At 48.6% G+C, this 143711-nt stretch overlaps 2 protein-coding genes across 5 annotated transcripts; both read right to left on the bottom strand.

The window, feature by feature from the left end:
- Positions 1–7405: 7405 nt before the first annotated feature.
- Positions 7406–67648, bottom strand: LOC114853065 (cadherin-12-like). Of its 3 annotated transcripts, none has more exons than XM_055508493.1 (13): positions 67217–67648; positions 57223–57300; positions 48212–48649; positions 37782–38076; positions 35271–35390; positions 33925–34092; positions 31643–31830; positions 21840–22093; positions 17390–17526; positions 14681–14802; positions 11456–11576; positions 10173–10424; positions 7406–8704 (listed from the first exon to the last, which is right to left on the bottom strand). In XM_055508493.1, the coding sequence occupies exons 3-13, from the start codon at positions 48455–48457 to the stop codon at positions 8193–8195; spliced, it is 2415 nt and encodes an 804-aa protein (XP_055364468.1). In that variant the 5' UTR covers positions 48458–48649; positions 57223–57300; positions 67217–67648; the 3' UTR covers positions 7406–8192. The 3 variants fall into 3 exon arrangements, with proteins under 3 accessions (XP_055364468.1, XP_029001801.1, XP_029001800.1); XM_029145968.3 differs by lacking the exon at positions 57223–57300 and adding an exon at positions 63698–63825; XM_029145967.3 differs by lacking the exon at positions 57223–57300.
- A 51943-nt stretch (positions 67649–119591) lies between these two features.
- On the bottom strand, positions 119592–138573 carry cdh10a (cadherin 10, type 2a (T2-cadherin)). 2 transcript variants are annotated; one of them, XM_029145965.3, is made up of 12 exons: positions 138354–138568; positions 133224–133564; positions 127565–127859; positions 125781–125900; positions 125262–125429; positions 125012–125193; positions 124056–124309; positions 123036–123172; positions 122836–122957; positions 122304–122412; positions 121971–122222; positions 119592–120649 (listed from the first exon to the last, which is right to left on the bottom strand). In XM_029145965.3, the coding sequence occupies exons 2-12, from the start codon at positions 133431–133433 to the stop codon at positions 120159–120161; spliced, it is 2340 nt and encodes a 779-aa protein (XP_029001798.1). In that variant the 5' UTR covers positions 133434–133564; positions 138354–138568; the 3' UTR covers positions 119592–120158. The 2 variants fall into 2 exon arrangements, with proteins under 2 accessions (XP_029001798.1, XP_055364467.1); XM_055508492.1 differs by having other exon boundaries at positions 121971–122412; positions 138354–138573.
- Positions 138574–143711: the final 5138 nt, after the last annotated feature.

The following is a 143711-nucleotide window of genomic DNA, read 5'->3' on the forward strand; positions in this document are numbered from 1 at the left end:
CAGAGTCAGAACACACAAAGGTCGATTGTTCATGGAGAATGTTGGAATTTAAAGCAAACACAGGTTTGGAGATTAGACACGTACAGTTTCCTCTGGGTCACAACTGGACGCAGTCCGTCATCGTGTCAGCGTTTGCTCGGGTGGCGATAGATTTAGCAAAGTAAAGCTGGGACGTCACAGGATGAACGAACCAACGTCCACGGCTGCTCTCGTGCTCGTACGGAGCCGGACGCCCGCTCCGATGCAGGATCTGAGCGTTGGACCACAGCTCAGCCAAGCCCAGAAGAAGCGGGACGCAGCCCGTGACGCCGCTGGAGCCTGTTGGAGCTGTGGTTATGGAATTACCAGATCACACTGCTCCCACAGAGGCCCATGATTCAAAAACACTCCAGCACAATAATAAATCATTCTTCATGTGGGTCACTTTGAAAGACAGTGACCTACTTCCGGTTTTCACTTCATAGGAAACTATTCCCAGACGCCCGGCTCGTCAGAAAGCCTCGGAGCTTTGGCTGCTGCCTTTGTTTGACTGGGAGACGTTGACAGAGGGACGGTGCCACCGACACGCGACCTGATGGTAAGACTGGAAACCTGTGCTCCCAGCAGCTGGTGCTGCTGACACCAAACACCTCACATCCAGCCTCGCTTTGTTTCCCATGCAGTTCACTCTGCATTCAAGTCGCCTAATGCCACTCAAATCAACAGTTTCACTCGTTTCATTTACCGCAGGTTCACACCTTGACCTCGCTCGTTACGAACTTCCCCAACACGTTACATCACCAATCCAGGGATTCACTTTATTTTTGTTGCCAAGAAACAGGGATTACCCACAAAGTCGCGTCGCCCGCTCTCCACACATCAAAGGGCGAAACTGATTTTGAAGTCGGCATCCAGACAAATGTATGGGCCGCGCACGTCCGTTCTCGCTCTGAATGGCCCCCTGCTGCTCCGCTTTACATCATGAAGGCGCTCAGTGGCTGTAATTAGCTGGAGGCAGGTAGAAGGTGGATCAGATGCACGTGACGGATGGTCGGGGCGTTAAACCCTCTTAGATTAGAAGCGTCCTTTCATTAGAGCCAGACAAACTAGTCTCCCAAATGTTAAAGAGTACAAGTCAGGTGTTTGTTGTACAGTAGAAGGTGAGTAATATACATTCACTGAGGACAAGTTAATACTTAAATGAACAGTGACCTGTGGAACGAACGGTATCACTGCAGGTGTGTGGGCTGTGGAGGCCTCACACAAACTCAGGCCGCTAATAATTAGCCACGGTGTGTAAGAACGTGTAGCAATGTGCAAAACAGGACGTGAGTCACCGGCGTTCATTCACAGAACGGGAGGAGGAATTTTATTTATCGCAGCGTAAACAGCGTCTTTCTTACTCCAGTGCCTGGAGTGAGGCTGTTTGCTCGATTGCCATCTTGGTTAGACACCAGGAATTAGTTTCCTTCTTTTTGCCGGGGTGATAATGAGATTCTCATCATGCAGAACAGAATTACACCGCAGACGTCTGCACTTACACCTGAATGAAGTGGCCAATTTCGGGGTTACTATATTGTTCCTTCCATTCCGCCGTCGCCGCTGGCAGTTGTTGAGTTAGAGTAGTGTGTTTCTCATCAGTGAACAAAACTGACATGGGTAATGAGTTTCCTCATTTTCTCCTGGCAACTTTCGATTCCAGCCATGTCTGCGCTTTTGGCAAAGTCATTAGAGTTGAACTTATGCTACTGTCTGCTGGTGTTTTCTGCAGCGCCGTTCACCAGGTCCCCGAGCGATTTGCCCAGACTAATTTCCCCTCAACTTAAAAACAATAAACGTATAATATAAATGCTCGCTAACAGCCTTAAGTATTTGTTTCTCTTAATCAGTCATAGTTTCATGCATGCGCTGTTTTATTCCTAGCAGCAGAAATCAATGGCTGTTTTCTCAGCTGCAATGCAGAACTTCACACGAACTCAACGGACACAGAATGAATGAAAAGTAAATAAATAACAAAATGAAGACTAATGGAATAAATAATTGCGTTAATTAGACCAAAGACGTGGATTGAACCAAGGCGTGACAGGAAACAACAACAGAAGCCTCAAACTGGGAGATTAGCTGCAGGCTGAAGTGGCTCACCTCGCAGACGGCCCTCCACAGGATTAGGAGCTGTGAGGCTGAATCTCGTTACGCTGAACACAGAGCGACGCAACGAGCACCTTCTCAACGTACACATCTGAGGACGGCACCGCGTCCGTCTGCGGCTGTGAAGGTCAAAGAGATAATGCAGCCAGACTGTATTAAGATGCAATCATGCAGATCAGAATCTGTAGCACTCACCTGGAGCCCGGCTCATCCCTGGAGGAACACACGCGCTCTGAATAGACCTCTCAGATATCATCTCACATAAATACTGCATAACTCAGACTTCAAGGCGCAGCAGAGGAGCGGAGCTGATGGACAGATGCTGTACACCGCCAGGCGGAACATTATGACCGCCGAGCAGCGTCGGCTCCAAAGTTTGAAAAACGCAATTCAAAATATCAAACTCCGGCTCCTCCCGTTTTCTTCACATTTAATGTAGTGAACCAAATGATAATATTTACTTGAAGTGTGAGGGGAAAAAAATTAATCTATTCGTGAGCAGCATTCATCAAATGATGAAGGCATAATTACTGTTATCAAATTGTCTGAATAACACGGACATCATATGTCACGTCTCCAGCGACAAGTAAAGCAGCCGCTGCATAAAAGCAAACCTGTCACGTCTTTGTGTGGATACGGAGAAAGGCAGCCATTAGCCGCATACTGGAACACTGTGAAATGCAGCCACTTACTTTCAGTTTTATTCCACTTTTCATTACACACTCAAATATTACTTGTGAATAGAAAATCTGGGTTGACGCATGAGAAAACTTGTTGCACATACAGTTTTAAAGTCTGGGTACAGCAGCACAGGTGCCATCTGTTGCCAGGACGACGAGGCCCGTGGATCGTAGTGTTCATCTGTTCATTTCCTCATTCGATAAACCTTAGCTAAGCAGCTCCATCTAACAAAAGGGAAGCGGAGCAACCTGAAACGCTGACACAGTCCGCCATCACCCACGTACTGCAGCCCCCCAATGAAATAAGCAGGTTAAGTGAGGCAGAAAATCCCAGAGATTTAAAGCTGCCGTGGAGGAAGCTCCGGACGCTCAGAGCTTAGTCCTGGATCTGGACACAAGGAATCACAGGTCTCCGACCGCAGAACTCAGAACTGGGTTCTGCAGGTCGTGCTTTGTTCTCTGTGCAGAATGTGCAGCGTTTAAGAAGTCCTCCAGCACTGGTGTCGACCCCCAGGGACCGATGTCGTCTGTAGACCCCACCCCACTTTCATACTCCTTCATACTCAACTTTGGGTGGACTTAGAATTTTGCTTGTTTTCCGGTAGAAAGCTCTGTGATGTTTCTGAATTCCCCCCCTGTTGCTCAGCTGTAGACTGAAAAAGAACCATCAGATGATATTAGATGTTGGATGAAGTCACAGTTTGACCTTTGATGATGAAGGTTCTAGCTTTTCCTTTTTACATCCAAGTGGATGTACAGTAGCTTTCAGTTGGATCAGGCTCAGGTCAGATGAGGTGAACAGATAGAGAAGAACAAGAGCAATAACAATAATGAGTTGACCAGTCCAGCAGCAGCAGCACATCCTACAGTAATAACCTACAGCTGTTCTCTGTCAGAACTCGCTGCTGTTAATTAGTAATCTTCTCAATTTCACAGCTCTGTGGTCAAATCTCGAGGAATCAGATCATTCACGCTAAATCATTTATTGTAGCAGCGGTGCAGAGAGGACGGCTTCAGGCACGGACGCTCTGCTGAACACAGTGGTTCTGACGCTCTATCTCTCTCTCTCTCTCTTTCCGTGTCAGACCCACATCCAAACCGGGTTCGACAGCAACAAGGCAAACACACACACACCCAGATGTTCACGAGCTTGACTTCCCCTCACGTCTCCTCTGAGCACGACTAACATCAACATGCACCTTTTGACATTCACAACTTTCACATTCCAGGGACCGTTGGCTGTTTGAGCACTGAGGTGAGACACATTAGGCAGAAAGTTAAAACTTTAGCAAGCAGCAGTTGGAGTCGTGTGTGTGTGTGTGTGTGTGTGTGTGTGTGTGTGTGTGTGTGTGTGTGTGTGTGTGTGTGTGCGTGCGTGCGTGCGTGCGCGTGCGTGTGTGTGTGTGTGTGGCCAGGCAGCACTACCTGTCCGGCACCAGCTTTAAACGCCCACCGTCTGCCGCGCGGCAGCCAATCTCCGACTGCTGGCGTTGGCAAAGCACGCGAGCGCCCGACTGGATGAGCAAGAGACGAGTTGAGGCCACGAGCTCAGAGCATATGGTCCTTCAGTCCGTCAGCAGCAGGCGGAGAGGCCGACTCTCCTCACAAAGGCGGCTTTGGCATTTGTACTTTAAAAAAATAGCATTTTATGATTCAGAGCATAAAATAGTCTCAATATGCTGGTTTGTGCATTAAATGTCCACACTTTCTTTTTCTCTGTCCTCGTGTGAATGTTCTACTAATTGTGTTTTAGCTTTTTAAGCCCACCACAGGAACCACTTGATTACAGTTGAATTACAGTGAATAGCGCGGCCCAGCATGCGTTTGCCCCGCTTCTATCCATTTGTGAGAAGGAAGCAGCCGTGGTCTCGCTCCTTATTGTAGCGGCCTTTGAGTTGAAGGTGCAGATGTTGCAGAGAGGAGCCGTGCGTGCGGCGGGAGGAGAAGCAGCCGTGCTTCAGCTTCGCTGCTATTAGAGCATAAGAGTGTGTGTTTGCTATTCATGGCCTGGAGCTGTAATATGCAGCACCGTCTGAGCTGCACGGGGATCAGAGAGCGGGGAGGGGTGAGGATCAAACACTTACACAACAAGCAGTGTTAGATTACAAAAATCAGCAGAGCAACTGTTTTCACCACTGCCTCCGCCGTGTTTTTCACGCGACAGACGTGAAGCCGCGCTCGGTTCCAGCGTTTGAGCGGGCCTTGTTTTTGGATCCTCGAGCGCGACTCCGGCTCGTCTTTGTCTCGCTGCTTTGTTTGAGCGGCCTGAATGAGCGGTATACGCTGATAATGGGCCCTTTGGGCTACGCCGCTCTTCTAATTAGCGCAAACATGCTAAATGCGCTGCTGACATCATATATGAATGAGCATCTTCCTGCTGCTAAGTGCTGGGAGTGAGAGTGAGTGTTTCGTGGTGCGTTCACAGCAACGCCGGCTCCCGCTGCGAGCAGCAAAACAAATGCAGCGCACTGACTCTGCTCTTGTTAGGGATCAGAACGCACGCAGCTGCAAACGAAAGGCGCCACATGAAAGAAGAATTTAGGAACTTTTTCGAACACGCCGGCGTCTGAAACGCGCCATTATTTTATCTTCCTTTTACTTTGCAGCTTAATTTTGATGTAATACCTTCAAAGAGGAAATGAAGTGGCTTCGCTCGCCGCCCGACTTCCGCGCCCTGCCCCTTTCAAACCCGTCTCCCGTGTAACACCACAGATACGATTGTGTTCGCCGCTGTAGCTGCCGCTTCTTAAGTGATTTCCACATGAATGAGACGCGCGTGCTCCTCGAGGTTTCCCTCCAAGCGCCGAACGCTCGAGCAGCAGGCGTGGCCCCGACGCCGCCGACACCCGAGCCGTGCTCCTCGCGGGCCACGGCGCCGTGTTTACACGTCTCCCCGCAGCTCCTGCATAATTAAGAGGGTTCACAAAGGTTGGTGGCCACAAATGTCGGCGTGCGGCTCTGCACCCTGAGATCAGCACATTCCTGGCGGAGCAGACCTGTCGGCTTAGGGAGCACTTGGCAGCTGCGGTGACAGCTCTTTCTTTTTTTTTCCTTCCTATGCATAAACACTCTCAATAAATACCCCAAGATGCAGAGTAATGCAAAGTGACTGGTACTAATTAAGGCACCCCGTACTGTATGTATCAGCACTGTAATCCCTACCCGCAGGCCAATACAGGGTTCATTAGAAAGCCAAGCAGATTTCCACAGAAAACCTTGGAAAGTAATAACGGCGCGGCCTCGCGGAGCTCCGCGTTCATTTGTTTCACTTTAAACAAATTGTTCAGTGCCTGCAACAATGGAGACGTTTCTCCCGCAGTCGCTGTGACAACTCCACTTTGTTGAATCATGACAGCTGCGCTTGCACAGTCTTGTCTGAGTCAGAAATTAAACGCTGTAAACATCTCTGTTCACGACCAAACAATGCTCCCATCATCTGAAATCCCTGCAAACTGGGATGTTTGCCGACGGTAAACTGTTTGTCTCACACTTCAGATAAACCTCGTGGTGGTGGAAATTACTGATAAATGAGGTGCCACTCGGTGGATGTGCTGAGTTTATGGACTCCTGAGAAGCGGAGCCGGACAGCGAACCCGGTCCAACATGAAGAGCGTCGACCTCGTCTCGTCCCGTCCTCCGATGCTGAGCTCCTGACACTTGTCTCGTGTCTATGCATGAAGCAGCTGCTTCCTGTTAGCACTGGCGCCTGATTGGCCGGTCTAGACGGGGGTCAGGGTCAGGGTCAGGGTGTAGGCCTATCAGCTGAGCACTGGAGCTTCTGTGGACGTTGTGATCTTCTGCTGAAGCACAGACACTTAATGTTTTAATGTGTTCGTTTTTAATCAAAGTATTGCAGCGTTGGAAAAATGAAAGTTTTGACCTGATGGGTGCGAACATGAAAAGATAAGCAATTACCAAAGTGATTCAGGGCGAGTTCGCCCTCAGGCGAATGTAAACTTCACGTCCATCCGTCTAATAGTTGCTGAGACTTTTCACTCATTAGCACAAATTTCATCTGCCTTGTACCACGGGGGGAAAACACACTTCACGTTAGCGTTACCGCGTCGTAGCATGAACGGCTACGTTGTCAACGCATGTGTTGACGTCAGTTACAGAGCAGCACCGTTCAGCAGGAGGACAAGGGGCTCGGAGTTAACTCCTATCACTGTTGTTGCAATTCCCTCTGCCTGCAAGGGTCATAGACTCCAGCACACATCAGCGCACATCTACTGAAGCTCAGCCTTCGGGGTACGCGCTACCTGTTGGATGTGATAGAAGCAGACACTTCACATCTATTGGTAGGAGCTCTGACTGACTGCTTCGCCTTTCATTCAGACCTTCCATTATGTCATCAGCAGACCATGGCAGCAAAGGTCTGAGCCGCTTGATTCGGCGACTGGAGACACGGGGACGCTTTGGAACCTTATTAAAGCCGACGTGCTGCTACTCGGAGGTCTCGGGGAAACAAATAAGCTGTTAACGGGATGTGTTTTTCTAACGTGTCAACAGGACAGGCAGAATTCTTTCAGGAGTTTACACACAACTTTAAGTATTAATAGAATAGATAGTGAGCCAAATGAGTAGACCTGCACAGGGGGTTCGTCCAAGTGTGGTTTATTTAAGAAAACAGTGTTCTTTACACGACTGAACTGCAGTATTTAGCCCTAATTCATCTTTTTACAACTCTAGTACAAGTCTATTCACAGGACCCACCGAACAGAAACATACATTTTCACGTGGGCCTTGATTAATTACCAAAAATTCCTTGTGTGTCTCCAAAAAATAAAAAATACAGATCGATGACTGAGAGATAAATAGATAAATACACACAAATCTAATCAAACTCAATCAGCCAATAAATAAATAGACCAATAAATAACATTCAAAACATCTTTGGCCAAACTGGGGCCACGTCATCGTCCCAGCAGAGTCGACACCGGCCTCGGTTCGGTGGACGCCTGGGCCGGTCAGCGCACGCTGACGGAACCAGCTCAACCTACGGGTTTTGGGGAACAACACTGGATGTGTGGCATGAAACAGCGAGTGAAGGAACAATTATATTCAGGCACTTTTGAGGATGTTGTAGGAAACGACAACATTTCCGTGTGCATGTGCATTTCCCCCGGAGGAAACAGAACGAAAGACATTCGATCCCAGTGCAGTTGAATGGCTGCTTTGCTCATCCGCTCGTGTTTTTCCACGCGTCCCCTTGACTTTTACAATTTTGGGATCGAGCACAGTAAAGTACCACCACCAGCTAAAAAAAGAAAATGGCGAACTGGAGATGAGAACGCAAACGGTGGGAGGAAAACAATGCTGGGTCTTTGTGTGTCACCAAGCGTGAGAACACTGTTACATGTTTGCTTCTGGAGTCTGTGAATAGCATCATTGCGTGTTCTCCGCCGCTGTGGAGTCTGACTGGCTTTCCGACGGTTCCCCAAATATCCCCGCCAGCGTCTTAAAGCGGGGCCCCCAGTCGTTGAGGTAATCGTAGTCCTCCTCGCGCTCCGCCGCCAGCGACTCGATGGAGCTGAGCGACTCGGCCACGGAGCCGTCGCCCTCGTAGGCGTACGTGGCCAGCGAGTCGTAGGGCGGCGCCGAGTTGTCCACGTCGTGCTCCTGCAGGCGCTGGCTGATGAAATCTTTGATGTCGGCGCTGCTCTGGGAGGCGGGCGGCCTCGGGCCCCGCTTCTGCTCGGGCTTCACGTCCCTGCGGTACAGGTTCTCCTTGACGACTTTGGGGTTGCGGAGCGTCCCCATGTCAAAGGCGTGCGTGTCCTCCTCGCCGCCGCCCTCGTCGTCGTAGTGGATCACGTTGTCCCGGATGTCTTCTTTGGACGACATGAGGGTCTCCTTCTTCTTCTGTCGCCGCAGGCCGACGTAGAGGACGACGATCACTGCAGAACAAACCGAGAACCGAATTCAATCAAGCTGCAGATGTGTTAACATGTAGCATGTTAGCTTTAGCATTGTAGCTTCTGGCTTGTTCTGCATTGCAGTGTAATCTTGTTGATATAGTTCTAGTTGCCTCTCGACCTTTTGTGCACATGTGCACTACTGCAGCAGTTCATAAAGCAGTGTTATGGATATATACTGAAGGGTTTCAATCCCAGCATGCAACAGTTTGCTTGAGGTTCTGCATTTCTTTCAACATTGGCCTCGCACTGAATTTGCTTTTGTCCCTTTGACGTCAGTTCAATCCCTCTCTTCCTGTCCTCTGTCCTCTGTCTCTTGTTCACCATCTCCTCAAAAAAAAAAAAACAATAACGTGTTTTTTATTTTTGCGTCAGTATAAAAGTGAACTCAGCCAAATGAAAGAGATCAATAAATGAATTCAGTTTGAAGTAGGTCCCCTTCTTTCATCCTCTGTATCTCACTTCCTCTTCCTTCCTTCTCTCCCCAGTGTTTTATCTACCTGTGTATAGTGTGCCAGCTCCCCCCAGTGGCTCCCGTGTAGACTTCCACAACACGGCATCATTACAGGACTCTGTGCCTTGGCTTGTTAAAAACAGCAATGCGGATGAAAGCCTCAGCGGCGGTCTGTTTAATTTGCCCCATCATTCTCCTGCATGGGGCGGCTGGGACATCCTGACAAAACCCCTACACGCCGTGCAGCTCCACGGAGGAGCTCTGTGTGAGCTCTGATTTTCTCTGCCACAGCGTGACAGTCGGGCGTCAGCCTCAGCCTTGGGGCGACTCGGCGCTTTGAAGACTTCCACGCGGCTCCACAGCTCCACCGCTCCCAACGCTACACTACCCACCACTGTGTGCTTTATGTTCCCTCACATCTAAAACAATGAAAAGTCAAGGTGATATTTCACATCAACACGAATTAATGATGAAGCATTAATTGGCTTTTCATGGATGATTTTCCGTTAAGCCGTATCTCAGAGAGAGAGATAAAGAAAAGTAAATACAGCTCAATGCAAAGGTCAGAGCTGTAAAATGGGACCTTCGTTAACGACCGGCCGTCCCACATTTATTATTCAGAAAACGATGCCATAAACCTACATTTACTTCCTCCCTGCTATGCAGATGAGCTTGATCTTTAATAGCAGGGAATTAAGAAGGATTTTTACAACCATGACCTTGTGGAAAATATAAAAGCTGTAGCCTGAGAAGCAACAAGATTGGGTTTGGTTTATAGAGCCAAGCATCCCTCCTCCTAATTTCAGATTTCATAGAGGGCCTGAATTCATTGGATTCTATAATTAACCGCAGACACAGAAATTAGAGCCAGCTTCAGTGAAGTACAGTATCTTTTTTTTAGGAATGTCCTGCACAGAGCCAACGCTAGCTTTAGCTCCATCTGTGCAAACTGTGTGTGGAACAGTGGTCCCTGCTCTTTGAGAAGCCGGGTCTCACCTAACAGGATGATGATACATAGCAGGATGGCGATCAGGGCCCCCGTGCTGAGGCCCACGGGCAGGAAGATGGCCTCCGCGCCGCACGTGAGCAGCGATCCGTCGGACTCGCAGCCGCACACGCGGATGGTCAGCGTGCCCGTGCTGCTCTTTGGTGGGTAGCCGTTGTCCTCGATCACAACGGGGAGCAGGTAGATCTCCTGGAGGCGCCGCCTGAAGCCGCTGCGCTTGGTCACGATCCCCGCCGTGTTGTCTGGAAGGGGAAACGGGAGGGATTCAGCCTCGGCCTCAGCTTTCTGGCGTACAGGTGCATTACAGAGTGTGGAGGTCCATGTTTTAGATAGATAAGACATGCTTTCAATGTCGGATAACTCTTTATTTGATAGTGAGGTCTCTCCAATGTGATGAGAAACTGCGACGTATCAAAGAGTCGTCTTATCAAAGCTCCGGCCAATTTGCACCATTCACTCTAAAAGCCGATAAAACCCCCTCCCGGTGCGAAAGCCGAGCGCCCCCCCGCACCTGCCCCGCGAGGGCTTCCGGGAGCCGACGCGACGCGACGCTCGCTCCTCGTGCAGCCGGCGTCACTCCGGAGACACGGCAGATTAGCGGCGGCAGATAAGAAGCAGAAAAGAATAAATACAAGCACGCAGCGGGGGAAGAACCCGGGCCGACAGCTGAGAGTGTGAGGATGGCGAGCGGAACGCGGGCCGACAGCGCGCTGGAGGACGAGGGAGCGCGCGGGGCGGCGCGCGTCTGACCCCTGTCGCGCTGGTTTCGCTCCTCTGGCGCGGCCCGGCGCTTCCGCCTGACAGGGGCGGAGGCGTTGCGGCGCCGCTCGCGTGCGGCGCTCCCTCCGCCCGCGCGGACCGGACCTGTGCCGCCCCGGCGCCGCCCGCGGTGTTTGTGTGTCCTGTCGCTGCCTATCTGATCTCGGCGGAGGGAGCGCTCGCGAGGGGGGAACCTGGTTGTCAGGAAGCCGCCAGACAATGTGTCCACAAGGTAAAAGTGGATCAGAAGTTGGGGGGTGGTGTCAGATACGGTGAATGCATTCGCTTCCCTGGCCTCATCCTGCCATGTCCCACTTTTCATTAGCAATCTTTCTGGCTGGACTTCAAAGAGTCGTTTGGCCCTTATCGTGAGTGACCGTGTGCGTTTGGGTTATTTTAAGCAGCGCACGTCACTGGCCGCGCTCGGAGCAACCGGACAGTCCTTCCTTCGTGCCAGCTTTTAGGTTAAACGTGATCCAGACCATGAAGCGTCAGCGCTGGAGGTCGGACCTACTTCCAAAGTCTCGGATGGTGAAGTTCTTGTTGGTCTTCACGTCCTCCCTCTGGGGTTTGAAGGAGAACTGCTGTCCAGCCGTCGACAGGTCCTGGTCTTTAGCGCCGAACGTTTGAATCACCTGAAAAACAAGAAGGCGCTCTGATTAAACCTTAGTCGGCGGTTTGCTTTCACACCAGCGTCGTTTGCCTGGAGTGAATGACTGATTCTCCTTTAAGTTGACAAAAGAAAAATGTTGTGTTTTCACTCATGTTTTCAACATCAAAAACGTCTCTTTAATGGAAAATACAATTTCCTCGGGTCAATTGGTTCTGACAGAGAGCGAGTCCTGAGCCGACTGCGCGTCAGACCTGTCGGCGCCTGAAACGAGGCAGTGAAATGTTCCCTCGCTGGTTTTGGATACAGTCGCTGAGCAGCGGATTGATAACACGCGGGAACGTATGGATCACCTCGACCCGTGGCCGCGGCCGGAGCACAGTGTTGAACGACATCCGTCAGACCACGGGTCGGACACGCGTGTGATATGCGAACGCCAGCTTCTCTCCAGATTTCTGCTGACTCAGGCAGATTCGTACTTCCCTCTTTTCTCTTGTGGTGACTCAGCGCTTTGTCTGAATCCATCCCAGCTCTCGGGCTCAACCCGCTGCTGACCCGACGCTCCCTCGCACGCGGGACCAGCTCATGGCCCTCTGACTGTACATCACCCCCGCCGTGTTTGCTCTCCGTCTCCATGTCGGCGTGAGATCCCCTCCAGGGGAGTAAAGCTGACACCAGGTGTGATGAGTGCCCTGCTGCACTCCCCGAGCAGATGTACACTTCACTGCATTGATTTCCTGCAGCCAAATTAGCTCGGCGGTGAATAAATCTGAAGCCGCAATCACCATTTAATCCCCAAAAAGGCAAAACGAGGTCTGTTGCGTGATATTTATTGAGGTTTTGATTTCAGCTTTTAGGACCGCTCCTGAGCTTCGTGACTTCGCTGCCTCTTTGGTTTGAGAGACATGAATCAATGTTGAATCAACAAGAACCATCAGCAGCTTCGGTGCGACGTTGCTATTTACATTTGCTTTTAAGCACTAATGTGTGCGTTCACTGACTGAAGTGCTTCCCACATCCTCTCAGTGACGAGTGGAGCTGCTGCCAGCGCATCCACTTATTACCGGCTGCTATTTTAAAGCACACGTCAAATGGCTTCAAGCGCTTTTGCCCTCGGCTGCACCGACGTTAAGTCTGTTAAATACTATGAATGTAAATGTCATTATTCCAGCGTGATAAACACTCGTTTAATTGCTCATTCACCGCAGCATAATACACTGAGAGCAGCATCCCTCATGTTCTTATGACTCTCCAACATGTAGACCTCCACTAAACGCTTGTTGGATGTTTCCATTGTGTTGCTTTTTCTCATTTCACGCTTGACCAGCTGACCAGTCAAGCCTCTAAGAATAGTAAATAATAAAATAAAACCCTCCATTGTGTTGCTTTACTGCTCTTCCCACACATTTACATGAAAAGGCCTCTCGCTCGGCTACGCGCTGGATACAGATTATGCTCCGCGAGGCTGTGTCGCAGCGTGAGCCGCCCCAAAACAAGCAGTTTGTGTGTTTTTGCGGCAGCGTGAGCGCGGATAATCATCAAGGGAGGCACAAGACGGATTTTTACAAGAGAGGAGCCGCAATTCTTTATCCTCCACCAGCTGTGAGCAACACCTGGTGGGAGCGTGCTGGGGAGAAACTGGGACTGAGAGGAGTATGTTCTGCACTGGAGGGAGGGAGGGGAGGCGCGGGATGGGGAGCAGATGGGAGGGAGGAGGAGACGCGATGAGGGAGTGAGAAGTGGCATAAAGGAGAATTAGGTGGCTTTTAAACACAGGACACAGTGTATGAACAGAGGAGCGGCTGAATGAGGTGACTTTGACATGTCTTTGTGTCCCCGAATGCGTTTTTCTCTCTGGTCTTTTCATCGTAAGAGAACAGACTGGATGCTATGGACCTCGCAAAGAGATTCAATTTTCTGGCATATTGAGGAGATAAATGGTGAAGTGTTGGGGGCAGAAGTGAATATAAAGATCGGTAAAAGCCCCCGAACACTTGAATTCATTTCTCTTTAGGTTAACGTGAGCAAGGCGGCGCCGAGCCGGTCGGGGCCTGTTCTGCATGATGAGGTGGTAAAGTCCAATTAGTGCATTTGCTCCTTTCCCAGAATCTGTCACTGAAAGACTAAACACAGGACATCTAATTGCAGGAAGCAGGTTTTAAATATTCATGACCAACTCCTGTGCATGTTGTACAGTGGACCAAAGGTTTCGGGCCTTTGAGTGTGTGTGAGTTTTTGGCCTCAGCTCCCCTGTTTCGAGTGCCTGGACCTAACGTGGAGGCTCACATGGACGCGGACGGCCCAGTCTTCAATCGAAAGGCGCAGCCGTTGTTTTGATTGCAACAGGCCCGAGGACTGAAAGCATCCTTGATTTGATGAGGAGTCTACAGCGATTTGATAGACTGCCAAGGAAGCTGTTCCCTCAGAACGCTAACTGCATATAGATGCTAGTTAATGGGCTAATTTACAGGCAAGGTGGTTGGCGGCGCGTGCAGGAGAACCCTCCGCCGCATTTCAAATGTACCACCTGAAACGTACTCCAGCGCGGCGATATGCAAAGTGCTGCTTATGATTGCTGCCGCTGCCGAATCCATCTGTGGCAACAATCAGCCGGAGACGGAGCCTCGCGCTGCCTGCCGGAGGCTCCTCTGCCAAATCCCTTGAAATGATTTGAAGGTTTTGTTCCCTGAGTGACCTTGAGCAAAAGGCTGAGAACCAACGCTGCGTAAGGTATCGACATAAATGTGGTAACTGCAGCGCTGGAAAGCAAAAACACTGTAAAATCGTATCTCCACACACACAACTCAGTATTTAGTCTACAAGTAAAGAATGTCTCTGCCAGCTTTAATAGAAACCCTCACCTTCCACATTCAATTTAAGGCCTTTAGACGGTTCTCAACTCTCCAACCAACAGGTTGGAGAGTCAATAAACAGTCAATTATCGCCGGCCGTCATATTTGCCCCCACGCCGCGTCCTTGCCGCTAATGCTTTCTAACATTTACCGTCCCCTTGGTGGCTGAGTTGAGATGCCTCCTAACCTGGCATCTCAACTGTCCAACCAACAGGTTGGAGAGTTGAGATGCCAGTGGATGCCAGTGGAGCAGGAAGCAGGGTTCACGTCAACGTACCTGTCCCACTTTGGCGTTCTCGCACACGAACGTCTCGTAGGCGCTGGCCAGTTCGGGCGGGAACTCGTTGATGTCCAGCACGTGCACGGTGACGGCCACGCGGCTGGTCAGGACGGGGCTGTCTGCGGAGAGAAAGGCGGAGCCCTTTAGCGGATGCTACAGCGCTAAACGCTAGGATGTGTCCGCCACATGTCGGTGCACAGACAAATGGAAACACAGATTCACATTATGTGAGAAGTCTTGCAGCCGTATTAATTATACTGTGAGCGCCCGCTGAGAGGGACCCGACCTGAGTCCGGGGGGGTTTGTTGCAGCGCCTCCTCGCTGCTGGGACTCAGCGGCGGAATGCTCTTTTTGTGCTGGAGCCCAGCGAAGGTAAACTTTATGGATTGGATGTGGGAATAGGCTTTGCTCTGCGGCGAGGGGGGCTTACGGTGCGCTTGTTTGTAGTGTAGGGGAGCGTGGGCGCCTGCTGTGGGTTTGTGTGTGCAGGTGGGTGGTTAGGAAGAATGCGGGAGGGGGGGCTGTGGAGCCGCCCCAAGGGGATTGGAGACGGCTCAGCCAGTAACCCGTCTCTGACCTTGATGGAAAAGCAATCTTCCCGCTGAGGTAAAAATGACACCGCGCATGGGATTTGACGCGCTGAACTGCTAACATCGATTCCGGCCCCGGAAAAAAAAAACAACACGCCGCCAAGTTCTGAATTCTTTGGCCTCCGAAGGATCTGAGCAGCTCCAAAACTTCCAAATCGGGTAAATGTGTAAAATGTGCGCGAGGCCTCTGGATGAGGGGGCTTTTAAAAGGGAGCACGTCAGCAGTGATTCGACTTTGAGGCCACTAGATGGCGCCGTGGGATAGAGGAGATCCTCAAATCCTTCTGGCGTCAGCGTTTCCCTCCAATAACACATGCTCTATTTATTTTATTGAAACACAATCCTGCATTGCTACAGAATGCTTGGGTGGTCAGTCATAAACCCTTACATTTATAAAGCCTTATACTATTTTACTGCTGGAAATTACTTTTTAATTAAGCTCATTTTAATAAAAAAAACTCCATCTCTGAAAGCAGTCAACCACAAATCTATAAAATCTGGTGTAAAACGAAAATAAAATCACATAACAGATGGCGATCTGTTGCAAAAAGTGCAGCTGTGGACAGAACAAAGACAACTCAACCCAAAACTCTTTGTTAAGCGGAAACTAGAGTCTTTAGCTGTAAAAGGGTAAACGCGTTTCCCCGTCGTCTCCTGCCAAGGTTATTATTGCGTTTAATAAATCTCCCCCCCTTTGACTCTGGGCTTAAATGGCACAAAGCGAAGTGTTAATCTGGCGGCGGCTCTTATTTAGCGCACCTTCTGCCGCGCGAGGCCTCGGGAGAGCGGCCGCCGCTGCTCCCGTTTTGCCGCACGGCTGCAGCGTTGACTCTCTGAGGCTTTGGGGAGCGACGACGTCCGAGTCGGGCGCTAATCACCGAGTCTGTCACCCCGCGCTGCTGCAGACACGTAGGTGGGGACGGTAAATGTTAGAAAGCATTAGCGGCAAGGACGCGGCGTGGGGGCAAATATGACGGCCGGCGATAATTGACTGTTTATTGAGCAACGGCGGCTGTAGCTGCAGACGAGGCGGGAGGTTTACGAGCGCATAACCTTTACTTACACCGAGCGTTGTTGTGGTGCACACGCCGACGGTATCTGCGCTTTAGCGCTTATTTATGTCCTTCAGGAATCAAATCTATACAACAGGCACACGATGCTTCGCGGAGGAGCCGTTAAAGCTCCGCAACAGCCCGAGTCAGTGGAGATCAGAAGCAGATTTGAACTCTCGCTAACGCCGGGGTGTTGGGCTTATCTCAGCGCTTACTGCTCCGGTGCCACTGTTGTTTCCGGCTCTGGCTCTGGAGGACGTTTCTAGTTCTGGAACAGTTTCTAGGTGAACAGGAGCCCGCTGTGAGGGGACCCGGGGAGGTCAAAGTTCGGGATCAGGTGCTAAGTGAAGGCCAAGGAGGGCCGCTCCCTCCCACCTCTCCTACATCCTCTGCGTCCTTTCCTTCTACCTCCCTCCTACTTTCCTTGACACGCACACACGTATTGAAAACAGAATTAGGATGTGACTGCCGCGACCTTGAGGGGAAGTGAGTAATATCAGTTTCCAAGGCGACAATGACTCAGATTTTAGCAGCTCATATTTCACAGTCCGTCCTAATGAATATACAGCGTGAGTAATTTTGATGGAGCACCAGTCTGGTTCTGGGATAATGACTTTGACGGTTCTTAGCAGGTTTGACGACTTGATGACGATGGATTTGCTTATTTATCCGGAAATTCGCTGAACTTCCTTCATTAAAAAAATAATAAAAAATCATACAATAATTAGCTTGCGGGCATGGCTCACGCCGTCTGCTTTATAGACGCTTTACTGCAGTGTAAGTAAAGGTTGACTCTGGCAAAAATAAAACAATAATAAAATAGAGCCAATGTCGTGAAAGGAGTTTAAAAAAGGCAGTTAAAAATGAAAACAGTTGAGGCAGGAGGAGACAATGTCCTGGAGATACTCTCCTCCAGCAGAGCCATCATAGTTTATAGTCACCTATAAACCTTTCCGGCAAAATGGGATTGAGTATTGACTTGAGTAAAAGTGTGTTAAATCCTTCACACAGATTATGGCGGAGGAAGGACGACGGCGCCGGTCGATTCCCGTTGTCATACTCACTAAGTTTGGTGGCCACGATGGAGACGTTGTGCCGGGCGACGCTCTCTCTGTCCAGGAGCTCGTTGGTGGAGATGGTTCCCTCCACCGGGTCGATGTCGAAGTAGCTGTCCAGGTCGCTCCTCCAGTCGATGGAGTACCTGCAAGGAAGCGTCAGAACGGGGTTAATGTGTGTGTGTGTGTGTGTGTGTGTGTGTGTGTGTGTGTGTGTGTGTGTGTGTGTGTGTGTGTGTGTGTGTGTGTGTGTGTGTGAGAGGACGCGACGCCGCCGCTATCGCTCATGCTGAACGGTCATTTCCAGGAAAAGTGCTGAGGACGGAATATGCATCCCGATCCGGTAATGGGCCACGCGTTCGTCCGGCCACGCGCAGGGAGCGCAGAGACATTCAATCAATCGCTCACGGCCGACGGGCGACAAAGGGATGAAATGTTTTGGTTGTTAGAACAGAACCGAGGCGGCGGCGTCCTCTCTGCTCTGAATGCAAACGGGAGATCTGAACCCGGACCGCTCGTCGCTGACAGAACCATTCGTCACAGCACGCTGGTTGACTTTAAGGCTCTATTTCATCAATTATGAAAAGGTCCTGTTTTTGCATCATTACACATGTCGTGGAGGTCGGAGGTCGGACGGGGGTGCCCGGCGCCTTGCTCGTGGGCGCTGCCACAGGATTGATGCTTCGGACCTGGAGGGTCTGAGCGTTTCGCATGCAGTGCAGCCACTCGGCTTCTTCTCTTCTGTACGACCATCTGTCTGATCTTAAAAGGCCATTCCTTATTAATATTTATCATGCTTGTTTCTTGTATCGAGCCTCAAACTGGACTCGCGTCAGTCGCTGAGGGAAAGTCTTTGACTGTCACAAGAATAATAAGGGAACAGCTTCCACATTTCTGTTTTATTTGAAGCTCGGGTTTAATGAAGATTTCTGTTTTCATGTGAGTTCGTCCACGTCCGCCCTTCGAACGCCAGCGCGTCAATAGTTTAGTGTTTCTCTCCCATCAAGGATTCAACAGATCGGCGGTTTGCACTTTTTCCTCGGGGCGAAACGTTTCAGAGGTCCGCGGATGCTGAGGCTCAGTGGTTGGAGGCGCTGCCTCCCGCCCAGAGCCAAGTTTAACAGCTCACTCGCCGCCGCTGCAACTGCACGACCCGTCGCCTTCTTTCTTATGCGCGTGACACAAAACATCAAACACAAACCTTTTCTTGTAATTGCTTCAATCTCTAAAGCGAATCCAGGTCGTGAGCAGCTGTGAGACAGTAATCACACGTCTGAGGAGCCTCGCTGCTGATGGCTGCAGATATGGAAATTAATTACTGTCTTTGCCGCTGTGATGGTAACAGTCCGGTGACCAGATTACCGGCGAGGCTGTTGATCCCACGTACGGTAACGACTCCATTCGAGGGATTTTCATTTTAGACAGAGGCCACAAGAGCGCTCTTTAAAACGCCTTCAAAATCGAGGAAGCTCTTCAGAATAGGGCGACAATGCAGTATTCATGATGCCCTTTTGTTCCCGCGCAGTCAGAGATAAGTCAGCACTACACTCCTAAATAGTCTGAAAGCATAATTCCCTATGCATGACGGGTCATTGGCTCCATTGTTTCCAAGTCAAGAATGTGCGGCTGCTCTCCGGAGGCACAAGTGAACAATGTCCGCGCTGATGTGGATGAATATTTAAAGTTCTTGATGCACAGAGTGAAGAGCAGACGCTTTTTGTTGTAACCTCTGTTTTTTCTCCTGTTTACTCCGGCATAAAACATTGATATTAAAACAACTACTGTCCATGAAACAGGTGTTAGGGACGTTTGCGTAACACCGTCACGAAGCGTTACGGCGAAATAATCCTCCAGAGCCAAAGATGGAACTTCTGCTAGGTTTTATTTTCTCATTCATTTTTAAGCATCCACTTTTCGGTGGAGGCTATTGTTATCTGCCACTCAAATTTTTGGATAGAAGCGCGTGTGTGTGTGTGTGTGTGTGTGTGTGTGTGTGTGTGTGTGTGTGTGTGTGTGTGTGTGTGTGTGTGTGTGTGTGTGTGTGTGTGTTTGTGTGTGTGTGCGTGCATGTGTGTGCGTGCATGTGTGTGTGTGTGTGTGTGTGTGTGTGTGTGTGTGTGTGTGTGTGTGTGTGTGTGTGTGTGTGTGTGCGTGCCGTACAGTAAGCGCTCTCGTGTGGCAGCAGGTGCACGGAGACATGGAGAGATTGAGAAAGAAAGGAATGATTTGCCCTGAGTATAAATCAGGAGTTTAGTCAGGCATGTCAGATCTATCGGAGTGAGCCGTGACGTCTGGATCTCCCAGCGGGTAACAAGCGAGGACAGCTGAGCTTTACTGCACAGCAGCTTTACATTCAGGCTTTGTTCCTGTCCCACCACCAGCCGCCCGGCTCTCGTACAAGCCCACATCACTGCTCCCGGCATCCACCGCTCACCGCCTCCAAGCTAATTCAGGACACGAGACAAACAGAGGCCCAAGGACGGCCTCCTCTGCCTCGCAACGTAATGTAATTACTGCCAAGAAATCTGGACTATGTCAAAATCTTAATAAATCTACGTTCCCTTCCCCTCAGAGTGCCGCATAGCTCCGCCGCGCCCGTGCGTGTTGTGTAGATTCACGGTCAAACGCTGATTGAAAAATAAATTCCCCCAGCGGCTAAATGTGCAACACCTGAGGAGAGGAACGGAAGAACTCACACGTTCAGTCGTCAGAAGAAGAGGCAAATATAAACAACAGCTTCAGTGTTTTAATTATCAGTCATGAGAGAAATCTGGAGATGGAAGGTGGAAAAAGTAGTTTACTTCAATGTAAGCAAACTTCTGTGAAGCTCTTTTTTCAATGTGGCCACTCGGTAGAGCCTCAGGTTGGTAAAACACTGATCAGCAGTTAAAACAGCAAACAGAAGCGTCCTTATCAAAGCATCTGATACGGGCACTCGGCAGTTATTGCTCCAGACCGGAGAGCACAGATATGCAAATATCAGGCGCGTAATGAAGTTATGTTATCATCTCTGCTGCGCATCACCGCCATCATCTCCCGACCGGCCAGGATATTACACTGGCAGCCTTTTATATGGCAATGTCAAATGTTCTACATAAATTGATTAGTCCTCAAGCTGATGAGTAAATCTGACAATGCTCTCATGATTAAAGCCAAGATGACATTGATGAGTAGAGACTGAAGGAATTGACGAATGGATTAGAGATCTGAACCCTTCGATCACTGGCTCCAGTGTCACACCACTGCTCCCTCACTGCTTTCATGCCTGCAGCAGTAATGAGGGATATTTGGTTCAATATGAAAGCTTCTCAAGGTGAAGATGCGGATTCCGATCCAGGTTAAATTCATTCTCTATTAGGGTCCACAGGAAAATTCGATTTTAAATTTGCAGATAATCTACTTTAAACGGCCGCAGCTTCTTTCTCTCTTCAGTTCTTATCGACAGTTTACACCAGATCCAAAGCGGGAACATGCAGTGAGGCTAATTTACATGTTACTTTCAGTCCATTTCCTGAACAGTTTCCTTTTCTCTGGCTTAATTATCAGTCATCAGTCTCTTGTGGAGAAGAAGCGCCAGCCTTTAGTCACTCGAGTTCAGGAGCTTCACGCTTTTCAAAGTAACACATCAGGAAGAGAAAAAAAAATAGAGGAGTCAGACTCATAATATGGTTATAATGAAGTAATTTGTTCCAATATTCTTGAAGGATATTCACAACAAAGGTCAAATGACCAGTGAAATGAGACAACAATGGGAAATCATAACTTTCACACACCAGGATTTTTATCATGACCTAAAGACAACTTCAGTTTTGTTAAAAAAGGTTTTTTAGCTCTTCCTACTTTCTATTGTTCCCACATCTGCTTCAGCTGGTTTTCAAGCGTTAGATTAGACATTCAGTGGGTGTGTGTTGTTGTAGTTGTTCTGGAGTAGACGACTGCTGTTACCTGACACGTACATGTCTGATGTGTGTCAGGTTATTGACCAGAGCTGAACATCAGCTGTAACTGAATGGTGCTCATTACATGCTCTCCTTTGGTGCATGTCAATGAATCGATGGAGGCGGTGGCCGCAGCTCTGCCGGCTGAGCCTCCGTCATCGGATGCCCACGGTTACCTGAAGAGGCCATCAACAAACTCTGCAGCGGTGCTACGTGAAACCTATCGGATTCTCCACCAGTCACGTCAACGAAACGAGGAATGGTTGATTCTGTCTGTGGTTAAACTCAACGTCTGAGTCATCGTTTCTCCGTCGCTGTCTCCTCATTAACCACAGCTTCAGACGCGCAGCAATACAAAAGAGTTAAAAATAAGCACGGAGCACACGGATTATTACGCGCTGAGGAAGTCAGAGCCACAACGTTTCCATATGTGGGGAATCGGACCTGGAAAAGAGTCGATGTGAGGTTCTGTGCGTGGACGTGGCGTTCACATGCTGTGTGTGGAGCGGGTGGAGCTCTACCTGACTGGGCTGCTGCCGGCGTCCAGGTCCTGGGCCGTCACCGCTCCGATGATGGTGCCCGCGGGCGTGTCCTCGTACACATCCATCACGTACGCCGGCTTATTGAACACCGGGGGCTCGTCCACATCCAAGACGTTAATCTTCACCGTGGCCGTGTCCTTGAAGGCCCCGAAGCTCTGGAAGCGCGGATCCAGGTGGGCGTTGGTGGCGTCCACCTTGAAGGTGTAGGCCTTCTTGGTCTCATAGTCCAGAGGCTGCGGAGCGAACGACAAGCACACGATCAAATGAGCTTCCTCTGCAGAGCTACAGCAGAGCAAGTGAGTAAGTGAACGTGGGCATCGGGGCCGACAGCCGCTTGCCCTCAGTTCATTTGTGTCACCCGAGCATTTTCAAACATGACTGACTACTGCAGTATCACATGTCAACATCCAAGTGCTCCGACCGCCCCGACTCCAGCTCTGGGATGATTCCCAGTCAAAATACGATCGCTCCAGTTCCACTGTGCTCCACCAAATGCAGCAGTTAATCTGCACATAATCTAAAGGTCACTCACAGCTGGACTCGGGCTGTTTATTTTATTCTTCCCCGGGTGATTATGTGGCCGTTCAAGGCCGGCCCTGCAGCTCCTGACTGCTCTGACTGCTCTGTATCTGGCTGCGATCATCCCCCCCTCACATCTGATCCTCTCGTCTCCCGTCACCAGGCTCCTTACTGTAAATTCATTCATCTCTAGGACGGAGCTCTGCTGCTTCCAGACGGTCAAAGCCCGGGCGGTACTGTGCCTATTCTATAACAGACTCACGGTTGGTTCTGATCCGGGTAATGATTCACTCCACCGTAGTGCAAAAGTCAAGCTGGGCTCATTGGGTTCAGCAGAACTTTGCCCTCTTACAAGAGTTGTTCACACGCCAGCGTGGACGCCCGTGTGATCGGCCTCTTCCAGCCGCTGCCATATCGGCTCAGGGTCAATTAGCGGGAGCGCGTGGAGGAATCGGCATCCGCAGCATGTCTGGCGCCGAGCTGCCAGGATCCGACAGCGGTGACGCCGCGTGGCTGCTCCCGCCCGTCTCCTGCCTCCTGGCGTGTGACCGGCCATGCTCGGCGAGCTCGGCGCCGGTCATGCTCCGCCGGCCCACAGTCACATGAGAGACATTCCTTTCTGTGTACCTCAAATTGACTAACATGCAGCCGCCGTGGCCGCGGTGCTATCGGCCGGCCCCAGGTTTCCCCGGCGCCTTGCTACGAACGGAGAGCAGCTGCTAAGACCAAAGTGAAACACAGGTCCTCTCCGAGATGCAATGTGACCAATCGAATTAAACGCGCACGAAGCAGCCGACTAATTAGAGTCCAGCAGCTTCGGGCGGCGCGGACGTGATTTCACGGTGACAGCAGACGCGCCTCGCGTCGCCCGTCTCGCCTCCATCGCCATGGTTTCACAGCCCGGCGACAGCAGGTGTCCGCGAGGAGAGAGACGAGAGAGCGAGCGGGTCTGAAAGCAATCATTGGCCATCAAGCACCGTGATTGGTTTGATTACAGTGCGCCAGATGCAACTGTCTAGGCCCACATATAAGATCCTTCAACGGGGAGGAAATACACTCTGCCCCTTTCAATCTCTTTCAAAGAGTGACAACAGTGAGAGGTGATCGAGCCTCCTGGAGAGACCGTCCGGCTTTAAGACGGAATCCTTTGTACAGGAGCTTCATTAACAGGCCGATCCCCACACTCACTGCTTCAGTTTACTCAGACTCCCGCTGCTGTAAACCACCAGCAAAGCAAACAAATGCTTCAACCGCCTCGTCAGAACGCTCGCCTAGTCTGCTTCTAGCATGGAAGTAGCAAATCACGCACGTCTTTTTGGTAAGAGGCCTGCAGCAAAGCTGGGCTGAGGTATGTGCGCGGGTGGAGGAGGGGAGGGGGGCAGCAGGGGGTGGACACCAGGCCTCATTAGCCACGCTCTCGGCGGGGAGACACCACGCCGCCGCCGTCTCCCCACCGGCCCGGCTCCGACCCCGCGACGCCTCGGCCTCGTCTCATCGCCGGGCGGCCGAAGACAAAGGCTCGAAGTGCGACCATGAGACCAATCCCTTCGAATGCAGAGTTCGCTTTGACACGGATCTGCCCGCAGGCGCAGCTGGTGTCCTGCAGTTGACACACAACTGTGTGTAAATAATGCCCCCCTTTAAAAAGCAGCTGAGCAGCAGAAATATTACTGGAGGTGGAGGTTGATTCAGAGGAGTTAAGTGGTTTTTCACGCCGCTCGTCTGAAGCATCTGGTCCTTCAAAGGTGTCACCTTGACTAATTCTGCATTTAAAGCCACAGGAACATGCAGCATGTGCTCAAAGTGCTGGAGGAAATGCTAATCCACACGTTTGTAGTATTATTTTATGTGTAATGGGAAAATATACAACCTGGATAATAGCTGATTCAATAGATGCTGGAACACTGGCTGAGGATTGTTGTAGAGCAAATTCTACTTGCTCATTTCCGTCTTTTCAATACAACATAAAAGCTGAAATACCCAGTAAATGAATTTTTTCATCATTAATTAGAAACACATTTACTGGCGGCTTTGTTTCTCACAATTCAAACGCTCAAGGCTTTACATTGAAAACCTCTGTTCAGATGAAGGATCTCTGTAACAGAGAAGGACGAACGCCAAACAGATGCAGACTAGAGGAACGCAGGTGAATTTGCAGGATGATGATAACAGTTAATCTGATTCATTTTCGCTTTTCACTACAAACACAAACTCCAACGCATCTCTACCTGCTGAGTTTCTCCAATGGAGCCACCAAGAGGCTCCATGAAGAACGGCGTAGCATCAGCTGATCGTCACCTGTCGAGTTCATTTTGTAGCCTTATCCAGTTTAAACACACCTTTTCTTCTTAGAGATACCCAATAAATTTCAGTGGAGAAAGTAGATGACATTGCAAATTGCATCGCAACAAGCTGCTCATTTCCTGCAGCGAGACTCGTCTCTGACACCGGCTGAACAATGCACGCAGCCCATACGATTAGCTGTGGACTAAATCCTACAGATTAATTTGGATATTGTGGTTTAGGTGAAGCAGAGCTGCGCTGCTGCTGCCGGGATGAGTCGGAGACACCCAGCGGTCCGCGTGTGTCTGGATATGTGTTGTTAAATAGGAGTAAAATGAGGCCAGGAGCTGGTAATGAGAAAGCGGGAGTTAATGAGAAGATGTGCTAATGTGTCAACGCTTGACATGGGGAGAATCAAATCAGATCTGGAGGCCATGGGGGAAATAAGAAAAAAAGCCGTCCTGTTCATTCTCCGGCTGCGTGGATCATTTTACATTTCCCCCCTTCCTCGAAGTTGACCTACTTCTGCACTCAGAACTCCGGCTGTGTGGGTAACGATCACACAAATCCACGCATACAGTGCATTATGGCGCCGCGCGGACACCTCGGCGTGTTGGATTTCACGTTTGAAGCGTCCGGTCCCGGTTCCGCGTCTTTTACGGGTTAGCGCCGACGCAACCAGGAAGCGTATCAACAGTGGAATTTGTAAGGAGGACAGAGCGAGTTCCTCTCATGTCAGTGCTGCTGCTCTTCAACATCACAACAGAACACACTTGAAATTCTAGACGTGCCGCGGCGCCCTTTGATATGTAAATGTGCACCTTCGTTGCACTAGCAGTGATACTGAATGAAGGAACTTCTTTTCCTGCCAATTGAACCTGTTATGTTCCAGGGGAATTTATTAATTTAGAGCAGGGGACTAATCAAGGCATCACCGCCTGGTAGGTGCAGTGTGATGCTTTGCACACGTTTAAAAGTCCCTCCATCATCACAAGCCTGCGCTTCTTCATGGTCCATGAAGTGAAATATGATTCTCTCCTCATGCACAGTCGCTTTATTCTCCTTCACAGTTTGTTCAAGTGTTGCGGCTCTTTTTCTTTGTTTGTCTCTTTAGATTGTTGGTTATTTTGGGGATGAGGAAACGGGGTGATATGCATACTTAATGGCTTCTCGCTTCGTTTTTCCTGTTACAGGAGCTCAGCTCAGCCGCAGAGGGAAGCCTCTCCTGCCGACACCCGCGACTGGACCCGGTCCTCCCCCTCGAAGGCTCATTATCACCGCGGAGCCAGTCATTAGCAGGACGCGTTCCTCTGTTTGTGTCACCTGAAGATCAAGAGCCTGGTTTAACCTGCGACGTGCACGGTGGCTGGAAACCACCTCCAGCGTAGTACTACAGCGCTTACGAGTCATCCACACCGCCCACTCACCCACACCTTTCTAATTGCCAACAGAAACACTGGGCCGCGTGTGAAGCCGCGCTTCTAGTGGCCTCTTGATTCCACAGTGAAGCGCTCGGGATCTTCCAAGCAGAGCCGCTCCGGTGTGAAAACCCTGAGAGCTGGACATCAGCAGGGACGACTTGGTCGGAGCTCGGCCTGACGTCTCCGTGTGAGTGACTGACTCCTTCATAAGGTCAGTGCGGGCACTGACTGACAGGTCGGCAGAAGCTAAAGGCCCTTAAGCACGAAGCCCAACGAGCCTCTTATCAGAACGCTTCCTGGTGGAGCGACCAGCAGAGGAGACGCTCACTCCACCGCCGCCGCCGCTTACATTGGTCCGTGTCCTTGGCCGTCCCCCGGTGGCGTGCGGGAGCCTCGCCAGCTGCCCTGTCCTCGCTGCAGTGGAGCGAGTGGCTGCGAGAGCCTGGCGCTGCCACTCCTAATAGGAGGCTTTAGCCACGGGATGAGCCTGGAGGCAGCGCTTTAATCTATTACGCCCACGCCTCCCAGGCCACCGGGGAGAAGGCACTTCATCGACTGCGCGCATTAACTCCGCCGCCTCCGTCCTCCCCGTACAGTAGGCAGACGTGCACGCCACCACGTGCACGCTCGCAGATGCTCCCCGCGCGGCTGCTCGGCGTCTGCCGGGCACCTGGAAGTCCTGCTGCGCCGCGCCATTGTTTCCCCCTGCCTCCGCCCCCTCCCGCCCCCTATGGCACCGCGGCCTAAAATAACTCGTTTCACCTCCTACTGGAACATTCAGCGCTACGATCAATAGATTAGTATCAACTTCTGTCTGTGAGCGAAACTCAGCCAATACTGCTTCGCTGAATGAGCCTTTGGACGTGAACGAGACCCGTCTGCAGCTCCAGCCGCCCCGGTAGCGGTTCCATACACAGCCTGTTCCTGTGATGACGGCTTGTTGCTCTAAAACACATGGACATCCTTGCGTGAGCTCGGAGCTGGAGCCAGTCGCAATCCCAGTCTCCAGCGCTCCCAGCATCCAGTGCTCCCAGCATCCAGTGTTCCCAGCATCCAGTGCTCCCAGCATCCAGTGTTCCCAGCATCCAGCGTTCCTAGCATCCAGTGTTCCCAGCATCCAGCGTTCCTAGCATCCAGTGTTCCCAGAATCCAGTGCTGCTCGTGTGGCCTTCAGTCAAGTTCAGTTTGTTTATTCCTTTTGTCGTCTGACCATGAATTTAGCGGCTGTTAGTATCTCATCACACTGAAAGCAGTAACAGCCTCGGCTGCTCAAACAGCCCACTAATGATTTCTGATGGAGGATCAGCCTGGCTTTAGTCAAATTAGCCCTTTAATGAACGCCGGCACCGCCGCCGCTGGTTCGGTCCGAACGGGACCATGCGGCGCCGCAGCCACGCAGGCAGTTAGGGGCATTTGTTCTATTCATGTTCACTTGTTTTCTTTTGCAGCGTTTCCTAAATGCCACGCGCCGCTGCAACATTAATCACTTCAAGGCGCTGTTTTCCTCCAAGTGGGAAAAATGTCACCTTGCGTAACGCGATGAGTCACTGGGAACGCTGCGGCGTTACCTGATTCTGCTGCCTCCGTCGCGGCCCAAACATCCTTAAGCATGGAGCCACACATGCAGCCGCTGAACAATAGCGAGCGCCCCTTCAGGCTTAGAACACATTCAATTAAGCATATCTGCCATCGCTCCTTCTCCCGCGAGGCGGTAAATAAACATGCAAATGGACAAGGCACGTCTAATTTCCAAAGGAACTCCCCCGCTGACCCAACCCAAGGTTATCGCCTCGCTCACGTTGGACGGAGGCTCCATGTTCTGGATGTGGAGCGGGCTTTGGATGTGTCCTTCCATGTGCTTTCATGTGCAGCACTTTGCTCTGTGTGCTCACATTGGTCTCCATGTTTCCCTGGGAATTCACGGGTGGATTTACTTATTGTCTCCCATAATCTTGTGTTTTGCAGATGGGATGTGCGAACCCCCTCCAATGCCTCTGTTTTTCTCTCCCCCTGTATCGGCAGACTGGGAAGCAGATGATCATCCTTTGAACCCATTACTCAGCCTGATCCTCTTATCATAACCAACCTTCCTCAGTCTCTAATTTGGGGTCTGCCAAACTCTGCTCTCAGTACAATGTGGCTTTCGTCTCTGCCCTGCCTGCTTTTTTTTTTTTTGCTGTTGTTTTTTTCTGACGTCTGTGCGAGGGAGGAAAGTCAAGAGAGAGAGCAAGCGGCAGAGAGCGAGCGAGAGAGAGAGAGAGAGAGAGGAGGGAGGAGAGATGAATTGTCTGCGCGCATTTGCACACCTGTCCCTGGGGGATCTCCCACCAATGTGAAATAAGACAAGCCTGTGGGCGGGTCAGTATTCTGAGAACGCAGTGAACAACTCATAAAGGCTTCATCTCCACTACCTACACCGGCACCGCTCCTTCCCTCCCCCCCTCCCTCTCGCTCCGTCTACTGTGTCTAGCTAATATCACGGCCCCACGTGGGCAGCAGCACACGGTGTTTGGTAAATTACATTGTTGGGGGGGGGGCTTGGTCAGTTAAAGGAGCTCAGAATGTCCCCTGTTAGCACTGGCTTTGTGCGGCTGCCTCCCGCTGAGGGGAATATATCACACTGCTGCATTGTTGTTATGGCAGCATATCAAACACACAAGTAAAACAATGGGAGGAAAGATGCATTCTCACATCCATCCAGGGTCTACAGCATGTAAACAAACAAGCGTCTTCATTTACATCATAATTGCTTCCTGTCACATTCTGTTATTCTATTACTGCTCATGAGAAGGCCACCGTGCGCTGATCTATGGCCACGACTAGTCACGCGGTCTATATGCACATACGCGTGATTTACGCGGCGTGGGTCCGCGGAGGGGGCGCTCGCACGCGCAGGGAACCAATTACTCACTCAGCAGCGTGTTTCTGGGGATCAAAGGCTCGCGCACCTTTTGTGAGCGTGTGCGCCGGGGCGTGTACTAAAAATGTAGCAGTTAACGAATGCCTCAGCCTAATACGGCGGAAAACAAACGCACGTTTGCACCCCCCACCCCCCGAAGACCGTTTTAGACGGTTGCATCAGGAGCGACGGGGTGACTTCTGCAATCAGACGTAATACACGACGCACACCTGAAATGAGGCGGCATGGGAGCAACGCATTCATTACCTCAGCCTCTAGTAACCGACGTAAGGAGGCCGCATTGACGAGGTAGAGGCTTTCATGCTCTGCAGCTTCATGCAGACCAACATGTCTGACTGCACATCTGCTCCGATAAACGGCCGGTGCTTTTTCTAAGCCAAGCTATCTCCAACACACATTTCCAATCTGGCTGCATTGATTAGAGTCCAGACATAATAACTCCCGACTCCAATTAACTTCATTTGGTGCCATTAGCCTCCGGTTTCACACACGTTTCCAACCTGCGCTGGTTGACTGATGGATTCAATATGGGCGCGAGCAACTCAGTGATTTGTAGCAATTTGTGTCCAGAACTCAAACAGCGTTCAGGAAAACAGGAGGAGGACTCGCTGCGGAGTCCTGCTTAGACTCAACTGTCGGACATTTTCTTCTTCCCCCTTTCATGCATCGCACAGATGCTTCGCGACGTGATGATTTTTGTGATGTTTGCATATCTGAGGAACGCCGACGCAAGCGTCGCCGCGGCTCTTTATTCTGCTCAACCTCAATCCCACTGACAACACATGACATTTAAACACACAGCATGGGGCCTCCTGCGTCCCGCCACAAGGAGAATGCAGTGGGGATGAATCGATGTGCACGGGCTTGTGTGAGCGAGTCGGCCTGAGTGTGCAGCTCGAAGGCTGCCGCTGAGCGTGCGCGCGGGCGCGCACGTGAGCGTGCACGTACCTGCGCCGCTCGCTGTGTGTGGGCGAGACCCACCGGCTCCGGCGTTCACATTCCATTCCCCCTAACTGCCACATTTACAGACCTTAATAACACGCTGGCGGGAGCGTGGAGGCGCGAGCGCACATCCAGCGCCGGTGTCGCCCGCGACGCCCGCTGCCACGGCGGCGCTGACGGATTATACACGCAAACAATCCGCCATCGCCAGCACAGAGTGCCTTGTTTCGAGGCGTCTGAGCTCTGATTAACATTTGCTCTAATGGCGGCCCAGCGCTGCAGGTTTGGTAGATGGATGTGAGGAGGAGGTCTCTGAAGCCACACTGAGGATCCCTCATCCCTCATACGGGCTTATTACCCCCCACTGTCACCAAAGCCAATGGCCTCAGTGTCTAAAGAGAAATGATGTCATGCTCCTGCTTTCCACAGTCAAGCCGGTGGCTACAAGGATATTATTTCTGTTTAGTGCGTGAGGAAATGATGGATCTTTGAGTCTTTAAGCAGGCGTACCCTCAGGACACTGTCACGGCGCAGATGAGGATGTACACAAACGAGGGCGTGCTTTTAATGGGGAGGTTTTTAATAAATAAAGCCAAACAACATGGATCCATTATGCATACTCATATTAAGACGGATGATGATGGGCTTTTCTGTGGCTTTTATTTCTCCGCTCCTCAGGACATAGGGTTGAAATGTTTCTTCAGTATGAATGAACAGTGCTTTATAATTTTATTATACTTAGATATAAAGTTAACTAATTATATAACAAGTCTATTCCTGGAACAGCTGTTTAGCAGATTCATTGCTCTGTCTGGATATTTATTTCCCCCTGATCTAATTTTAGTAACGTCCCTTTTCTTCACCTCTGGCAGTTGTGAGTCCCTGAAGATTGAGATGCGAGATCTCACAGGGTTCATCCCTGCACTCATAAATTTCTGTAATATCACTGGTGCTTTTGTGCCACGTGTCATCTGGTGAAGTTATATCGCTGCTGCTCAGACGCCGAACGTGATCGACGACAGTATTAAACAAGATACTTTGGCTCTGTGGCTCATAGAATGATAAAGACCTCTGGATGTGGGTCACCTGGCGCTGGACGCGTTAATCCATTCAGGAGAAACAACATATGGATCGGTAAATGAGCCCTGTCATGCAGAGTGAATGATACAGAGGCGCTGCTTTGACGTGTCCTCGTTACATCCCTGCATTCATTACATCGCATTTTGAATATTTGCATGTCACATTTCAGGCCATTATTATTATTGTTCTGACATCTAAACATACGTGACACCCAGAAGGTCTGATACTGCAGAACACCTGCCATCGATGCTGCTATGCTAACGTAGGCTAACGTATGCGTGTGTGTTACAGTTGCAGTAGTGGAGAGAAACCTCTTTGCAGAGGCTCAGTTTCAGCCTTTCCTCCACGAATCTGTTGCGTGAGAATGGTTTAACAGGATTCAACAGCCTCTCCATCATGAAGGAAACACTGGGCTTTGGTTTGTTTCACGTGCCTCAACAATGTCAAAACTGTTCTAAAGTGAGATGTAACATAAAAATAAACGTTTATGAAATTACAGGAGAATCCTGTGTTTGTTAGTGAACAGACCAGTAATTATTAGAACAGGAGGAAGAAACAAGTAGTTTGACTGATAGCGGTTTTGGCATCAGATTTGCTGATTTTCCTTCTGTTCTCACCTTTTTCAGGATGATGATCCCCTCCTGGTTGTGTTCGTTGGTGGTGATGTCAAACATTGCTCCTCCGTCACCTGGCACAATCGTGTACTCCACTTCAGCGTTTCTCCCAATGTCCAAGTCGTGGGCTTTGATTCTCCCGACCGCAGACCCGACCGCGGAGGATTCTGGGACTCTTAGGTGAAAGAAGCCTGCCAACAAACAAACATCAAACCGGACTCAGACTCATTCATTATCATCACTTGACAAGGGGTAGAAATAGCGAGCTCTTCACATCCCCGCTCCTTTATGTGGTCTCTCTGCCGACCGTGGATTCCTTATCCGTCCACAGGCGAGCAGCTGATACGCCGTCTGTCTGAAGTCGGGCCTGTAGCTATAGGCATGACATTATTCAATTTTGGCATGTTTGGACATCAAGGCTGCTCAGCTCCTTGTAATTGGCTGGCTCAACCTGTAAAATCAACAAACACAAGCCCGGGGGCTTTGATACTCCCGACAGCAGAAATCACTGCTGAGGACTCGAGAGGAAATCTGCAAACGCACCAACAGCCGACTGATTGATTCTCACTTACACCTCTCAATGGATGGAAATTCATCTCTTTCTGTTTTCAGGCGGCGGCGATAGCTAGCTGTTCAAACAATGGCATCTGCTGCAGCCAGAGACTTTTACGATTTACTGTTGCATTACCAGAGCGGCACCGGGGGAGTGCACGTGGCAGCATTTTGGACGAGCTGTGCACAGCAGAAATCAATAAGACAAACAGTGTCAGTAAAACACTTTGATGAGACTTTAATTTTCAACATTGACTATGTGATTTTAGTTTGGTCTTTTCATCATGATCATCGTTGCAGACAAACTTTAGTGCCGATTGCGCGTCCTTTATTTCTCTGTCTACATCTCTGGAGCGTCTCTCTTTTCCATGCATCCCTTCATTGTATTTTATTCTGTTAAGAGTCAGGGACTCAGTTTGGAAAACCTTTCAGAATTTGATTTGTTTGTCCTTGTATCATACATAAAACCTTGGACGTGACCTTGAACAACACAGTAAAAACATTATGAGGCTCTTAAAAAAAGGATGGAGCCACTTGACCTGAAGATGAATGAACCACAGGGAGATGAAGAAAGACGCTCAGCAGCGAGAAGACGTGTTTGTGTTTGTGTGGAAGGTCAAAGTAATTTATGATTGACAGGTTGTTTCAAGTCATTGCTACTATAGCAGATACTAACACTGTTGTGCTCAAGTGTAAACGTTGATGCACCTCTAGTCCCATTTTATTGCCTCTTAAGTTGTTCACCAGCACTGACCACAGGATTTAGAGGTCAGCTCCAGCATGAGAATGAATTAAAGGGGTTGTAACGTCAATAAATGATAAAGTGCAACCAAGGACGAGCATTTATTAAGAATCCTTTAACGGTGACAACAAGGGCAGATGCAGACTCGGTACAAACCCCATCTACAGGATTCGCAGTCTCGAGTTGAGGGAATTAGACGTCGTGGGCATGACACATGACGGCGAATCCCCAGCCGTACGTCCTCAACGTGTTTTCAACCTGGAAGCTCACGATGGATGGGCGGTTTTGGGCCGGGCCAGCGGAGCCACCGTGCTCGGCCCGCTCCTCTGTGCTGCGACAGCAGTATGGAAATGCCCCGGTCTCCTCGCAGCCACGGGCTCCTGATCGCCTGACTGCCTGTATTTACATTCAGAGGAGGCCACTCGGTGTCGCCTGGAAATGCCTGAACAGCTGAACAGCCTGCGCCGCCACGAAGCAGCCTTTTCACTTTCCCCCCGCGCTCCTTGCCGTTCCGGAGCCGAATGCACTTTGAACAGAGCTTAATATTTATGCGTAGTGTATGAAGAACAGCTTTCACGGATCAATGAGTTTACAGCTTTGTATTCGGCCGGCCTTTTTACAGGACACGGCGAGCGGTACAATCAAATTAATCTGCTTTAAAGTTGATATAAAACAGGGTTGAAATGCGCTCGCTCACTCCCGGAGCAGCTCCATGATGCTCATGCCTGATCTAAATATAGTCGGATGCCCCGTGAGCAGAATAACACCAAGCCCAGTTTATTTGCCGGAGGTAGTAGTTGTAGATGCAATCATGCTAAATAAACAGCCCTTTACTTACAACAGAGCATAATGACAAATAATGAAAACCAATTACAAAGAGTAGATGTGATGAACACCCCCTGCACCGATGTAATTGCACTGTGTTTATTGTGTTATTATAAAAGGTGCGAGCTGCATGAGGGTGTGTGCGGTGCTGTTGTTGCGCACTCACTTTTGGAGAACCTGGGCGGGTTGTCGTTGACATCGCTGAGCGTGATGTTGACGGTGGTGGTCCCGGCCAGTCCTCCCAGCTGACCCCCCATGTCCTTGGCCTGGATTAATACCTGGTACTGTTCCTTCACCTCTCTGTCCATATTGGGCAAGGCTGTCTTTATAACCCCTGGTGAGCAGCAAGATTGATGAGAACCCCAGACAATAAAGCAGAGAGACACAGAGGCAGGAGAAGACTTGGTGAGCGACGGAGATGGTGAGAAAGTCCAAAGGTACAAAGCCCTGAACATAAAAGCTCCCTGAAATATACAACACAGGACGCCGAACGCACAATTGGCTTCAAAATGCATTGTATGTTTCCTCCTAAGGAGCAGGCGCATATGCCTCTGACCAGGGCTGAAATGGAGGTCATTTCACAAACTGGAGACACTTGACATTCAATGGGGAACTCCAGCGAAGCCACATAATGATTCACTTGAGGATCAGAGACCCTGAGATCAGAGAGCGTTTGTACTGCAGATTAATAGCTGGGTCAGTGGGAGGTTGGAAGGCTAAGAGGAAGCCGCAGCATAGGTGGCTCTGCACTTTCTCCCTCCTCTTGTTCTGTTTAACATGGTGAGGATGTCCCATTGGATCCACAGCCTACCAGCCTGTGCGATTCCAAAACCAAAGAGGGTTTATTTTTAAAAATCCTGTCATCTTTCCCGAGCCGGAGAGGAGGGCGTCTGTGTCTGATAGGGATAATTCCCGTGACACGCATGGTGATTTATGTATTTTGCTATCGGTCCCCTCCCCTTCTCACCTTTCTCCTGCCAGTATTTGCTCCCTTTGTTGATGCACATTTGGAGATAGACGCAGGCCCAGCAGGGCAAACATTTACTTTAACAGTTTGATTTTTTTCCATGCATCAATTTGAAATACAGTCACAGTGGGGCGAGCGACATAATCAGCCGCAGATTCCACAGTTTCTGCCTGTGTGATATGTACAAACCTATTTTCATATGCTTTGAACTGTCCCAGATAATGTGCCAACAGCACGCCGCTACTGACAAACACTGGCGATATCAAGCCATTCCAGATTTGGAGCAGTCATTTGTCAAACAGTGCAGTGTTAACAACTGACCTCTTGTTTCATACCTGCCACATAAAACACCCCACAGCTTCATTAGAGAACATCAGGCCTCGTGGAGGATTTTTGGAGTCCCCCTAGGATCAGTTCTGGGTCCTTTAATCTTTTACGGTAAGTTATATTATTCAGGCTGTTGGCCTAGATTCCTTCCAATAGTCAGGCACATACAAATAAACTAAATGTCCAAATAAATTGACAGAAGGATGAAGTGGAAGTACCTGTTTTAGGGTCAACAGAGAAGTATGGCTGCCCGTGGAGGATGCTGTACACCACTCTAGCACTGTTTCCATAGGTGGGGTCATCGGCATCTGTGGCAGTCACTTGCGTCACATACGTCCCTGTGGGAAGACATATCGACCTTGGCTTTATTTGCTTCCTCTTAAGGCTGAAATCCGAACTCTTTAAGGCTCATCAGTGCAGTGAATGATCGCATCTGTCACTAATGAGTAATGAGTCACACTGTGAAGGCTACAACCAACCAAACGGACAACGTCTAGACAGCACTTAGGAGGAGGATGCATGAGAAGCTGGTTCGCCTGTTGCATGTTTGGGTTGCATGCCTGTTGCGTCACTGAGTGACTATTATTTAGCAAAAACAAAGAAAGGGTGAAAATGCCAACAACAGCACCATTAAGAAAACAAAGGGCCATGGGAAGAACAGTATTACGGTGGCAGTCGTCCAAACTACAGCAGTAGGGACGCAATAATTACTTGTCAGACGCTTGGCTCATCCTGCCCAACTAGCTGGCACCGCAGTTGCCGTTCCATTAGCGCCGTCCTTATTTACCACGTGTCTAAATTCTACCGATTCCATCAAAAGTTTGCGCTTCAGCCTTTCTCGGGCAGATGGAGGGATCCTTCAGGGGACCTACGTCCCGCTCTGCACACACGTGTCCACGCATCTGGCTCGTAAAATACCACACTACAGTCCGTACACGAGACGCTGATCAGGTGGATGACATTTACGCGGCCACTTTAGATTCTGGTAGGCTCCTCGCTGTCTGTAAAGAACTGGCTGTATATTAAATAGGCTTTGCAGACTGAGCAGATGGTAACAATGGCATTAAAACATTAGGTGAGAGAGATTAGTGTCTCAATCCTCGCCGACAAAGCCGCATAGTCCTGATTAGACATGCCCGAGAAGGACTCCTTCCTGTTCAACACAAACATACAATAGATGCGATAATACGTCGACACTGTTTCAGCAAATCCACGGCACCAGGAGCTCAGACGCAGCGAAAGTTGAAGAGGCTCTAAACATGGCCGACACCTACAGCGGCTGACGAGACAATAGCCTTCAGCTATACAGCGCACGCTGCTCGTATTTATGTAATTATGTAAATTCAGGAACTAGGAGGAAGCTTCAAATGTCACTGTGGGTAAACAGAGGGAGGCGGATGCGCACAGGAGCTCGGCGAAATGGATTATCTATGGGGCTTCATTAAACAGCCCTTATACTCCAATACGCAACAAATTAGTGGTTAAGGTTAACATGGACTCCAGATGGATCCAATTAGCGCAGCGCAACATTCAGCGGACACAGATTTTCTGACTGCATTTGTAACACTGAACATATTTTACATTCAGATATGAAGTGAGAGAATTAGTGCAATAAAAATGAGCGATTCGCTCATAAAAAGACGTCTGCGAGGTCTGGCATCAACAACTCGAGACGCAAGTTTGTAGAAGGGCTGGAGTAAACAAATTCATCAGGCCAGAGATATTTTGTGGTAATTACATAGTTTTTCAACTCTTAAGTACTTTTATTTGTCACTTTCCCAATCAAGCGAGAGCTCACTGGCAGCGACGTTAAGGGACTCTGGATTATTGCCCTGAGTGATTTCATAATGGACGTAGATTATCTTTTACTGCCAACTATCGCTGCTAACTTATGTGCAGCGCCGCTCACGGTTTTGTTTTGCCTGATAATAAAAAACCAGAGAGGTTTTAAATTGACTCACACACGTCGTCCCGGTGTAAATATTGATAAAGATTTAAGTTGGTTTGACATTTGAAGAACCCGTCGTGGGGCGTTTAATGATCCCACCTGCATCTCAGCAAAGATTCGACTTCACTCTCTGTAGTTGGGCCTCAGTTACAGGTTCTGGCAGATGGGAAGGTTATTTCTAAAACCATTTGATGGTAAATGTTTTTTAGATTATTTACATTCATGCATGTCTAATTAGCTTCAGGGTGTTCTGTCCTACAGTAAAATGTCTTTGTCTAAGCTTAGTGGCTTAAATTAGTAATTAGTCTTATGTAATGCCTTTAGGGGTTGAAACACAATAGAATAAACATGTAAATCACTGGTGAACAGGTTGATGAACACATTTGAATATATTAAGTTGTTTTTCCAAAGACAAACTCTTACTCCACCATATGCTGTTAGGAGTCAGATCTGCCAGTGCAGACTGTGCTTTCTCTGGATGCTGCATCCGTGGACAGACTAATTGTGTTTTTGATCAAGGTGAAACCGTCTGATGCTACCGTAAACAGCATCAGAGCTCTGTGCCATTTAAACCTGTTCTTTCTGTCTACACATGCGCTCCAGACTGACGAACAGGGAGTTCTGGCCGCTTTGTTGCCATTCACATCAAGAGGAACTATTATCCCTGCAAATTACCTTGATGTGGGGGAGGGTGTAAAGACACAGGGACGCACTCAGGGCACGCTAAGAATAACTGGTCCTGATGCGGGACTTAGACCCGAGAGGCTCCTGAACCTCTTACCGACTGGTGACATCTCCGGAACGCTGGCGGTGTAAGGTCCCTCCAGGAACTTTGGCTCATTGTCGTTGATGTCTTGAACCTTGATGACAAATTCAGATTCGGGCTCCAGGGGCCGATTGGTGATGATGTCGACGGCCTGGGCGCGCAGGGTGTAGTAAGGCTTCTCCTCCCTGTCAAGACTCCTTAAGGCATGGATGTCCCCCGTGGTTTGGTCAATTGTAAAAATGGAGCCGGCCCCTTCCCCCGAGAGAGTGTACTTCACCACACTGTCCCCCTTATCGAGGTCAGTGTGCAGCTGCAAGACAAAGGAGGGGGAAAGACAGGTTGAGTGCAAACATTGGCACAGATAATGATTCATTGGAAGCGCTGGGGGAGAGCTGTCAAAGAGCACTATCTCAGCGAGAGCGTTGAGGAAAGTGACTGCGCATCAAAGAGCAGATTCATGTCTGTGCAAAGATCGGCAAAACACCGCGGCACGAGAAATGTGGAATGATCGCACTTTCAGAAGACTTCACAGATTAATGAGGCTAAATCTCTCATAAATAATGGATCCTCAATTACACCGCACCGATAACTCTGCTCACTCCCCTCATGCGATGAGATAAGATGGGGCTTTTTCGAGAAGTGGCAAAGAACTGGAGGTAAATACCCATTTTCACCTCGTCGCCCGACGTCACCGCTCTGTGATCAGACGACTCCAAATGCCACATCTCCACCCAGAGACCCAGCAGATCCACACACACTGGGAGCTGTTGACATTGGTCTGTTTACCTCTGCGCTGGGATCCCTCATACAATTCGAGGCCTTTAAATATTTAAGTGCTCTAATGCAATATCATTAGCATCGCGTCCATGGATGTGGACCTTTACCTTTTAACCTGGCCTGAAATCCAGAGCATGAGGTGGACGGCTGGATGCTGTGCTATATTTAATATTAGCTCCTATGACTGTGCATATCAGCAGGACTACTTTTATTCGGCTGCTGGTTCTCTGTTGGTGTCATCTGACCGATACTACTGTCCTGTAATCACCTCTGCATTGCTGCACCAGCTCCACTGATTGGACCCGCGCTCTAATGCCGACTCATTTTGACGGCGCTTCCTCTCCTCCTGCTTTACCTACTGCTAAATAACACCATCTCATTTGCAGGGAGCCAATTTCCAGCCGAACATCCAGGGCAGTGCCAGCTATGCAGAGGAGAGGAAATATGAGATGCAGCTATAAATTCTCTGTAGGTTACGGTTCAAAACAACCCGAGACAAACACACTGGGAGTAATTGGTGATTCAGTGCAAATTGCCCAGTTCATACAGGCATAGCACGGTATTATAATGTGCACGCATGGTGCATTATTCATCGCTATTCAAATGAATGAGAATTATTTTTAGTACGTGACCCCTGTTGGGCGACAACTCAATCCCATAACATGCTCCACAAAACCACAATATCTCAAATGTATATGAATATGTATCACATGAATAATGAGAACAATGAGGTTCTCCTCCACTCACCACATCACCTGTCAACAAAACAAACTCCTATTTGCAGAAAGTGTTTACAGGAAAGTTTTAAGTTTGGGATTTGTGTCTTCAGTTTGTCTTGGTACAAAAACATTTTCATAATTACTACAAGGTTAGAACAGACACACAATGATTAACATGCTGGTTTTATACAGGACTAGTTGAAGGCCTGCAGCCTCCTACTGTACTGTGTGTACACAATGCTGCTGTATGAACGAGTGACGGTTGCTGGGTCTTTGTTAATACGCTGTAAAAAGTTCTATATTTTTTTATTATGATGTGGTGGGTTTTGATGCAGAGGAAGTTTTTGTTTCTGTCTCTCTCAAGCAACAAAACAAGAGATCAACTGAAGCTGATATTCGCCAACACTCACAGTCGATTACAGAAAGTGTTGTCATTGCCGTGAAAACTACAGAAGTAAAAGTACTTCAAGTGCTTCAAGAGAGAGTGAGTCACCAGTATTAGCAATGCATCAGGAAACCTCATCTCTATCATGCTCCAGCTGTTTCATTGTCTTCAGAGGGATTCATTTTTATGGAAATTAATAGCGGATTATGTTTTTCATGTGTCTGATTAAAGCAGAAAAGAAAATGCTTTGGACTATTTTTCTTTTGAGGCCACAGTTGTGTTAGTATAGTAGATTTTTGTGTTGACTGAGGCTCGTCAGGCTCGTTTAATGACACCTGTGCGGAGCCGACTGCGCTGCAGGTGAGCGACGTGGTCGAGGAGCAGACACAGGAGCATTTACTGCGTCCAAACGGAGGAAACACGGAGGAAGGTTATCAGTGAACATGTAACCGGTCGAGTCAAACGGCGCAGAATGACTGAGAATGCCGAAGGGAATGCTCGACGGGGACTGACGCGCACAAAGCTACGCAACAACGAGGGACGCTTCCGAAAACGTGGCTAAAGCGGCTCAACGCCGACGAACCGGGTCACGTTGAGCGGACTTCATTCTGCAACAGTGGCCAGAACCGAGGCCCCGGACCCCACACGTAAAGGAGCGTTGTTCAGCTAAGCGGTCCCGGGGACGTGGACGACGCTGGATCTGGGCCCAGGTCGTGGACCCCGTCGGACCAGCCCAGGTAGGACGTGCTTGATTCTGGTTCTGAACGCTCTTGGGCCGCTGTGCCTCTGCTGGACTATGCCTGGGTCTGGTGCTGATTTAGAAACGTATGTGGCCTTGAATGTTGAAATGCATTGCCAAGTGTGTATCTATGCAAATGCATTGGGTTGGATCGGCTTGCGTGGCCGCGGTGCGTCTCCGTGCGTATTTATGATTCTCATGCTGTCTTTTATTGCTTGTCTGTTTCTTTTTCACTGGCCTTGACCTTTAAGACTGTTTCATGTTGCGGACGTCAGACCTTGGAGGCGCTCAGCGGTCCAGCAGGATTCTGTCCCGTTGGTCCTGGTCCCACCTGCTACGGTGGCGTCTGTTGGTTGACTTTAATGGGTTAGTCACGTTCTGTTAATTGTGTATCCGTACATTTGTGTGAATTTTCTTTGTGAGGCCGTGTCAAGATTTATCATGGCCTGTCTGTACAAACGGGCCGAGCTCATTCATTAAGCTGCCTGAAAGCAGCTGGGTTTGTTGGAAACTTAACGGGTTGAACTGCTAATTAACCAGGAAGGAGACTTGGGGGTTCTCCTTTAGGATTGTAATGTTAGTATGTGAAGGGTCGTTAAAGTAATGCAGGGGTTTTTTGAAGCGGAGGCTTTTCAGCCCTTTGACTTGTGTTTAGCTCTTACTCTTGTATATACTATACATACTTCACCATTTGCAGGCTTGTTGCCCTCAATGTTCCCCAGAAACAGACCAGACGAGTGGCTGCCGATCATTCAGCCACCATTTGAGTCCCCATTGTTTTGTAAACCCTGTGATGCTTTGCGTTCCACCAACATGAGCAGCGGCGTCGTCGGCTTCGACCTATTGGACAGAATAAAGGCTCAGACATGTGAACAACAGTTGCAATCTTGGTCCTGATGGAAGTTGTTGCTGCTTTTTGTTTCTGGGATCCCTGAGATCAGAGCAGCAGATGGACCGGCGTAAAAGCGTAGTCGTGGCAGGATCCAGCCATCGTGTACTCATTGGACCAAGCCAAGAAAAACATGCTGCCGACAGAGAACATGCTGTACAGAGGGGCTGCGCACACAACAGGAACACCTGTGTACGGTCTTATGCAATCCAGCACAAATTGCCTGCAATGGACCTGTGGAAATGAAGCGTTCCACTTATTGCGGGAATTCCGATGATACAGTTTGTGATTGCGTTATGTTACAAGATGTTCGTCTTAATTATTTGCTCGCTCCGGGTGACAAAATAACAAGACGCTTCCAGGTCAGCTGATGTCGCGGAGAGCTGAATAAGCGCCTTTTGTGAGATTGTGAGTGGATGGCAGCATCTGCTTCAGGCTGCAACAGAATACGCGTCGCGCATGCAGCAGGACAGAGAGAGATGGGGGCGTTGATTACGGGGCAGTATAGGAATAATTACTGTACTGATAGCTGATCGATGCGTTCAGCCACCACATGCACCCTGATGGCGAACAACAGGGACCCTGATCGGGCAGCACACGCCGCTATAGGGAGCGTGGTGTTGAATCTATACCAATCAGTTTATGATTAATGGGAGGTTTACGTTTTGTTGTTCCTTGACTGACGAGGGGGGGGAAAAAGCCACACTCATCATATTTTTCACGTTTGCACTTGTTCAATACAAGAAGCCTGGGGAGACGCCTCCAAATCGATTCAGAACCACACAATTAAAACCGGAAAAGAAATGCAAATGTCCAAAGAACAGGAACGTCGCCCCATTAATTATAAGTGAAGGCTGAATCATATTAATTAAAAATTTCATTACTCTAACAATGGTAATCGGGTGGATAATAGGATTCTCTAATATGAAGGCTTTTAAACTACAAAACGTTCATTAGACAAGAGGCAGCGTCGCATCCGCAGCCTCCTTAGCTCGTCAGAACACAATGAGCGAATTTAATAAAGAGGCAAATAAACAGTTTTTTTCGTATTCCGGTAACAATCGATTCCAATTACAACAGACGAGTCGGTGTGTTGGCGACTCAAGCGATGCCACAACCTCATGTAAATAAAGCACAAATGAAGAAAGCGTGTGCAGAACAACTGGCCACTTGTAGACGGAGCCTGAAGTTTTTGCACCCAGCTGGTGGTGAAATGTCTTCACAGTGCACTTTTCATCCCAGCCATAATTACCACGGCGCTCAGCGCTGGGTGCTCGTTGACATGGCAGCTATAAAAGGAAGCAGGTAGTGAGGAGCTGAAAGAGATTCCTTCTAGCATCCAGAGTCAGACCATCTGTTGGAGTAATTAAGTTTGCATTCATGATTTTTTTTTCCCCGTCTCTCTCAGACAACTGCTCTGTTCATTTTTCATGATTCCAAGAATGACTGTCAAAGCGGCTTTTCCATTTACATCTTAGACATTTAGACAATGCTTTTATCAAGCAGATGTTCCCGTGAAGGCGCGTTCTCCCGGGGTCGCGCCTGGATCTATGACATTTCATGGACCCGCGTGCGGAGGCTCTGTTGGAGCTGCTCGCTGTGTGTGGAACGGTTGAGCCCCTGCAGATGGCCGGCCCATGCATCAGCAATGTCAAAACAAATGTCGCAAAGCCCATTATTCATCTGCTATTAATCATCGGTCTGTTGACTGGAGCTACTGGGCTAACTGCCTGCTTTACGGTGACTGGCCGCACGTGGGCCCTGAACCTGCATATTGATTCATTTGTGAGCGGAATATGAGCAGCCTCTGTGGTAAACGCGCTGATTGGATTCATGCAGCAGGAACCGTTTGGGTTTCAGCTCGGCAGCGGAGTCACGTGGAAGCGTCTCCACCTGCCAACAATGTTCCTGGAAGCACCCGGAACCCCTTAACTAGGAAACCAACCTCACATCAGCGAGCAAACCGGTGAAATATGGGAGAATAAGGTGTTTAAATGAGCCCGTATCATATAAACACGTCCCCAAGTGATGCTGCATCACTTTAGCTTTGTTATTGCTTGTGAGCAGCAGAATTCCAGCCCTTTGCTTTCCATTAGGTGCAGAGTGAGGCCCGGGCTGCTGCTGGGAGGACTTCATTACTATGCTGTTACTCATTATTGGGACTGAAGCTTCCCTGCAGTCGAGCACCATTCGGCCTCTGCCCTAGCAACGGGTAACACTGTGCTGTAGGTGGCTGCGTCGTCAGGCCTGTGCATCCTGACTGCCGCTTCCGCGGGTAGTCGGTGCAGTGCCGAGCTGCTGATGGAAAGAAAACACTGTGTCAAACGCTGCAGGCTTATTATAGCTGATCGATATTGGCTTGCGGGCCATTTCTCCGCTGCCGACAGCTCGGAGCTTTGCTATCTGGGCTGTGTCATACCTCAGTCAGGTGATAGGAATGGGTGGGTGGGGGGGGTGCACATCCACACAGGAGCTGGTGCGTACAGTATGCAAGCACAAATATAAAGGTTTGATGGAAGATTGGAGGCTGCAGAAGGAGGGACAGACATTCAGCCTGAAGCTTTTATATATCTGACATAAATGGGTATCGATGAAAAGGTTTCATCATTAGTAATTATGATGAATCTAGTTATGACTCACTTGCCTGATTCTCTTTTTGGCATATCACATTTAATTAAAGCATATTCTGATGCTGTAGTCCGTCAGATACAAATGGAAATGTTGACCGCGCTAGTAAGTGATACTGATTGGCACATTAGCGCAGAATTGGGAAATATGACCCGGGCAGTTGGGGAGAAAAGTCCATTACCCACGAGGCCCAAACATGAAGCATGTTCCTTTGTCAGGACAGACGAATGGCGTCATTAGCTTTGATTTCACCTGCTCTCTTCTGGATTTCTGGCAACATTCGTCATCAATATACATCACAGCTGCAAATGTCCTCGACCCTTTTAATATGTTGTAACGAGCCGCTGGCGCAACCTCACGCCTGTTTGTCAGGAGAGCGATCTTTCCAAATTACTTTGCATTTGACAGGAAATTACTCTGTAAGATCACGTATGAAACTTTCATAGCTCATAAGCGACTTTTTATATTCAACACTTTTTCTCTACATCTATTTCTGAGCATAATAACATTAATGATTAAAGGGATGAAAGCCGCGGTCGTCTAATTGCTGACATGTGTATTTGTGCTGTGTTCCCGGGCTCGGTGATTGCTGTATTGTTGTGCCAATCAGTAACTGCATTAGACATGCTTTATGGGGCTCAACAAGATTATAGTCTGGCACTTTGGTCCGGCTCTGCAGCGGTTCTGCTTAGCTGCAGGTCACTGAGTAGCCCTCTACAAGCAAAGCAACAACATGATCAGGCCTGTGTTATGTTAATGAGCCTCTGTCTGAAGTTTTGCTGCCGTCGCACAGTTCTCGAGTGCTTCACTCCTAACTTTAAACAGCGTTTGAACACAATCGCACGTAACAACAATATTGGGCTGACAAGCTTTTGGTGCCACTTCCTCCACATCCTCGTTCAGAGATTAAAGTGCGTGGTACATCGGTGATGAATCCCAGCCAGGTGTGGGGAGGGACTGGGAGACGGAGCCATCAATAAGAGGAGGATGGTCACTCCTTGGTGGGCAAGAATAAGCACGTTGGAGGAGAAACAGAGCTGCCCTTTAGAGCAAAAGTGCTTTATTGAGTTTTATTTAAATGAGCGACCTTTAGTCTGGGAGTGTGTGAAATGGGGCATCGGAGCATGTTTTACCTTCTTCTCCTTGTAAAGGTCCCGACTGTGACTTTACCCAAATTGATTGGATTTCTCTTTAACCTTGAGTGTATGTGTATCATATTTACTGTCTGAACTTAAACGCCGGCACGTTATTTTATTTTTAGCGACTGATTCCTCTGCCAAGCGTGTCATTTGTCCCGTCCCCTTGGAGAGTGTCACGCCTGCGTTGCCTTGTTGTTGTTGGGAAATGCAGTGAGGCCTGAGTTCTCTTTCAGTCTTTGTGTGGACCCCGTCTGTCGTCACTGAGTTTGCAAAGGGCAGGTCTTTGTGCCAGCGCTCGGCCTCTTTCATCTTCCTGGCTGTGCGTTGCGTTATCACAGGACAGTCGGTGTAAATGACTGGACAGCTCAAATGGAAAATTAAATGTGTGGATTTTCTTTTAACTTTTTTTTTTTTGCTTAGAATTTCATCCACTTACATCAGTGAAACCTTGTTTTATCAGCTCTATAAAAACCGTGTTGCCTCTGCTTACACCTTCGTAACCGCTGCTAAATGCTCATTATGTTTATGAAGCGTCACGGTAACTAGCTCAGTTCTCCAAAGTGGATTTTCAATTTTCACCATAATTATTGTAATTCGGACGAAAAATCTGCGATGTGACATTTTTCTTGCTGCTGCGTCAAGACGTTGGGCTGAAGCCGAGTGGAGAGTTTAATGGAGAGTGAGAGGAAGCAGCCTGGCTTGATTCACAGCCACACCACTAATGGCAGATTCCTCTTGCAGATAATCACTGCTCAGTCTAGCAAAGGCCGGAGCATTATCTAATTATGAGTGCACAGGGTTTGTTACATTAACCCTCCTTAAGCCACGTGGGCTTAGATTGCTAATCTGCAACAAAGTGGCCGTTGTCGACAGGAGATTGTGACACGTTTCCCTGAAACACCGGGGGTTAACAGCGGTTTGTCTCTTTATTAGTGGCACTGGACCCGGGAATGTGTACTGGGTTAGGAGTCCTGTCTGTATTTACACCACACTCCATTAACAGCACTATGCTGCTGCCGAGGTGAGTCTGGTCCTACGGGTCCACAGAGTCGGCCGACACGGCGACTAAGTGAAAAATGAAATCCCCATTTTTCCAAACAACTACAGTTTGAGTTGCCCTTGAAAGGTGCTGCCATTTTAATGCCAGGGGACGAGTCGCAGTTCTACAGACTGAGCTGGAACTCGTCATGACCCGATTTACACCTCGGGTAGAAAAGAGGATAATTGAGTAAGTAGTGTAAGTAGCAGTGCCCGGTTGTGGCTGTAGGGTTTCTACCGCCCTGTCACGTTTGCCGTCTGCCACCTTAACCGGCCCAGCAGGCTCTTAGGATGTGTGTCCCGGGGTAATTAGGAATGTGTTGCTGTAGTTGGGACTTCTGTCGACTCGTGTACAGTACAGGCCTCCAGTCACTGTTTGTTCAGACATCTCACCCTCCACTCTCTCTGGAAATGCAGAGCTGGAATATTTTGCCAGTGTCACCCAAGAAAAGAAATGTTGCTGTTTGCACTCATTAATTCATCATCGATTAAAGATGTATAATGTTGATGTAGTGCTGTGTGCGCGTGTGTGTGTGTGTGTGTGTGTGCGCGCTGCCCTGTAAGATTCACTGCACACAGTTTAATATGAGGTGGACGGGTGTAAGTGTATTTTTATTATTATTATTATTTCATGCAAACTTTGAGCTGGGACTAAATTTCTAGTTGTGATTAAATTTTCATGATTAATAGTGAAAGTGTGACGCAAACTGCTGCAGGTGAAGGACTGAAGGCAGCTAAATGCTAACATGCTACTTCTAGCCACCAGCTCCATCATCAGCAGTTTCCCTCTTGCTGGAGTCCTGAGAACTTCACACTGACCCAGAAGCTCATTGAGGCTCATCGTTTCCGTTGGGTTCAGTCATCTTTACAGTCACATCTGCTGTTTACTTTCTCTTGAAGAAACACTTGACTGAAACCATCTGCAATAGTTATGTTGCTAATCTCATTAAGAGCCTGCTGATTTGAGACATGGGGGGCAGCCCTAAGAAAAATTCAATTATGCATTAATAAAAATTCATCAAATTAAATAGACGTGATGGATTGAATTGCTGTGAGGTGACGGCGCTAACGGCTGCACTGCCGTGCCGCCTGGGGACATAACTGATGACCTGGAAATTAGAAAACGTGTGTTTTGGTCCACGATTGAAATGACAAACTGTTTGTAGAATAGCAGGGAAGCAACAGGTATAAACTGCTCCTCAGGCCTGGAGGTGTTTGAGGACTGACCACAAGCACAACAGCTGCCTGGGTTAATGAAGTGATGAAGGAAAACCACACAAACCGACCCTGACCAGCGTAACGGAGCCGTAATGATGTTTACTTACTGTACACATAAAGGTAGCGTTAATTACTGATGCTAATGATGCTTGTACTTGTGATAATTCCATCTTTGGTTTGTCCAAGTTGACACACAACCCTGATACTCTGCAGGTCACTGGGTGGATGTTTACACTCTAGCCCCAATGCATTAGCACAATTAGTCCTTGATGTATTAGAGGCTGAGGGTTCATGGATCCATTAGAGCAATTTTATGTGCCTTGAAAACAAAGATGGCTGCCGCTCCAAGCCTCTGTCACACCGTTGGCTACTCATTGGGAAGCATGTCACTAACGCTGCACCCTCAGATCTGATCCTCTACAGCCAAAATCATTTCAGAGCTCAAGTCTTTCCCTTGAGGTTGTCCTGACAAAGGCCTTACGTTGTCTTCTCCAAACGCTTTTCATATGGCAAAGAATCAGTCAATTATTTTGAAGCAGTGCAGCAGCCCAGGATTAAGTGACACCCCCCCCCCCCCCCTTGCCTTCAGCCACAGAGGCTTCCACCAGCAGCTTGTCTTGTCAGGGCTGATTGCAGCAGCGCTGGGGCAGATAAGTCAGTCTTACTATTATCCTATGTAAGCTAGGAGTGCCAAATTACAACTTTAGCCTTAAACCCCCACAGAGTTTACTTACGACTTTCTTAAGCCACAGTAGAGAACGAAAGAGAAGAAATGGCCAGTGTTTGAGGGGCAAAATGAAGTCTGCTGGGTTCCAGCGTCTTCACTGGCTGTAATTAAAAACCCAGACGCTTCTTTTCACCACATACAGTACTGTACTTCTCATTGACAGTGGAATGATTGAAAGCATCTTACCTTGCCCACATACTGTGGGTCCGACCCCATGTACTCTTCAAGCACAAAGAACTGGTTCCACACCCAGCCCCTCTTGACCCGCTGAAACCCAGCTGCCCCATTCCTCTTCGGGCCCACCAAGCTCCTGGCGTGCTCCCGCCCCGACCTGCTCCGTCCCAGTGATGGTGAAGGTGGTCGCGAAAGAGAGGCCGAGCCTTCGTCAACAAGAATCGACAGGAACAGCAGCAGGCAGTTCCTTGTTAGCATTGGCAATCTCTGAGATTCAGGTCCCCCGAATTAAAGTCCAGTGATGAGAGCTGAGCCACGCTGAAACGACTGGTGGGCGGTTCCGGGGAACGGTCGGTCTGGGAGGAGGAGGGCGGCGGAGAGCGTGGCAAACCCCGAAGCGGCACGCCTGGCTCTGTCAGGATCCACTCAGAGATTCATGGAGCTCATCACCTGGAGGGGAGCAAAAGCAGATCTATATTTCAAAAGGTTTGCTTTTGAATCCGGCATAACCTGCATTGGCCGTGTGAATAATGCAGGGATATTACGTGATTAGACACAGTTCACGGCCGTTTCATAGCACGTTCTCATACGAGGTGAGGTTAATTAGCAACAGTTTGAGAATCGGTGGCTCGGTGTCACTTTCTGCTCCCAATCGCTGAAGAGGAGCTTCTCAGCCCTTAATGTCCAGTAAGTGCTCTAATTATGCTGCGTGTGATACAGTAGCTTCCTCCACTGTTCTGGAACATCTATTTTTGCTGCTGCAGCCGGCTCTTCGTTTTTTTCATAGGGGTTGAAATCTGTGCGTTATTAAACGAAGGTTTAATCAGAGGATGCTGATGAGAGTTTTGCTACATAAACATCTTACTTTCAGGCTTTTAATTAAAACTTCAGCTACTTTAACTTTAATAATAAACCTGCAGAACGTGAAGGTTTTACAGCAGTTGCCGGCAACTATCTGAAGATATAGCAACGGCGCGTTGGCAGTCCATACATCAAAATGACGCCTGCTGTATGAGGTGTCAGAGCAGAGCAGTGCTCTCAAAATGATTTCTTTAAGACTTTGCTTTCTCTCAGGCGTCCGTCTGTTTAGGAGCGCTGCCGATTTGACAGCCATCGGCCACATGAGATTGTTGGGTTCGCCGTTTGACAGGCGTCTTTTATGAATGAGGCGGGCGTCGCATGCGAGCTGCATAACTCAAGTTATGGCGATGCAGTGGAATAGTTAACTTGCACATTGTTGACACATTGCAGAGACGGCATCCTCATTTAAAATGCAGGAGGCCCATGTTTTCACATGGACATAAGCAAATGATGCAGAATCAAATTGCTGAGCCACCTGTTGGCTCAGCACTGAGGGCACACCTTGTTTATAATAGGACCTTCTGTAGCAGCGTTCGGGTCCAGCCCTGTTACGACGCAGCTAATTGTGCCGAACAGGGAACCACAACTGCTGCAGATGAAGAGTGGAGCTAATGGTCTGGGCACCAGGTTTACAGCTCTTCTCTGCTTCCTAATGCATTTCTAAGCTGTACAGTAATGTACGACAGCGTGCCTTTAATTTCATAACCAGAGCCCTCATTGACATCATTGTCTTTGATTAATTATACAGACTTGGAACATCGGCTTCAGAGGGAGATTGCCTCAACAAGGTTACGCAGTGCACCTACATCCATTTATTCTCTCTGTCACCGCACTATCTTAGAAGTCACAACCCATCTGCAAAGTTCCCGGCGCAAAATTGGCAGGAACTATCTTGACACGGGTCAGACATGCATCTCCCTCGGGTCACTCCTCATTTAGCATCGACATAATGGAAAATGACTGTTCTCATAATTCCTGCAGAATCACGCCTCTGCCACAGCGCAGCCCTGCGAGGGCTGGCATGCATATTTTATGAGATAAGTTCATTAGCATGTGTCGGGCTTCGGTTGTGAGCCTTGACCTGTGTGTCTGCCTCAGATAACACGATGCAGTGGGCTGACAGCGTTCTCGCACATCACCTTCAATAATCAAAGAACATATGGCGAACCGATCTGCTGGTGCAGATTACCACCCACAAGAGACTCCCACAGAAAGTTATTAGTCGTCAAGGCTGACAAACAAATAAGTAGGCATTGACTTGTGGAATGGAAGGGGAGCAGTGAGTCACCCAGATCAAGTTTTTGTTTTGCATACACTTTCATTCCCTGATAGATCTGTGGGAAGAGAGATTTTCTTCTTTTCCTGCTTTGATAACTGAAGTGTTTCTGCACTGGGGGCTGACGTGTCATTCAAAGGCACGGAGGAGTCAGGCTCGTTTTAATGAGGTTATCGACTACTCGCCATTCAGACAAATTAACTAATCCTTTTGAAATGTTCAAATTGTGTTTAGGTTCCAGGATATAAACATACATAATGACAAATTTAAATTGGGCTGATTCTGTACATGCAGCAGCTTCTGTTTACAGTCTTCCAGCAGTTAAAAAAAAAGAGCAGCAACCAAGAGAAAACAACAGAGTCATGTAATGGAGTTTATATCAGGTCAGCAGAAGAGTGACCTGTCAGAGGACGAGTGGGGAACAGAGGGGATCAGTATTAACGAGCTTTGTCCAGACAGCTAATTAGGCCAAACGCTGAATCAATACTGACAAATGCATCGCTTGCTCAGACACACGAGAGGTATCATGTCATAAACCAGTCCACGTTGGTGGATTTAATATGCAACCAAAGCTTGGGGACCTACTGGAACGTTCTTAGGTGAGACGAAGGAATCGCAGGGCGAGCAGAGCTGCAGCCCCGAGATGAAGGAACGACGATATCTGTCAATCACAACACATTGTCTCTGCAGCCCTGAGGGCAAAGCAGGCCGTAATATCATTTAAGCCTTTCAGAGAAAGAGTGGGAGGACAGAAGTGTAGGTGGGAGCAGGGAAATGGAAGTAGCAACATCGCTGCCCAGTCGAACGCCTCGTGTCGGTTCTATCACAAGCGGCGTAATGAATAGTGAACGCCTGCATTTACTTATTTACTCCGCTGGCTTTAAACATGCGGGCGCCTGCAGCCGCGGACACCGGATGCAGCTGACGCCGCGGACGCAGTGCTGCGCTGGCGAAATCCCTCCTAACGGATCCTTGACAGGTTTATTTGCTGCTCGCGTGTGAGGCCTGTGCACACGGCTGTAAAGGGAACAATTCGCGTGAGCCTGAACAATGGGAGCCTTAATATGATGCGATGACTCGTCGTCCCCACTTCTTCCTGCATCCCACGCACATTATGTTTGGGGAGAGCCAAAGGATGCTTTCAGCTCGCATTATGTCTGCCTGATTGTTGAAGTGACTTCTACTTCCCTCAGTCTTAACCTCCTGTAAATGTCTGGCTCCTGCTTCTGGAGTTTTAAGGAGTTCAGCATTTACAGGACAGTGGAGCTACTTTGACCATAAGCACTGATTCATCCATAAATAAGTTAGGCCATCTAAAAGCGATGATGCTGCTATCGCATGCCAGGGTTTGTTTCTTTCCTCTGTCGTGTTGCAGAACACCTCTGTGTTTCAGCGAGTTCATTAGAACAGTAGGACAGTAAGCCAAAACACATTCTTTTAATAGTGACAAACGGCAGCTACTCTCATTGCCAAGGCTATTTCAGTGATAAATGTGCTTTGATGCTTACTTTACCGAAGTGCTACGTCTGCAGAAGCAGGAAGCCATCACTAAAAAGAGACTTTGCAGAAGATTTTGGTGAGTTGGAAAAGCTGCTGTGGAAGCTTAGTTTTACTGCAGGAATGAGAAATGCTATCACACGGCGCTCAAACAACCACTTAATGACCATGTCCTTATTTTAGTATGTGATGAAGATGTGAAGGATCGATACATGTGCTGGATCACAGCGGGAGTCAACAGACCTGGGTCAGAGAGTGTAGGTGTAACTGACGGGCGACTGTCAGAGTCTGGCAACGAAAGCAAACAAGACGAGGCTGGAACTGCAGCGTATGCGGAGTTCTCGGTAGCAGGAGCTCCAGTATTTTTACCCACACGCTCCTGTCACAGACTTAAGACCCAACCTCCTATTGTTTAAAGTAATAATTACTAACGGTAATATCCCAGTTTATGAAACAGATGCTCAAAATAGCAAGTGTCTCCTCCTGATGATCCTCTGCTCAACCGTTACACTTTTCCTTTCACTGACATCTGAAGCTTTGACAGATACAAATATTCCGAGTCGTGGGACGCGCCTGATCTTATTCTGGAGCGCTGAAAGACAGGCAGCAGCAGAGATGAAATGAAGCAGCCCTGTTGCCCTAAGGCAGCTCTAGAGCAGCACCGCTGCACATTCACACTGACTCGTGCTGCTGAAACAGTTTTGCACTGACTTTACTGTCGGTTGGAGCTGAGCGTCCAGGTGTCGCCCTGTCGAGGCGAGTGTTGTTATTCAGGGTCTTGTACCTTGTTTACATTGGATGTTGATTAGCCCCCATCAAACTTGAATTAATTAGTTGGCGACAGCTGATCTGAGCTGTGACCTGAAGCGTTTTGGAACAAGATGGTGTCGTTGGTAACCAAATGTAACGCACTTTAAGAATCCGAGTGAAGAGAGAGAACATGTAGCAGACCTGCAGGACCCAACGGAGACGGCTCGGTGCCGTTCATCCCTGGGCCGCTTCTGTAGATCACCTTGACTATAATGCGGTGCTGAAAGCTAAATGAGCGGCGTGTCCCACTGAACGCGGGCTGGCTGTCTGTTAGAGAGTGAACTTTTCCCCCGTGCAGATATGGCAGGCTTAGCAGCAGAGACAAAACTGGCCCGAGGCGGTGAAGCAACACCACACTGACTCAGCTCTCCCCAGCATCAGCGTCTGAATCCCCTGCCAGGAAAGTCTGTGATGCAACAGACACGGCTTCAATGGAGGATTATGATTGAAAAGGAAATGCAGACGAGCTGTAAACGGGCACCCAGGATCCGAACCACGGCTCTTTCTCGCTCCGTATCAATGAATAATGTGACATATTGTGCATGGAGTTTCCCTAAAGGTGGAAGATGGCGGAGACCTGTCGGCAGCAGCTCGTCTCCCACATCTGTGGGGGGGGGCATTTAACCCACTACTACTGAGCCACTGCTGCACCCGGAACAGACAGACTGTAGAACTGAACTCTGTTGTTGTGACGCAGTCGTTTACTGAAGGTGACGTCAGCTACAGTAACAGGTTAAAGAAGCCAAGGCGGCTTCTTTAACCTGCACCGACGGCGCCTGGTTCTGACTCAGAAATGGAAACCCACAAAGTCACGTCCTCAAACGTTTGAAGTCTAATTCAAACAAATTTAGTCATTTCACTAAAACTAAAAACTAAAACTAAATGTTATTGGAAAAACTAAACCAAATGGTTTTAGTGTTGACTATAAGCTCACAGAGCATAAATGATAAAATCAGTTGTTTAACTTAAAGTATTTCCAGTGAGTAAATGCAGATTCTGTCTTGTGAGACAGTGAAGGAAGGAACCGCTTGGTTTAATTGGGTCGGTCCAGACCCCCTTCTTTCAAACAGAACTCTTTGAGACATCTTTATTATCCACTAATCGAGTCCTTTGCTTGTCAGGGTTTGATGCTCGTTGACCCGCTGCTGTGAGGTAGAGCCCAGGCTGCATTAAAGCCAGCGACGGGTAAAAGGCCTTAATGAGGAGCGAAGCCTTTATGGTTCTGTTGAGTACCACTTCCTCAGACCCACATCATCGCGTGTCTGTCTCCACTCGCTGCATCCGGACGAACCTGCACATCCAGCCTGGTTCTTCACCTCATCGTCTGCTCAGTGCTTGAATTGTTTACGACTAATGAAGCGGAGCAGCCTTTAAAAACCTGACGTGACCCCTAAAGCACCAATCGCTAAATTAGAAATTTAAACAGATGAAGTCAAATCAAGTGACTTAAATAGGAAATGAAACAACACACTGACTCAGGAGAATAAGCTTTGACCACCTCGATGGTGTGGAATGGCTTCACTGACACATTTAAATGACCACGCAGCTTCAAGAACAGGCTTTTTAGCGTCTGTGCTTTTGTCAAGTCTGTCTTTTTTTAGACGTTTTGCTCGTTGGCCTTTTTTAATCACAGCAGCACAACAGCTTTTGCGCATTAGTGCTGTTGTCTTCTTCTAATTAGCCTGATCTGATAAGTGTGTCTGCTCGCTGTGACAGACATATATCCCAAACTGTTATGACTGTCATTATCCGACCGCAGCATTTTTCAGCCAGCGTTTCCAATTCTGCCCTAATTAGTCATTACGAAATGTTAACAGATAAAGATTGGTTGAGCAAGTCGGTCTGTGTTCAGATTTACACCCAGACTGAGCAGATGGCGCTAGATTAGATGGGAGAGAGTCAAAGGAACAGGATATGGGGAGCAAACCAAGTCCGGGCTCCTCCTGTTTCCTGCCTTTATTTGCTCCTGAGCCGAGTTTCACCAAATCCACCTGTTCCGACCCAAAGCTAAAGCTTGTGCACGGCTGCTTGATTACTACGCGTCGTCCTCGACAATCGCATCAGTCTTTGATCCAATAACAGTCTGCACACGAACCACAGCCTCTTCATGTGCGATTCACATTTCACACCACCCGACAACACTGGGGGGAAACTTCACAGCCCTGGTCCTGATAGAATCACTCCAATGTTCAAGGGGAGGACTTGTAAATATGTGAATAATAAGTTGATTATTATTCACTAAGCAGTAAATGGGGCTAACCTCCTCCCCCGCAGCCGCACGCATGCTAATGGCCCCTGACAGCTCCACTGTTTGCCATTCATGAGCTCGTGCTGCGTCGCCGCCGTCTTTGTCACACTGTACCAGAGCGCCGCGCTCTCCAAAGCCCCGTTTGTCATCGCGAGCCGATAACGTAGGTGTCGGCGAGTCACAGCCGCTACGGCGTCGTGCGGCGAAACGACTGTGACTCAAAGAAGGATCGCTCTCTGTCGGCGCAAGCTGCAACGCAGGAAGGTTTTGTTGTCTCTTTAGGTGATCGTAGTGGGGCGTGTATCTGATTAAAGCGTATCGGATGAATTTGCCTTTAGGTTCAGAGGATGATGATGATGAGCACCTTCGTACTGGAGGTTTCGCTCCAACCGGTTCCAACTCGCACCTGGAGGACGAGGCCTGTGCTGTGAAATGTGACCTCGCTCAGACTTTGTTTCCCTGCGTTAACGCTCGTTTAGTTGCTGTTGTCGCTGGTGATTAAAGCTTTATTCAACACATTTCTTTCCCCCATATTTAGTGTTTAACTGCACAGTTTCATTCAGAATGTGGCCACATTAGCTCTTTCCTCAGAACAGGACATATCATCATGGTTTTTCTATTACCACACTCATCTAAATGCAAATTTTTAACTGTCCCTCTTTCCAGCGGGATGACGCTCCTGGCGCTCGAACGGAGGTTCGCTCCTGCTTTCCTGCCTCGTGTACGTCTCAAATAAAGACTTCTTATCATGTTGACGTATTGTAAAAGAAAAGTTGTCACTAATTGAATGGAAAACAAAGCCTCGCAGTTAAATCCTGCTGCTGCGTGTCTAAATCTACCGCCGGTGGAGTGAAACCCAACGGTTTCCAGGGAACGGCGACTGAACATATTATGTGCATATTATGGGAGGACTGGTCTCATTATACGGAGGTGAGTTATGGATTCATCAGAGCACCTTCCAGTGATCTAGATGTTAATTTTGAACCGAATCCTAAAAATAGTCCTTTTGGGATCCAGAGCTTCCAGCATCTGGACTTGGAAGGAAGCTGTGAGTTTCTTGGTGAAGGTGTCTTTCGCTGCAGAGGGAGCCCCCCCCCCCCCCCCCCCCCCCCCCCCCTCTCCCCACACCGCCCTCCTGGACACACTGATATGGATTGGTGGCGCTGAAAGGCTCCATCATTCCTGCCTGCCTTGTTGCCCCCGCCATCAATTTTCCCCACATGGATATGGTCCTGAGTGACACCCGCTGCGCTGCTTTCTCCTATCACTGCTCCTCCCCTGCGCCGTAAATTCCCGCGTGGCGCTCCAGCTCAGCGCGGCCGTAAACCCACACGCCGGTGGTCGCATACAATAATCTTCCCCTGCACGCTGCTGCTCGGCGGAACTTTTTACGGCGCCTGGTGGCCTTTACGAGCCGCTGTTCATTAGAGGAGCGAAGGCTGCGGAACTCCTAGATGCTCATAATTTATTTCTCTGCTGGCTGTCAGAGGTAGATGGCATTAATTGAGAAAGTAACACGTCTCTGCCTCTCGCCCGCAAACTCACTGTTGCCTGCAGCATTTAAAAATAGTCGAATCGCTGCGACAAACTAAAAAAAAATCACAAACACGAATCCTGTTGCGTTGCCAAGATGTCAAATCCTGAGATGTTGACAAAAGACAACTTCACCAAACGTGTTAACGCGGAGTAACAGTATTAACATAGTTCTGTGCTTGTTCACCACCAGAACCTATTATGCTGTAGATTACAGAGGAGCAGGTAATCAAATAGGTAAATAGTGCTGTGAAAAAGTAATTACTAATAATTGGATTCCATTGAACCACAGAAATTGTTGAACACACTTAAAAGTGAACTAGCAATTATGTTTAGCCAAAGGTTAATGATTCATGTTTCTGATAATTGAGAGGCAGGAGGGGAGCCGGCTGCACATAGTCTGGACCTGGTGCTTCTGACCACACATATAATTCTTCCCTCGGAACCAGCGTGTGACAGTGATTCTTCACGCGGTTCGTGTAGACAAATTTCTATCATTTGTTTCAGGACGCAGCCGCTGTCGCCCAATAAGCATTTAGAATAAATAAGGTTTCGACTCGGCTCTGCTTAATTATTATAAATAACGCCTCAAATGGACGAGCATCAGAGATGGCGGTTACACCACTACACGTGTTTTGCATCGCTCTAAATCAACCTGCAGTCTTTTTAGATGGACACTGGTTCAGCCTGACTTGAGTCAATGTTGCCAGTGATCTACGCTCTGAGTCCTTGAAGCAACTTTAGTTTGGAAACAAGTAAAACAATCAAACGCCGCTTGCACACGCAAAGTCAACATACACTGGCTGTTTGCCTCTGTCCGTGTTGATGGATTGAAGATTAGCCGACGCCACAGGTCTCGCTGCTGTTGGACCACATCTGTTGGCAGAAAATAATGAAAGAGGCAGTTCCACTGCAGGGCGTCCAGTCATCTTGGCACGTGGAGCCGCACATTAGCATTTAGATTATTACACAGAACCGTTGGTTGTTGTGTAATCCAAGTTCAGCGTGACTCTTAATTATCACTAGTTATTGTGTGATTTTTATGTGGAAAAATCAAGGCTGGGTTTGACTTTACCAGAACGCTGTAAGTGAACGCTCGCATGGAGTTTGTGATCTTATTCAAACCTGCTGGTCGTTGTGACCCCAGTTACTAAAAGCTGTGACTGTATATGAAAAGAATAAATCATTCAAGGCGAGTCTTTAGTGGCGCTGTGATACATACAAGTTAATAAAAATAAAGATTAGAGGCTGGAGCCATGAAAATGCAGCACGCAAGCTAAACGGGCTGTTTTATGGCCGAGGCCGAGCTGGAATTCCCATTGAATTACACGACCACCTGATGAGTGATTAAACGGCCGATACCAGCCCAGAATTAATAAAACTCTGCTGTTCTCGCTTGATGGATGTCGGCGAGGACTGAATGTTATGTTGTGAGGAGTTTAGCAAAGTGGCAGAATGTCAGCAAAACAAACGTCTCAGCCGTTGGAAAACCTCGCAGGCGGCGTCATCGGATGAGCCTGAATATTGGTAATAATAATAATAATAATAAGGTACAGTAACGGTGGTCTGCATTGATGCTTGTCTCGGATCGGGACAGAGATCTGAGCCGAGGCCTGAAAGGAAGCTGCAGGAGTCTGATTTGCTGTTGTCGCGTCAGCTGGAGTGCCCTGTTGTGCGTCTGAGGCTTTTGGCGTCGGTTTAAGGCTGCTCCTGTTTAACGGCCCTAATTGCCTCGTGCGTTGTGCATTTGTATCTGGCCCGTTGCGTCATCAGAACCGCTAGCTGCTCGTGGGCCGGGTGCGGGGTTCCTTTTTACGAAGCGGCACCCGAAGGCGGCGGGTCGGCCGCGGCCGTGGACGGCAGCGCTCCGTCGTGATGCACATGGCTGAAGTAACGATGACAGACAGCGCTAAGTGAGTCCTCTGCGCTGGATTGATTTGTTTGGACTGAGACATCAACACATGCAGCGTCCGCGCGTTTGCTTCTCTTTAGGCCACGATGAGCACAAATCTGATTTCTATTGATTTGTCCATCTCCGTACTGACTGACTGTGATGGACTCGTGTCGATGCAGAAAATCCCACAATGAACGTGTTCTATTCTTGCCTCTGAGGACGAACTATGTGGAAGCGTGAATATGGATATTGACTGAGTAATAGAGCCGGCCTCATTTTCTGTGTCCTTGAATTGAAGCCTCCTGACAAAGCTCCGTGCACCTAATTTTATTAAACGGCAGATTTTGCCCAGTCAGTGAACCTGGGATGAAGCGGTTGAACCCACTGGTCTCCAGTCCCCGCCGAGCGGGGCAGGGTGGGAGCCATCGACCCGAGGCGGGTTATCGCTCCGCGGCCTCCAGTCGACCTCAACTCCTCCGCAACTCGCTCCGCTTCAACCTTCCTTTTATTCCCTCCTTCGTTTTCTCCTACACGTTGTCCATTTTCTGCTCGGCTGTGCTGCAAAGTAAAACCGGGAAGAAGGGGACAAAAGCAAATATATCTTTTTTTCATGAGGTTATGGATTATTAGGCAGACGGAGGCACATTAAGCCCGGTCTCATTATCAGGCCAGAGGAGCTGCGAGCACTCGGGCCGGCGCTCAGCGACGCCAAGCCGGGCCCATCACATCGGTTATGCTAATGGGCGTCTCTCTCCTGTCATGTGCATCAGCGTGCAGACGCTGGACGGCGTGTTAATGTACGACAACTGACAAACAACGCCGTAAACATTTCCTCCGAGGCCTCCATCGATTTGCACGTGCGATTCGATCTCGTCATGTCAGGCTAATGGGCCATTATGCTCATTGAATACACTGGAATTTTAGCGCAATAATTATCTAGTAATTAATGCGGATCAAAAGAAGGGAGTGGAGGTGAATAGTGCTGGTGATGTAGCCTCCGTCGGTGAGCAGCGTGAGATCCTCCTCCCCATTAGTCGTATATCACTGATATTCTCAAGGGCCATCAAACAGCCCAATTTAGCGGCAGATACTGATCTGCAAACAGGACAGGATCCACTGTGGGAGTCGGAGGCGGAAGTGTTCAGCAGGATTATTGTTATTGAAATGGATTTGATCTCTTGTTTGCCACTTCCTCAGCCCGCTGTCATCTCGCTCTGATTAGAGACCCGGAGCATTAAGGCAGGCTTTCAATTAAGTTGTTGTTGTGTGTTTTTTTTTAATTTTTTTTATTACATCCAGCATAAATAACAGCATCCTAGACTCATCTTTGCTTTCTGTCCCTGTGAGAATTCTCTGTCTGAGCTCGCTTTGAATGCCACGGCTCCCCTCCTCCCCGAGATCCTTTTTTTTCCACACTGTCAAATCACAGATAATCTAATAGACCCTCGACTGAGCCTCACTCTTAGAGTGGAGTGGACTGACCTCAGGCATTCAGGAAAGCTTAAGCACTAGTATTTTTCAGCACTTAATTAAAGTGACACGAGCCGTATTCCCAGAGCTCTTAATCAGAGCGTCCTTGAAGATGCTGGACACAAAGGCATCGCTAACATCTCTGCGCGGGTCGTCGGACACAGCGAGGTTAAAGAGCAGCGTCTCCGTGGATGACCGTCAAAAATAAGCCGGAGGGACCCTTCAGGCATTAATTAGCATCGCTTATTGATCAGCATTTAGGAATCCAAAGGCTGGCCTGTCAATAAGGAGCCATCAGCGATCGTAATGGAGCAGCGCAGTCCAGCATTATTAGCCTGGAGCGGTGCCGGTGCAATCAGTCAGCCAGGTTGTATTAAAAGGTGGCTTCTGTCGGGCTCTTAAGTGACATAACTGCCTTAATCAAACAGTTATCACACAAGAGGCCAGAGGGGGAGAGAATAATGAGAAAGCAATATCCTAGATTAAGAATTAGTCTTATCTGTAATGGCTCTGTCTCGCTGGGTCAGTGCTGCGTGGTGGTACAGCATACAAACCTGGTGGGGGTGGGGGGTGAAGGTTTCACCTGAAGGATCCGCAGCCGGTCTCGTCTGACGGCAGCTAATATTGCGTTAAAAGCCCCGATTGTTATTGTGGCTTGAATTTAAGCTGAGACGTGACAAGCGGCCGCGTCAGGAATATCGACTGCTGGATTTGAGTGGAAAGGTCTGTATTATATTTTGGGCATGGCGGCGCCGTCCTCATTGTTGATGGAGGGCAGCGGAGGATTGTTCCCTTTTCTCAGCTTTGGTCTGTGTGGCAACAACAGCGGCCCTGAATGTCCACAGGGAGGAACTTTCTCGCCTGCTCTTTCCATTTGTAGTTGATTCTTTGCAGGTGTGTTGAAATATTCAATAGAGGGAATCTAATGCTGACAATGGCTATAAAAGTCTTATGAATAACGTCTGATAATGCTTTTTTTTTTCTTCCTCCCCCTCTGCATTATTCAGCTCCAGTTAGCAAGTAAACCTTTTAGAGCCTATTTTCATTTATTCAAAAGTGAATAAATATTCGGAGGTGATTGAATTGTGCACTGTAGAATCTGTGGTTCTCATATTTCGTTGTATTAATATTCACATTCATAGACGTCTGTTCTGTGTATTACTTTTTTTCTTTGTCTTAAGATTTTCTTGAGCTTCACTCAAGGACATGATTAAACCTGCAGGTTGACATTTAATATAAAATGAAGGAACGTTTAAGTTTGAACGTACTCTCTTGGTAACGTGTGACCCTTTTTTATCTCCTGGTTTTCGTCCCCAGCTGCAGGTTCCCGGTTCATTTTGTAGTGTTTGGTGGATTCCAGTTCTACATTTTAATAACGCCGCGTGCCTCACGCCGCCGGTCCTCAATCGCGAAGCTCGTCCTGCGTAAACAGCTGGAGGTGCGGCCGGTTCTGACAAAGCGGACGGCGCTGTGTGCTGCTCCGCGCCCTGCGTGAAACGCCGTCATCAGCAGAAGCGGGCGGGCGAGGTCACAGCTGTCAAACACCGGCCCCTCGGCGTGCGGGCCTGTCTGGAATCCTGCTACCTCTGACTCACTGTTCTGCTCAGACGAGTGAGTCAGGCCCGACGTGTGACACGAGAGCGACGAGCGCCGCCGCGATCGCGTGTCGAGCGTCGAGCCGTAAACGCTCGCACGTGGAACGAGCACGTCCGCGTTCTCACTTTGACTAAATTCAAGGTTGAAATTTCCTACATAACTTTTCATAATCTTGCCCAGGGCGTTAAAGGCTGTATGATATCGTATTACATAAAATATTAAGAGTCCTGTGCAGCTGAGGAGGTGACTTTGTTGAGCACTGAGTCAATTTTCAAGTTGAGTCTGGCCAAAAGCTGGAGCATCAGGTGGACTGCACATGAGCCAACACAGACTGGTCTAATATGATGACAGGCCCCGGCAAATGGCTGATTCATCACTTCCTGCTTCTGGTTTCATCAACCTGTTGAGGTGGGGACACAGGTTGTTTTCTCTTCCTCTCTTCAAATACCCTCTATGTCCATATGAAGGTAAAGCTGCTGTCCTGGACCCGCCTCCACCTGAGGGCGAGGGCCCGACTGCAGGACTAACCACGGCGCCGTCTCCCGTCCCCCCGTTCCACGGCGCCGTCTCTCTGCAGATTGCTTTTCGCGTTCCTGTTCTGTCGCCGTATCAAACCCGGCTCACTTTCTCATGGCACAGCGTGTTATTCCAGCCATATTACTCTGGTATCAAATGTCTCAATCTCCACTTTGAAGAAACCCTCCTTGATGTTACAGGTTTTATTTAGTGGGTTTGTGCACACGATCGGAGCCCCAAACGGAGCCTGCGAACGCGTACGACCTTATCAATCAGCCCATGGCTTGTTTGCTAATTTAAATCTGAGCCGCTTGTTCACGTCTTAGCGTCTGCAGCCTCTCTGGCTCCCACTTCCTCCTCACCCTTAAACTTTGTCCTATTCATCACCGGCGCCGTGAAGAAGGATCACGCTGACCTTGAGGGAGTCTCGCTTGCAGGAAGACTCAAGCAGGCCAAGATCTAGGGTCTGTCAAGATGATTTCTTATTCTATTTAATGGAGGAAGTGCAATGCTTTATCACTCCCAGTGGTTTATATAAAGCATAAGGGCCGTCCCCGTTTGAAATGGTACGTCACAAAAAAAAGATGTCCTTAAGAGTCACAGTGATTTAGGTGCACGGGGAGCGAGCTGGTAATTTTATGTTAAAGCTGTGCTCTTCTGAATAGTAAACTAAGAAACTGGATGACAGTGTCTCCCTATCTGCTCAATGACATTTCCCACCGAGGCGTCCCTTACAAGATAAGCATGAGTAAGTACAGGGGGAAGTGTTGCTTTGTCCTTGTGCTCTCATCCAACACCTCTATTCGCAGTTTGATTCATCTGCACCAGTAAAAGTTTCTGATTAATTCCGTGGCGTGTTTAACAGACAGCTGTGGCTGAGCATCATATCAGCAGCGCGTCACGGCGGCAACTCGACGCCGCCGCTGTCGTTCTACTCCGGGACGTTATTATGGAATTTTCCACACCGCAGCGGCGGCGATGAACGGACGAGATTCCAGACGCAGCCACTCACGGATTAATGTTTCAAATAAATTGCAGCAGTGACACAAACTAATCATCCTGCGTTCATTCTATAGGTTTATCCACACATCAGAGATTTAGTAGGAATAATTTAAATATGGGTGAAAAGCAATAGATGGTTTAGTATGTGAAATGAAAGCATTATTCCAACATGGAAGAATGTGCAGTGCGTGAACCTTCATCTATTCTATTTCTACATCTATTTAAAGAAAAACTGGAGCATGAGTTGTTGGCAAAATAAGAAAGAAATATTGATATAGTTCCGTTCTGTGCGACTCTAACGATTCTGTTTAAACACTTGGTCATGTTCTTTATTATCAAATCACCGCATGTACAGTATTGCAACATATTGCAATATGATATTTCCATATTCCTGCCAATAGACGGCCTGAAGCTATAGGAAGTGATCGTTAGTGTCGGCTTTCGGTAAATACAACTGCATCTCAGTGGTTGTCTTATCATTAGCACACACACACACACACACACACACACACACACACACTCAGGATCTTCTGAAGAAACCATCTCAGGTGTAAATGTATGACTCTTATTGATCCCCCGAAGCCATTATCTTTAAAAAAGTATGCTAATGGTCCTGGCCTCATCTTCAAGATTCAATCAATGCCCCAGAAGTGACTATTCCATATCTAGCTCTTCACAGTTTGCTGCTGGACGGCTCCAGCTTTGCCCGGCCCATATAATGAAAGCCCCCCAGCAGCCCAGAAATCATTACGGGCTCCCTCTACCTCTAGGGTCAGTAAACTAATAGTCATTCACCTGTGTGACAGGAAATCTTTGGGGTGCAGGTGAGGTTCTGCTGCTGGATCCTGATGAGCGATCGTCTGCATGTGTGGAAGCCGCTAATTCACTTTATGGCTCGCCCCTTCCCCCAGTAACGAGTCACTCTGTGTTGGCCAAATGTGCAGACACAACAAAGAACAACTTTATAAATAGCAGAATAAACGCGCTGGCAAAGCAACACACTCCATCATCCACTGGTGCTTGTGTCTGTGCGTGGCCCGCAGCGTTTATTCCATGATCACAATGGCTCCGGCCCACTGTTGGCCGAGAATGTGTGGTGGTTCTCTCAAAGGGATGGCACAGATCCGCACGAAGGCCCAGAGGCCCCGGGGCCACATCGGGGTATTTTAAGACTTTGCTCTGCAGTTTTCTGAACATGCATAAAAGGCAGCTGATCAGTGGAGTACAGTAAAGACGAGCCCCCACCGTGAACTGACCTCGCTTCTCCTTATTGGATTTTGATTTGGTTTCGTTTTTAAACATTGTCCATAGAAAGAAAGCATCAACTGTGAATGGAAATGACGCCTAATAATATGCATCTTTACAAACCTGTAGTAGCGTCCTTGACTTCTTGAACCGAGCTACTCTGTTAAACACACACAGCACTGTTGAGTAATAATCTATGTTCAAACTCTTCCCGGTGCAGACGCGAGGGACCTGCTGCACTCGTCTCACATAACGCGCCGTCCTGAGCTCACGCTTCTCCGTGTTCACGGGGCAGAACAGTTGCCCTCAATATAAAATGGCATCTTCAGGTAACTGTGTCCTTCCTGCTTCTATTTCCACCGCAACTTCAAACAGCCCTGCGCGTACCACAGGGGAGGTTGCACTCTTGTGCTTTCCAGAAAACGGTCTCAGCATCCGTGGGCCGCAGACGCTGTGAGGTTTTGCCTCCGCGCGGTTTTTCCAGCGCAGCGAGGAAGAAACCTGCCCAAAAAGCATCTATATAAGTGGAGTGGAGAGGAGCCGCCCGTCATTCAGCCCGCGGACGCAAGCGTGTGCAGCGGCTCCCGGAGATGGAGACTCATCTATTACTGCAACAGCCTCATTTGAGGCGTTTAGGACCCCCGATGATTGTCTGCGAGTCGGGGAGAGCCCCGGCTTCCAGGTCTGCAGGGGCGAGAAGGCTGCCAGGCACGAGGGTGCATGCGAGAGCCACAGCTTCATCCGCCCGGCGCCGTAGCGCCGTTTGATTAGAAGTCAGATCCTGGAAGCCGATCAATCAAGCTGTTGACATGTTTGGGTGATGCAGCACACGCTTCATCACAAAAGGCAGCGCCGGACACGCCTCATTTGGAGCCAGTGATGTCACCGCGAGTCAATTGAGAAGAGCCAGAGCTCCAGGAGCCCAAGGTAAAGAGTCCGGAGACTCCCAATGATCTGACTTATTGATCGTGTTTGAGGCCGAGGCTCCTGACGGACACTTGCTGCGAACGGCGGCGATAGGTGGCATATCTGGATGACAGATCGCCGTGTGTGTGCTTACGGGCCGTCCATAAATAAGACCTCACCTTAATCAGCGCAGCGGACGGGGCGACGCGGTGACAACCACGCGGACGTGCTTTAATTTACGGTGAAGCACTCGGTGGTGCTGTTAAATTCACATGGACACGAGGCATAAGGACGGGGTCGACTCCGCGCTCCCCCTGGCAGGTGGTGCTGCTATGGCAGATGCGTGTCAGGCCGTAATAGCAATATGTTGTGCGTCGCTCGTTTGTGTCCCAACAGCATTTAGAGCTGCACGATGCACTGGCGCGTGGAAACGTCCGGCATTATTCAGGATTCGAACAAACGGCTAAAGGATGACGTCGGCGTCAAGCCGGCGGATCGCATGCAGTAACGTTCACTGTGCTTCGCGTCCTCGTGGAGGAGCTTCACACAGAACCAGCTTCTATTGAACGCAGTCCGTCAACAGGTCAAGTGTGCAGAACGCGGTTCCTCAGCTCGCTGTGCTGCTGCACCTGAGCCAGGTAGTCTCACTGTCCTCACTTAATATTCCACGAGTACAGTGCGTGTCTCTTCATTTATCCCCTCTAATTCAGTTATAATACCTGAGTGGTCGGTGGCTGCATGCCCCGAATGCTCATTCTCTGCACAGTAGCCTCAGTGTACTCGCCGCCCGCGTCCAGCTCCTCTTTGCCTCCTTGCAGCGTAATTTGATTATTCCAAAGCAGGTGTTTTCGGCTGAATGCTGATAAGACGACGCGCCGCTTCCGACGCTGAAGTTAGACGTGCTTTAAAGAAATGAAAGGCAGGAGCTGCTTTCTCTTTTTCTAATCTAATCTGTAAGTGAAGACGGGATTGACTTTGAAAAGCTGAGCTCGGATTCACAAAGCATCGCCTCGGTCGGACTGAATGTTACCGATGTAGTGAGAGAGGGGAAGTGATCTGCAGTGAAGCTGCTGCAGTAATGGAGCTGCACTTTGGTTGGAGGTAACAGTCATTAGGTGATGTCTGTGAGGATCCTTATAGCTGCTGGATGCATTTGATGCAACAGCGCTCCCGATATCTGCGCATAGGCAGATGTGAGGAGATGCAAACGCTGGAGTGGGACTGTTGATGTGAGAGTCAAACGTCTAAGTTCCCGCATGGCTCCAGGGCTCGTTGCTGTGTTCCCTACACTTCCGCTCCTGCTCGTCGGCTGCTCATGCTGCAGAATGGGGACGAGGGCGAGGGCGCATCTGTGATTCCGTGTCTCGGAGCAAATCAGATTCTGTCAAGCCTCTGGTATCCTCTCAGATTGTTCCCTCTAATCCCCCTCCACAGCGCAAGAATGGGCTTAGCCGCTAATAATATTGCTGATGTTCAGTGTGTGCAAACAAAAGGAATCATCTCAGGGCTGTAATTGAGCCATCAGACGCCGCACACAGTTAACAGCTCTGTAAACACACGCGCTGTCTGCTGCACTTGCACTAAACATATACTGATAAGAGCGATGATTAACGCGAGCGCCGCGCCATTAAAAGGGCAGAAATGAGAGGTGGTTCAAAGTGTTTGTGGCTCGCTGGCTTATTTACGCGCGGCTTAGATCAACTTGCCAACACCACTTGACGTGCCACGGTGCCATAATCAGTGCTGAGCGCGCTCCAGCGCCGCGCTGAAAAGCTGCACAGCCTTTCAAATGCAGATGATCTAAAATAACTCAGACTTACAAACGGGGTCAGCGCATCCACGGGCACGCGTTGCCTGACGCGAACCGCGGCTTCAATTGACGGATTCCCGTCTGGCGGTCGGAGCCGGAGCCGCAGCCACGCGGAGCCACGCGGAGCCACGCGGAGCCACGCGGAGCCGCGCGGAGCGACGGCGCTCGCTCCGGCTCCGGCAGCAGCCTGCGCTCCTGGCGTTCCGCTCAAGTTAACCAGCTGCTGGAAGTGGCTGCACGACAACAACACGGACAGATCAAGCTCCACCTGTTCTGCAGGGACCAGGTGGAAACGCGGTTTGGTTTGGGAGAAAGTGAGCTGCCCGGAGGCGGAGTGGGGAAGCGGCACTTACCTTCAGCGGGACACTTCAGAGCCGAGACGCAGCCACTTTAATCCAAATGTTCACTGAATCAAACTGTCCTCCCACCTTCACCAGAGCAGAGTCTTTGGCTCCTCTTTTAATTCCCTGGCTCACCCTGCCTCCCTCCGTGGTGCCTTGCTTTCATTATCCTGCTCTCTGTGTATACTTTGAGCCCACGCGGGAACGCAGCGCCGAGACAGCAGCTTCTGAATAGCTGGAGAATTCACGGGAGCTGTGGTGGAGCGGAGTGTGTCCGTGCGGCTGGAGGATGATGACTGCGAGCGAGCGAGCGAGCGGGGGAGCGAGTTAGCGAGCGAGCGAGCGGCAGAGTGAGGAAAAGAAGCTTGTGCATCGGAGTAAGAGTGTGTGAAAGGAGGGAGCGCCAGTGTGAGAGTGTTTGTGACGCGGCCGGCTCGGTGGCGAACGGCAGTCGTGATTGCATTGGTGTAAGGCAGCAGCACCCCCCTCCCTCTCTCCCTCCCTCCCTCTCTCTCTCTCTCTGAGCACTGGGGATCTTCATCATCAAGCAGATTAGAGCCAACGAGCAAGCACCCCCCCATTGACTCGCACACAGAGCCAGTGGTGTGTGCTGTGGCCACTGGGGATCCTCTAATCAGGCACACATGCCTCTTTTGTCCACAGCTCGTGGATCCTTCAAGGTCCGGCTGAAATAAGACAACTTCTCCCTCTTTGCACTCATAACCCAGTTAATTAATCTTTTATTGGAGCGGATGACGGGAGGCAAAAACTCTGGGCACATCCAATAACGGGCTCTGTGCTGGAGTGAAGGCTGCAGCGGTGCAGCATCATTTTCCCCCCGTTTGACTGACAGCTGAGCTGGCGAGGGGAATGGGACGTAATGTACACAAGCGGCGGCGGCTGAGTGGCCACGAGAGCTGCCGCAAAGTCGTTGAGTCTCTCCAAGCTGCTACTTCAGCAGCTTAACTAATGACATTAAGGTACATTTCTTCAAGGGGACGCGTTTCACCTCGTGCGCTTGAAACAAAACCGGCTAATGTTTGTAGGCATCAAACAAGAACATGACACCACAACAGGAAGTAAAAATGAAACGCTTTGATTCGGCGCTGTTGCTAATTGAATAGATGCCCATCGGCATCCCTGCTGGCAGATAAACACCAAGTGCGTCTCCGCCAGATAAAAATAATACGAAGTCCTCACTTCTTGGTATTAATTTCATTTTGTGTCCTGAAGGAGAAGCTGCGAGGCAATTTACACACAGAAACGTATTTTAGTCTCAGCTTGACTTCATGCATTTTTTATGTTTGGATAAGATGCATTTCAGTAAAACCACCGACTGCGTGAGGTAATTTAAAAAGTTGAAGTTGGAGTTATTAGTCACCACGAGGATTAGCATGAGATTAGCCCGTGGTCATTGTTAAGCAGCGGCTCGTTAAGGCGCGGGTCAAACGAGGAGGGATGATGCCTGAGCGGCGTCGCCGGGGTCACGGCTCTGCATGTGGTGCTGAGGAGGCATCAGCTGCTCAGTCCCACAGCCTCCAGGAGCAAGCTACTAAAACAGCCAACGGCTCCTCTTCTCTCAGTAGAGAACACCGCAGAGACAGAATTACATCATCTAAACATCAAAACTTTACAGGTTGCTCTGAAGTCTGGCAGTTGTCACGACCGGTGACCTAAATTCCCCAATTTCCCTGTTTTGAATGATTTCATGCGTTGCTGCTCTCCTGACTTGGTCGCACAGAACACAGACGTCTTCCTGCCTCATATGGAGGCGCTACCTCCAGCTTTAACCTTTAAATTAGACATTGATATGGGGGGCGGGGGGATCAAAAGTGGCACACATCACTCTGTGGCAAAGGTTATCGAGGCATTAGCATTTAGTCGGCTCTATATTTCATTCTGAGTGTCGTGAGGATGGACGAGGCTCCACGGAAACATAATGCGCCTTTTTCCATTTCTCCTGCTTAAAACCACACTTTTTGTTAAAGTGAAAACGTCTGTTGCAATTTGAGGACAAGCCAGTGATGGTTGAGGTTTAATTGAATGACTTGTCAGGATGTGTTATCTCCTGCTTCTCTCACACGATACCGGTTGACATCAAAATGCAAAGTGATGGTTGCGAGCTCGACAGCGGAGGCATCTCTGTCTATGCAGCGCATTTGGAATCGGGGCCGGGCTTCCAGTCGACTCCTCCGTTTGCTTCAGTTCGCCAGGCGTCGTCTTTTCCTGTTTGCTCAAATGGCAGGATATGGTGAGAACCAGTCACAACGTGAATAGAAGCACTGCACAAAGAGGAAGCAATTTAAAAAAAAGAAGCACATGGAATTAATAATAAGAAATTTCCAAAGCTGAAAGGCGCATGTGGATGTAGTTTTTATTCACTCAGCAGTCTGGCTGACAACCCTGCTCCCAGATCAACCCTGTCCAGATGGCACGGCATGGCCCTAGAGGACTCCATTTTTAATCCTCTTGGCACAAGCTGCGCTAAGCAAGAGGTGGAACGGATGCTCGGAGTCAGGCGTCAATCAGGGCATTTCAGGCTGACGCACTGCTCTGTGGGACGCACACAGAACACGCTCCCTTCGGAGGACTGACCAGCGTATCGGCTGTTCCGCCTTTAATTCACCAGTGAAACGCGGCAAAACTGCAACCACAAGGGCTTCGCCGCCGGTGGTGATGATGATGGGATGCACTGTGGGCTCCTTATGGTTCGAAAGTGAACACGAGACAGCGAATTGTAATGTGTTTGAATCGCTATAAGCAGAGGGAGTGTTTACAGGGAAAGTGATGCACAGTAATAGTTCCAAAGTAATTGCATCTGGTCCGTCTGTTCGTTTTAATTGGAGCACTAATAAGTCACTTCCTTTACATTCTCCCTGGGTAACATCTGATCTACACCCCTCAATGAATGAATCAATTCGCGTCAGACAGGAAGCTTAATTTTTGGGCCGAATGTGTGTTTTCTTTTTTCCCTCCCACTTAATAATGTGAGTGTGATGAAGAGGGACATGAGTGGCTGGTTGGGGGGGGTTGACGGACGAGGACCCAGGTGTGGTTCTTATTGGTGGCTAAGCTAATGGAATCACAAGCCTGCCTCTCTGCAGATCACGCTGCTCAAGACGAGACCAGCCTGTCCTGAGGGAGGTCTGGCCCAGAAGAGGCCCCCCCCCCCCCCACAGCCCATCCTCCTCCTCCTCCTCTTCCCCTCTGACTCACTGCAATTACCAGCAGAAGGGACACAGACATTATCCTGTATCAAATCCACCAAATCTGCGGCTCATGATATCCGGTTTTGACGTTATTGATGCCTTGTTATTGGGAAGCTTAGGAGATAAATTTGTGCCATGCAAGAAACAACAAACGTGCTTGATGGCGTTTAACCGGTTTATTCTGAGGTGTACGTACCACCATAACCAAGTGTAGCTTCTATATTTAGCAGCTAATGAGAGGGAGGCCGTGATGTGATTTGTCATATTGGTGCATCATATTTCCCATATTCTCTGAAGATATTAGGTTGTTGGTCTTATCACTACATCTTGTTTCGTCTTATCTGACTCTTCGCTTTATGAATAAATAATGAGCCTTTGTGTTGGATTACGAACGGCACTGGAGGTTTCTCTATAGTTGCTGTCGCTGCGGCTGGACTAAAACGCTTGAACCAGCGTGAGCCATCTGGGATGTAATGAGCACATCTGTGAGAGCTGTAGATACAGTTGCATTTGTTTCTGCAGACTCATTGACATGCAACGTGTTAAATCGGAGCACAATCTCTGATTAAGCCCGCTCACATAAACAGGCCCTTCACAATCAAGCCCGCGAGGCACAACCAAGAGTGTTTTTAAGCAAAACGCTGAATACTGATCACGGTGCCCACGACGCATTGATCTGAATGGAGCAATAATTAAAACGGAGTTACATAAACGCACGGAGCCAAACACTCGTCTGACAATGCCCCTGCAGTACAGGTTGCCATTAACAACAATCAGCTCCCGGCACCGGGAGCGAGACATCTAATCACTTCTCAGAGCTCTAATGCCAACCTAATGAAAGAGATTAAAAACGCTTATTTGAGAGGGGCCGGCGCACGCGGCCCCGATGGTCGGCTGAAGATGAAAGCGCTGTAATAACGCTGCAGTTATTCGCAGCCACGATCTAAGATGTTGAGCATGGGAATTATCTTTAAAAATGCAGGATAGCGATGAGACCCCAACGAAAGCAGGTCACGTTTTGGGCCCAAAGTTGGAAGTTGGACCAACCTGTGCCAGGTGGCGGCGGCCGGCGCCGTGGGCCGCTGCAGAATGAGCCCATATTACTGGTGTAGCTGCGAAGGCTGAGGGATGTGTTGTCAGGCAGGCGTTTGGCCCAGCTTTAGAGTGGGAAGGAAGAAAGGCATTAAATACTGTGGAGAGACGACGCGGCCAGTATATGGGATCCAGCCTGCAGAGGTGGGGGGATATTGAGCGAGTGGAGCTGAAACCGCCTCAACTCACCGCGGGCTCTGCAGCCACTGTATATTAGCTCTTCACGCTTCCACCTGAGCCTCACGCTGGAGCCTCCTCTGTGTCTGTGCTACTTCGTCAGTGAGGCTTTTATGTGCAGCAGCTCCTCATGTCCTGAGCCTGTGGTCTGTAGATGACACAGTTGCTCCACTGTGGTCTGTGTGGTGTGATGGGATAAGTGCTGAGGTCCTATTAATGGTAGCGAGCCAACTTGGATGTTATGATGAAAACGAGAGACATGTAATCTCAGAGGAGCGGCCCGCTGCCAGCGCAGCGGCTTTCCTGTCCGTCCACAGCCCGGATTTAGATCCCCTCATCCCCGCTCTGAATTCCCACGGAGGCGCCAATCAACACGTGTGTTCAAACGGCACATGTGACACGACGTCACGGCCAAGGCATTGTTTGCAAACGAAGAGCTCCACTGACATTGAGGCGCTGCTGTGTCCTTCAGCTAAACAATGGAACGAGCCTTTAGCTGCACAGAGAAGATAGTTTAGAAAAAGAATATCATTGTCACTTGTTTGTTTTATGTATTTGGTTACATTGTTTTCACAACTGATCCTAATGTTTTACTGTGAGGCAAAAAAATACAAATGTTGTGTGCTATTAAAAGTAAGAGGCCCTTCTCCTAGAAATCACAACAGGCTGGATTTGGAAAATCAGAGAACACGTACAAACACAAATCTACAACTTATTATGAGCCACAGTCCCTTAAGAACCAATGTTAAGTGTTTTCTCCCAAAATAAACACACAATACTTTATGAATAACATGAACCTGAATTAGTGTTTGAATTCTTACACTGGAGACATGGAACTCAACCGATGGAGAATGAAAGAGTCTCTTGATCTAGTTCGTTTTTCAAAAACAATGAATGGAAAGCACATGTTAATGACCAGCTGTAGCTGACAGTGACAAGCTGATTGGTTGCTAATGAAGGCGATTCTGTCGTCGCTCTTTCAAAACCCGGGTCACTAAAGGACTGAGTCCCGCGCGTCCGACGCTGTGGTGGCGCCGCTGCTGCACCGTTGGCAGGCGAAGCTGCGATTAATGCTCGGCTGCACCGGCCTCTGCATGCACGCTCTGCACATGTGCAGATGCAGCGAGCAGGAGGCAGCTCTGCCACAAACACACACTTGCTGTTGCATCGTACATACCAGCTAATAATGGGACCTCTGATGCGGCTGTTGACTGAGAAGATGATTCATGGTACTTTTTTTTGCGTGACGCACATTAGAGCAGTAAGCAGGCGGTGAGCTGGATATTAACTAGAATGGGGCTGTGTGAGGTTAGAGTGTGATCTTCTTACATGCAAGAGCATTTTCAATTTTCCCTCTTTACCAGAGGAAATCGTGTCTTTCTGACGCTGTGTGTTTTATGCGCTGGCAGGGGAAATCACCGGCATTCTTCACTAATGTCGACAGGCTCGTGTGCAACAAACGACTGGGCTCCTGCCTCGCTGCTTTGGAGACTTTGAAATTTTAATCTGCATTTTAATCTGTGTGTGTGTTTCTCCATCTTGACTTATTACGGCTGCCGTTCACAGAATAAAGGCCTCTGCTGTGAATGCTCTCCTGGTAGCACTATTATCTGCCGCTGCGCCGCTTCATTCAACCTGTCACCAACAGGACCAGCCGGCACAGCAAGGACTCCGTCATTACTGCACTTAGCTTATTGTGGTTTTGAGCCCGGGATCATTATCAAATGGTTTCCTCCAACAGGCGCTAAAGAGCAGTGTTGGCAGCCTTAGGCCTCAAGCTGTTCAACCTTACGCTCACTAATTGCTCTCTTGTCAGGAAGGCCAGAGTGTGTCAGTGCAACAGTGTTCAAGGCTCAGGGAGGTAATGGAACAAGTTTAAGGAGGAAAAGTGGGACGAGAGAAGCAAAAAAGTGGCGACACAAGTGAAGAAATGCGAAGAGACTCTGGAATAAGTGGTAAATTAGAAGTACGTGAATAATTAGAAGAGCAGCTAATTGTGATTTTCCTTCATTAGATCATTGTTTCTCTGGTTAATGAGTTGATCACTTTACCAGCAAATGACTGTGTTTTACTTTATTACATTTACATCAGGAAATCCCATCAGCACAAATGTAAACGAGCTTTCAGACATTTTTCATCATATACACTAGAGCTTTGGTGGGAAGTCATTTCCATGCAGATTATTTTTCTAACACTATTTGTAGCCGCGATACAAACCACATGTGCAGACATTTGGCACTTTGCTGCTGCAGAGGATTCAGGTGCGTGTTAAGACGATGCCCAGAGCCAAACGCGTCAGCTGGAGCAAGCGTTGCTGCACATTAACCCAGTTACTGTTAGAAACGAGCTCCATGCTGCTGGGAGGGTGCAGGAGTCCAGATGGGATAAGAAACTATTGACTGTCCAGGGTGATTTGTAAGATGCATGCATGCATATTTATTTTATGGCGAATGTTTCTTTGTAGATCACCGTGATCAATTATTTACAGCAGCCTTTGATGGACACAAAGCTATTATTTTGAAATATGATGAACAGAGCAAATAACAGAGTCTGACACAAACAATTTGAGTGCTTCCTTTTGAAACATAATAAAAATGTATTTGGTTAATAATATGAAACTGCAAGCGACAGGCGACCAGGTCTGGATGATTCTGGACACTTCCTGTAGCAGGATGCCAATAAATAATGCCACTTCCTGCTTTGGTGCATTCAAGGATTTTATTGTTGTTCTGCCCTGAAGCTGTGGTGCAGGATGTAGATTTCTATTTACAGTAGATTTCTGAGTTTTGGTACCAGACGTTCTCTACTCTGTGGCTTTATGGACACCAACCAGTGTGTTTTAGCACTTCCCCTTCACTTCATTACACCACACGTTGCCTTCATGGTGTCCAGCCCCTGAAGAAGAGGCATCCATCGATTTCTAAATAATGAAATCATGCAATCTATTATTTATGCACCAAATGTCCAGGCGGAGATATCAGAAGCACTTTTGAAGCTTGTATGGTTTCAGCTTTTCACTTTGTTTGAAGCTGGTCCCAATCATATGAGGAGGTGGGTGTGTAGAGAGAATATAAAGCCGGGTGGGTGTTTACTTATTTATCCGCTTCGTGCGTTCACTGTTTTAGGCCTCGGCTGCAGGGTGGACATCCGAGCCTTTTGGGTAAGGAGATTTCATAACCTGCAATAAGCGCTGTGTGCCAGCGGTGGGGTCCGGTGCTTCGTTGGGGGATGTGCATCGCTCCCTCCGTCCTATTGACATTGAACTGGCAGAGAAGCAAAGAAGAAAGTTTTTAAACATTTTTTAATAAAGCAAAGACACGTGAGACATTCCAGTGTCCAAAGGCCTGAAGACAAGGACACGAGATATCATTTCTCTGTGAGATTATATTTGCAGGACACATGTGAAATTTTGTCCTGTTCAATCAATAAGTAATGAATTAAAAACGCCTGTATCCCGGCAGTATATTTTTAACGTGTGTAATTCACAGAGGTTGTTGATAGTTCATTAATTACCTGCGGTCCCCACATAATGAAGCTCTCGGGAGAGCGCCGCTTAAGGCTTCCTTCTGTTGCTGGTGTAATTATGCATGCGCGCACTGAGAACACACAACATGCTAACTGGGGGTTCCACTCCTCAATCACCCTCCAAACAGCGAGCGCGCGGCGGAGATGAAGCGAAGCCCAGCTCCTCGGAGCAGCTGCTCCGCGGGCGCCGCAGAGGACTCCTGCTCCCGGCGTGCGCCTCGCTCGCTTTCCTGCCGCGTCTCCCCGATCTGACGAGCTGGAAGTCCTGCTTTTGCTCGAGCGTCACCAGAAGGAGAGCGGAGCCGTTTGGCGTCCATCTGTTGCGGAGGGGAACCACGCAGAGCGTTGGAATCGCCGATTTGCCCCGAATAAGTCTGTTTGCGTAGCAGTGGCCTAAAAAGCCCCACAGTTGTGTTTTCTAACGCTCGCTCTTGGGTAAACTGAGGCTGTTTAGCAAATCTGACGTTGAGGCTTCCTTTCACATTATGAGAATGACAGTGAGCCCCTAATGGTTTCTCTGTAGTCACAACGTTCCCGGGTTCGAGGGGCTGCTACACAGAGCGTCGTGTCGACCTCGCTGTCCAGATTTACAGATGTAGATATTCTCTACACTTTTACAATGTCTCTGGTGATAAATCCAATACCTGTACCTATTACTCGAGCTGGAAAAGTCCTTTGTTCCGCATTGTGGAGGGATTGAATCGACTCTGCCTTCAGGGTGAACCAGTAATGCGGAAATGAAAGAGGGTAGAAAAAAGAAATGGTGCAAATGAAAGTCCACGCTTCCTCTGGCAGGTTCCTTTCAAGAGGAGCTCAGGGCTTCGCTGCAGAGCTGAGCCCACTCAAGGAATTGATAATTAAATAATGGAGGCAAATTCCACAGTATGGATTTAAGATTCCTCAGCAGTTTTCGCAGCAATCAATATTTGATCAAGGCCCCAAGTCATCAGGGCCTTTACATCCCCACTTTAACTGTTCCTCCCTCATATGTGTAATTCTCTGAAACGGAGGTGGCAGCGTTTGCCAATATTTGACTTTTCTGAATGCAGCCTCTGAACTGAGCACGTAAAAGGCTTGTGTTTAACAAAGAATCAGCTGATCAGAGGTAATAAATAGTAGCCACAACCCAGCAGCCTCGCTCATAACTTTAAATGCACTTTTTTCACTTAATTAAATTAAAAATGCAAAACTTTTGCATTTTGCGTATATGGAAGCGCATTTTAATACCTAGCAGATGGGGATTTTTTTTTTTATGTGTGTATCCCCACGAATGGGTGGAAGCGTATTTACTATTTAGCGAGCCAGTGGGCATTAACGTGATTTAGAGCGGTTTTCAGAAGGCAACGCTCTAATGTCTGGGGAAAAGTTCCTGCAATAGTGATGAACTGGAACAAATTCAATTCATTTATTTTTTTTTTCAAATGTTCGTACATTATAGCAGGAAATGCAGCTGGGGGAAATAAGAGGACGGATGAAGGCGTTCTATCCCCTTTTAGACAAGCACTTTGATGACATGTGGAATGGGCAATAATTAAAATCGTATTAGCATAATGTTCCTCAAAAAGCTCATGGACAGCGGATTTAATTAAACTAGCGTACTTAGACTCCATGACCATGGCAGCCAAAGGAATAAGATGCGTTTTTGCAGGAACGCTACTTATATGACTTGAAAGCCGATATGAGCTGTATCTCCAGTGGTCACACAAAGCATCAGCATGGTACCTTTAGGTCTGAACTGGTAAGTGGGACAATTAGAAACCTCTGCGGTAAATATTAATCGGATACTGTTCGTGTGACAAACGACAGGGATTAAGGTCTTAAACTGTCCCGTTTGATCCCTTGACTGTTCTTCAAAGTGAACTTGCGTTGGAGGAGGGGACGTTATCTGAGGCGCCGCTGCGTTTCCTGAGGCTCAGACCCACGGAGCTTCCAGGAAAGTTCCATCCCCTTTGACAGTGAACTAGTGGATGGAAAAGTTTCCTGCACCGCTTTGCACGATCGGTTAAACCGGTCGAGCTCCTCTAGCTTGGTTAGTTCAGGTTCTTCACATGTTTGTTGATTTCTAATCGGACTACGAAGCATCACCTGGTGGAGCATGATGGCTGATTTTCCACTGCTCCGCTTTGGTTCATGTTGTTTATTACAGCTTGGCGTTTTGCTGTTCCCAGTCTTTGTTCTAGCAAAGTGTCCAGGAAGGTGAATATTTCCACTCGTCTGCACTTTGAGTGCGGAGTCTGTGATGTGACAGTCACAGGTTGGTCTCAGCGTGAACCTGCTGACAACCAACCTACAAACCTCCAGCACTTCATTTAATCTCTTCCCTCTGTCACCGGATGATCTGGGCCTTGGCGGCGCAGGGCTGCGGAGGTGACGTGAATCACAGCAGAGACACGACTTGAATGCGTTCGAAGCAGGAGAGGTTTCTCCAACAAGGGACAACTTAATTTCACACATCGAGTTTCAAGCCTCCAAGGTCTCGGTGTTGTTTATCGGCGGACAAATCTGTTCCTGCTGTTGTTGTCGTCTTTCTCGGTGGCTCATACGTTTGCAGACCACAAGGAGGAGGAAGCTGCTAAAAGAATAATCCCACACTTACAGTTTGTGTCAAGCATCTAAATGCTGGGCTCTTCTCCTCCTCCTGCTTTCTCTGCCTTCATAAACTGCATAATCCAGTTCTCCTGGAAGAGGCCAAAGATTCACAGTCTCGTGTCCCAGTGGACTTGATGCTGCCATCTGTGAGTCGGTGCCATTGTTTACCTGCCAAACGTAGAAAATCTGGAGATGGAATAAACTTCAGAACCGTTTTTCCAAACATCACTTAAGTTCTAAGATTAAAGCTGAAGTGACCCCCATCGGAGCGTCCCTGTATAACCCGGTGTGTCTGTGAATAATGAGCTCTGTATGGGAGCTGTGGGAGCCGGTGGATGAAAGTAGCATTTAATCAATTATCAAATAATGAAAGCTGTTCAGCCTGATTCAGGGGCAACGCATCTATCTATAAAGACGGGCTCCCCTGAAAGATCAGCACTGAGCGTTTAGGCTGCAGGACATTTACCCTTCTGTCGCTGTGTTACTCATAAGCAGGACTCCATCAGTTCTGTTTATTGAAGATAACTGTCGATTTTAACTTGAGCTGATTGAAGCGTTACGGTTCTTCCCAAGGCTTAGAGTAAATGTAGAGACTGTGTGTTGATAGCATCATATACATTTCTATAATTATGATTTTTCTTTGTCATCAGCTGAATGACCATTTGCACCGACGCAGGAATCTGAAGGACTTACAGTGACCAGCAATAGAACACTACAAACCTCACTGTGCAAATGATGCCAGGCAGATTAAGCACCTCATTCAAAGACCATTAAACTGATGTAATGTTACATAAATACCTGTTTTTATATATAAATAAATGAAGTGTGAGCTGAAAAAGTCAATAGGGAGCAAACTCCAGTTGGCCTCATCGTGTGTCTTATTAAAATCATAAATCTCCAAGGCCGAGCGTGTTCCAAAGACAGATTCCTGGGTTTTAATTATGTATGTACAGCACTGGATGATAAGACCACATGGTTCCGCTCATACAGAGCTTCAGCAATCGCAGGTCATGGCCACTATAACCACACACATTCATGTGCCAGTAATTCTCCTCTCCCTGTTTTTCATATTGAACAGTGGAGTCTTTGAAGAGCATCAAGGATTCTCTAGAAGAAAGGCAATAATAGATTTGAGGAAAAAAAAACAAAAAAACTGGTGTGTGGCTCATAATTTGACGTAACGCGCTACAACCGAGGGTCGTTCATCCCTGCGTTTGTTAAAGCAGGAATAAAGGCCTGTAACCAAGAACAAAGCAGCTCAGCTCCCGTTGGAGATAAAGAGCCGCTCCATCACAGATCCATACAGTAGCCTCTATTGGAGATCTAATTTCAGTAATTAGAGCCATAAAGGAAGGGGAATCTCATCACTGTTAGTATATCAGTTCGGACACATCTCAGGCTGCTTTAGATCCTCTATTGAGCTTCTGTAGACAAAGAAAGCTTGGGTAATTAAGTTTGGTAACCCCAGTGGCTTTGGCCAATCCACCGTTATTATCGGTTGGGAAGGGAAGAGCACAATGACTGGAATGATAAGTCAGAGCTGGTTCTGTAGCCAGATGTTGACGCATCAGGAGGAAAATTAGCAAACTGTAAGCCTTTTAAATGCTTTATCAGTCACAGCCACTGCCTGAGTGGTGTTTGGTGTTATGCCTGCATGTGTCGGTAGAATCAATAACGTAAGACTGTGGACAAGCGTGCAATTTGTATTTATTGTGAATGCAGCCATATTTTAGACATGAGGAAAATGGGCTTTTATTTCAGAGTCTGCTTCCCAAAGAGCCCATTGTGCATTCTAATGGCACGGCCCGCTCCGCCTTTCCCAGCACAGATCTCAGGCAAATATATGACTGCAGCACGTTGAAGTTTTCAGACATTCATAATTGAGTAGCGCATGATGAATAGTGTGAAGCCGTTCCATTTTAGGCCGACTACGACACAGTGGCGGCCTCTCGCAGCGAGCCAGCTCCGTCCTCCAGCCCTCCAGCTTCATGGGTCTCAATACAATACGCAATTTGCAACAGTGAGCCTGAAAAGCGATGCAAATGTGCAGTAAGTGCTGATACATGTTTAGACGCGACTGCAGAATGACGCTGCGCTTTGAGTTCGGACCCTGTGGCTGTGAATTTACTGCAGGTTACATCTGAATCTAAAACCTTTGTCCGATATTATGATCTATTCCTTCTGCTTAAGTTGCCTTAAAACACTGATAAATTACATTATGACACCGGGTTTTGTTTAAAGCGAACAGTTGTGACACCCTGAGTAGTTAGTGCAGCTAATTTATGGCAGTCTATTGATTTGTTATCAGTCTTGCTGCTGCTGCCTCCGGGGAGCCATAATGGCCCCATTGATGCATCCCCCTTGATCAACTACAGATTAAACCGGGGGCTTCTTTATGTGGTTTTGTTCCCCATGCCCATAAAGTCTGCCCGTCCACTGTCAGGTGACGGTTTAGAAGCACTTACGCTCAAAAGGCTGAAGTTTAACCGAGGATTTATTAGCGTGTGATGATAAGATGGGTGCATAAATAAAAGGATCGACTGATACATCACCACCAAGGTCACGCGTAATGTACCACTTCTCGGCACAAGTGTTTATAGAGAGGGCACTCGCTTGATTAAAAAATGATTTAGATTGGGATCCGGGACGAGGGACATTAAACTTGGTTCATTACTATCCAGCAAAATGGGGGCATTAAAATATTAAGGTTCTATAGGAGGTGAACGCGCTCATGAATTGCTGAACACGCTGCGGTGACATTAAGAGCGCGGCTTAAACTTTCGGGATGACTCGCGAGTCACGCTCTCCTTAATTGGTTTTCATTAATTAGCTTCACCTCTTAAGGGGTCTGTCTGGAAGGAGACGAGTCAGGCTCCTCTGCTGCTGCCGGTTCAGAGCGCAGGAAGACGTTTGACGCCAACGCCGGCAGCCGCCCCACGTCTGATCCGACCTGATACTGGCCTGGTTTCTGGCGGTTGACGCTAACGGGCGGAGTTTAGAATACGGTTTGTTGAACACGCGCGGCTTAAACGCCGGAGGATTACATGCTAGAAGGCGAGTGAAGGAACTCTGGAGGCTGCTTTGATCGCTGCTTCACAATCCCTCGCTTCGGCTCAGTGGAGGCGAGGAGATCCAGCAGCAGAAATTAACATCAAAGGCAGATGGGCTAATGGGGAGAGGTCGCGCTCGTTGAAAGTAAAACGACTCGACTGCAGCCACCTGTTTTAATTATTGCACACAGAATTTAAGGCAAATCAAACCTAACGCTCCTAATCTGCCGTAGATGTGCTTCATCGTCCTCTGACTCTGGCTTGAACCACTTAATAAAACATGGATCTGCAACAATATGCAACCTTAAAACAGCAAGGGAGCAAAACACGGGGCACCGTCATTGTCCTCACTTCCAACATATGATTCGCAGGGAAACATTTGTGACTACTGTACGTTAGAATAATTTATCGTAACTCGGCCCTGGTTCCTTTGGGCCGTTTTTATTTCATTAAGACCCTACGCCTCCCTGCAAAACTGATGAGCAAGAAATGTGTGTAAACAATCAAAGATACGCTTGTTTTGTAGTTTTTCTGCTCAGAACAAAGACCCTGCTGCTTTTGTTCAGTTCCTTAGTCTGTGCTTCATGAATTTTGGTTGACCTTCAGACCTTCATACTCCGCGACCTTCAAATCTGTTTCAGAAAATCAGACTAGTTCTGTTCTTCCTTTGGCTTCGAGTGTCAGTTGGTTGAAACTTTGTTCTTTCAAGGACTCAAAACACTTTTAATAGAATTTGTTTTCCATCTTGTGTTAACTTTACAATATCCATTTTAGCGTAATGAGTTTTCTTTTGACTCTTCATCCAACAGAAGCTGAGGAAAAATTCCAGAGTAACTGTTGGATTTTGGCAGCGGCGAATGGATTTTCATGAAGACAGAAGCTTGGTTGCGAATCGATCGTCTTTTTAAGAATTTCAGAGGAACAATAGATTTTCATGCTTCCGTTGTTGCGTCCGCCCCAAAATATCCACAGGGGAACTTTCATGGGGAACATCTATGGTCCGTTTCAGAAATATTTTCAAATTTTGCTGTAGCACAGATGTGTAGAGGATGTTTTTCCTATAGTTTCCTGTCCTGGTGCTAATCAAGACGCAGGGAGCTCGGCGGCCGTGTACGGCGGCGACTGGTTCAGTAAACGTGATGATGGATACATCCCCCACGAGACAAGACCTTTAATTAACTGTCCTTTGTCATTAGGAGGAGCAGCCTCAAATTCTCAAATGAGGACCCTCCAAACTATGGTCTCAATTAGTCGCCACAGTGCTGCTTCCTGCAGTGGTGGGACGTAGAAGCTGGAGACAAAGCACAGCCTGCTGATGCTGTGCATAATAAATAATTTGGCCCACTGCTTTCCTGTCCTGTTTTCACTCACGGCTAATGAGAGAGCCTTGGAAGTAATTGTCATATCAGTCTTATTAACAGTTCTTCCAAGTGCTTTTGCCCACTGATCAGTTTTTCGCCTTCCAGTGGGCTTAGGACGACTTTTAATTACAGCTGCAGCCTTTTAGTGGAGGAGAGATGTGCTCCATCACAATGAACCTACAACACGGTCCGCGTTGATCTTCAAGGTGCTAATTCTGTTGGTATTGGAAGCAAATGTGACTTTAATTCTCCTAATAATCATTTAAAAGGAAAAACGTACCCGGTGGTGGGTGTGATTCACCGCTTGCTAACAAAACTCTGAGGGTTTAAACTCTGGGCTCCGTCTCCTGTTACCTGCTGTTTCGACGCCACACCTTGGCTACGGCCGCAGCCTCCCAAGCCTTCCATATGCTAATGAGCGCCAACAGGAGCGGGCGGCTGTGGGCGCGAAGGGTGAAAGCGTGTCCGCGTTGTTCCGTGTCAGCGTGAGCATCTTCCTCTCGCTGACAGATCGGCCAATTAACCTTATTTACCGCGTCTCCCCTCGTCCTCTAACGAGCTCCACTGGGCTTCTTTCTAATAACAAGCTGCTGAGGTTGGGGACCGGCGGCGCGTTGGCTCCACTCGCGCTTGTCCTGCAATTATTAAGTTGACAAGATAGCGGCTCGCGTCCTGACGCGCTGCCTGAGGAGCGTTTCCACGGCGCGGTGCCCCGTGCGGAGCCGCTCGGACTTCAATTAGTCAACTTCTTATTGTCGCTGGGATGGAGGCGCCTGCGTGTAATATAAAGATGTAACCCGGCTCTTTGTAGGATGCGCCGGCTCAGCAGTGACTCAGTCATTGTCCTGTCTGTCACTTTGTCTCGGTCATGTTTACTCTCCCCTTCAGCACTTAGTTTAAACACAGACTCACCGTTTCCCTGCATTTACTGTCAAATTGGTGTATTTTTCTCGTGTGGCTGCATAATATAAAGATGCGGCCACGGCCAAAGTGGAACTTTTCTTTCTTTACTTTTATCTTTGACAGAATCCTTTCCCTGTTTTTCACCTCAGGAAAAGAGAAAATCAGCTTCGCTCCGGCCATTTGTGATTCATCTATTCAAGTGAGCTCGCCTTCAGAGCAGATACAGTCTCCGCTCAGTGACCTTCACTGGACAAGCATTTGTTTCAGGCCTGTGATTTTCAGGTCCCCACTGTGTTTGGTGTGGATGCCTGTGGAGACACTAATACAACCATGGCACAGAGCTTTAATACGATACCCTGAGCAAGTGCTAAGACTCCTCTGCTATTCAACCTTCAGCCTTCCACAGGCACCTGAACAATCTTCACGTTGCCATTTTTTATGAAGCTAAAGGTGTGTGGTGAGAAGCTGAAGGCGTAAAATGGAAGCACTTTAAAGAAGAGACTGCAGTGTGTGTGTGTGTGTGTGTGTGTGTGTGTGTGGCAGTGCATTATTTGTCTTCATAGCTTCAGTCCATTTTGATGTTTATTGCCCTTAGAAACATTTGCAGAGTCAATATGAAAGTTAATGTTCAGCCACAACAGGGATCTGGAACAAGTGATGGGCTTATCTCACTAAGTGCCGTCACTGCAAACTGCTGCCTGTCACCAGATGTGGACTCCTTTTTAAAGCTGATGTTTATTTAATGTCTTTAAAGCAGCATTTATATGATGCCACAGACTGTCAGGTTTATGAAGATTTACAGTATCTGTATCAGTCCTCCTTTTGGTTACATCATCATCAGGTCACGCTTTAGTCCGGTCTCTGGATGGTTAGTCAATAAATCCATTGATGGAAAAGCAAAACATACTTAAACCCAGGAGACCGATCAGCCTGTGTAAAACTACTCTTCTCTTTCTGCAATCGGAGACTGTGAATCTGAAAACCATGACCTGAGATGCGCCCTAGAACCTTCAAAAGCCGCCTGTTCCCAAGCAGCGCTGACACATCAGAGAGAAGCTCGCATGTCACCTCTGTAATGCAGCAGGAGCCATCTGATAATCAAGCTGGCGAGCGGCTCTCGCTCTTATTCCAACTGTGTAAGTTGATGAATCAGACTTGGCTGCGCGCTGGCGACCCTTCCAGCTCCCTCTCCTTTGTCTGTAGCCCGTCCAAGATTTGTGTGCCTCATCCATCCTATTAGGGCACCGTGCCCTTCAGTGCGCCGCCATTCAGACTCTGCATGCGAGGATCAATTTTGTCAATTTGGATTCAAAGGATGGATGTGGCTTTGTTTCCGAGCTGCCTTTGCGTCACACTGCTAATTATACTTAATTGCGGAACTGTGCGTGTGTAGCAGCGTTAGAACCCTTTCTGTCACGTCGTTTGCTAATGAAATTAGCTTTAAATGTTTTTGGAAGTGGAGTCTGTTTGGAGTTTAAACAATTACCAATGAAATTGTTTAGTGTAAATCTAATTAAACAGCTTAAGAAAACATTTTAGCAGCGGATGAAATCATATCCAGCGTAATTAGCTTCACAAAGGCTTGTAATCAGTGAAACAATCTGAATTGTGCTAAACTCTGTTCACTGTGTTCACCGTATGATTGAACGATGAGCCGAGGGAGATGCTCACCGAGCAAAACGACTTCACACCTGAACAGCTGTAAATTAATAGTGGAATTTATGAGCTGCCTGCGTTGGCCATGCTTCACGATGACAAAGGTATTCCCTCTCCATACAAAGCCAGTGAAATTGATTTAAAAGACCGTTAGCAGAAATGCGGGGCCTGGGAATTCTTCCAGGCTCCGAGGCCCCGTCGTCCCTGGAAACGCTCCCAGTCCCACGACGCCGCTGAAAACGTGGGCAAACCTGAAAGATTCTCACATCAATGACCGACCGATGGTTAATTTACCATATTTTTAACGTAATGCTGAAGCCGCGGTTAATTAGTGCGGATGGTTGCTGCCCAAGCAAAAGCTGATGCTTTGCCTCCGCTGGCCTTTAGGCCCGCGTGAGGACCACAGCGAGGCGGAACCACCTGCTTCACACTGCAGCGGCTCGGTTACAGCGCTTTGCATCATGAGCTGATACCTCATTACACATTGCTGCTGGATCTTGCACGTAATTGCTCTTTTATGGGAAACTTGCATTTTTTTAAGTCATTTATAACCTAATGGACCTCAAGGGAGCAGAGGCTGATGCATGTGTCACTGCCTGAAGCGTTTGGCTGTTTAAAGGGCTTCAGTTAATGGTCGGCTGTTTGACGACTCTATTAGAAACAGACCCCCCCACAACCTCTGGAGGTTCTGAGGCGACTCTGCTTCCTGCTACAGTAGATGTACAAGTGACCCCAGATGTTAGTTGCTTCCTCCTGTCATACGTGGTTGTTCTTCCTCCTTCGTGGATTTAGTAATACGTGACGCGGTTGTAGAGATGACAGCAGCACATTCCATGTGTATTTGTTGTAGAGCTCATGTGAGCAAACAGCAGCAGCAGCAGGAGACTGGGGACATTTAAAAATAGCTTGGATTTCTGAATCTGGGTAACAACAGTCACATCCACAGTAAAATATGCAGCGACCTGAGCCAGCGAGGATGGAAACGCAGCAAAGCCTTTCCAGCGTTTTCACAGGTAACGTGACCCAGGATGCACCTGGCCGCTGCTGGAGTAAAACCAGCCTTCCCAGTAAGCCTCATGGTGGGAGGACCAGCGGGTCCGGCTCACCGGGGGCCGTCACCTGGTGCTGATGTAAGAGGTCGGAAAGAAGCCGCAATTTGAGAGGCGGCGCTTTTTAAAGCTAATGAGCCCGGTTGAGTGTGGACCGCCACCGATCCTTCAGCCCGACGCGTCTGCAGCGCTGCGGGTCCAACGGAACCCGTCCAGCAGCCTGCTGAGGCCTCTGCGAGTCCCTTTGTTCTTCTTCCCGTCTCACTCCTCTGGACATGATCCTTGTTGTCAGATGTCGGCCTCAGCAGCCGCTCCGGTCCGGTCCGGTCCGGTCTGCGTCTGTGCTGCAGCCTTGGCAGCGCCGTGGACGCTGCCCGTCTGCCTCCGCTCTCAGAAATACTGGCACTTCAGCTGTTTTGTGTTATGTTGATTGATTTCCTGGTGGACGCCTTGATTTGTTCCAGCGCTTATTTAGGGCCAGTATTGTTAATCCATGTCCGCAGCCTCGTCAGCGTTTCAGCTCGGCCTGCTGTGATTCTTCATCCTGGACGCCAGTGTTCTTCACTGTTTAAGTAAAAATATTAGAAAGCTGAAATATGGTCTTGAACAAATCCGAGGCCCGCTGAGGTTCTGGCCCGGCTCTCCGCCGCGTGGACGCCGCTGGCGTGCCTCGCGTGCGGCTCCGCTCTCTTTAGGAACACGAGCCGTCACCGCCGGACAGATTGTGCGGCCCGGCGTGCGCGTGGCCTTTTGTTCGGCATCCCGGCGGACCTCCCTCTGGTGACAGCCCGCGTGTTCGGGTGGAAGCGCCGCCGAGCCCCCGCTGGCAGGTTAAGTGCTCCCGCACATCACCGTGGGGACTGCAGGCAGACGGAGCGACAGGCCGGGGCGGCGCCTCAGCGTCCCCCCTTTGCTTGCACAGCAGGCCTGTTTATGTTCCACAGGCAGGATCTGATGCCTTTACACTTTAGACAGACCCCGATATGTTTTAACATGTCACAGGTTTCCAGCTGTTCACCTTTTCATATTGTTGCCATTAAGCAGCACTTTTTTTTTATTTGCCTGATGAGCTGTTACGCATTATGCTTTTCTATGAATGAAGCTGACGTTTAGTTTCAGCCCTTCAACCTATGCACTGGCTACTCCTCGTCGCGGGGCTGTTCAGGGACAGGGATCCATGTTGGTTTAGTTATATTGTTTTGCCTGTAGTGTTTCTGCATCTTGCTTGTTGACTCTGCTCTCCACATCTGCGGCCTCTGCAGGGCGGTGAACCCCTCAGCCGCAGCCCGTGACAAGCTGTAAATCATACACCGACTTCACCATCAGCTCATCCTCCTCCTCCTCCATTGTTTGCACTGTGCCCCTCTTCCATCGGCGCCTTTTGCTGAACAAGCAGCAGCTTCCTCTGCTATTTGCTCGACTGTCGAACGTCTAAATGCTCCGGCGCAAACGTTTTCAGGAGATAATTCCCAGAGAGCAGAGATTTAATTACTGGAAGTGTGCGCGTTGTGTTTTCCGAGTCTGCTGTTCATCAGCATAGTACAATCCGTTCATCCCGATCAAGTAGCTCTTCTCCGCTGCGTCTGGGTGGCGTAAGTGTTTAATGAGGGCTTTAGCTGCGACACTTACATCACGGGGGTAAACAGAGTTTGGATCTCTTTTTTTGTTTGCTTTTTTCTTTCTAATAAAGATGCAAATGTCAAAATGTGAGGGCGTCCGTGTAAACGCGTCGTCTCTTGTGTGATACTCACTATTCTGTTTGCAGCTCTTCATTTTCATTCAACGGCTCGCTCTCGGTTACAACCTTATACATTTTTAACAGCCGATGCATAATACGAGCAGCATTAATTATCAGGAGCCTCGTGTCCTATTTAATACTGAGTGCATCCAAATCTGTGACAGCCAGCTAAATGGTGATTGGTTTGTCAGTGGGAGAGATAAAGGAAATGTGATACACCGCCGAGGCCGGTGTCTGCTGTGAAATGGCTCCATGTTGAGCCAAGAATAGACCTGACATGAATTGGTCTCTGATGGAAATGGAGGTTTTTATTGAAACCTTTGATAGGCGGCGTGTGTCTCTCTTGGTTACCGGAGTAAGCGGCAGGTTTTACGACGGCACTGAAGCCGCACGTCTTCAGCCTTTCATCCCGACCGATCGCAGGGACCCGAGCGTCGTCCCCCCCGTGCTCATGCGCGTGTGCGCTGGTGTTGATGGGCGCGTCCCAGCTGACCTCATTATAAAGGTGGGATCCAGTCGGGGGGCGACCGGTTCGACATGACCAACGCTTTGCTCGCACATCTCAACCGTTGAGTCAGATGAGATTACAGCAACCGGATCAGGCCTGGTGGAACTGTGCCACCTGCTAAATGTTCCTTCCTTTGTTGGATGTGGATCCTCCACATTCACATCCCCTGTAAAGGAGGAGTGAGAAGCTCAAATGCATTAACGGTATCAGGTGTGTGCACGTTTAATTCTGTCCGAGCGGAGGGACTGCATCCAGCTCCATTTATTATTTATTCTTCTGAGAGCACAAAAGTGTTTTTGGTGACAGGACAATATCCAAATGGCTCCTTTAAGTGCATATAGCCCCGTTTTGCACACTTCAGGGCGTCCTGTCACTGTCCATTTGTTTAGAAGCACATTTTTGTGACAGTTGCTGCATCCTCCATTTACTTTCATTAAACTATTAGGATCAGTGACCGGGGGATCGGTCAACCTTTGCATGTGACTGTAATTGGCATTTCAGTATAATCCTGTGAAGGAAGACCACGTATAGGTTTGTCATGGTGTTTTTTCTTATGCAGCAGCCAAACGTCTAAACATTGGCCTGAAATTATATTCAGAAACAAAAAGGCAACGCAAATGTGGTGCATTCCAGCTTATTAACAACAGACTCAGCAACTGCTTCAGCAGATTCCAGGATAAATGAGGCCTCAGATATACAATTTAAATTCTCTTCTTCACCAGACGAGCTTTTAGTTTTTATGCTCTGACCCACTGGAACATGCCGCCTGAGGATCCGGCTCCAGCTGCAAGATGTTTTTAGCACAACCTCACCTCCCCAACCATCTGGCTTTTGATTAGAATATTTATGTTGAGTCATTTACCTTGTAGTTAATATTTTATACCTTTTTCTCCCTGGACTTTTTCTGCTCTGCGTCAGCTTTACTGTTTTATTTGTTCTCTCTGTTGCCAGTCGCACGTTGTGGACGGCACTGAGGAACGATCCTCCCTCCAACCACCAGAGGCCACATCAGCCTCCAGACTGGGGGGAATCCTGCCTTTGCTCTTGTCTAGTGACAAGGCTCTTGCGACGCGGCTCCACAGGCACATCTCCCTCAATGTGACAAATTGCAGCAATTACCCTGATGAAGTTCAAGGATGACACCATTATGATGATGTAATAATGAGCCCAGCCCACCTGACAGCTTCTAATAGGAAAGTGCCGAAGGACATTTCTGTGATGGATGAGGACTTTGTTGTGTATTGCCTTTTTGTCAAAATCACCTATAGCCTAAGGTCTAAATAAGTTTTACCCGTAGTCAGAAAAACAAGGAAGGCAGCAAATATTAAAAATTAAGAATAACCTGTTGGGAGGTATTTTTAGATTGTGATTACATTATTATTACAGATGTGAGTTTAATTTAGATCAAATGTTCTCTCCGTACAGCAACAAAATGGATCCAACACTCAAACACATCCTCTCAATTTTATCTTGTGCTTTTCAGACAGTTACCTGAAAATGTGCTTTCAGCGTTTCCTGCTTTGACCTACATCCGCCCACATAATAATCTTTCTTCAGCTCTTTATCTCCTTTCTCTTGCCTGCTCCTCTTTATCTGAGCAGCATTGTGCAAAGTCAATATTCACATGGCTTTTCTTTTATTTTGTAGCTGTTGCGGGGATATTTTTTCTGATTTATGCAAATTTTCAGCCGTCTTCTTAATCAATGACCTGCTGCAACTCGAAATCCCAGGAGTTACAGAGCAAAGCGCACTAGGTTACAAATAAATCAAAGGTGAGAGGACGTGAAAAAGAAATTAACCATCGTTAACTTGTGAATTTATTAAAGAGCAGTAAGTCAACTCCCGTCTGACAGAAGCCGAAGTCAACTTAAAGCAGACTGAAGATGGGTCCATTTGTAGCTTCTAGTGTCAGCCGGCCCTGCTCTGAAGTGTTTACAGACGTGCTCCAACAAAGGCGGCGATCCGCCTTTAGAGGTGCGCTTCAATTATCCCAAGAACTCTGGAGAGTCCCCGCTGAGCTCTGGCCTGAAAAAGCGGAGCGTGGGCAAGGCAGCTGGCGGCCGAGCTGCAGAGCCCTCGGCTGCATCTCTAATGGCCCCGCGCCCCCCTCGCAGCCACTGCCCGGCCCCCGAGGGGCCGCGCGGCTACAATAAGAAGATGGAGATGTGTGTAAATAATCACCGCGAGGAAGAAGGCTTGTGACAGCACATCAAATATGAATGGCCTGTCTGCTGGCCCGCTAATGCGTTTGGCCATAAATGAGCACATTAAGACAGAGATGGTGGAAGCGGGAGGCCGCCAACTGCCCCAGGATTTGTTTCTTGGAGTCGTAATGATTGGAAATTGAATAGATTCTAATGCCGTGTTGCATTTGTGGCCTGTATCAATCTCGACTTGTATTTAAAAGCTCCCCAGTTATTAAAAAAGCGCGTGTTTCCTCGTGCGCCTCGAGCAGAATGTGCAGCAAACTTTCTTCTGTGACCGGCCGTGCGGACGTGCAGGCGCAGTAAAAGGCCGGCGACCGTCTCCTTCCTCCTGCGTGCGGACTCGCTCCTGACAGATTTAGGGCCGTCCTGCCAGCGCTTGAATGCAGCACACACAACCCAGTCTAAACAATCAATATTCCCAACTACATTTAGCTTACGGAGGTAACGCGGCCGATGAGAGCCGTTCATCAGTGGCAAAATATGGAGCAGGACGTTCCGACAGCAGGAAGTAACTCACTGTGTGAGACCTGCGAAGTCTCACATCAGCCAATCAGAATGGATGCGCTCCTCCTCGCGGGTCTCTTTATTAGGAACACCTGTGCAGCCTCCTGCATCCGACATACTTTAATACTTTACTTTACGTGTCTGCTCCGTAGACGTCTTGCTCGTTACTTCTGCCCTCACGGCCTTCGTGCCGTCGGCGAGACTCGTCTCACACCTCGTTGCGTCCGTCTGCACCAAAACTCCGGTTTGCTGCTTCGCTCCGCGTGCAGATGCCAGATGCAGCCGTTACTGCCGAACCGCTGCACCACCTGTTTGATTCTTACTTATTTCATTCTGGGGACCTTTTTCTAACTCTGTGTGTGTGTGTGTGTGTGTGTGTGTGTGTGTGTGTGTGTGTGTGTGTGTGTGTGTGTGTGTGTGTGTGTGTGTGTCAGAATAAAGGCTCTGTGGCTACGTCACTTTATTTTTAAATACACATCAGCTGGGAGAGACTGTGTTTTTCCATCTGTATGTTTTAATCACGCCAGAGGGGAGGAAGAGTCTGCTTTACACCTGGCTGCTTATCTTTAAAGCCCTTGAGCCGGCGCTCTCAGGAGGAAGAGGATGCGCCGTCCCTGGAGTGAGCTCTGCCCCGCAGGGCTACGCTTCATGGGGGGGGGGGTTCATCGACTGCTTAGTCATAAGCCAAACTTTTATTATGTGTTTGTTGTCAAGGCGCCGACAGGCTGATTCATCATAAGGGGATTGTTCACTTCCTTTTACAGGCCAACTACTTAAGAAGTGTCACTTCTGCGAGTTAATAAAGTGATACTGGTATCGACATTAATCTTCTCATTTTAGCCGTGTTGCCTCTAATTGGTGGTGTTGCAGATTTGACTCTTTATCTCATACTAATAAACACTAGTATGAGATAAAACATTGTGTGTCTTAATCCACGACATTAAATATCACGTTAAAAGAACAGGAACATGAGTGTTTCTGGCCAGCGGTCCTTGACTGTGATGCACGGGCGCTGTCGTGTCTTGGCTTCGCCCAAATCCTTGAATGCAAACCAGCGTTTCTGCTCGTCCTCCTCACGACTCCTTCCTCCCTGTAGTTGTCAAATAGTGTTTTCACCTTCGTAATGTATTTGCTGTGTCAACATTGACACCTTTTTAGAGGAGCATCAAGGCTGTGTCCGGGTGAGCTGTCTCCAAAGTGTAAAGGATGTCATTGTAATTTCTTTATAGCCGCGGCAGCCACATGGCTGCGTTATAGAAAATGGCTGAGTGCACCACGCGTATTTCACTCCCGTACAAATTAGATGTGCTGATTTATTGAGGCCCGTGAGGAACCGTTGTATAAATCACTGTAGCTCACGTCTTACTCCAACAAATAGATAGCAAGAAATTTCAAGTCCTCAGCTCGGTGCGAGGCATAAATCACGCTGCTTTTTGCCAGCAGCCGTGGCTGGAAGGTTATCTGCACCCAGCGACTGCGGCCATTCTTTAAGGCCATGTAGAATCTTTAAACAACACTTCCATTCATCGCGGGGCTGCGATGTTTCCCCTGCACTTTACTTTGTTCTGAGCGGAAGGTGTCTGAAATCTTTTCCCCCTCAGACGAGCGCACGCTACCGACTTTCACACCCTTAATGGATGAAACACATCGAGCTGTTTCGGAGTAACTTCCTCTGCGGCACCTGTGAATAAGGTCCAGTTACTCATCTGTGCGGTTTTACAGCGTGACTCCTTTTACAGCACATCTGTTCAGCGTGATTCACATGTGATTCCTCTAATCACGTGTTTTTCCAATCCCAATAAAGTTTTATTGATGAAATCGTTTTGATGGGATCCTGAACTGGGTGAAAAGAACAGAACTGTTTACAGACCTCCTCATAGCATTATTCTCCACTGATACTGCTGAGCCTGCGACCCGTCACAGCCATGAGGATCAGACAGTGAGTGTGGAGTAGAGTGAACCAACACTGGGGTTCACCGCTGAGCACATTGACCCCAGGCTGCACTCGAATCAAAGCGTTGCAGCCACAGCATCACAGATCTAGATGTCATAAACGTAGCAGTAGCCTGTAATACACACGCTATATTAATACTGGAGCAAAGCAACACACAAAAGTAAAAGGCTGTCAGTATGATATATAAAGCTTGTGAACGTGGAGCTGAATCTGTGGCTGAGGACAAGTGTGACAAGCTGCTGCTGCTGCTGCTGCTGCTGCTGTTGTCTCGCATGAAATGATGGGTGTGAGCTGAATCAGCTGCATCACTCCATGTCCCTGGATACATGAAGGTTCTCTCTAAACGTAGAATCATATGTGCAGTGAAAGGGCGCATCCTCACGGTCACGGTTCCTTGGTCATTATCTTCATCCTGACCCGTCGATGCCCCAGTGCTGAACTCACCGGCTGCTTAGACTTGAAAGGGAAGCCGAGCTAATACATAATTAAATGAACACAACAAAGAAAAAGCAGGGGCAAGTCAGAATGAGTGGAACCTAAGCAGCAAACGAATCTGTTGGCTTCTGTCATCCAGCGTTTAGCATCGCTGTGTGTTTGTTATACACTGAGATCAAGTAGACTCATGGTTAGATCCTCGACAAAGCGGGTTTGTTTGTTCACCTGCGGTCGCTCTCCACGGGCCCAACGCCCCTCAGCGAATACATTCATGAATGCGTTTTCCTTTTTCTCTCTCGTCTGGAAACACAAATATTAAATAATGTAATGTCTGTTTTGCTTCGCAAAGTTTCATTCGAGGAGTGGAAGCGTTCGGATCCTTTAATGAAAAGCCGGACCCTCATTTTGCAGGATCTGAGCTTGTGTTTGCTCAAGGTCACGGAGAATATGAACTCTCCTTTTGAAGTCTGCTTTAAATTGACTGGGGCCGGAGCCGTGAGTCGCTGCTCGGCCGGATCCGTGGACCCTCGAGAACCGGCAGCGGAGCCCATGGCCTTTAATCAGAACCTCAGCAACGCAGACACATTCACACACAGAGAAAAGAGTGGGCCGCTGCCAAGCGTTGTCCTTTGTCATGGACTGATGCATGACCAAAGCAAGTTTATGTAAATGATATACATTGAATTTCTACTGTGCTACGCTTCAAACCAGGTTCGCGCTGTAAAACAAACGAGGAGGCAGTTGCTGGTTTTACCTGGAAACTTCATACGCGACACACACTACATGTACTTGTAAAAGTCCCCCCTGTGAAATCTGCCGATTCCTTTTTCATAAAGAAGCACAGAAACACAATCTCATCGCTGGAGAACAATAAAAGTGCTGACATTCCACTTGATAAAGATGCTAATGCCAGCACCTTTATTTGGATTTCAACCACTTTTATTCTGACATCAGATAAGAATAAACAGGGCTCATTAGCATCGCTCTAATTAGAACTCTCTCCACCACCACTCTAATTAGCTCAAAGAAGCTCTCCCAAGTTACATCAAAAGAAATCTTTCTCAATTAGAATCCAAAGTCCCCTGCAATTCTCTTTGTTTACCTTGTCGGAGCAACAGTCTCCAGTCTGCGGAGAGCTTGACAGCAGTCCTCCGTAGGCTTTCCATACTTCCCACCCCCTGGCTGGTGATTCTGGGCCTTTTTAAAAGTGGCACTGTTTGACAACACGCTAAACCCACCACGAGAGCTCTGCCAGTGGGGGGGAACGAAGCCCCAGCGCATCGTCCTCCGCTGCTGAATAATGGTTTTAATATGGGTTGATATGACAAATATTAGCGGCAGAGGAAGCTGAGGGCGTTGGTGGAGTTGACCTTGACCCCGGCTCCATCCCAACCCTCGCATTCACAGGCCTGGAGTTCACTGTGAACGCTGGCCTGTTGAATCCCACTGCGGTCAATTTAGTGCTTGTGAAAGGACGGAGCCGTTTGTCTGGGCTTGTAGCTGCAAACTGAGGTTTAGTTGCTCCTCGGTCTGAATCTGAATTTTAACTATATGCCCTAAAGTCATTCAGAAGTCTGTGGAGTGATGCTTATCAAGCCTCACACGTAATGGGAGTGGAGTAAATGGCAGAATATCTGCTCCGTGCAGAACGCATGCCCCAAATAAACAGAGCTCACACCCTGGGTTCTCTTTCCAGATGTGTTGTCTTTAAGCTGCTGTTTGGGACCTACACTGATTGTCATGCGTTGCCTGGAGGAGCAAATAATCTCTGAGTGACCTGTTCTATTAATGGGGAACTACCCGTTGCCTCGCTACCGACGTGTTCTCAGGGCACAGACGCTAAACCTGGTGGAGAGAGGACGTTTAAATATGCAGAGGCCAGCGAGGTTTGAGGGGAGTGGAGCACATCACTCAATGACACATAGCCCAAAGTGGAGGCTGGAGGACTTGACATTTGTCAGCGGGTACCCTGTTATTTCTGTCCCTTTAAAAGAGCCATTGGGAAGGTAAACTGTTAGTCACACTTTCTGTTAGTGGCTTGGTGAATAAATGCTTTTTATTCATCACCTGATTAACTTAAATTACTTGGGTTTTTATTATTCAATGGTTTAATATATAAACACAGCCTGAATGAACGTTTAGTAATACAGAGCCTGTGTCCATGTAGTGGACCCCAGTAGAAACCAGCCTCTCTGCAAAAAAGACGGCTGTAAAGTAAATAAATGAATGGAACCATTTTATTATTGAAACAGTGAAACTCATCTCCAGGATGAGTTAATGACTCACACAGTGTAGATCATGCAGGGATAATTTTTGTGCTTGATCTCAACGATGCTTGAAAGATAAAGAATGATCAGAGCAGAAAGAATGGATGTCAGATCACAATGCACTGAGGACCAAACCTCGACTGGATCCTAGATCTGCTGGACAAATCCTAATTAGCAGCGTATGAGAGAAGGTGGAGACGTGATTACCTGGCAGAGATCAGATGTAACAGCCTCCAATGAAATCCTGTGAAGTCACACGTGTGCACATCAGATTCCATCAGTTTTACAGTGGAAAGATGCGGTTGAGGTGACGGAATAATTGTGATTTCAAGCTGCTCTAATAAAGCTCACTTTACATGAAGCCCACTGAGTCTCTGTAATTAAAGCAGAGAGGATGTGAAACAAACAAAGCAGGAAATCCCCAGATTCATAAATGTCAGAAATGTTAACTGCACTAAAATAAAGACCTTCATGTCCCCTCACACAGCAAATCCCCCACAATTCCCTCAGTTGAAGACACTGACATTTCATTATTGGCTTCCACCTGTAAACATTTTAACAAGGCGACAACAGACTAGTGTTGAGTTAATTTGTCAGTGTGAGCAGACATCAACACCTAAAACATCAGCTTTAATAAAAACCAAACACATTCCTCCATGTTTTTATCCCTCATTTTGCTGCTTTTACTCAGATTCACGTTCCTCATGTCAGCTACGTTTGTGGCCTCTGGTTTTATCCTCACTTCATTGTCTCATCGTTCTGCAGGAAACTACATGCAATGACCCAATTGTTGGAAATGGCCTCCTAATGTCCCAGACTCGTTTGCAGCAGCCGCTGACAGGGTGCCAGGTCCGAAGCGACTTGCTCTGTAATCTATTAGCAGGCAGGGGGGAACGCGGGGGCGGCTCTGACTAACCCTGCTGTCAGACCACAGGGAGACGCTGGCACCAGCCCGCGGCCCGGCGCAGGATGGAGCCCGGCCGACCGCGGACACGCGAGCCGCAGTGTCTCTGCCGCAGCCGCAGCCGTGACTGAGGATCCCAACGCGGTGTGTTTAGTCATCTGGAGACGGCGACGTGTGGGGAATAATTAGTGCACGTCGGAGCGCAGCGGCCGCGCACACAATGCGGCTCCCGGGCCAAGAAGCAGACGTAAATAACAGTTTACTGGCATGAGTGTGACATTTTAAAAGGGGGCCATCATTACTCTGTCAGGCGTTTCTACCGCCGCGGCTGTCAGTCGGGGTAATCGTGTTTAAATGCTGTATATTGATTGCTCGCGAGGACAAAGGCAGACGTCAGTTCAAACAAAGCATTAGGTAACGTACAGTAAACACGCTGAAGCTGAGCCCTAGTGGCTTTGGTGATGATGGTAAAGTCGGGGGACTTCATCTGGGAGGATGCTTACACAACAGTGCGGCAAATCAATAACACATTATTTATTTGCTTTGTCTCAAATTCATCTTGAATAAAAAGTCAATAAATAACTACTGGCTGCAGTAAGTGAGGCTTGATTCATTCTGTATTTAATAAATGGCAAAGGCTAAATATTTCTCTCAGCATAATCTTTATTTATTCTCCCGTTCACTTATCTGGTCTCAGCAGTGGATTGTGGGTAATAGTTCTAATCATACTGTAAATACGTACCCTTTAATTAGCAGCTTTATTAGGTACCAGTCTAATGTCCAACGACATTCGCTATATTCTGCAAATTAACAGAAAGCGTCGTAAAACGGCAGAAAAATGACCCAACATTTAAAAATGGTGCCTTTTATGATTGCGCTGAACAAGCGGGTCACGGCGCCCTCACATAAAAAGACCGGGCAGACTGCAACAGAACACAACCCTATAAAACTCTAACCACCTCCTCCAGGTTGCAGACCTCTGCTGCGCGTCGCTCCAGCCTCGTGCTCTTCTATTGGACTCAGTGCATCTGTGAGTCCATGTGGACGCAGTGACCTTGACCTTTGACCCCAGCCTTGTTTCCATGCATTGTTTTTCCATTCTAATAGGCTCTGCATGAATGGTGTTCTCCCAGTAGCTGGACTGTGATCTGCTTTCAGTCATATCACTGACTGCTTTTAATTGAATCACCTTCCACAGATCCAGCTCGGGCGCTGCGTCTCTGGAGGAAGTGCTATAAGTGAATTATAACTCAGAAGAAGCAGAAGAGGAGGTCCAGTGTTAATACGACATTTTAGTTGGAGCCTCTCAGATAATGAGCTTAAGAGCAACGTGCAAGGCGGCGCTGGAGTGACACGACTGGAAGAATCGGAGGAACTCCAGGGACACAACTTCTTAAATCCTCCCGCCTTTCATGTCAGAACTTTACTTACGCTTGGAAGTGGATCCATGCGTGGAAACAGAGCCGCATTTAAATGGAACGCCAGCGATTCATCACACTTCTCCCCACTTAAACTTTTAAATGAGCAACGGCAGCTGCACGGCGAGGAGCATCTCCGAGGTGCGACGTTTGAGCAGATATTTCCTGGTCCAACGCAAATATGTGAACGGAGAGCGGCAGGCAAACAACAACGAGGAGCATTTATTCATATTTACCTCACCTCGAGGTCCTTGTTTAATCAAACTGTAAAGAGTAAAGCACATATGCCCAATCATCCCTTGATCAACTCCGTCACAATGCATCCATGTGCAGCACCCAGTCCTTTCTGCAGTGCTTATTGCAGAAAACTGCTTTTCTGTATCTGCCTTGAAAAACAAAGGGGGGGGGGGCTTCTCAAACTGACAGTATAATCTGTTACTAAATCAGCAGGCGATGAGAGACACTATTATGAGTATTAAACTTTTTGAGGGCATCTGTCTCTTTCTCTAAACAGATGTTTCCTCTAATCCTTGGCTGTTTTCTTTTTTCTGCTAAGTCCTTTCCCATCATCCCCCTTTAGTATTTGCTAAATCCACCCATTTACCAGCACTAGTTCAGTTTGTGCAGCGCAGACGCAGACTGTGTCACAACCTCTGCACCGCTCTGTACGCAGCATTTTTAAAGGCGCCGCACGCTGACGGAGGGACTCATCTGCTAATAGAGCAGCTCTGGGTGCGTTTCAGTCCGTCCCTAATGAGACCTGGACGGACGTGGGGGTCTCGCTGTGCGTCTGGAATCCTAATTAAACATGCAGCAGAGGTAAAATTAGGCTGAGTCACGTGTCGACGAGGTTGTGATAATTAGATAAACACAGAACGTGCTGCTAGAAGCGTGAATCCATTACCTGTGTGCTCGCTTTATTGCATCCCCATGTGTTTAAAACGTCTGGAATGAGGGAAGTGACCTCGTCCTTATTGCAAGCGTGACTCACTCATTCTTCATGAAGGCCGTGTAAACGTGTTTGCTTAATTGTTCGTTTTATTGGTTCTAACGTCTAGTTGCTGAAAAGTAGCAATTACACGTAGACAACACTGAAGGTCGTGCGATGAAACTCTCCTGTGGAAGGTGTAGAAATTCTGGAGCTAAAGTTTTTTTTTTTTTTTAGCTGCTTTGGAAACGTAGTTAGGAGAACGACATGGTCAGACGAGTGGCTTCGCCTTGGTTTAAAATGCTGCCTGAGATGAGCTATTGATCCTGACAAAGACACTGGGCCGCCAGGAGAGAAGCCGCCATGATGTGGAATGAGGACTAATAATAGAGCAGATTAAAACGTAGACGTCTCGTTGTTCTGATCAAGTGCCTCGCTGTTGTTTACAGAGCGTTTTGTATTCACGACTGGGACGCGCCGCTTCCTTACGGGCGACGCGCCGCGGGTCGCTCTGCCTTTTTCACAGCGTAAGTGCAGCATTGTTTGGCGACGCGAGAAGCGGCGAAAGACGCGGAGCACCGTCATTACGGAGTCTCCAGAAAAGAAGCACTTTGTGGATTAAACTAATAAAGCCGCAGAGAAACAAGTGACGGAGACCGAAGCGGCGTGATTAGCGCAGAGGGGGAGCCGCCGAGATGTTTGCTCCCACTAATGCACTCGCAAAGTGTACATTGGGTGAAAGGTTGGGAGATTTAATAAACGACAACAGCCTGGCGATAAGAAATGACAGCTTCTAAATATTAGAGGCCTGTTGTGAGTGCAGAACACGGCGCCTGGAGAGCGGCGCCGCTCCAGACAACATGGTGCCGCTTCCCACCTTGTCACATGGAATCTGACGGCGGCTCCTGATGACTGATACCGCTGTCCCGTCACATTAGCGTGACTCAAGTCCATGTCCGCGTGTCCTCTGATGGGGAGCATGCGCTGCTCCTGGCGGCAGCGTGACTTTAGGAATGTTGTTCAGTTTTAGCACTGGTTTACGGCGTTTGAGGCGCCCGGAACGGCCGACAGCTCTGCGTTCGGGGGGGAGATGAGGTGAACGACAGACCTGGTGATTGTGGGCATCCAGGTCAGTCACACGTGATGGGAGCTGTGCAGGCGCTGGCAGCTCTGGACCAGAGGAGATTCATAGATGCAGGTTTATCAGCAGGTAGTTAGAGCTGAATCATCAGTATTAAGCCAAAGACGAGCCTTTGTTTTCTGCCACTGTTACTACTGTATGTCATAGTTCTGCACTATTTGGACTCACTGAACACAGCGAAGCCCAGATGATGCTGCAGAGCAGAACTCATGGCCCGGTTTTGGGGTCGTAACCAGCCTGTAGGACGGTATCTGACGATGCTGCACTGGGGCTCCTGGACGGAACCAGACCTTTAGAAGTTAAGTGCAACAATCATGGCTGACTTTAAAAAGATCCGACACCGATCACTGATGCTAATGTTCTGGCCCAACGTCACCAGAGCTGAGGAAACGGCCGCCACCGACTGCTTCTGCAAACTCCAGACAACCTGATGGCTCCCGCGTTTCAACTTTTCACTTGACTTGCAGATTAAATAACAGGGAAAGTGGAGCCCCAGTAGGGGATAAACACAGCGACGTCCTCCAGAAGTGCCGCCCGCCTCTCAGGAGACGGAGCCTCTGCCGCGGCGGAGGCGCCGGAGCCTGTGACACCACACATCTCTTTTCAGTTCTCTTAACAAGACGAAGCAGCTACCTGCCATTTTAATTACATTTCTCACTTTTGACTAATCGCAGAAGACACAGCGGCCCTCTGGGCGGCCAGCCAGCTGGAGCAGAAGGACATTGTGTCAAATTTATTGTCTGGCAACAAAAAAGCAGCACAGTAACAGAAAAGCGCTCCCACCCCAGAGTGAAATGTGTTAATTTTATCTACAGTATTGGCTTTATTGCAGCTTGATCTCCACACGCGTCCCTCGGTGCACGTTTTAAAGAATCTGAAATAAACAATGCAAACTTTTAGTTTATTGTCGCGTCGTTAATTAGTCAGCTGCTACAGGAATGTGCAGGTACAGTAAACAAACCTGTTCGTCAGACGCCTGGAGATGAAAAACAGGCAGGTCAGCTGTTTTCTACCGGACCTGAGGGAATTCTGACCACTGGTGTGTACAGTATTTGTTGTTTTCATTGGTCACTAGTGAGAATGAATCTAACTGATTTAGTTTAGAAAACCATTATCTTCCTGAAGGAGAGGCCTGTTTTCTATTAAGGAAGCTGGGGGCAGGACATTAAAGCCACTAGAAGTAAGCGTCTCCATCAGTGTCCCTGCCCGGTGTCCACTCGCCACCGTACGTACTGTATTAATGGAGTTTGTTTGCCTCGCAGCACTTTTCATTTTCCAGCTGTGCTTGTCACGCCGCCGCCGCCTGCTTGTGATGTGCTGATAGGACAGATCCAAGGCAGATCTCTTCCCCCGACCGCACGGCAGCTCCAAAGGCTTCGCCCCGGCCACCTCGTAAATGCTGGCTCTGCACGGGCGTCGCGGGTGCAGTAATCTCCGTGCTGGAAATACGCGCAGATGCGCCAGATCTGCTCGTTTGAAGGCAGAGCTCACGCGGCGGCGGCGCGGACGCGGGTCTTCAGGGTGTAATTACGTTCAGCTATCTATAGAGCAATTATGCTTCAAAACAAAGCCGTGTTATTGCATTATTGTGCCTGGACCGGCGTCCTCAGAGATGATACAGCAGCTTACCGTGAATTAGCTGGATGGATGGACCGCGGAGGAGCGATGTCTGCTGTGTGTAGAACACCAGGCATTTTTGTTGTTTTGATAATTAATCTTCTAGGAATTTGGCTGCCAGTTATTTCTAGGCTTCTCATTATCCTGCCCACCCAAGGTCACACTAACGAACCGCTAAGTGACTCACCGCTAGTCACTCACTCCTCCTAGCAGGCAACTTATCACCAGTTTCAGTTTCCTAATTATAGTTAGTATTAGCATGCAGCAGCAGCACCTGAGTCTCGGGGGCAGCGCGGTACTCGGTCTCGCCCGCGGAGACGGATCGGCGACAGACGCGGGCCGCCGTTTTGCTCGCGCTTCAGAAGTGAGCCCGTTCTGAAACGGCAGCTGATGACGACGGCACTTTTATTCTTTGTTCTTAATCCCGTGGTGAAATACGCATTTTTAATTATGAAAGCGCTGCCAGTCTGCGCGGGGAAGAAACCGGGATCAAAGTGGATTCCAGATTCACCCTTCTCTGCGTTTTCAGATGAGCTGCAACACGTGTACGAGGGAATGAGAGGAAACCATTCTAAACGTCAGAGCCTGAGCTTTGACTGCTTCCTTATTTTATAACTTCCTCGAGTGATGCAATTTTCCTCCTTTGAATTCCCTTTGTTGCCGTAGCGTTTTATGAATAAACTGCGTAATAAGCCGCCTTCCAGTTGTGCATTTCTGGGTTGAGCACATTTGCATCTCTGAGCATTAGGCTGATAGTCGTCCAGTGCCTTTTAATATGAGCCAGACAGAAATAGCTCATTTCTTGCCCAGGGCCGGTTCGTGGTGACTCACTGATGTAGATGGACGCGCTGCTCTTTGCAGTAAGTATGATTCACAACAAGCGCTGTCGAGAAATATTTTCTAAACAGCTCTGACCAGATTCAAACGGCCAAAACAAACGCTGGATGCTTTTCAATAAAAACATTCATCTCGGAGAGAAGCCGAGTAATTTCCAATCTGGCTGCAGCTGTAAGGTCCTTTCTTATTCATGGCTCCTGTTGTTGGAGAGGTGGCCGTGGCAACGGGGCGGCTTGACCCACGGCTTCCTCTTCTGAGCTCGGCTTTCTGACAGATTCATCGTGTGTGATGCGATGTGAGGATTCAAAATATCTTACATTTTTATTTGATGATAACGTGTTCAACCTATAAAAACCGTATATGAGAGCGAGGTTATAAAGCTCGGAGTCATCCTGAGTTTACTCAGGAGTTCCTGCTTTAGTCGCGGCAGGTCTTTTGTCATCCTGAGATAAATGAAATCATGGAACATTAACTTAAAAATGGGCAAGTGCTCTTATTTTTCTTCCTATAGATTTAATCTTGGCCAGATGGTGGGTTTTGTACTTTTCTAATTAGAGAAGTGCTGCAGCTTCCTGGGTGCCGTTCCTCCCACGCGAGAGCACGGAGCAAAAATAACGCTGCGCCTCAGAACGTCCGTCTCGCTAACGCAGGGCCTCGCGGATGAAAAGGTCTCCTCTGGTTTCAGGATGACGACCCCTTGCTTCCACTGGAGAGCGAGACACTGAAGTTCAGTGCAGTACGTGACTGTGTGGTGGGCTGCGCGCTGTCAAGTCGCCTCCGAGTTCACGTCAGCGCTGCAGATGAAGCGATCGGGTCCAGACACTGACATCCCGCTGCTTTCAGGCCAGTGGTGGAAACAGGCTGTCAGCACGGCCGCGTCTGAAGAAATGAGTCTTTTCAGGAGGCTCCTCCTCCTCCTCCTCCTCATAGAACACGGCTTATGTTCAATATTAAGTAGGATTAAAGCCCAAATCACACACAGGAGCTGAATAATTTAAAGTATAAACATGCATTTCATTAGAGTCCTACTGTGGTGTTGAATGAGGAGGCAGGTCTGGCTGCAGGATAATCGTACTTTTGAAATTACAGTAGCTTCTGCAGGAATTTACCGTGTGGCCTGGCATGAAATTAGAGGCTACTCGAGCCTTAAAACTGCTCTTTTGCAGGAGTCGGGCCACACGCGGGATGAACACGCTTCATCTGGATAATCGAATCATGAAAATGAAGCCGGCGTGTGTTGTTGCTGGTCGGACCTGCCCCCTGCCGGGACCGGGACCGCTCTCCCACCTCTCTTGCTCCCTCTGTAGTGCTTCTCCTCCTCCCCTCATCAGCATGCTGGGTCACGCTCCTCTCCTCATCTCGCCCATCTGCCGAAAGGTCCCGGTTCGAGCAGAGCGGTCGTAGTGCTGCTCACAATTGGTCACTTTGCTGCTGGGGGTGGGAGGGGTAAGAGGCCTGGACTTGGGGGAGGGATAAGGGCGTTAATGGGTCCAGATTGATGCACGATGAGTGCCCATATTATGCTAATGAAGTGCAACAGCCCCTTTCATATGTTCTGCGGAATGAATTGTGGTTGGTGCTAATGGCTAAGTTTTGCATGGGCTAATGGGAAAATCCAGAGCGGCAAAGCTCAATGGATCAAGCTGTGAGTTCACAGGAAGTGGCAGCGTCCCGCTGAAGCCGATGCCAGGCTTCATCCCAGCTGACGCCTCAGGGCGCCCAGTACAAAGTCAGTGATGTTTGTACGGTATGTGGACGTACAGCAGGCGCGCTGCTTGTTTGAAATCCATCCTCAGTGAAGCAGATAAACCACAAATCAGCAGCTCCGAGATGTCGTCGTTCCCACGTCTCCCTCTCGTACCTACGACCAGTAGATCCGCCACAGTTCTCTCATCCTCAGTCCCAGTAGTCCCATAAGCCCAGTCCCAGTAAAGCCATTAGCTGTCAGTCTAACCCTGATTTACGTGTCAGCTCTCGCCTCCATTGCTTTTTCAAACGGCTTTGTCCGTGTTCGGCCATTGCTTGAAGGTTGTGAGCTCAGGTATTATATCTACAACAAACTACTTTGTTCCCATTTGACATGATGAAGTTATAAAAATCTTGAAAATCAGGAAATAACTCAGTTTTTTTGGCTGATCCTACGCCGTCGTCTTTGTGTGATTTAAGTCACAGGAACGCAGAACAGCAGCTTAGAGCCTGAGGTTGTCACTCTTGGTGTTATCATGGGACTCTCCTCTGTGCTGCCTGACTTGTTTAGCTTAGGGGAGCATTATCTCTTGCTCTCTTTCTTCCTCTCTATCTCCCTCTTCCTTTTTCTCTCTGTTGCCAGTTTTCCTGTCTGCACTATATCAACTAGACATGAATATATGCATGAGTCACAAATGTGAATTAAGCAAATAAGTTGACACCAAAGGAGTTTTTTTTTCCTTTTTGCGATGAGATGTGTCGGTGATAAAGAAACCTCTTCAAGGTTGATAAGCTCGGTTGCAATATCGTCGCCGGATGATTCAATAAAATAACATTTGGTGCATCTTGACAACAAAAGTCAAGACATTTCATTCTGGCAGCCCGGTGCCCGGTGAAAGTGCTACATCTGCTGCCTTCTATTACTCCTCATATCTTTCAGCTTTTGCAGGGCGTTTACTCGCTTCCCAACAGAACGACGCTTCCATTGACATTCAGCACCACTGCAGCGTGTGACTCCTGTCCTGAATGTTAAACAGATATGACACGGGGCTTTGATTGTAAATAATTTGGCTCAAGCTTTGGGGTCATCCAAGCGAAGAGCATCTACTTTCTCTTCATATCAAGGCCTTCTGTTCCTCCAGCTGCCGAGCTGCCTGCAGTGGAGAGAGGTGTCATGGAATCAATGTGAAACACCTTCGCTCTTGATACAATTATCCCCCCGGCTCGGTAACTTAACCTACAACATCCCAGAGCTTCCAGGAACAGCGCGTGCGTGTGCCGGAACGCTGCGGCGTGACTGATTGTTCAGGTGTGATCAGTTGACCCGGCTCGTTCTGGAGCGCTCTTTGACTGGAGCGGCACCGTCATTAGTCAGCCCACAGTTGTGCTGATGAATCACGCGTCATCGGAGCGGCAGCACCGGCCGACGATCGTGTTCCTTCATGTTTTGTGGGCTAATAATTGTTAAAAGCTTTCAGCCTCACTTGATTCATATATTGCATTCGTTTGGTTTGTTGCACAGTATGTGGATCAGATGTTCCTTGTGCGTCTTCAGGAATCTGGAATGACAAACTTTAATCTGTTCCTATGACGGCCGCCGATAAGAAGCTTCCAGCTTCTCGTCTGATGCGACCGGTTGTGGGGAGAATCGGCTGAGAAGATTCTCACGGGCAGATTTGTGAAGGCGCTCGTCTTCCATCACTGTCGGAGCAGTAAACAAGTTCCAGGATTAACGCTGACGGGTGGTGTTTTGAATGGTTGTCGGCATCACGGCACTGGTACCTGTAGGAGTGAGCGCCTCCTCCCGGTGACGGTGCTTTGGTCCAAACGGGTTTTAGCTCTTTGGGTTCTTGTCTGTAGACCGTCATTCACCCTTAATTAAAGCCAGGTCTGGGCCCGCGTTGCATGATTAATCGCCTCTTACGTTGCCGTTGCACACAAACATTGAAAACTCTCCTGTACGTCACGGACGGCGCCCGCTCCATCCATCACGCTCTAAGGTTGAGCTCAGAGCCGCGTTGTGCTGTGTAATTACAAGGCTTCGTTCTGACGCGTTCCGTTATCGCCTCTGATTCGGCCATACGTCCTCGTCTGCATCTCGCGCGCAGTCGTCAGTTGGAGGCTGAGGCTTCACGGACCGGTGCCTCCTCCAACCATACTGCTTCCGTATAAAAAAAAAAAAGACCTGATAAAAAAAAAGACCTGACGACGAACACTCTGTCTCCTCAAGGTTAAAGCTCAGTGGTGAGGAGTTCTCGGTTCAGCCTGACGCGCGTGCATCAGACGGCGCCGAGCATTACGCACCTTTTGGAGACGCCAGCGAGCGAACGCGTGTCTCCTGACACCTTGAGTTAATGATCAGCCATCTTCCGGGGAGGCAATGTATTTTGAGTTAGCAGCGAAGCATGACAATAACCTTTAACATTATCATTTACACACATATTATAGCGCGGGACAGATTGTCTATAGGCTGCCTCGCAGCCATAAGTCATCCTCCGCTGATAGGGCCCGTCCTCGCTCCTTCACGCTGAGGAGTGTGACTTTGAGACGGCGCGCAGGCCGCCATCGTCCATCTTGTGGGATTTCATTTTTGTCTTTTTCCGGATGCCTCTCAAGGTGAAATATTGTGATATTGCCGCTGGCATAATGTTGTGAGATTAAAAAGAGGGAAATGTGTGAAAATGGAATAAAGTTAATCTTATTGTACAGCTTGTCAAACAACATTAGTTTAGGCGGAGACGCGAGTGCGGCTGCCTGCTAACGGTCGCGAGGCCACTTGGCTGCGGCGCCGTGAAGGGGCTGAGATATTGTTGAGCTAATGCAGATTGACAGACACCTGGAGAATCAGCGGCGCTGGATGCGGTGATTTTGCTCTAAACCGCAGGGGCTCGACGGCGACCAGCGTCCGGCGCTGGTGTCCGGGTTCCGTTCGCGGCTGAACAGCGAGCGACAAAGTGAAACAGAACTTTGATCAGATTAGCATCAAGTCTAGAAATGTTTGGAATCGATGCATTTGTAGCTCTATTTACAACTGCATGGGTTGTGAATACGTGGACCTGCCTCCACCCCACAAGGGGGCAGTAGAGCACCTGTTTACCAATATTTATTATTATTATTATTATTATATTATGGCTGCCTCTCGTTGCTGAGTGGCCTGTTTCCTTCTCTCTGAGCAGAACTAATCCATTAACCAGAACAGAGGAGCGGTTCTGTTGGTCGAACAGCTCAGTTAGCAGCTCTGTCACGCCTTCATCCTTATTAACGCACCAAGAAATTTGGCGCGCGAGTTGCGTTTGTTAAACATTTTAATGGCGCATAACAAATAAAGAAGCCGAGGCGACACTGGCGCTAAACGAACACAGAGTCTTAAAATAAAGTTGCCAGCGTGTTGTCAGCTGCTGGTTCTGAAGCAGGTTTCCCTCCTGGGTGCCAGGACTCATCACAGATAATCAGTGACTGCCTGCACAGTCAACGCTGCCTGTTGTAGATGTACTTAATTAATCCCCCCCTTCCAGCGCACAGGCGAGGGGGAAAACAGTCCAGGGAGCTTTATTTTGTGTACAATTAAAGATGCCCTTACCTCACGTGTCCCCCAATCAATGGCGCTGGAGGGCGGGTGAGACGGAGGCGATGGAACATGCAGAGGCTGCTGGGAATTAAAGACAGAAGTTGCATTGGCGGATGACCTTTCGGAGCCTGACTTATGCGTTGGCGCCGCCGAGGTGAGTGCAGGTGTGTGTAAACGCTCCCGGATCCGCACGCTAATTTATATCCTGGTGTCACCTGCTGTGGAGAAATATAAAAATACACGGGGAGAGAGAGAGAAAATAGGAAGCGGCTTCACGCTGCCGTCCATCACGGGGAGATGTATGAAGGTGGAGCAACCGCACTCAGTCGGCTGCTCCGCCCTGAGCGAGCACATTCTTCTTCAGAGGAACAAACGCACTCGCAACGTGACCTTTTTATATAAATAACCTGCAGAGCCAACTTATCATTCTCACCAGCAGGAAAGTGAACTGTTACAGATGGCTAGTTCCCCAATGAACCCAAGATATACTTATTCCCTCTACACTTGCTGAGCAGCGGCTCTTTGCTTTCCACGTAGTTTTACCAATGAACATAAACATGTGGGTAAAACTAAGAGACAGTGTGGAATGACTGCGATAGTCTTCAGCCTAATGTGTTTACCAGCGTGACAAATGGAAACACTAAATGTTCCCCCTTTAAACAAATCCACCATAACCAAAACATTTAGTGGGAGTCCTGTCTGAGTAAAGCGCCTTCAATAAGCAGCCGCTAATGAGACGACTCACGCCTGCACATCACAAAGGAAGTAACGCTGCTCCGAACAGACGCCTCATTAACATAAACGCCAGCAAACGTCCTCGTCTGCGTCTGAGACAGAAGCTGAAACGGACGAGGCGCCGTTCGTAGCGGCTTTGTCTCGGCTCTGTCTCAGCTTCGTCTCGGCCTCCTCGTTTTCACGCCTCCGCCAGGTGACGACGTCAGCGCCTCCGCCAGCTGTGATGCTGGGCGTCGCCAGCTGCCGTGGGCCAATGAGCTTCCATTCAGCCTCCGGGTGGAGGAGTCTTCGCCCTACGGTGCTTGGCTCCGCCCCGCAGGGGCCCAGCTCCGCCCCGCAGGGGCCCAGCTCCGCCCCGCAGGGGCCCGGCTCTGCCCCACAGGGGCCCGGCTCCGCCCTACGGTGCTCGGCTCCGCCCCACTGTGCTCGGCTCCGCCCCACAGGGGCCCGGCTCCGCCCCATGGTGCTTGGCTCCGCCCCGCAGGGGCCTGGCTCCTGGCTGCTGGACACGGCCCCTGTGACGTCTCTGTGACTGTGTGGAGGGAGGACGCACTGTACGGTCGTGTGACCTGCCGCACGTCATTGCCAGCGTGAGCTCTGTGTCCAGATGTGCCGCTCGCTGACAAAATGTCAAATCACAATCGGCTGCTTTTGTAAAGCTCTTTGTGAAGAGCGGGGCGCCGCTGTGGTTCTGTGCAGCCTGCGTTTTTACACACAAAAGAAGGAAATAAACCCACTTCATTTAATTCTCTTTTTTTTTGGTTTGTTTTTTTAATAAATTCTTTTATTGTAGTTTATTGGATCCACTCGAGTCTCCATAGGACAAATTAAGGCACCTGATCAACGCGGGAGCCACAGAGCTGAGATCACCTTCAAATAAACATCCAATTAATTATTGTCATGAGGAATGAGCGGAGCCTGTGTTTCAGACGATGCTCCGTTGCTTTCTGTCACTTAATATCTGCTTCTGCTGCAGCTTTGACAGCTGCTTCTGAGCTCTGACACACTTTGTGGAGCTTCTTATGAACGACACACGTAAGAAATGATTTGGAACTGAGTAAATACGCTGAAAGGTCAGCGCCACTAACGACTCCTGCTCTCACTTGTAGGGATTTTAATTTGCTGAAAGCAGAGCTGTGATTTATTAAAGTGCAGTGATGTAAAGAAAACGCTTTTACCACAGGTCTTTACACAAACACATTATTAAAGTATATTTGCTGCTACATCGTAAAACTTTCCCTTGTAGTCATTGGCTCATACTTGTAAGAGCAAATGTGTACGTTTGGCCCAATGTAATCGCAGATGAAATATTGGCCTCGGAGCCTCGGAGCCGCACCGCCCGGCTTCTACTGCAGCATCTGCCAGCTCCTTCCTGCCGTTGGCTGCTCGGGCCATCGTCACGTGGCCAAATTAAGATATAATGTGGGCTGGAGGTGGTCGAGTGCACGATTAGAGGAAGCAGCGGAAGCTGAAGTGGCAGCGATAACGGGGTCCGGTGATGATTTTTGGAACGCGGTGCAGCAAGTAACTTCAGCCCTGGCGCTTCACTTCATTTGTATTTTTGTTCATCATCCACTGATGTTGTGGCATAAAGTGAAGACGTGGCGCGTGTGAAGCACACACCTGCGGTGGCCGTTCGCTAGCTGCTAATAAAAACAAATGAGTCTCTCATGTCTGGCAGCCCGCCGAGGATGTCGGAGGAAAGCGGCTCCTCCATGAGCCTTTCATTATTCTAATTGCCACGTCTGTCGATCACTGGTTCACTCACAGCCATAAAACAAGCCCAACATGGGAATAATGCACATTTCAATTCAGAGCATCAGTCACATTGTGCTTAAAGTTCACCCGACTCACATAAAGTATACGCCATGAACAAACTCTCAGCTCCACCTTCCTGTCATCACTCCTCCTGTGGGGTTCCTTTACCTTTAAACTGCACATTTCTGGAGGCCGGTGACTCTGTGTCATCGCTATATTCCCAGTAATGACTAACCCCTTTCTCCTTGATAGCATGGCCTAATTAATGGCAAGGATAATTAACCGAGTCCCATTTCATTGGGCACAAAGTGCATCGCCGCAGCCCCATTATCATGTTGATAACTGAAGTGTCCTTTCTTTCATCTCCGCTCTTAATGCCATCAAATACCATTACTGATTGTCCAATTTACAGAGTGCTCTGGGATCTCATTGCCTGTTGAGGCGCCGAAGTGCATCACAAATATGAGGCGGATGCTTGGTGAGGTGCGGCGCACGCCGCTATCTTCCAGCTCACTTTTTAAACATGGCCTCATGATATTCTGAGCCTGTTGCTGCCGGAATGCCTGCAGAGGTTCTTCTATCTGTTGCCCAGGGTATTTCACACGTACCAGCAAGGTGTGGAAGAGGCGAGTTTATCAGAGATTAGCTTTGCAGGATTCACACACATTAAATTATTTCACTGTTGAACATGGATGACAGTAAATTCCATCGCGGGCAGGTGGTGGCAGGGGAAATATCCTCATGCTTTAGAGATTGCAGAAATGGAGGTCAGAGTCCAGTGACCTCGGCGGCTTAGATAAGTGATCCGAGATTGAACCCAAGAACAACCGGGGCTTTCCTGATGGAGTCGATATTGTAGTTACAGTATGCACTTCCTGTCGGGTACACGCTGAACATCTGAGGTTTAACACAGCGACTCGCGCCAGCACCAAATACAGGTAGAGGAAAGGGATGGTGGTTTTAGACCAACTCTGTCAAAGCTTCTGGGATAAAATTGTGGGAAGTTTACAGGAGATGACGATGAGGCAGGACCCTGTTGTATGAATGACCTGCCCTGAAGCAGAGGTGTGGATTAGCGCTGCTGCTTCAGCTAACCATGAGCTACATATAGACACAGATTTGGTCCTGGTTGTTTTTATTACATCTATTTCTACTAAAAGATTTACTTTTTTTTTTACTATTTCAAAATAGTTTTGTTTGTCTGAAAAGTGATTGTGTGTCAGTAATTAGTATTTTTCAGCGATGCAGCTTGGTTTTCAGGAGCTGAAGTTCTACTTCTGTTACAAACACTATCTGTTTGCTTGACAGCAGCTTTAGACCGTTTATGTCCCATCATGTCGATGGCTCAAATCCAGATTGGAATCTTCTCTGTCACGGTAATTATTCGCGGTCCCGCCGAACGGCAGCTGTGTGGGAAAATTGTCCACCGCGCCGACTATAAAGTGTTTCCGATGTCTGTTGTAATAAAAGCGACGGGCTGAGTGCAAACAAATGCTTTCTGCATTGATGAAACGGTCCTGACAGCTGTGGGAGCGTTACCGGTGTGGGCTGAAATTCTTTGGGGATTATGAGGAATCAACACAGCTGCAGCGAAGGTGGTGTTAACAGAAGCAGATGCTATTTGTTTTAGTGCTTAGAGAAGAAGGGGGTGCTGGTGCCACAGGCGCCTCTGTCTGCCGTGTTTGATTCCGGCACCGCCTCGGCTTCCGTCGCTGGACCTGCGCAGCGAACGTGCACACTCGTGGGAGGCAGCGTTGGAGCCGTGGCGGCTGCACGTCTCCTCCCAGCTCTGAAACCGGTCCGTCTACATGAAGGTTTGGAACCTCCATCGGAGGCGCGTTTGTGTAAATGTATTGAAAGGCAAAGTTTTGTTTTCGTCGTTCATATTTCAAGCCGGACTCGGTCAAGGTGCATTAAAACTCTGAATCAAACGCAGCCTTATCTCTCAGCCTCATCATCGGCAGAACGGTCGCAGGCGCTGCATAAATCTTCAAACGCTTTGTGCACATAAATATTGTGAGATTTCCATCTAGGACATATGGTGCTTGGAAAAACAAGATATTTCATGATCGATAGGAACAAGTAAACTGCATTACTGGGACTTTGGCTGTTGGGCCATTAGCATTCATGATCTGTGCACTGGAGATGAATACGCCTGGATACGTGTGGAATACGTAGGATTACGTCTGAAACTCAACCAAGGTCACACCTGGAATCTGCAGTTTGGTGCCTTCAAATGAGACTTTAGGCAGTTCAATATCAAACGGCCAATTTGGTTTGGTTGGAGATAACAGACGTGGAGTATCATCTGACTTGTCATGTCCGCCTCCGCCTCGTAGACCAGCGTGCGCCTCCTGCTGCTCGGCTCCAAACTGCTGGTTCTGGTGTTGTATTGACAGGTGCTGAGCCAGGAGAGGTCTCCGGCTCTGACACCCTGAGGTCACACCGCCTCCCTCTGACTGAGCCCAGCGCTAAACATAGCACAGACAACCAGGTGTTGCTGCGCTAATTATAAAAAATTCATGGGCTGCAATGTTAAACACGACAAAGGACGCCGGGGCCTAACACAACGCGAGCGCATCGTTGTCAAACAGCGCGTTTACATCGAGCCAGAGCTAAAAGTTAACGCCGACGTACCTAAACAAATGTTACGCTTCGCCGCGGCTCTTAGTCGGACAGACAGTATCTTATTGAAGTGTCAGAGCAAAATTCAATATATCGTCTTGGCAGCATAAATAATGCATCACAGGCTCTTAGGGTAAAAAGGAGATGAGGTTATAAATATGAAACATATGAGTTGTATTGACGGGACCTAGCCAAGCTGGCACCCGTCATCAGCCGGAGCTCTTCCCCGGGTCCTGTGTCGTCTCCGCCCTTCTCTGGACCTGAGGAGGTCGCGTTGAAGGTCAGCCGCCGTAAAAGGCTTTTATTCTTTGTTTTCCGTCCTGAAACAACACGGCAAGAAATGAAATGAGCCACAACCTTAATATGTGGTGGACACATTGAATGATGGGCTTCATATGTTTTCTAATAATGGCACAGATGCCCTCAGCAATAAAACGTATGGACGCTCCAAACAGATTTACCCATGTGCCTATTTTAATATAATAAACAGTAAGAGCAGCTATTTCTGTCTCATCCCGACTGGCAAACATGAAACAGGAAAAAAACACAGGATGTGCATTGAGTGTTTTTAATTGGAAAGGGAATAGAAGTATTTGAATTCAACAGAGCTGCCATCGGGTTTGAGCTGCCTTCAAGAGATAATTGTTACCTGGATCGATGGAGTTTCGTTTCTCAGCCCAGATGATGCCTGACCAGTCGAGGTGGCAGAGCGCTGCCTTGCCCATGGGGCTGCATGTAAAGCCAGATTAATGGCTGGCAAACTGACTGGAGCTGCAAAGCTCCGTGATTGTGACCCCTCGGAGGAAACCGGCGCCCGTCTCATGAATCAAAGCAAAGTTAGCGGCAGCGCTTTCCGTCGCACACAAGGCGCCGGTGCCTTTTAACAAACGCTGAGTTCTCAAAACAACAGCGATGCTCAAGTTAAAATCCATCCTTCGGAGCTGGACTGAGGACTTGTTCTGGCCTTTCAGACCGTGACAGGTAGGAGGAAGGATAAAGCACCGTTATCTAATGCCCAAAGCCTGTGAAATAGGTTTGGGGGTGTCCAGCTGCGTGGCATCATATTCTGCTCCCGTTACCCAGGGGTCCGGTCCAACGACGCCCAGAACAGCATCAAGCGTGTGAAGGTTCATTCCTCAAAGTTCCCCAGTCACTAAGAGGAGCCGTTTTCACAGACTCACGGATTCTCTTCTCTGCAAACTCACTCCAGTAATTGAGACTGTGCCGTGGGTGAAGGCAGGATCCAGGTGGACACGGTGCACGTCTCAGATGCTAGAGTCCTTTAAACTTGTCAGGCAACAAAAGGTGGAAGAACCTGGGGTCTGGAGGACGGATGGAGGGATGCCAGGGATCTGCAGGTGAACAGGTTCAACATTGCTTTTAAAGACTGTGAAGCGGCTCCACGAGCGGCTCCACGAGCGCTCGGCTCCTGACAAGCCACCGTCTCGCTTTTGTGCCTTTTCTGCCGCTCCCGGTTTCATGGTGACACCCTCCTGCTGCTCCGCCGGCGTCTTCCAGCTGTTTTCCTGACATCATCCTGCAGCTCATCCGCCACCGTTTTCTCACTCTAACGCCAAAAAGTAACGCTGCTTTTTGTGAAGGCACTGATTGAATATCGTGGCTGCAGGCTTTTAGAGCATTGGTGCTAAAAGCCTGCACAATAAAAGGCCTTTTCTTTGATGTGCTGGAGGTCAGAGCTGGGGACATGATTGTATTAAAAGGAAATTCAAACACAACACTGCTGACGGCAGTTCTCTGTATGTATTATGTAATTAGGACATTACTCCTGTTTCCTTTGGCACCTGCTTATTTATGTTGCTCGATCTGACTCTACAGTTTGGACGTGATGACTCAGAGCAAACCTGGTCTCAGTGCAACTTTTCTAAAGTTGTTTAAATCTTGGTTTCTTCTGACGTATTTTATTAGGTACATTCACGGCTGTCACCATCTGTGTTGTCTACAGTTGCCATAGCTACAGATGTTGTGTCCTCCACTTCCAGGACTCCTTTAAATCTTGTTTCTCGTGAGGAGATGATGTGATACTGATCACCTGAAGCGGCTTCATTTTTTGGCTCTGAGGTTGTGAACTTGAGGAGTCCTGCGGTTTTTCCAGAGTGTTTTATCGGCCTGTCTGCCGCATCTCAGCTGGGATGATTACTGCCTAAGCCTTGGAACAGAAGTGTCAGTGCATCATCTCCAGGCTTTGTGTCTAAACAAAACTGGAGCTTTGAAACTTTTCTTCCAGCCTTGGGGGTAAACTTCTATCAGCACACCTGGACACCGCTGCCTGCATCACAGGAAGGGTTCCTTTCGGTCGGGCTTTGTTCTCAGTGATTGTAGTGCCTGTTCTCCTTTGAACCGTGCTATGGAAAGACGCTAGTTAGTGAGACGAGAAGAGACTGTGGGAGTCTGTGCGGAGCTACAGGCGCCCCGCAGAGCTTTTTATCTGGCTGTGCAACCTGGCCGGATGGCATCCTCTTGGCATGCCGTCCTTGTGACTGGCCACTTGGCGTGTGGCCCAGGCATATTTGGCTGGCTGTGCAGCGCAGAATCACCCCATCCCCCTAATTCCCTGCTCTACCCCTCTCTCTCTCTCTCTCTCTCTCTCTCTCTCTCTCTTTCTCTCTCTGGCTCTCTCTCTCTCTCTCTAGCTGGCTACTTGCCTAAGGACAACTGCAGTGCTTTGTGTGGCCTAGCAGGTCTCTTTATACGGGCTTCGTGGCCGTGGCTGCTGGAAAGGCAGAGCTGATAGCTCCAGACAGGCACACACTTATGCAACACAGTCAGTCAGTCACCGCAAGGTGGCACTTTGCAATGCATGAGACCCTATCATCTGTGACTTAGCACGTCACCGGTGTAATTCAATTGTAGGCATGGCCTTGGTGCTGCAGAATCAGGGGACATACAACAGCTTATTATCCACCTCTCTGACTGTCTATCAAATTGATGGCTTACTCTTAGTGGCATCTCATTGACATTGTGTTGAATGTCCTGTGTCTGCCCTGCTTAATTGAACACAGAATTACCCTATTTGGACACGCTGGGCAGAATGGAGCTTAACGAACACAGAAAATAGAAGATGAGATCAGAGTTGACCCCTGGAACACACTCCACACACAAAGCCAGAGACTGCCGCCGCTCAGATTATCTACAGGGGCGACAAGCGCTGGCTCTGCAAAACCGGAAACCCAATAATTTGTATTAATACAGTATATCATGTTCTTTGCGTTACCACTGAACAACAGCTGATTGAAATTTTTAGAAGCAAATACTGTACATGGGAGGGTTCTTGTGTTTACATGTGGTAAAAAACAAAAAAAGACAGGTCTGACATCTCATCCGAACCCAACGCTCCATGATCTGTGTAACGTGAAATAAAATATCCGTGATCGTAAATGCTGGGTGTTGCAGCTCACATAAGGCGTCTAATGAGGAGGCATCCGGAGCTGCTGCTGATTTCACCTCATCATGTTTTACGGCCAGTGCTTCATCATAGCTTAACTGAGGCAGCAGCTTAATGGAGCGTGAATTTATGGAGGTGCATGTCGGATCGCTGCAAGTCGCACAACTGGAGGAACGCTCCGATGATCATCCTGGATCCGGACGTTCTTACCTGCGTTTGCATCCCTGAAGCTGACAAACGCTGACGTCCATTAAAGCAGCTGTTTGTCACAGTCGCAGTGGTTGGTAGCTGTGGAAACAGTTAGCTGACGTCTAAACAGTGTCACAATTAAAACTATCGCCACTAAAGACACAAAGAACCGATGCGGCTCCATTTTTATTACCACTATAAAATTATCTCATTCCCAGCAATGATTGTCTTTACACCAATCATTTATTTAAAACTTGTTTTCCTGTTTATATGGAAACATAAAAATAATATTATTAATAATAGATAATAATAATAATAATAGAACTTGATTGAGCCCACATTGGGAAAATTATTGTCTGCATTTTTACCTGCCCCCTGACGGAGCAGTGGGCTCCCACAGTGCGGCGCCCAGGAAGCTAAGTTTCTTACTCAGGGACACACTTGGCGCTGATGCTCTGGTGGGCTTTGAACCCAGGACCTTCTGTTCCCAAACGCTGTACTAACTGAGCCACATTTGGACTTTGATTCCTTTTTATTGCCTGTTTCATGAAAGGGAAGCTTGTGATGGCAGGTCCAGGTTTGTGTTCAAAGATCTCTGCTGCCCTCTGCTGGCCGCCGTCCCAAGATTTTAGAAAAGCTGAGTTTACCTTCAAGTGACTATTATTGGAGGTAGAATCTGCACTTAATGAAGTCCAGATAAGTCTCATTTGGAGAACGGTTTTAAAACATTTCCTGTAGTCAAAGCTTTAGAAAAGTTATTTAATTACATTAAGATTAAATAGAATATCACAGGATGATGATGATGATGATGTTGATGAAGCATCACATGTTCTGGTTTTAGCTCTCCAGTAGAGGGAGCCAGATACTAATTAACTGAATCCGGCCAGCGTACCGAGCTGCCAAACAATGAGACCATTCACCAAGATTCTTCAGAAGAACAGTTTGTTTGGTCATACGACGTCTGTTCACACCTGCTCTCGCTGGTGACTGCAGCGAAGCGGGCCGTGGCCGCTGCTGCCTTGCCTTCCCTTTGTGCTCTGGAGCCGTTCTCCCTCCTAAAGGGCAGCCCTGTGCTTGTCGGCAGGTTCACGCCGCGCCGGTCGTAGCCCGCGGCCGCTGCAGGAGTCTCAGCTGTGGTCACATTTCATGTCTTTGACAGCCACAACAGTAATGAGGCTTTAAGAGGAGGCGGCGTGCATGCATGCGGCAGCGCAAGCTCGTCATCACTCCGCAGAGCAGAATTTATCGCTCCATGCATTTAAATTGCACGTTATAATCACACGCCGGAATTTCTGCCAACAAATGCAGAAAATAAATTCAAATTGGAAAATGAGACGAAGCATCTCAGGGGTTGAACTAGCTGCTGTTTTTCCCTGTCCGAAGTTGTGTGACGTTTAGTGATGTTCTAGATGCTCTTGGACACGTTTTTCATTTAGTTTTTTCTTCCCGGAGCCACTTGTGGAGACCTGGCTCCCGTTCCGCGTGTGCTGTAACGTCTGGGAGTGACTTCGTCTGTTTGTTTGTTTGCGATGACAAGCAACATTCATCATTTGTCTCAGGTGGTCCAGAAATGGTAAAACTGACCTTCTTGTGTGAATAGAATTCTGAGTGTGATGAATTACGCGCTGCGTTCGTGTGCTGACGAACACATGCTGTAGTTGTGCGCGTCACGTGTCACGCCTCAAAGTGAGGCCGTGTTGTTGTCCTCAGTCCTACAGTAGATGCACGACCCGCCGCGCCCGACCCACACGCAGTATTTATGGCTTAGTAGGATTATTTTTAAAGCTTTTATGGCATGCGTCTCACCACTGGCCTTTTACCACATGTGGGTTTCTACTGGTAAAAGGAAAATCAATTCTGCACTCAAGGGGGAACGGAGGCCTTATAAGAAGTCAAATGGACAGTTATGTGATCGATATGCGTTAAAAATAATGCCTTTAATGTTGTATTTGAGGCCACGACAAGCTGGATGTGAGAAATTAGGCTTGTTACTTGTTTCGGGAAAGTGTTTTAATTGGTTCAGACCGAGGTTTAGATTGAGGAAGCCAGCGCTGTCACTTCCCACCTGCGTAGTCATAGCTCACTTTGCGTGTTTTAATCTGTTCCAGTCACAATAGGCCGGTAAAAATGCCTCCTGCATTATGAACGGCGACAGGAGGCCGTTGGTTACGAGCCCTGTGTGGGGCATCCCCCCAAAAATGAAAGATGAACGTATGGCATCAACCTGCAGTCGGCGCATAAACCAGCTGCTGGAGCGCTTCAGGAAGTTGGTCGTTCATACGGCGAGAGGAAAAGCTGTTGGAAATGGAAATATGATCAAATCTAGTGTCTGTGCTTGTACGAGGAACTCAGGGCGCTGCTGCTTCTGTCTCAGAACGGCCTGGGACACTGAGACTTGCAGACTTTCTTTGCTTTCAACCAGAGCAGAGTAGGAGCTTTAACGGAGCTTCCACCGTGGTTCCTTTCACTGGTTCCTAGTTCTGCTGCGACACTGCTGTCAACCAGCTGCTGGAGGTCAGGGCTTTTTTATAGTCATCTGCACAGATGCCCGTTGTTCTGCAGAACGAAATATTTGCCGACCATATGGAGTTCTTTGTATTGTCACTAAAAGCATTTACTACCTTTGTTCCCTGTTTCTAAGTACTGTGTTTTATAGTTTGAGTATAGTATGTAGTAGTGGAGGTTTAGCTGTTTTTTAAATCTTACTTTCTCTGCTAAAGAGATCCCACAAACAAACAAGCAAGCGCTCAGAACAGAAAAGCACAAACAACAACTGCATCAGTGAACCCACACCTACTGTTTGTCTGTGTGTGGAATATTAAGCTGCTGGACACCTTCTCCCGTTCTCATGTGAGAGGTTGTAGAGGTTCGCTCACGTCACTCTCCTCCTCAGACACACGGCTCTTAGGTCACGTTTGAGGTCATTGTCCTGTTGGACAACGTGTGTTGACTCTTGCGAGTGTGAGTGTAAACAGCCTCACATCTCACCTGGAGAGGAGGTGAGACGCTGCGGTGGTGCGTTCAGGGGCCGTCCGTTCCCCCCACGCACGTCTAACACAGACGCCGTGAGGAGAATCAAAGCAGTGACGGCTGTGGACTGATCGGGGAGTTACCCCACGAAACCCTCCTGCATTTCATTAAGCACAAGGTGAAAGTTCACCTGCTTCAAAAGAGGCAGAATAAACTGTATATGAAACAAACAGCAGTTTTTTCTTCCTGACAGAGTGACGGCATTTTACATCTATTCACAAATACAAACATAAGTTAATTCTAATTTGCATATAATACAGATAATTATTGATATAATATAATATAGATCATTTTTGATCTGTTTGCTTTATACAGCCACAGAAGCAATTTTTACATAATTTTATTAGAAAAATAAGTATAAAAATATAAATATAAAACAATATGAGCCAGCATTCAAACAGCATGAGTTCAGTGTATGACGGTTTCCTACAACATACACTTTCCAGTACATATTACACCTACATGATGAAATGAATTCACAGTTTGACAAATCACCTGCACCAACCACTCACATGAACATTGCTCGTCAAACAGATATAGCAAATAGGATATAGGATGTCCATCGTTAAAAACATTTACAGTATTCCATGGAGATCGTCCCTGGCTCCCATTAAACACTGATAGTATACAATACTACTATCGCTCAGGTCAATTACAAAACGCACAGTCCACACCATAGTTCACAAAAAACCCTAAACTTCAAAGGCATCTGTACTGATTATGACCAAAAACAGTAATTCTATTGTGTCTCCGTTAATGAGGAGATTCAACACAGTTCGAGTCTGGATCCGCATCAGAAGGCCGTGTCTGAGGGGGGGGTCGCCCAGCGCTAGCTGGCAACTAGTGGCTAGTTAAGGAGATCACCAGCAGAAGAGGCCGGCCTGGCTGCGCCTAGGTCTCCCTGTCGGCGCCCTTCCCTATGTACATCTCTGCCAGCTTCTTGAACTGGGGTCCCCAGTTGCTGAGGTAATCGTAGTCCTGGTCCCCCTCTGTGGCGGCGGACTCCAGTGAACTGAGGGACTCTGCCAGGGACCCGCTGCCCTCGTAGGCGTAGGTGGCCAGGGAGTCGTACGGAGGCGCCGTGGGGTCCGAGTCGTTCTCCTGAAGCCTCCCGGTGATGAAGTCTCTCACGTCCGTGTTATCCTTTATAGGTGACGTCCTCCGAAAGGGAAACAGCATTTCGGGTATGATGTCCCTGCGCAGCTTGTTAGCATCCATCACCTCTGGGTTGCGTAACGTGCCGATATCAAAGGCCTGCGTGTCCTCCTCTCCGCCGCCCTCGTCGTTGTAGCTGACGACGTTGTCCCTCACGTCCTCCTTGGAGATGATCAGAGGCTCCTTCTTCCGCTGCCTCCTCAGCGCAGCGAACAGCACCACGATCACTGCGGGGAAAACGGAGAAGCTGAGCGTTAGCCGTGTGTCATGAGGACGGGAAGCATGCAGTAGCTTCTATATGTGTATGTACCGCTATAACAGCCAGGCGCTGCAGAGGCAGCACATGTCCACGCAGTGGCGCAGTTTGGCAGCAGGTGTTTTAAATAGACTCCCAATCCTCCACCGCTCGTCGTGTGGGAGCAGCACACTTCCCGCCTCACCTGCGCTCCTTCATTTCCCTCCTTTGCCCTAAACCAGCGGGTACAATAGACGTCTGCCTGCCTCCCACCTGGGTGTTAATTACACTGCCTTCTACATGGGCTGGGTGGGGGACTGACCACCGCTACGTTTTCAGACAGCACCGAGGGCTGCGATGATGACGAGCAGATAGGGAGAGCGGTTCCAGCCCAGTGGCTGCCTGTTGGAGTCAAGCGGAGGTGAATGAGACAGTCTGTCAGGAGGCTTCAAGCGTGAAAAGCATCTGATAATGAGCAGATGTCATGATATTTTGCTCAAGAGGAGGGAAGGAGGCTTAACCTCCAGTATGCTGCGGATCTATAATGGAGCCCGTTAAAGTTGGTGCTGTGGTCGGAGGAAGGGGTTAAAATCCAGCTTCTGCTCAGAGCTGGAGGCTCCTAACTAGAAGACAGGGATTCATAGATTCATGGGCGCATTAGCGATGGCCACTGCTGCTGTAGCTTAACTTGAGACTGGAGAAAGTCCGGGACCGAGTCTGACCTTTTGTTTGTTGGAGACTTATTGCTGGAGTTGTGGAGGTTGAACCGTTTAGCCCGAGTCCAGGCTTCGGGCTCACGTCTGTGGTTGAGTTAGGGCAGATTTAAAGCCACTGCTTGGTTTGTTACCGAGGACGGAACCAAAGTTCCTAGGAAAAAGGGTTGTTTACTGTATTTCATGCAGCCGAATCCTTGAGAATCAAATCAAAATGAATTGATGTTGCTTATGGCCACGGCAGCGGCTGCCAGCACAAATGCATATTTTCAGTAACATTTTATTGATTGCTACCAGTGGTCCAAGTTCTCGATCAATGCCCAGTTCTGAAATGGTAAAGAGACTCACTCATTTTTTTCCATCACTCTGGGCCACAGTATTGACTGTGAACTGGCTGCAGCGTGAAGCATGAGAACATCAGTCTCGCATGCAAACCGACCAACGCTGGGAAGGAACCCGAGGTCACTGTGGAGATTCGGTTCAGCTCGGCTAGAACGCTGCGGATCCGACTGCAGCTGCAGCAGCAGCAGCGCAGGCGGCTGGGATGGAAAAGACCGAACCCCACACCTGCAACGGACGCAACGTCAGGTTGGAACTTACTGAGGAGGATGATGACACACAGCAGGATGGCCACCAGGGCGCCGGTGGTGAGGCCGTCTGAGAAGGGCAGCACCTCCGGGTTGCACGACTGCATGTTGCCACGGCTGTCGCAGGCGCACACGCGCACGATCAGCGTGCTAGTGCTGCTCTGGATGGGGAAGTCATTGTCCGAGATGACCACGGGCAGGAAGTACATGCTCATCTCGCGCCGGCTGAAGCCCCCCCTCCGTGTCACGATGTTGGCTGTGTTGTCTGCAGGAACATCGTTAGCATCGTCACAAACTGGAACGTTCCTGAGGGATGAACCAATCAGCTGATCTGGTGCTAAAGTACCTTCGCGGTCAACGATGGTGAAGTTTGGGTTGCTGGGGTTTATACTGAAGACGAACTTGTGTCCGACCTGCGGCTCGTCCGTGTCCACGGCGCTGATGGTCTGAATCAGCTGCCGAGAGGAGAGCGAGCACACGGACTCAAAACAGCGACCGATTCCAAGCGCACAATGCAAAGTCTGAGCATTAGGATTCATTGCCTCACAAAGCGAGTCTAGACCTGACAACACAATAAAGCGAGGCCAATCAGATAGACACTGAATTAATCTGCAATTAGAGATGAGTGTTTGTATAATTTAGTCATTTGCAGTGTGTGGTTTACGTAAACACCTGCCTGCAGTGTCAGCGGCACAATGGACGGGGAGCCAACGTCGTCCACTCAGACTCTGAGTGTCAGGGAGGAAGTCACTGATGATTCCTGCTTAAAGCCACTTCCACCTGCTCGTCCTCCATCTCTCTACATGTACATCACGGTGCGGCTGGCTGTAATCTACTGCCTGGAAGCCCCTCCTTCCGCCCCCCCCGGCTGCACTCACCTGTCCGGCCTTGACGTTCTCGCACACGAAGGTGTCGTAGGACATGGCAAACTCGGGGGCGTTGTCGTTGACGTCCAGCACCTTGATGAAGACGGGCACGCGCGTCGTCTGACGGGGGTTATCTGCAACACACGAGCAGACAGGCGGTCGTCAGAGTGGCGCCCGCCGACGTCGGCGTACGACCTCAGCGTCACACCTACTGATTTCAGTCGCCACCACGGAGATGTTGTGCCATTTGGACATCTCTCGATCCAGCGCTTTGAGCGTCGTGATGGTGCCGTTTACGGCGTCAATGTTAAACAGCCTATCGAGATCCGTGTGCCGATCAATGGAGTATCTGAAAGAATCGCACAATTATACCAACACATAACGACTCACATCTGTAAATATGGAGCGCGCCGCGTATTATCTGCTACCCGGCGCCGCCGCATACATGAAATAGCGTTTGTGGAGTGAAGTGCACTTGTGATCCTCTCTGCTTGAGCAAATCCGCGCTCACAGGAGACGCACTCAAGTACTTCTTAACTTCATAAAGATGTTTTGCACAGTACATTGCCTGTTGTTTCCCGAGCACGACGTGCTCCCTTCCCTCCACTGTCAGAAGATGATACATCTTCCCTCGCGCCTCCTCATTTGTCAAAGTCAACTTTCGCACCGCGCTGAAATTTGAATATGCAACACAATATGGCGCGCGGCGCGGGCCGCGGGTGCGGCGTCTCCGTGTCAGAGACGGCCGGGCGCCATATGTGTGGGGCGGCGGCGGTGGCGGCGCCGGGCCGTGTGAATCCATACAGCAAATTAGGCTCTTTCACTTGGACTCGGCGTCGCTGCAGAGGGCTTACATAATTCTGGGAAATAAACAGTGTCTGTATTCGCTTCACAGGGCCGCCGCCATCTTCCACTGGGGAAATCACCAGCAGGGAACCATGAATAATATCCTCCTCTCCCCCTCTGCACTGACACATGGCTTGGCTGATGGATTAGATTTAGCAGAGTGGGCACATTTTTGTTGCGGCTCTCAGGAGGTGATGGGAGGTGACTTTGTGTTTCCACCATGTGTTGCCTGTTTTCGTATTGATTTGCTACTCGTAGAATCAAATGCGTTTTGAAACAATCAAATTACGCCATGAAGGTGTTGCAAGCGTGCGGTGGAGGAACTCTTTCCTTCGCGGGTCATTGATTCATTTCAATTTGGAGCCAGCAGTGATTCTGGCGCTTACTTGACCGGCTTGCTGTCGGCGTCCGGGTCGCGGGCCGACACCACGCCCACGAAGCTGCCGGCGGCCGTGTCCTCGTGCACCTCGATGACGTACGGGTTCCTGGAGAAGACAGGCGGCTCGTCCACGTCCTCCACCGTCACCCTGACGGTGGCGTAGTCTTTGAACTGTAAACCGTGGATGAACCGGGCGTCCAAGTAGGTGTTTTTCACCTCCACTTTAAACTCGTAGTCCCTCTTATTCTCATAATCCAGTGCCTGGAGATGAAAGAGCATCAGAAGTCACGCTCGAGACTTTTCCATAAAAACAGGCCGGCTCCAGGATTTTGACAGGCACTTCATTCATTCCATTTGTCTGCCTTTATCTCACTGTAAGTTACAAATCCTAGTGAGGAAGACTGATCTGGCTGATCTTGGGGGGGAAACTAAAAAGAGTGTGTAGCAAAGGAGTGTTTGATATTATTAATTTCACAGGCCGATTGTATCTGATTTTATAGCTCCAAAATAAGTTGTGTCGTCTTTCTTACATAAATGCACATTATCTAGGGCTGTTTCCAATCTCTAACGCTACTATTCTGTCTCCTCACTGAAGCGAAGCGCGTGTATTAGGACGAGATAAAACGACAGCGCCAGTGTAATTTAGATTAAAGCGGAGTGAGAGCGAGTCTGCAGATGCTCCAAAGTTACAGCATGGAGGCACTTCTCAATAAGTAATGATATTAGTCAAATGGGAGCATTAACAGGGTTTTTCTTCTGAACCTACTGGAGTCTGTCCGTCTTGTTCTGTATGTGCACTGGGCATGTGTACAGTCATCTAAGGTTTGCCTGCAGGCGAAGTCGTGGGTGTACAGAGCTCTCGTCCTATTCTCCTATTACTCAGTGTGCTAATTCAAATGCACATCGACCCTATGCTTCTCTCTCGTTCTCACGTTTGAGGCGCGAGTCGTGAGTGGACGTTACCTTCTTGATGATGATCACTCCCTCCTGCGTGGTCTGGTCGGTGATGATTTTGAACGTGTCATGGCCGCCAACGATGCTGTACTCCATCTCGGCATTGCGGCCGATGTCTGGATCGTCGGCCTTGATGTGACCTATGGCGCCTCCGATCTCCGTGGCCTCCACTGCCGTCACTCTGAAGGAATCTGTGCGAACGGAAGCATTCAGTGACTCGCGCCAGTCTGTGATGGCGAGGGCGGCGGTGGACGCTTACGGTTAGCAAAGCGCGGCGGGCTGTCGTTGACGTCGGACAGGGTGATGCTGACCGTGGTGGTTCCGGACAGGCCGCCCATCTGTCCGGCCATGTCTTTGGCCTGGATCACCACCTGGTAGTTCTCCTTCACCTCTCGGTCCATGCCGGGCAGCGCCGTCTTGATGGTGCCTGGACACAGAAGGAAACAGGTTCGCTACAGTCTGAACTTCTGAGATCTCTGGCCTGAGCCTTGTCGTGGGCCAGGAACTTGTAATGGGTCTGAGAGTGTTGGCTAATGAGTTCTTGACGTAATTTGCTGCATTGTCAGCTGAAGTTTTATCTCTATCATTTAATCTGTGTGCAGTAACAGTACATTTGCTTTTCCTTTAGACTTTTGCACGTTCGGCAGAAACGAGAGCTCCTTCTCTCTCCTTTTCTCACTCTGCTTTCAGAGACATTGAGTGCGAGGCTCCTGTTCCCATTGTAGTCTTGCGTAACACAGGAAGCTGCATCCAAGACGCCCCGCTGGCTTCGACTTACCGTTCTCCGAGTCCACAGAGAAATACGGCTGTCCCTGTAGGATGCTGTACACAAGCTTGGCGCTGTTCCCGTACGTTTGATCGTCGGCATCACTGGCAGTTACTGTGGCGACAGACGTACCTGCAAACACCCAATAGCTGCGTTAACATATTTGCTTCCTCTGCCTCTCTAACAGCACTTTGCACCATCGTAATGAGCCTTTAGGAACAGCAGCTCCCTAATTTCACTGGTCTTTCTCTGGTAAACAATGACTCATCTGTCATTTTCACGTCAAACGACGTGCGCTTAGTCAGATTGTTGGGCCACAAAGCGCCTCAGTGAAACGCTCGAAGGACAGACCATTAGCAGCCATTGTTGCTGCGGAGGCCAAAACTGTGGAGCTGAAGCGATTAAAGCGCAGCGTTCTGGTCCTGGATCTGCTCTGAACATCAGAGACTGTGAAGGTTCTGCTTCATCAATACTTTAAGTGGAGGCTGATTTTCTGTTGCTGTTCTCGTCACGTCTAAAATTCCTCCAGCCGTTGTTTTTTTTTTTTTTTGTTTTTTTTTGAGTTTATTTTTAAAGCATTATTGCAGCTGGAGTTTTGATCTAGCAAACCTTGACTGAGAGTCAACGCCGCATAATGAAACCATTCATATGACCCAAATAACACAATCACACAAGGCAGTTGGAGGAAACAGGGACGCGACGCCCTGTGCTCTTAATCATCAGCACAAATAAAAGCACAGAGCCGTAGTTAAGTGCTCGGTCCCTCATTTCCTGTCACTGAAGTCTCTCTTATATTAAGTCCTGCGTAATCCACCAAGCGTTTCGGCATCGTGCACATTGCGGATACTGTCCTTGGCATTCAGGAGTCCTCTGCCGCGTCCTGCTCGGGCCCGGCGCTCTCTGTGCATACTAATGACCCCCTGAACATCTGTCCCACTCAGTCCCTGCACTGGTGGCGTAACGGGGAGTTGCAGATTTCTTTTATGGCTGACTTGGTCGATTACCACTGTGTTCAGTTTGAATGTATACATGGGGCAGTTTATTAGTCCTGAGACAAGTAGCTGGTGACCCTGAGCCACCTGAGCATCTGTGCAGCTCTAACATTGTTCATTCCAAACAGGGCATCGTTATTTGTCATATAGACAATTAGGCTCCTGATTTACCCTCGATTGCCCCCTGTATTAATTTGTGGTTGCTTAATTGAGAATTGATTTTGAGTTATTTACAAATTTTCATAAGCTTTGTTTATATTCACGCTGCTCGCTTTATTTATATTACTTGAATGGAATGAAGGGAGGTCAGTGAAGCAAAGCCTTAATTGGAAAGACTGACAATCTAAACTTTCAATATTTCTGCCTATTAAACATGGCAAATGGCATTACTGGGCATGAATGTCCAATGAGCCCAACTTAACAAACACCAATCACAAAAGCAGCAAATGGCTTTTGAAGAACTCAATGCAGCGTCGCATTCGGCCGGTTCTGACGGCAGGACACTGTGCAGGAAAGGATGAATCTAAGAATTGCAAGTAATTAATTTGATCGTTTCTTAAATAAATAAAACATGTCTGCAACTATTTTATGTAATTTCCTCACAGAGTTTCTTGGTGATTGCTTTCCTCGTTTTTTTTTTTTTTTTTTCCTTTTTCCCAAGTTAATGTTCTGTGAAAGAAAATAACAACCCAAAACAGAAAAAAAAACCTTCTGCATATTTTATCAGAGTAGCCCAGAAAACAGCAGCACTGGTCAAATTCAGATCCCCTCATTTGCAAGTCAGCTCTCCATGGTGCAACTCACCGACTTCAGACATTTCAGGGACGCTGGCGAAGTAGATTTCCCTGGCAAACTTGGGTGCATTGTCGTTGATGTCGTGGATTTTGATGTTGAATTCCGTGTCGGGCTCCAGCTCGGTGTTGGTGTTCCTGTCCAGAACCTTGGCGTGCAGCGTGTACATGGCCTTCTCCTCCCTGTCCAGCCTCTTGGTGGCGTGGATGTCCCCGGACTTCTCATCAATCAAGAACAAGGTGCCGGCGCCGTCTCCGGTCAGGACGTACTTCACGTTCCCGTCGCCTTTGTCCATGTTTGAGTGCAGCTGCGAGTAGGAAAGAGCCATTAGAGTGGAACTTGGGACAATAGAGTGGGCTTCTAATTAGAAGATACTGCTGTCGTTGATGAAACAGCTTTGTCTCTGTTATGAGCTACAAACATTTACTACAAACATGACCTTGAACCGATCTCAAACATCGAGTCTCATCAGGAAGAAGAATTAGCTGCAGACTAAAAGCTATTGTTCCTGTGATGCCTCATGTGTGTTCCCCTTTAAACTCTTGGTTTTACTGTTGGTTTGCTTTTCCAGAAGCTACTTTAGCAACATTTAAACCTGTTGGCACATCAGCGATCTCTGAGATAATGGTGTGAACCCGAAGAGGAATCCGCTCCTGACCCGCGGTGTCGACTGCGACAAACTCCATTACTCCACATCAGATTAGTCCAAGATTTTTCTTCCTAATTGTGTCTTTGAAAAATGATGAAAAGCTGTCCTACAGCCACAATCGCTAAAATTAGTCACCTCTGACCTATCCATCACCTTGAAGCAGCTCCAGGTGTCATAGCGGAGTAATGGTGCCGCACCGTGACAGACACTTGATTCAAGCTCATTACTGTACTGGATCTGTCAGCAGATCTATTTAGAGCGCCGTCTCATGGGCGCACATTTTAAATGACAAGCAGTTAGGGACAGAATGTACGTCAGTAACTTATTAATATTAATGTCTGCGTGCTGAGAGGAAACTAATTATTTTTTCCCTGCACTTGGAAGGGTGATGTCAACAGCTCGAGTTTGGATGGAAATCGGAGCGCGCGCGCTCCGGATCCGAGATAACGGGGACGCACGTGAAAACAAGACGCTGTCAAGTTCAAATGAGCGATACGCGGTGTTTGGAGTTGTTTGAGTGTCTCCATGCAGATGAATCCATTAGCCAGACTTCATAAAAGCGCCGATCGTCGCATGTTGTCACGCTCGTTGTTGGGAAATATGAGTTGAGCTGCACACGAGGATCGATGCCCGTTGTTAACGTGAAGCTGCTGCTGATCATGAACAACGGGAGGCTTTTCGTAAGCAGAGCCATGAATTCTCACATTGCTGTTTTCTTCATGTATTATAAATATGTATGTGTGCGTTCAATTATTGCAATAGGGGAAAAAAGTTTTTATCTCAGTTTTTTTCTTATTAAACAGATTCTGGTCCTTGCTCACGTAGCAAAACTCTTCTCTGCAGCACAAACATATTTCATTACAGCCTCCCAGTCTCTCTCCGAACACCTCCATGCTTACAGTGTAATAATTAGGCTCGGGCTATTTCAGACCATGTCAAACCACATAAATTGCTTCCTTTCCCCAAATCTTTTGATTATATTCTCTGCGAGTTTTCATTCGATTATTTCCATATTTCACAGTCTTGGTTGTTAATCCTGTAAAAAAGACACCTCAGAAGCAAAAACAACACAGCGAGTCTTCAAAGCAGCCTCTACTCTCTGCAGCCAAGCTTTGTGCAGGATAATAGGAGTTTTTACCGTCTGCAGTGTGTATTTTATATTTCTTTTACTGCTTGTGGGGGCATAGAAGCCCTCAGCGCATGGACTTCTCCCTGTTATTAGATGTGTGCTGGCTTTCTAAGGAACATGCCTCATGCTCCAGTCCATACGTTTTCTATTCAGCGAATGAATACATAGTTCAGTTCATTGTGTACAAACCAAGTGCAGCGTAAACCAGAGGTGAGTTTCTGAACAATGAACGTTGTGCATGTAGAGCAGCTAAAAAAACGGCATCGATACTCAAAGTGTTTTCTTGCACAGCCTTAACCAAATCAAATGCTCGCTCCACCACGCTATATTTGCAGAGATTTAGTGGCTCTCCTTTCAAGGCCCTGCAACACAAACACAGCCTTTTCAAGGCCTTACAACACAAGCACAGAGGAGAGCCTTGATGAGTTAAATCGGCTTGCACAAACACTGAGGAATTGTCAGTAAAGCAGCAAAATCATTGGCAATTCTTGTCAGGTCTCTGCTAAGCATTGCTCTGTGCTGCGAAGAGGAGATAGCAAAACAGAGAGTCAAACGGATACACAATAATTACTCTGCTCCCCTCTCTCTCTCTCTCTCTCCCCAGACTTTATTGCTGGAGTACTGTACTCCAACGCATTGTACATGTTAATTTTACCGCTTACAGTTTCTGGAGTGAGCTTTGTGTTTTTCTGTACCTCACTCAACTTCTAGAAAATGAAGGCAAACATAAAAAAAAAAAAAACACACAACACCGTGCAAAATTGCAGGGACAATTATTGACGACGTATTAACACAACAAAGTGAGCTACTGTACCTTGAATATTCAAATTCGGGGCAGAGCATTTTGTTTACAAGGCACGAGACAATGCAATGCAGCAGGAGTTTAATGGGATTTAGCCGACTTCAAACGCGCCCCTGCATCCATAGTTTGTGCTCGTATTGCTCAGCATTGCAAGTGTTCACACTTCACAGCCCTCCTTAAGAAGTAGGGCAGCACAGCTGCACACAGCGAGCGCTCGCACATTAACGGCCCCGTGAAAGTCAGTTAAAATGAGATTTGAGGGTGTTACGCTCGATACGCGCCGCCGCTGCATCCATCGTCAAATATACGCTTCTCTCCACTGTTGACAATTGCCACTGAACCGTAGTAAGTCCGTAAAGCCTCACTTTTACTAATGCAGTTATTTTCCTTATCGTCCCGAGGTGTCACTCAGCGCGTAAGCCGCAGAGCAGCCTGTGCCGCGGTGCACTCCCCTCTCCCCTAACAAAGGCCTTACACAACTGTTCTTTACATCAGATTTGATTGCCGTAATCAAGAAATCCACCTCAAGTGACAGTTAGCGAGTGTGTGGGGTTGATTGGAGAGCTTTGATTGAATGCGAAATAAACAAGGTCTCCCGCAGTGTTGACCGCGGCGGCCGTTAAATGATCTTCATGGTGCTGGTCATGAAAGTCCTTCTGGTTCTGCTGGTGGTTCCACATCTCCGTTCTCCCTCCGTCCGAGCGCTGCTCTCTCATCATCACTCGCTCCGTCTCGTCATCGGCGGTTCGGTCCCACTCATCATCCCTGCGTCTTCCATCGGGGCCTTCGATCCCTCGCTGTGCCCCACCTTGCGTCGCTGTCTATTAGAGCTGCGCCCGACATTGATTTCCGTTATCAGATAACCTTCCAATTATCTGGCGATTAATCCAGTAATTATTTTGTCGACAACGTGTCATAAGACGGATAAAAAAAGTGGTATAATTTCACACAGCCTCGAGAGAGCGGCGCCTTTGAATATGGATGAAGCTGGAATCAGTGGAGTTTGGCATTCTGCATTAAAATCACCATAATTTATCAATTATTAAAAATTACTAGAATGTTCTGATGAATGTCTTTACTTTTAAGTAACAAAAGCCGTTCCTTATGTTTATCCTTTAATTCTACATAACTGAACTCAATGAACCTTTGCAGTTGGTGGGTGGTCTTGCGTCCTGTGATGACCTCGTATCTACTGTATATGTTTGACTGTTGAAGCCTGGTTCTTGGTCTGGTTTGAAGGGTGGAGCAGCGGCAAAGTAAAGCACCAGTGACCTGATCAAGTCCTCGGTGGCCCAATGTTCTGGTGCACTGTTGTGGTGAAGGCACCAGCTGCTCGCCTTGCACTTGGGGCCTCCGCTCGTGGGATCCTGGAAACCACCGCCCGTCCCCGAGTCGCCTCCTGGCATCAGCTCTGAGGCTCAGATCACCACCTTTTAGCCGCTCGTGAGCCGCCGGATGCTGCAGCAGGAGCATCGTTCTCCGCTCCGCCGTTGTACATCTTGTTTTATTAGCTGCCATCCATCTTGGAACTTGTTTTTGTGGCTGCGTTGTACGATTCATTTATTAGCGAAATTCTAGTGTGACAATTACTCATGCAATAATTGGATAATCATTTAGTCAGTGGAATTTTCAAAGAAGTTGTGAATGAAACTCTCGTGTTCTCATAAGCCTGAATAATGTCTTCAATTTGCTCAATTTCACAACGGACCTGACTTGAACCAATGACGATGGAGGAGATGATGCTAAATCACATGTATCACATCTGCCTCAGTCAGTCTAACTGATGACTCGCCTGCTTGGTCCCCACTCTTCATGTTCCCTGTTTAACTTCATGTATCGCCTCTCGGCGCCACCGCAGCCTGTCCGTCGGCGTGAAGCTCCCAAGTTAAACTGATTGAATTACTGATACGGATCGCATCCAGAGCACAACGGGACGGTGTGATTCGCCCTATTTCCCCCCTCTCTGCAATTTATTACAGCCTCGTGTTTTTCTGACAGTTTAATAGTGAAAGATATTGGACAGGAGAAGAGTGAGGAGCCAGCGATGCGTTCGCTGTCACGCCACAGAAGTTAGGTGCCAGGAAGCATCAGAGAGTGGAGAAGAAAGCCACATCACCGCAGTCAGCGCCGCTTCAAGCGATGGCCCCGATTACTGTAGCGCTGGCATTTGCTTTGCTGCTTCATCACCTAACACAGGTTGAGTTTCATCGTCCCTTTTTGATTGATGTGTTTTTTCTTCTCTTCCCGTTCCATTTATTTCTATCCTCTCTCTCTCTCTTTTTCTTCATCATATCGGGACGGTCGTTTTTTTTCCTCTTTTTGCAAAAGAAGTTGTCATACCCCCCTACTCAACCTTGTGCAAGACACTTGTTTACTCCAGAGAATGAGGTGTGTGATGAAAGCCAGCTTCCTCTGAGAAAATTGGCTGTCGACAGTCACCTCATTTCCCTCCCTCGAGTTGATAACTGCAGCTTTTTCCATCACACCTGTCTTTCTAGTGCTAGCACGGGTGTGCTGACAGGAACCTCTCTGATCTGGGTGGGGTGGGGGGAGCGCTGTCCCCAAAGTCTCCTTTTTGTGATTCTTGGGAGGAAAGTGTCTTGGAAGAGCTGTAGGTTTTTAATTTGGTCTCCCAGCCGCTCCTCTGCTCCGAGACTGTTTTCTGGCCCAACGCAACACCTCAAATGTTCCTTGGAAAGCACGAGAGGTGTCGGCGTGATTTGAATTCGCTGAGCAATGGGCGCCACTGCCTCCTCGTTTCTGCAGCGTTTCTCTCTCTCAAAGCACCATTTTCGAGTTGAGAACAGTATTTTTATGGCCCTGGTGTTAAATAAGTGTCGTTAAGACGAAGCTGTAGCTGACGTGACTCGTACTAATTGACTGATTTGAGTAACTATTAAGATTCATGTTACTCAAAATCTAAATGTAGACAAAGACCAATTCTTACAGAGCGGTTTGCGTCTCATCGTCCGTTACCTGCACACGTAACAGCCACATCTCTGGCAGCACATTTGTCTTTAGCCAATTACAGCCGACACCACTTTGCCAACTAAACCCGCTGTAATTAATCAGCAGACACCTGTTACGTTACCTTGCCAACGTATTGATGGTCGTTTCCTGCGTACTCCTCGAGCAGAAAGAATTGATTCCACATCCATCCTCGCTTGGAGCGCTGTAGAATCCTCCCGTCACTCTCCGTCATCCCAAACAGATTCCCAATATTCCCAGGTGTGAACGGCAGGGCCACAGTGGGCCACAGGATGGAGAGCATCAGCAGGAGCAGAACCTGATTGGTTATCATGGTACCCAATCAGATGGCAAATGTCCTGGGTAATGTCTGAATTATGGTAATGAGCTTGTGATGGGATGAACACTGAAAGGCAGTGTCATCAGAACAGGCATTGTATTCCCCTCTTTGATGTCCTTAGATCCCTGCAAAAAAAGGGAAACTTTAGTCAGAAAGCACTTTGATGATACCTTTCTATCTCTTTGACAATAGGCTTTACATCCTGGCAGAGTAGCAGAAGCACTCGAGTAGCGCGCTGCCAGCAGAAGGGCAGCACTTAAACACACAGGAGTTGACTGATAAGCTGCATTGTGCTTTATCAGAGCAGCAGCTATTTGTATTTAGTTTCATTTCAAAGCGCGATGGCCGATATTAAACCGGAGCTGCTGGTTCCGCGGCAGTTCATGATGACAGAGCAATGCATAACAAACCCAAAGCATGCTTATAGCAATCCAACGTCCAAATGGTTGCTCGCACACTCCAAGAGGGCGAATATGAAACCAGCAGCTGGAGTCTCCTCATGTTAACAGATTCATAAATTCACTGGTGGGGGTTTATTATCAGCAGTGCATTCAGAACCTACTGTAATAATAAAAAGAAGTTGATGAACAGAAACCACCTAAAAATAGAATCAACAGAGATCAGGCCAAATGATTTGAGGAAGACTAGGAGCTGAATATTCATCCCTTTCATTAAAGGCTGTCCTGTACGACGTATGGAGACGTGCTGTTTGTGTGAATAAGCTGCCTTTTAGTAAATCCACTGCAGTTCACAATAAAGAGCACTTCTATCTCCTCTCCCGGTGTTTGGGGACTAAAGCAGCGAGCCGCACTTCTGTAATTATAAGTTGCATTACTGATGATATGCAAACAGCGCTTCAAAGCCGGCGAGCGCGTTCCCTGGGCTTAATGCAGGCGACTGTGGGAGCAGAACGTTCTCTGCCACGCGCTGAAGTGCGTCTGAGGAGAAACCTTTCCCCTCCGTCCTCTCCTCACGTCGCCTTCCACAAATTTGAATTTGAGAGTTTGAGCATCCATTGGTGATGGCGAGTTCCATAGACTGTGTCCCCAGAGTGCAGCGGTGCCACCAGAACCGCGGCCGGGTTCTGTTTGTCGGGACTGAAGCTGTGATGAGCTGTTCCGCGTCTCCGGGAGCCGTCTCCAAAGGCGGCTGGTGCTGATAGGTAATTTGGGCGTGCATGCATATTTGATGCTTTTAGAAGTTAATCCTAATAAATCTTTCCTCTCTTTCTCAAAGAGACCATTTAGCAGCGTTTCCGAAGGCTGATGCTGCAGCTGCCGAGTTATCCTGACAAGCGTTCGCTCGGCACCTCGGGGAGCGGGGAGCGCCGGCACATGCTAGTTTATCAGTCACCCTGCTTTTGTTCCCAGCTTTTAAATAAGGGCTCAAATGTCACCGGAGGTATCGGGACGAACAAAGGGCCCGTTACTGTCTAGGAACAAATTACTATTATGGTTCCATTGATGAAAGTCAAGCGCAGAATACAAATGAATGTAATCCCTTGAATAGGAAATCAAATAAGTGAGCTAATGAGATTTCAACATAAAACACTGCTCGTTCTCATTCGCCCTGTTTAACTCGGCTGATTTTGTTTAATCAGCCATAATTTCTAAACAACGCTTTCGCCCTCTTTAAAAGACTGTTTGACTGAGTCGATCAAATACTTCTCGCCATCGAGGTTTCAAGAAGCAGCACTCAGACGTACAGAGCGTACTGTGCAGAGTCTTTGGACCCAAAGCGCTCAGGATCTGGACTGATCCAGAGATCCAGAGCAGCATCGTCCTCTGAATGCACGTGGGCAGAGGGGGGTTTCATTCTATTTTTACTCGCCCGTCTGTGTCCATAACGTGCCGTGAATGTGACATGTGCGTTTCCCCAAATCAGGCGACGCTGCCTCGCAATTAATGGAGTCTGATGCTTGTGATTGCATTTTCTAATTATCATTCCAGCCTGTCCTTGAGTTTTAATAGCATTCTGGATATTAATCTTTGATGTGGTGCGCCTATTAAGGATTAGGCCGTTGTGTCTTTTCAGAATTGGTCCAAACACTTCATTAAAGGATGAGCGAGCACGAGCTGAATCCGTGCCAGAGCCTATAGACTCAAGCTGAATTATCTCAACTTAGCCTACTTAGCCTATTAAAGAGTGCTGGTTATTAAAAAAAAAGTTGTTTATGATCAGATTAATTTATGTGGCTTGGCTTTAAAACCAGAGATGTGAGCAGAGCAAATTGTTAAATATGCGTTTAAAGTAGTTGTCCAGGGTTGTTCCTCTTAATCTTGGCTCAGGCAGATTCTGGCAGAGCCTCTGCCGCGCTCTATTTCTCTAATATGCAAAATTATACATTCTTGTTTTGCTGAATAAGAATATCTTTGATCTGATATGAAGTAGCTGTTTATGGGGATGTGCCGGAGCAGAAAAGCACAGCGTTGCACATTAGTCTGTGTAAATGTGAGTACACCCCATCACGGAGCGCCAGGTTTCCCCACCAACAGTGAAGGCGGCTCTGCAACTAAGCACTTCTCCGGGTTTAGTAGGACAGTAATTACCGGGGCAGTGGGCAGCAGAGGTGTGGTTGCTAAACCTTTTAAGAGCTCTTGCATGCATAATGAATTAATAGCAGTCTATACATGGGAGGATGAACTCTCTGTCCTCTGCGTGGTCAAAGCCTTTAGCATCTTTTCAGCACACGGCTGCAGCGTTGTGGTTGTTTACTGTCTATTATCTCCCACATACAGTACGGTACAGGAGGGTGGGGTCATGTGCAGTACGTCCATCCGTCTTAGTATAGTTATAGTGGGATGCAAGTTTTTATTCTACATTTAGTTTCATTGTACTTTTTATTTGACATGAAGAGGCATCATGTCATTTCATTCCCTCAGATCTTTGCTCTCAGCTGCGTTTTGCTCCAGGGTGCTGTTGCTCATCCTCCACCTGTAAAACACTCTGAAGGTGTTCGCTCGGATTCCTGTCAGGAGACGGGGCCTGACGCCGACACGCCGCTGACGTCTCCCCCCTTGAAACCGGATTGTTAGGTGTTTTTTTTGCTGTGTGCTCGGGATCAGTGTCACGCTGGAGGATGAGCCTTGAGGCGCGCGCTGCAGCCGCTCACGAGGACTCGCTTGATCGGCCGGGCGACGTGTGGAACCGTGGTGAATTAGACATAGAGCAGAATAAAACGGAGGGAAGCGGCTAAACCACAGTCTTCGGGCCCTGATGAGGCCGTGCGGTTTAGCATCCGCAGCCTCCAGCCCGCGACTCAAACCGCTGCCATTCAAAATGCACTGAGCTCCAGCCTCGCGCGCTGCCGAGGAATTCAACAAGGCAGCGTAGCACGTGTCAGCGGGCCGTAAACACGTAGAGCTGCCGCACTCGAGGGGCGAAATCCGCGCTTTGTTGCAAGGTCACGAAGCCGGGGTCACGAGCGCCGTCTCGGCTGTTTGACGCCCCACAGACGAACGTGGGCCGCGCTCGCTGGACGTGCACGCGGGCCGCGCACGTGAGCCGTGCACGCGGGCCGCGCTGATTGCCCATTGGAGTGGCTCCAGAGATTGCTTGCCGATACCGACGGACGAGCTGGGGCCGAGTGCGGCTCCGGCAGCGAGGGGCGTCGGTGCAGAGGCCGCACCTGCGCCGGCCGCCACTTGGTGGAGCCCTAGACCTGCGCAAGCCGGCGCGCGGCGGCTGCAGTCTGTGGCGAACCTCAGCGAGCTTTACTCATGTTTTGAAATCCTCTAAGCAATTTTGTGATACAGTGCACACTTGCTCATTGAAAAGCGACTCCGCGGGGGGGGGGGGGGGGGGGGGGTCACTGTTTGTTGCAGGGGGCACGTTGACACTGAAGCGAAATGAAATGCATCGTGTTTTTAATGTGCGCGTTGCTGTCGGGAGACTCTGTGCATCACAAGAGTGGTTTAATTTACCTGTGGTAAAGAAAGTCTCAACAACAGAAGACGAGCAACTAAGACAGGAATTAATTTAAAACGACTATTCTCAGCATCTGACATTATTCTGTTGAAGGGATGCACTGACTCGCCCCGGTTTGTGGTTTTACTAATACAATTCAGACATTTGAAAGCAGCTGTCTGAAAGCTCATGAGAGCCTCTGCGCTTGTGTGGGAGGATGGATTTCCACGGCTTTTTGTTTCCACAGTGAAAGGTCACTCCACATCTGACAATAATTCAGGGAGCATGTTAGTGGCTAATTCGCACTAAACAATAATGGCGCTACACGGGCGACCCGGTGCACGCTGCAATCGCCTAATATATCACTTTGGCGACTGTAAAGCTGTCTGTGCGAGAGGAGAGGGAAGGGGCGGATTAAGTTTGTGCTGAGGAGGACGTGCACACGCTCACGCTCCGAGCCGGGCACCGTGATCAGCACCTATTGGACAGATACGAACGCTGCGGCGTCTCATCAGATAGCGGCACCCGGCGCTCACGCGGCTCAGCCTCTGCTTCAGCAGGTGTCGGAGTGTTCTGGAGTCACACAAAGTTAATGCGCGTCTGAGCGGAAGCACAGTTTGTCCCCGAGACACGACGCCAGCCCCAAAGTTCCCAAGTGTCATCAGCTCGGCGGTGAGCGATTTGCAGGGAATGACCAGGAGCTGGAACATTTAGCGGCAGTCGTTTTTCAGCATTTGTCATTACGGAGCCCAAAGTTCCCGTTCGAGTGTCATTCACGCAGTCGTTCCAGTGAATGAGCCCCGGACTGAAGCGGACGGACGCATGGAGCCCCTCATCGCTCCGTGCGGGCACGTTTAACTGTTATCAAGCTCTTTGAAGTTGCGTGAGAGAGCTGCTGCCTCGGTCTGGCTCCGTGTCAGTGCAAGGAGCAGAGCATCCCCTGGAGTCGGGAGACAGACAAAATGCAGAATGTTTCCCCTAATATGCGTCGGGAAGAAAAGCCCTTACCTTTGATTTCACAGCTTAGCATCCATCTGTGTCACTGAGAGCGCGGTGCTGTGTTCCTACTCCAGAGCGGTGCTTAGTGGCGGAGAATCTGACTCCTCACGGCTGTGCTTACATTCCAAGACTGACAACAGCACAGCTGGTGCGAACGTGTATGAGTGTGTGTGTGTGTGTGTGTGTGAGCAAAAGAAAGAGAGAGAGGGTCTGCTGCCTTCCTCCCTCGCTCGCTCGCTCGCTCTATGCCTCTCTCTCTCCCTCTGCCCTCCCTCGCTCCATTTCTCCTCCCCGCTCTCTGGCTCCTCTCCCCTTTCCTCCTCTACACTTTCTTTCTATCATCTCCTCTCTGTGTGTGTGTCTCTCTTTCTCTGACTCTCTCTCACCCCCCCCCCCCCCCCCCACCCCTCCTCCTCCTCCCCGGCTCTGTCTGTATCCCCTCCTCTCTCTTTCTCTAGCTGTGCATCACTTCTGGCGGTGGATGTCACAGAGGCTGAAGCTGAGGCGACTCTGCCCCTGATTGGCTGCCATTCACAAGTTAGCGATAAAGAAAAGGGGAGAGAGGGGGAAAAAAAAACAGGAAGAAAAGCAGAGGGAGGCGAAAAAAAGTGGGGGGAAGGGACGAGGGAGCAAAGAGTGCCCTTACATCCCAGTGAGCATCAGTTGACTGTGGAATGGAGAAAGGATGAGGTTAGAGGGTGAGCAAGAGGTTGGACGCAGTGTTTTTCTTTTTTTTTTTTATCCTCTCAGTGAATGCATCCAGAAAGCTCTCTACATAAGAGGCTGCATAGAAAGTGACTCTGATGGATGGACTGTAAGATGTTTGATGTCTAAAGCAATCGGCTCCATCTAATCTTCCTTCAATGACAGCGGAATGAAGGAGAAAAGGGCCATAAGTTGTAAATCAGCCTGGCGGTGGTGGTGGTGGGGGGTGGTCGTACGTGCGGGGGGGGTGCTTTTGCCCCGTCTCTCGTCGGACTCGGCCGACAGGTGCACGCCTGCTGCTGCTGCTGACGCGCCGCTCCATACAGTAGGAGGCGGCGGAGGCGATACGGCGTCTGCGTCCAGCTGACGGTAATGGAGAGGGGGGGCCGTATCTCACGGAGGCGTCGGATGCTGAGCGGCGAGACGGCGAGGGGCGGGCAGCGCGATGCGTCATTAGGAGCCCGTATCCGTCCCCAGCATGTACCTTTAGCAGATAAATGCTCGGCTGAAGTGACTTTGAAATGCATGGGACGCCACTCAGCGCTGAACCCTTGATGAATAATTTAAGGAAAGCAGCAGTTTCGCTGGCCGACCTCATCCCAGCTCAAGTTTTATCTCTTTATATCACTGTGAATAGATTACCGGCTCAAACTCTCTGCACCAGATAAATAAAAATGCAAACAGGCCAAACTAATTAACATCCGAACAAGCGGCGCTGTAGCCTCCCTCTGATACCAAGCCAAGTCCTTGCACTCCATAATTCACTGCCTCGTTGTGTTTATGGTGCCGGGAGATAAAGAACCCGCGTGTGCGCTTGTCCATGTGTGCTGCACTAGTATGTACGACGGAGCCATAATAAACCAGGCTAGTTTGTAGCGCTCTGCATAGAATTAGTCTTAATGTACTTGCTATTTATGCCCCTGGGACGGTAATTACGCCGTTGTTACGCAGCACAAACAACTCTGAGCAAACAGCAGAGAACACGAACAAGCATTGTGTGAGGAACTGCCGGCGCCCGTGCTGCGTTCAGGGGTAGAACCTGCTCCGCTGCGGCGTCGCGGGCCTTCCACACACTCTCTCCAGGCTCCCTTTGCTTATTCTCACCCCCTGATGAGTACTCAATTACGTTAAATCAAAGTTTTCCAGGCTGAGGAAACAGCTTCCTTAAGTAAGGGTGTCTCTTGATCCTCTCCCAATTCTCTCTGTCAGCTCCCATCAGCATCACCAGCTTGTTGCACTTGCATTCACCTCCGCAGTCCGAGCCGCCGCTGATTAGCTCTCTGATTTGCCTCGTCTTCCCAAAGGAAAGCTGCGTGGCGGACGTCTACCCCCCCGCTTGCTGCGGCCGCACAGCTGGTGATTGGCTGTGGATGCGGTGAGCGCGGTGATGGCAGCGTCCCATCAGCAGAGGCATCAGGAATCTCAGGTTTTATCCACCAGCACTCTATACGTTTGCTTCTTTAAAACCTCCCAGCCTGGCGTCCTTCTGGTTTTCTTTTGGACACTTCCAGCTATTCGTAGGATTTGTGATCATGAAGAGTTTATTAAAGCTGTTCAACAGAACTCCTGTAGTTCCAGAGGCCTGATCTAAAGTCTTGTTTTTAATTTAGGATTGCAATTAAAGATAATTTTAATTACCACATATTTGCACGTAATTTTCTTAATTAAAAGTTCTTTCACAAATATCAAGCCTACAGTGGTTTCCATGGCGACCCAGTCTGTTTGATTGGGTTTGAAAGGATTACAGCAACGCTTTGTATAAATCGACTGTAAATTATAAATAATTTTTTTAGCACTATAAATGTTGAACCTTTTCTCTTTAAGATGCTGTAATTTTGCCCTTCGTTTACTTCATTATCTGTGGTCACTCTTTAAAACTATTTCAATTTGCATAATTTTCAACACAGTTACTAGTTGCGATTTGCAGTTACCAAAATTCTCATCATAACAAAATGGAATTTGCAAGTGATCTTCACTAAGAATTCAAATAGATTCCACTTGAAGTGGAGAGTGCTGACTGGTGGTTGTGGAACGGGTCCAGTTCGATACTTGGGCCCCTTTGACGCAGTGAACCGAGCTGCAGCAGGTCCCCGGAGTGCCGCTCACGTGGTTTCCAAAGGTCCTGATTCACTTTGATAAATTCCCCAAGCTGTAAAGAAAATTTGTACAATTTGATTCAGTATTCCAGGAATACGTAGCTCCCAGGTGTGCAGCTGTGCATTGTGGTTTTTGGGCTGGCTGTCAGCAGAAAGAATTGCTTTCTCAAGGCTGGAACTGAGCTGGCAAATAATGGAGTTCTTCTAAAGTACAGGAGAGATTGGACTAACAAATGCAATAAAGTGCCTAAATGCTGTAGAGTCACATTTGATCTTTTTTTCTGTGGGATTCCAGGACCAAGCTGTCGGGGAGTGAGCACATCTATTGTTTCTGGGGTCGGGATGCTGCTGGTGCTCCGGCTTATAACACCATCAACGTCACAGACGTTCCGACTGATTGTAAACTGTAGCTGGATGTCCACACAGGACCAGTGTAGCAGCAGCTCCCTTATTATGAGGAGGGAGATGGAGGTTGGAGTCATAATGACAGAGGCTCATTTCCATCCAGTTCACATCAGCTACTGTGCTGTTGTCCAGGGCACATTAAAGGATCAGGGCTTTGCTCACAAATACTTTCTTTACAAGGACACATGTTGTGAGGTTTTAGTTGGAAAATATCAACACATATCTCTCATTTGAAGACTGTACTGTACATTAATCTATAGCTCAGGTTAAATGTGTTTATGTACTGTACAGTGACTCAGCCAGTACTGAGTAAATATACTACAGTATGTACTGTATTACTTCCATGAAAATGACTTCAAGTTCACAGAAAGTGTTGCATGTTACTTTTGGTGCAAACTTCCATCACTGGTGGGCACAAATCCCCATTAATGTACAGTGACATTTATGTGGAGTGAGGTGGTGTGTGGGAGATGGTTTCACAAGAAAAGCCCCGAGGATGCTCCTGTCCCAGCCAAAGTGATGACACTTCACTCAGTCTGTGAACACTTACTTATGGAAGTGCTCAGCAGGCAATACATCTGCTTTTATTACCTAAATTGCCACTATCATAAAAATTTCACAGTCCACTCCCCCCTCATGGGCATTTACCCGATTTCCTAGTGCAGCTCAGCTCAGCTGGGGAAAAATTCAATTATTTTCCCCAGCAGAAATAAACTAAGTGTGTTTAGTCTCTAACTAAAAGCTTTGTTTTAATGTATTTCTCTTCTGTGAGCATCATCTGGCGAAGGAAGAACGCACACCGGATGCAATGTTGTATAGAACTGTAATCAATCAACTAAGTGTGTGGCCTCAAAATTGCTAAATGTGGGCTTTGCTACTTCAGAAGATGACATTGTCTTAAAGAAACACTCCTTGGTGGATTCAGCTGCAATGTTTGCCTTCATCCAAACGCTTGACAAACTGATGCTAAGCTAAGTCAACATGCTGTACAGGCCGAAGCCTCAGACGTCAGGCCAACTTCATCCAACTCAGCTAGCGGGCGTCTCTTGAAATGACTTACTGTACGCGTACTGTATCTGAGCAGTTTATTTTGAAGGGGCCAAAATGCAGCAGGATGATGAGCAGTAGCTCAGGCAGGAGGCTCCAGTGCAGGTCTAGCATCAGTCTTTACCAGTGTGTGCTGGGGTCTCGTATCGGCATTGTCTGAATTGGTGAAATGTTGGAGTTTGGTGGAAGGTCAGCTCAATAACGTGACTTTTGATCAGACACAAACCGGGCTGTCAAGCATCTTTAATTCTCACGAAGCCTGAGGTTACAGTGATTTAGGTATTCCAGTCTCAAGCGAACAAGCAGGATGTGGATGGTTTGACAGATTACGGGCACAGCAGGACCTGCTGTTGATGAGTTAGTTGTCTCAGATGTTCGCCTGCCTTGCATCATCTGGGCTCAGGAGTGACGTACCTGACGAATCCACACCAGCAGCTCGTCCCGTCCTCTCGTTGTGTAGCATCCATGTTGACTTCTCAGTTCCAGTGTGCGTCATTATCCTTGGTGTGAAATATGGGGGCTGCCGCAACCTAAATAGACGGTGACGAGCGCTGGCAGATTCCCACCTTCAACCAACCCGACTCCCGTTTAGTCCATGCAGGATTAGAATTTAGTGCTGGGCTCTTGTTCAGGAACCAGTGGGAAACACATGTATGATTGTGTAAATGTGAAGGTTGTTGTGATTTCACACCTCCCACCGCTGGCGCCATTTTCTCCTGGAGACTCTCCGCCACGATCGGCCCCCCTTGTCGGAGCGCTGACCACGTCTCTAAAAGGGCAGGACGTAGGTGATTTGATTGGCCGCGACTGATACGAGCTTTCACAACACCCACTTTAGCGTGTTTCTCCTCCTCCCCGCTGTGCTGCCGCCACACCACACGCCTCCCGACTGCACTTGGAGCTGTGATTCTAAGTACAGCCTAAAGAGCGACTCAGCCTCCATCAGGTCTACAAATGAAACTGTCCCGGTTTTCCTCAGACAGAGCTGGAATCAGGCCTAATCTACACAACGCAGCGTTGGCTTTGAGACCCACACTGGCCTTTTGGTACACAAGCTACTTCATCATATGTACATGTGTGGAGCTGCTTCGCATCTTGAGGCTCAAAGTGATAA

Source organism: Betta splendens, chromosome 4, assembly GCF_900634795.4.
Source record: "Betta splendens chromosome 4, fBetSpl5.4, whole genome shotgun sequence".
Classification (NCBI taxonomy): domain Eukaryota; kingdom Metazoa; phylum Chordata; class Actinopteri; order Anabantiformes; family Osphronemidae; genus Betta; species Betta splendens.

Coding starts and splice junctions, on each gene's coding strand:
- LOC114853065 (XM_029145967.3), bottom strand. CDS start 48,457: ATGCTAACAAGGAACTGCCTGCTGCTGTTCCTGTCGATTCTTGTTGAC. Junction 17,527..21,839: donor GCCGGCAGCAGCCCAGTCAG/GTAGAGCTCCAC, acceptor GCTTCCTTGCAG/GTACTCCATCGACTGGAGGA. Junction 14,803..17,389: donor CATCGTGGCCACCAAACTTA/GTGAGTATGACA, acceptor TTCTCTCCGCAG/ACAGCCCCGTCCTGACCAGC.
- cdh10a (XM_055508492.1), bottom strand. CDS start 133,433: ATGATAACCAATCAGGTTCTGCTCCTGCTGATGCTCTCCATCCTGTGG. Junction 125,194..125,261: donor CCCGCCGCGCTTTGCTAACC/GTAAGCGTCCAC, acceptor CCGTTCGCACAG/ATTCCTTCAGAGTGACGGCA. Junction 123,173..124,055: donor GCCGACAGCAAGCCGGTCAA/GTAAGCGCCAGA, acceptor CGATTCTTTCAG/ATACTCCATTGATCGGCACA.